At 39.5% G+C, this 118,509-nt stretch overlaps 4 protein-coding genes, 1 long non-coding RNA gene and 1 pseudogene across 9 annotated transcripts; 5 read left to right on the top strand and 1 right to left on the bottom strand.

Annotated features, from left to right (window-relative positions):
• The first annotated feature begins 7,983 nt into the window (after positions 1-7,983).
• Positions 7,984-22,302, top strand: LOC111835805 (guanylate-binding protein 1-like). 2 transcript variants are annotated; one of them, XM_023796479.2, is made up of 17 exons: positions 7,984-8,194; positions 8,310-8,510; positions 10,948-11,072; positions 11,364-11,476; positions 11,970-12,142; positions 12,282-12,500; positions 12,711-12,925; positions 13,235-13,430; positions 13,526-13,653; positions 14,450-14,559; positions 15,305-15,498; positions 18,502-18,744; positions 19,263-19,543; positions 19,874-19,993; positions 20,300-20,402; positions 20,867-21,060; positions 21,211-22,302. In XM_023796479.2, exons 2-17 carry the CDS (start codon positions 8,333-8,335, stop codon positions 21,343-21,345), a joined length of 2,727 nt encoding a protein of 908 aa, XP_023652247.2. In that variant the 5' UTR covers positions 7,984-8,194; positions 8,310-8,332; the 3' UTR covers positions 21,346-22,302. The 2 variants fall into 2 exon arrangements, with proteins under 2 accessions (XP_023652247.2, XP_023652246.2); XM_023796478.2 differs by having other exon boundaries at positions 19,790-19,993.
• Positions 22,303-43,364: 21,062 nt separating this feature from the next.
• Positions 43,365-64,344, top strand: LOC111835803 (guanylate-binding protein 1-like; annotated as a pseudogene).
• A 2,062-nt stretch (positions 64,345-66,406) lies between these two features.
• On the top strand, positions 66,407-79,352 carry LOC140583164 (guanylate-binding protein 6-like). The gene is made up of 11 exons (XM_072707811.1): positions 66,407-66,514; positions 66,874-67,069; positions 67,165-67,289; positions 68,435-68,544; positions 69,177-69,370; positions 75,151-75,393; positions 75,891-76,171; positions 76,406-76,606; positions 77,354-77,456; positions 77,880-78,073; positions 78,224-79,352. Exons 2-11 carry the CDS (start codon positions 66,895-66,897, stop codon positions 78,356-78,358), a joined length of 1,761 nt encoding a protein of 586 aa, XP_072563912.1. The 5' UTR covers positions 66,407-66,514; positions 66,874-66,894; the 3' UTR covers positions 78,359-79,352.
• An 8-nt stretch (positions 79,353-79,360) lies between these two features.
• Positions 79,361-96,300, bottom strand: LOC111835567 (uncharacterized). Of its 3 annotated transcripts, none has more exons than XR_011985914.1 (3): positions 95,949-96,300; positions 95,419-95,582; positions 79,361-79,771 (listed from the first exon to the last, which is right to left on the bottom strand). It is a non-coding gene; the product is annotated as an uncharacterized lncRNA (long non-coding RNA). The 3 variants fall into 3 exon arrangements; XR_002836258.2 differs by lacking the exon at positions 79,361-79,771 and adding an exon at positions 94,754-94,899; XR_011985915.1 differs by lacking the exon at positions 79,361-79,771 and adding an exon at positions 94,831-94,889.
• On the top strand, positions 81,566-94,492 carry LOC111835565 (guanylate-binding protein 1-like). Its single transcript, XM_072707810.1, has 11 exons — positions 81,566-81,673; positions 82,033-82,228; positions 82,324-82,448; positions 83,594-83,703; positions 84,336-84,529; positions 90,312-90,554; positions 91,052-91,332; positions 91,567-91,767; positions 92,515-92,617; positions 93,041-93,234; positions 93,385-94,492. Exons 2-11 carry the CDS (start codon positions 82,054-82,056, stop codon positions 93,517-93,519), a joined length of 1,761 nt encoding a protein of 586 aa, XP_072563911.1. The 5' UTR covers positions 81,566-81,673; positions 82,033-82,053; the 3' UTR covers positions 93,520-94,492.
• Positions 96,301-96,523: 223 nt separating the features above from the next.
• LOC111835566 (uncharacterized) lies at positions 96,524-117,906 on the top strand. 2 transcript variants are annotated; one of them, XM_072707818.1, is made up of 6 exons: positions 96,524-96,804; positions 98,501-98,577; positions 113,273-113,419; positions 113,665-113,851; positions 114,644-115,062; positions 115,418-117,906. In XM_072707818.1, the coding sequence occupies exons 3-6, from the start codon at positions 113,297-113,299 to the stop codon at positions 116,015-116,017; spliced, it is 1,329 nt and encodes a 442-aa protein (XP_072563919.1). In that variant the 5' UTR covers positions 96,524-96,804; positions 98,501-98,577; positions 113,273-113,296; the 3' UTR covers positions 116,018-117,906. The 2 variants fall into 2 exon arrangements, with proteins under 2 accessions (XP_072563919.1, XP_023651774.2); XM_023796006.2 differs by lacking the exon at positions 98,501-98,577 and having other exon boundaries at positions 96,526-96,804.
• The last annotated feature ends 603 nt before the right edge of the window (positions 117,907-118,509 follow it).

Here is a 118,509-nt window from a genome sequence, read left to right as displayed (position 1 = left end):
TCAGGGCCCGAAAAGGTGAGGCCCCTGTTTATCTAACTGAACTAATGAAATTTAGAAAATATACTAACAGCATGGAATTCAGACTTTCTTGCAATCTGACAGTGGATCCTTCAGCTAATGGGCTCTTTGTCCCCACAAAAATCATACAAATACATGCAAATACTAGTACTAGGAAGGGCACAGGCAACAGGAGGACTAACGTTAATGACCAAACTGGGGAAGACAGGACTGGTAGGCATGACCAACAGGGGGCTGCCACAATGCAGTTGTGAATGGTTATACAATAGGATTGGGCATAACAAGTAAGCCACTACTGTGGACAACTAGGAAGGATCTGGGGGACCAGCAGCAACTCCTGCTGGTCATACTGGGAGGGATGGACAGGACAGGTTAAGATAGAGCCCCCCTCCAAAGCATGCACTTGGGGGATGGGAGACACCACACAAGACCAAACAAGGACATGGACAAGACACATGGCATGACTAGGGGCATGGAACAGACAAAAGCAAAGCCAGGGACCAAAGGAACAGCAAGGAATAACCAACACAAAACCGAAACAGCCTCCAGGACAGGGTGAAAAGGTAGAAGGACAAAGGAGACAGGGACAGTAACATAGGGGGGGGGGGGGGACACAGGCCTGAGCAAAACAGAGACAGGACAGGGTTTTGGGACAGGGACCAAGGTGTGACCGGAGGGAGTGGGGAACGTCCAGGGAGTCTCCTAGACCCTGGGGAGCTGGGTGGTGAACATGGCACATGGACCGCCCTGGGCTTGATCACCAGCGAGGCAGGGCACGGCAGGAACGTATGATGTAAGGTCCTCAGTCAGACCACAGGGCCGAAGGGTGCCAAGGGGACAACAGAGCCGGAGCAAGAGAGCGGTCTGTTGCTCGTCGTCCTGTGTTGACTGGTAAATTGATTATGTCTTACACCTGTTCCTTGTATTCCCCAGTTCACTGTGTATTTAAGTGCCTGCCCTGCTTCATTCTCTAGTGATTTGTTGACTATGTTCCTTGCTGTGTGCTATTCTGATTTGCTGTGTGCTATTTTGATTTGCTGTGTGCTATTCTGATGTTTGCTTCCCTGTCTTGTTGAAGAAAAGCTGAACATCACAGGAAGAAGGAATTTGTACGGTGGAGATTTCACGACAGCTCCATCTGATAATTCAAATGTCTGCATGCTGAGTTTGAATACATGTGTAAATAAATTGATTTTTCTCATTCACCACATTGAAATGTGTTTGACGCGCATGTTTATATCATGTTGATGAAAATATCATTTATCATTCCTTGCAACTACCTGACTGAGTCAAGGTGAAGGGTTGTTTTGAAAAGGTACATAGTGTAGGATACATTTCTGTTTTTCTTACCCCATAACCAGAGTGACTTTAACCATGGTTTCTTAATCTATCCTGAGGATTCTTGTTGGTAGTGAACATGATGCAAGAAAGCTTATTCTTCAGACTTGCATACCAGTATTGATATACATAAAGAATGATACCTTCAGTACCAAGATTCTGACTTTGGGAATGAAATTGTGAACCTTTTGTCCTTTGCTGATATTGAAAACAAAAGTACTCTCAAGGTGCTTTTTCTCTTATTCAGCTTACTTCCAATGACAAACTAGTGTTTTCAGTTAGTACCAGCTCTGACAGCAGCTTCTGAAGCACCTCAAGAAACGCTGATGAATCCACCGACGGCAGTGATACTGCTATATTGTGCATATCCCCATAGTCAAGATGCTCCTTGTAGCCTAATATTCTTGTGGTGCCACATTTTTTTATGCTGCAGAATTGCAGCTTGAGAGGGCAGAAGCAGAGTTTAATGCCAGTGGGACCTTCCATAATCCAACTCCAAAGCTTAGGTCGGATATTTTCGAGGCCATGGCTGAAGAATTAATCAAGTACACTGCATATTCCAGTAATGAACAACTTGACAAGTTAAGCTGAAGCAATTATAAAAGCCCATTCTGGTTTGAGTGAGGTGGGAAGCTGAACTGGACATGAGAGATGGAAGCACTACCTTATGGTGAACATACTCAACTTCCATACCAGAATCCACAATTTAGGACACCCAGAGGTTATGAAACACCCACAATGAAACAGAAACGTGCAGGTCAAGAAAAAGACACTGCTAATATGAAAAAGCCCCATAAACCAGACGTTAATTTTCTTCCTTGCTTTCCCAGCAGAGACACTGTGCAAAGCTCAGAACCACAGTGGATTGCATTTCCGACAGAAGTGGAGAAAAGGGCAAAGGCAGCTGCCATCAGATACTGGATGCACCTTGTAAAACAGACGCCAAGAGATAGTGAAAGACATGACAGTGTTTGAAGAATTCCAGAATAGATAGCCAGCACTTTTTAAGCAGGTGAAGTGTTATATTTGGACACTATAAATTATTTTCCATTTTGCTGAGTACTATCTTATAAATGTTACTTATCGATCCAGTTCCTCATCTGTTATCTTTGAAATAAATCTCCCAGACAGCCATGGGGTATATGTGGTAAAAAAAAGCCTTGAATATTACTGACACGTAAGTCATAGGTCTGCCTGCTGCACCTCTTCCTCCTCCTGGATTCCCCTGGTAACTTTGCCAGGATTAGTGACATAATCACAGTAAAATGTGTATTATCCTATTGACAATGATGACTTTGACATTTGTTCCTCTCACCCTCTGATCCTCTATTGTTAAAGTAGTTTGCATATATTGAAGAGGAACAAATGGACCTGAAGACTCCCCACATTGTCAAAATAACTGATTTTTATCATATTGTGGAGGGCATTTGGTTCCCACAATGTAATGTAATCCACACACACACACACAGAGGCTGAGACTCACAAAAACATTCTGGCATGCACACCCTGACACAGAGAAATGCTCACATGCACACCCTGACACAGAGAAATGCTCACATGCACATTCATTAGGAGCTTTAGATAGGAAATAAAAAATGTTTGTTGTTAACTGCTGTTAAAGTATTTTGTGTTGAAGCGAAAAAATATTTTAGATGTTCCAGTTTGTGTTTTTCCAATAGTTTTCACACATACGCACAAACACACAAAATACCCGAAATATTAATTTAGGTTAAAACATGGCATTATGTTGCATTGTAATCCCTTGAGTGTCTCTAGAAACAAATTCTGTTTGCTATCAACAACCGTTTATATGTTTAAGTTGGTATTTTTGGAAAAAAAAATATAGTGTATGTTTAATACCTTTGTATTAACTCTGAATTTTTATTAACTGCTGTAGTGTACAGTACTTGAGTTAAACGTGCTAAATCAAATGGAAAATTAATTTCTTGCAATATAATTAAATGCAATGTGTAAATGTACATTATAAGCAGTATTAAGGAGTATTTGTATTAATTGCATAGTTTAAAAAAATAAATGTATTAAAAACACATGACATATGTACGATATTAAATGGTATATGTTTTAATTTTAGGTGTATGAGGACAGATCAAATACATTTAAAAGAGTCATTTTTAAATCATTAAGATTTATGTGAATTAACTGTAGTTCTTGAAGAATTTTAATTGTACAAACCTTAATATGAAATTTGTTTGATGTTTATTTCAATTTGATGGATTCGCAGATTTGGTAATTGTGGTTTCAGTTGTTGTTGGTTTTCTCATTACAGGTTATACTGTATACCGAAACAGTACATAACACAAACATTTTTCATTTAAAAATGTGAAATAGTAGTAGGAATGTTTTTTCATTGTTCCTTCATCATTTGATAGGTATGAAAAGTATGATTTTCATTCATAATCCATTGACAGCTATTTTTTCATTGCCATATCTTTTGAGAATTAGTCAGAAATGTCAGACTTCCTTTCATCTAATTGAGTGAAGTAAAGTACTGTATTATAATGTACAATGTACTTTATTTTTCTTTTTTTTTCTTTCAATTATATTCATTATGTCTTAAAGTAATTATGACGATGCTATTTTTTCTTTTTTTTATCAGACATCTAATTTTTTTAGGTTTTATTCACCTGACATGTTTGGTGAACATCAGCTGATAACCTACAGTATGACCTACCGATAACATCCGGTAACACTGAGGAAGACGACAGCGAACGTCGAAACATGTCAGGTGAATAAAACCTAAAAAAATTAGATGTCTGATAAAAAAAAGAAAAAATAGCATCGTCAATGTACTTTATTATTAATGCATATAGTGTTGGTAATGTCTTATTGTGCCTAATTTACCAAATGACCATATGTATGTACACAGAAATTATGTGTCCTTTGTACTCTTTTGCCAGTATGGACATGAAACAGGTCTTAAACTGCATTCACAATGGTCTTAAAAATTCTTCAATTTAACTTGATGAAAACTACAGAAACCCTGGCAGGTCAGTGTTCTATTTTTGAAAAACAATCAATTATTAACATACTGGATGTATGTGTTGTGCTGAAAGACGATTCTTGTAGGATGGCTTAGTGTTTCCTTGCTCAGCCCTTATCTAGAAAGCAGCATTGCTCCTTGATCTTTGTTCACTGGTGCAAATATGTATAGGATCAGCTACACTGTTGTGATTGCCCAGTTGGTAGATTTCTCAACTTGTTAAACAAATACTCTGGAGCCAGCACAACCAGATGGCAATACACTGTAAGGACATGTTGTGGTGTTATGGGGCCCGTGAGGGACCACTACTGGCAGCCCACTGTGGGCCCCATTACTGGGGCCAAATGCAGGGCACATGCCAGCCCCACACTGCAGGGCCCAGTGGGCTGCCCACACTAAGTAGAGTGGTCCTGCAGCATGTCCACACTTTGGGGTGTATGTGGGCTGTCCCACTAGGGCCATATCTGTGGGGCCCACATGCTCTCCACATTTCAGGCCTGCTCGATGCCCAAAGTGGGCTTCCCACAGTGACCCTTGTTATGAGCCCCAGTCCAGGGTTGGGGCCTTAACAGAGTGAAAGGGAACATGGAGTAAGGGAAGGACAGGGTGCGATGGACAAGGGAACACACGTGGACAAAAGGGTATTTTTTAAAATATATTTTTCTGTTTTTATTTACACGCCACAGACACAGAACAAATAAACCCAGCGCTGAAGGACTCACGAGTGATTACAGCCAACACAATAAACAAAACCCAGCTACCGAACGCAACCCAAATCTAACTTATCTAAGTGCAAAGAAATCAAAGAGCAAAACGACAAATACTACGCCTTACTTCCTAACCAAACAACAACAAAACTTGCAAATAAAATTGCCAACCACTCCCTACGCACCTAACATACACACAGAACGTACACGCTGCAAAACGTCAAAGCCTGACAGGCGCATGAAGACGTAAACCAAGAACCAGGCGAGAGATCGAAACCAGAAAGCAAATAAACCAAGCCAAAGGTACGGGCAGGGGCAAAGCGATGAATCAAGGCCTGTGGGCGGAGCTGAGCTTGCAGTGGCGTGTAACACCCTACAGAGCTCCAGAGCAGGCCATGGTCACTCTGTGGGCAGACTGGGCATACTGTGGGCACAGATAAGGCATGCTGGGGGAAAACTATGAGGACACAGTGCTCCAGTGTCCCCATGGGTGTGCTCTGTGGGTCTTTAACAAATAGCAAAATCATATACCTGCAGTATACCACAACATTACTACTGATGCATACGCAGAATAATTGCACTTGCTGAAAGTAGCAGTAATAAATTAAGAGCCATATGTTTAGAAATACTTTTGTTCACAGCCAGGTTAAAAGAAAAAAAACTAAGAAAACATATCGAAAATTTTATACAAAACTGACCATGTGGAATAAATACTGAATACTGAACTGTTTATTAAACACAACAATAAACACACACAACCACATTATAAGATAATTAATACATAATAAATCAAAATCCCCTCAAGGGCACCAGTGGATCCCTGTCATTTATAGTATGATCCTTCTGTTCCTTCCCCAATCCCAGCCTCTAGTATACGAATACCAGTCAAAAATTTAGACACACCAAGCCACCTACAAAGGAGAGTGAAAGTGTCGCGTCACATGACCTGGCCACTTACTGTAAATCTCGTGGAAATTATTTTAGAGGAATTTAAGCAGAGTGTGAAGGAAAAGCAGCCAATGAGTGCTCAGCATATGTGGGACCTCCTTCAGGACAGCTGGAAAGCATCTCAGGAGGCCACCTCATGAAAGTGGTGCAGAGGAGACAGTAGGGTCAGCCTTTCCTTGGAGAAACTGGGAGTAAGAGCCTTGCTGAAGGGCCCAGTGGTGGCATCACTCTGTGTTACTCTGTGTTCCTGGTCTTAGACGAATGTCTTATGAGGAGAGGTTAGCTGAGCTGAATCTGTTTAGCCTTGAGTAAAGGAGACTAAGGGGGGACATGATCCAGGTCTATGAGATTCTAACGGGTCTGGATGCTGTTCAGCCAAATGGCTACTTTAATATTAGTTAAAAAACTGGAACTCATGGCCATAGGTGAAAATTAGTGGGAGAACATTTTATACTGGATTTGAGGAAGCACTTCTTTACACAGCGAGTAGTTAGAGTATGGAATAGTCTTCCTGCTAGTGTAGCGGAAGCTAAAACCCTGGGTTCCTTTAAATAAGAGCTAGATAAGATTTTAACAACTCTGAGCTATTAGTTAATTTCTCCCCAAACGAGCTTTATGGGCCGAATGGCCTCCTCTTATTTGTAAATTTCTTATGTTTTTATGTTCTGTGTGTAATATTGTGCATGTGATCACCTGCCCACACTGGCCCACAGTAAACTCACACCTTCCCACGATGGGCCCGTATGGGCATGTCTGCTGTAGGTGCATTCCTTAGCTGGTAAATACAGGATGCACAATGTGTTACATTTATTTGTTAGTTCAGCATAATTTAGATAAAAATAATTAAATAATCTCAGCTTCGGCAAGTATTGTAAGGACATTCAAAAAAGGAACCATCAGATGCTATCAGTTGTTCGGAAACTTAAAGGACCCCATGTTGACCGGCATCTTATCCTACTGTTGTACCAGAGTATTTTCCAAATATAGTATTAGTATTATCCAGAGTATTATCCAACCTATTCTTGTTTTACTGTTCCACTTGTTTCTTTAACATACTCTGTCACAAACCGTACCAAACTTACACGCATTACCAACACTGCTACCAAGATAATAGGTCTTCTCACACGCATAATCTCAGAGCTGAACTGTAGGGCCATCAAACACAGTAATCACAGTAGCAAGGACAATATACACCCACTGAACTGCCACTTCACAATACAGGACCATGAGGTGCAGAAGGGCTCACATTGGCAAAGGCCTGGTACAGTACCTGCAGCCATAGCAGCCCTACACAGGAGGAGTCGCCCGAAGGAACTAGCTAAAGCTACTAGGAGTCCTGTTTCTTTATCAAGGTTTTCACTTACCTACCGTCAAATGCGGCCTGTATGGCATATTCTGTTTTTCCTGTGTGATAATGGTATTTGTGCTATTGTCTCTCTTGCATAATGACAGGTGTAAAATGCAATGTTCATTTATTTGGCATATAAAGTGATGTGGAAAAGGATTTCCCCAAAGGGGGCAATTACGTCTAAGTGTATTTAAACAGTAATTAGACCAAACACGATCTCACAAAACAAATGACACAAAACTAATTTAACACACTTCATACACACAGGCCTGAGGTACACTACCTGACTTCTCTTCAGGGTGCAAACAAGCATTATAAATCTAATATTACGTTATTAAACAGAATTAAACAATATCAAACAATTAATAATTTCGTCGTGTCCCATTCCAAGACACGATGAAAGAATTATTATACTGTTCTTCACCACAGCGTCCTGTTCGCGTTTATTTACAATTACATTTATTTTATTTAGCAGACGATTTTGTACAAAGCGACATTCTAGTGAGGTAAATAGCACACGAGTTATTTTTAACTTCAGATAAGATCGTTACATAGTGATGCATAATAATAATCTTAACAGCAAATAGAAAAGCATACGGCGTATGAAGGGCGGCGTCTTGGGGGACTTCCTCCAAGCTTGGTTTTTGTTTCGCTGAAACCGAAAGCGAAATATCTCCGGCGAAGACGCTTTTAGGTGACATTTTTATGCTTCGCGATGTACTGCTTTTACTTTCAGTACATTTAAAAGAAAACTCCGAAGAGAAGACACTAAACAATTATTCTGTTTTCATTAAACAGAATAAACAAATTTTAGAAAAAAGAGGAAATAAACAGGTAGGTACTGGTAAAATTACATTTATAGATCAAAAGGTTACGTAAACGCTTCAGTGAAATCGCATGTATACATTCAGTAATTAAAAGTTAAATGAACAACGACGGTGTTTTGCAGAGGATCGCGGATACTGGTTTGCTATGGCATCGAAGGGCTGTATGCTGCTTGCCGATTCGTCGTCTAATGGAGAAATCCGCCTGAACGCCGAGGCTGTTGAAGTGTTAGCTAGCCTTCCTCAGCCTCTGAAAGTTGTTAGTATATTTGGACCGCGCCATTCTGGAAAATCCTATCTTCTTAACTTGATAGCAGGGAGCAACGGTAAGGGGGAACTGCCAGCTTTATTCACTTGTACATTTAAATACAAATGTATATAACTGTATTACAGTATTTCTGTACATATGAGGGAATGTTCCAAGACGTAATATAAACTCTTGTTTAAAAATTGGTATCAGATGATGACCCTCAGATTTAATTGGTGAAATGAATGTTCATGGCCAGTATCTTTGTATACATGAAATGACTAAATGAATAATAGAACCAAGAGTTTATTCTTGTCTTGTGAGTGTACATGTTTTTCAGTAACCATATGCTTTTTTTCCTATCCTCCAATAGAACCACTTTCAAAACATACCTCTTGTTACTCAAACAGAAACATTAACTTAACAAATACAGCTTATCCAAAATGGTGGTGTTAGCCTGGAACCATTCAAGACACAAATCAACAATGCCAGTCCATCAAGGGCCATATGCTCATATACTGTGGGAAATTTTGAGACTGTATAGTACCCTGTGTGCCTGAAATAGGCTCTAACCCCCTCGCAACCTTCACCAGGATAAGCAGTTAGCCTATTATAATCATCAAATACAGTAATAAAAGAGAAATATAATTAAATGATTACCAGTATAGATTATGTTACCCCAACCGGATTAGGGAGACTGGGGCCTCACATCCTATGGTGCCCAGCTGGGCATAGGCCAAAGGGGTAACATGGGTTCACAATTCTGTGGACCCACCTCCTATGGGGCCCGGCCGGGCATAGGCCAAAGGGGTAACATGGGTTCACAATTCTGTGGACCCACCTCCTATGGGGCCCGGCCGGGCATAGGCCAAAAGGGTAACATGGGTTCACAATTCTGTGGACCCACCACCTATGGGGCCCGGCCGGGCATAGGCCAAAGGGGTAACATGGGTTCACAATTCTGTGGACCCACCACCTGCAGGGGGAGCCATGGAGGTCTGGTGCAGTGTAGATCGGGTGGCAGTCGAAAGCAGGGGCTTCGACGGACCAATCGTCAGCTACCAAAACTAGCGCTTGCCGCATAGAACGTAGCCTCTCTAGTAGGAAAGGAGTCTGAGCTGGTGTGGGAGGTAGAGAAATACCAACTAGATATAGTCAGACTCACCTCAATGCAAGGCTCGGGCTGTGGAATCAGACTCCTGGAGAGGGGTTGGGCTCTATTCCACTCTGTAGTTGCCCATAGTGAGAGGCACCGGGTTCGGTGCCAGTACATTGGAGAAGGTCGCCTTCCTTCGGTCATAGAACACTGAGCAGTTCTACACCCTCATGACGATACTGGAGGGTTCATGGAAGTTTGCCCAACCAGTCTACATTTGTTTTGTGGACTTGGCAAAGGCATATGATCAGACTCAGACTCGTTAAATCTTGGTAAATCAGACTCGTTCCTGGTGGGTGCTGGACACCACCAGAGCTGCCCTTTTTCACTGATTCTGTTCAGAATCTCTAGGCATAGCCAAGGGGCGTATGGGGTCTGGTTCAGGGGCCTCAGGATCGAGTCTTTGCTTTTTGCAGATGACGTTGTCCTGTTGACGTCGCCAGCTGGTGACCTGCAGCTGAGTGTGAGGCGGTCGGGATAAGGATCAGCACCTCCAAGTCTGAGGCCGTGGCTCTTGACTGGAAAAAGGTTACTTGCCCTCTCCTGGTGAGGGGTAGGTTACTGCCTCAAGTAGAGGAGTTTAAGTAACTAGGGGTATCTAGGGAGCGAGAGATCAACAGATGGATCGGTGCAGCATCAGCAATATTGTGGATGCTGTACCATTCTGTCGTGGTAAAGAAGGAGCTGAGCTGAAACCTATGGTGTAACCTATGGCCATGAGCTCTGGGTAGTGACTGGAAAAATGAGATTCTGGATACAAGCGGCAGAAATGAGTTTCCTCCGCAGGGTGGCTGGGCTGAGGCTTAGAGAGAGGGTGAGGAGCTCAGACATTCAGGAGGGGTTTAAAGTAGAATCTTTGCTCCTCTGCATCACAAGGAGGCAGTTGAGGTGGTTCAGGCATCTATCTAAGATGCCTCCTGGACGGTTCCCTGGGGAGGTGTTTCAGGCATGTCCAACTGGGACGAGGCCCCAGGGCAGACCCAAGACATGCTGGAAAGATTATATCTCTCAGCTGGCCTGGGAACGCCTTGGTATTCCCCTGAAGGAGCTGGAGGAGGTGGCTGGTGAGAGGGAGGTCTGGACATCCCTGCATAGACTTCTGCCCCCGCAACCCGACCTCAGATAAGCAGCAGGAGAATGATGGATGGATACACACACACACACACACACACATACTGTATAGGGTTGTTATTATTGCTGAGAAAGCAATTTATTTGGAAACTTATCATGATGTGCAAAACTTTAATCTTGCTTTCATGTTGGTATTTCTTGTGAAATGCATGGTACCAGTGAAGCATGTTTTATAATTGTTGCCTGCCTATAGTCGTAATAATCATTACCTGTGTTCTTTTCCCTAAAGAATTTATTGTGTCCAGTGACAGCTGCAAAACGACTCCATGTATTTACATGTGGAGTCTGCCAGACCCATTGGACTCAAAGCAGAACCTAGTTCTGTTGGACTGTGAGGGATTTGAAGAGGACTTGGTAAGTGCAGGGCTCCTGGTGAAACCCATCACATATCAAGTTATTTTCTCAATCATGGTGTGAATTGTTTTGTAGTGTTAATACGGATGGCCTATTTGAATTTTTTTTCTGAGCTGATAGCAAATTTTATGTATAAAATTAGTAGTAATTTATATTACTACTAATATTTATATTATTATTTATATATGCCATCTCTTTATTTATTTATTTTTTCTTCAGGTGTGCTGCTCAGACTAGTGCATGATTACATTAATCTGAATGCACATGCATTGTTTCTGCATCATCTGGCAGGTGCTGGAGGAGCGAGCCTACAGCCCCATCTTCACCCTGTCTGTGCTGCTCAGCTCTGTCTGCCTCTATAACACACTGGGCCCTGTGAAACGGGAAACCTTGGACCAGCTTTTGTATCCTTCTCCTAATAACCAGTTTTTCAGCACTTACAAAAGCAGGCGATAGCTGGAATAATGAATAATCACAGATTTGTAACCGGAAAATTGGAGATTAATATTCACTATTAAGTAATTTCCTTTAAAACGATGCTTAATTGTTTCAGCAAAGTGTGAATTAATAAAGAAAAAAAAATGTTTCATAATAACAATCTATGCTATTTTGAAGTACACCCCAGTAAATAAGCAAAGGTGACCTACCTATCTTTGCCTTGGATCCAAAAATGTTGTGGGAAGATATTTTTATGATTCATTTCCTTTTAACTGCTAGTATTCTCATGTAACATATGGACTTTTTTCATAGTTTTATTCTTGTATTTCCTTTTTCTAAAATGATAAATATTAGATTGGATTGTATAATAGCTTATAAAGAAAAATAGCTTGGACTAATTTGTTGTTAATACACTTGGTTTTAACAGTAAATCACTTTTCCTTAAAACTAATACTTAAGTCACATAACTATGTTGAGAAATCTAGTCATTTTGCCTTCTGAAGACCATGCAAATGAGAGATTCCTTCCGGAATTTGTGTGGTGTGTGCGAGACGAGAGCCTAGTTATGAATTTTGGCAGCATCGAACTTGATCCTGAAGACTTTTTAGATTCTGTCTTAAATGACATTAAAGGTAATAACACATTATGTTTAGAAAGAAGAGGTTACTGTGGAAAATGGCAAGATGTCATTGAAACACTATTTGTTCCTGTCACAATTAATGCACTTATGAGTTCATTTTTAGTCTTAATTCCTTCTGGTCCATCTTTCAGATGGCAATTCCCCAGCTGGACACCTTCTGGAAATATTCACAAGACCCAAAATGAAACTCCTTGATTTCTGCACACCTCATGCATATAATAAAGATTATGAGAGCCTGTCACTTAGTGAGCTCAGCCCTAATTTCACAATGCAGATAGATGCTTTGAGGAAATTTCTATACAGAAGCAAACCAAAGGCTCTGGCTGATGATCACTATGCAAGTGGGAGAGGTCAGTGAAGTGCTTGCTAGGCATTGTAATCTCCTTAATGGATGAATGAATGTTAGGAATGTTAGCTGTACATTTTACGTCAACAGAATTGTCTGAATTAATGTATAGCATTGTGAATATGCAACTGGCCTCTTTAGATTTTAGTCATAAACCTGAATAGATTGTGGCTTTTGATCTGAGGTTTGCAAATTTCTTTTTGTCTTTCCCTAGAACTTGTAATTCTACTTGAAACGTTTGTGGAGAATGTATCCACGGGATCCATTATGGATTTGAATCAAGTGACTGGCTTCTCAGTTTTGGAGGTTTCAGGCAAAGACTTTTCAGGGGACTTGCCACGAAACACCCCCGTGGTCTGGAGCAATCCCTCAGGAAGCTTGCCGTCAGGTGTGGGGCTCCCGGCGTCTGGAAGAGAAGAAAAGGCATCTGTAAGCTTAACAAACTGATGTTTTCATATAATTACTTTTCTTGTTTTACTAAAATACCACTTGTATGCTTGTTCATGTATGTTTTACGGTATTATAAAAGAAAATATCTTTTGAGTTATTTGGATGGATCGGTATTAATACTGACACAAAAGTTTTATTGGCAATAATTGGCAATAATTTGCCCATCACCAAACATTTGACAATTGAAATGTATTCATAGACTTATTTAAACACACATCCAGCCTGTAATGCTTACTTAAAGAAGCAGTTATTTTAATAACTTGATCTAACCTCACTGTGGCTATCTAGGTCTTCTCTGGCACAGGGAAAATGTTGGAACCTATTTGTCTAATTGAGAACACGACAAATAATGAGCTCAAAGTCAATCAGGAAGCAGTAGCCATTTTAAGCTCCTTCCATCAGCCTGTAGTTGTGGTGTCTATTGTGGGCATGTACCGCACTGGCAAGTCCTACCTGATGAATCGATTGGCTGGGAAGCATAAAGGTATATGCTGCATCTCCCTGTAATTTTTAACAGTTTTTTCTGATACATTTGGATCTCCCTGCTTAGGACACACTTCTCTATTCCTGATATTTCAGGATTTGCTCTGGGCTCCACTATCCAGTCTAAGACAAAGGGTATCTGGATGTGGTGTGTTTCCGTTCCTGGTAGAGAAGAACAAACACTGGTCTTGCTGGACAGTGAAGGACTGGGGGATGTGGAGAAGGTACTGTACAGTAATGCTTTAAGGAATTGCAAAGGAATCATTTAACAATTGATATATAAAATACACAATCTAAAGTTAATCTACAGTTAATTTGCAATCTTCAGTTAATAAGCAAATTGAAGGATTTTATCTATCTTCAAAATCTACACATGCTACAAAATTAATGAAATGTATACCTTGCCCATGCAGACACTAATTAATAATTAAAATGATCATTTCAAACTCCTAGGAGGACACAGTGGTTAGAACTCTGCTCTCTTGCCACCACTTTGCATGTTTTTCCCTTGTTTCTGTGGTTCTCCTGCAGTTACTCTGGTTTTCTCCCCAAATTTGGTGCCTCTAAATTGTTCATAGTATGTGGGTCCTCACATAGGCTCGAGGTTTGCCTTGAGAGCATGTCACTACAGCAAGCTTAATACCCGCATTTATGGAGATTTGTTTTATTAAAGTCCCTTAGGCTCGTTACTCAGAAAAATAAGTTATCGTGTCCTCATATTTATCTGTGACAATATTTGCATTTATTGTTTGATTTTCAAGAGAATTTTGTTATACTTTTATTGTGTCATAATTAGTGATAAGAAAGAATTTCACATAAATTAACTTAAATTAAATACGGGTATGTATTTATGTAAATACAGTTGATGTGTTTATCACCATTATAAAGGAAAATAATTAATTGGATGGATTGATATTATTGATGCAAAAGTATTACTTGCAAAATCTGCAAATGCCCATCACCCAACATTTGACAATTGCTCGAGCTAAGGTTTAAAAAGGATTCTCTTTATTGTAATAGGGGGACGAGAAGAATGACCACTGGATTTTTTCCCTGGCTGTGTTACTAAGCAGTACTTTGATCTACAACAGCATTGGTACCATCAACAATGTTGCTGTGATGAATCTACAGTATCCTACCAACCTGAACATTTCCAGTTTCTATTCTAGGAATATTGCATGCAAAGCTGAAAAGTAATTACGATGTCTAATATAGAAGCTGCTGTTTCAGATTCTGGTATGCCCTAGAAGTATTTTTCCCACTGACTAAATGAGAAATAAATAATCATAATGACAAAAAACAAATCCACAGTCTAAAGCAGAGAATTTGTTTTAACTGTCCTGGTCAGAAATACACAAACGACTCTAAAGTTAGTGTTTTGATCAGGACTTGGCTGCCATCTGTTGGTTATACAACATCCATTCACTACTATCTTCAAAAACACTGAAGGGCTGGTAGATAGTGGGTTGGTGGATAGATTAACCATAATGAATCTTTTTTTACTCACTGTCAATTACATAACTGTTGCTTTATTAAAGATATAAAGGTTCTATAAGTGCTAAAAAAATATCCTTATGAAAATAGTTTTATGGTCAATGGTGTCCCATTTTCACGTCAAGGTACAAAGTGGACATGGGCAGTGGATAATTTGGTCTTCTGATGTTCACTTACTTGGAGTTTCACTATACTGACTTTGTTACTCAATTACAAGAGTATCATTCTGTAGTTTGATGCTTCTGCTTTCTTTGTCATTTTCTTGCTCAACTACAATTGTTACGTAAATCAGGTTTCTCCTCTCAAAGTGTTGACCTTGCCATTTCTCACCACTGAAAATAGATTTTCTAGATTTTCTTCCTTAACTGCAGCATCTAACAGATATGTGACTGAGCTGACAAAACACATCAAGGTAAAGTCCAACAATGAGGATGAAGCCGATGCTTCTGCTGAGTATGTCCGCTTCTTCCCCTCCTTTATCTGGGCAGTAAGAGATTTTACCCTGGAGCTTGAGGCTAATGGGAAACCCATAACAGCTGATGAATATTTGGAGAACTCCCTGAAGCTGAAGCCGGGTAAATGCATAACACTGCCATTCACTGTTTACTCCATGAAGTCTATAGTACAAATGAACGGAGCAATGATTTTTTTTTTTTTTTAATTGTTACTCAGTTTTAGATAATATTCTTATTAAGAATGTTTTGGACTTGAAGGTTAGACACAAGAAGTAAATATCACAATATGAATATCACAATCTCCGATACAGTATTAATGATGATAAAAACCTTTTGCAGAAGCTTTTCTTCTGCTTTTCAGGTTTAGCAAATTTAAAAATCATTTCTTTATAATCTTAGCAATTGAGATCTCAGCTAAAATCAAAACCACAGATATGCAGTGAAATAGTCTAGCAACAAACTTTTTTTTTGCGTGGAGTCTCTATTTATAGGTATCAATGTTTAATTGTCATTATACAACTATTAGTTCCGACCAAGAAATCTGATTGGACAAGAGGTCTTCTCTGAGCACTTTTATCAGAGTATAACTGCACTCAGACATTTTGCATCAGATCTATCACTCCGTTTTACGGGTGTATCTAAAAAGCGTTACTTACTGTAAACTTAACCCTCTGGAGTTGGCGATCCCCCTGCGGGATCAAACATATCTTGCCAAACCGCCTAAAACTCTGAGTTTTTGTCATAGAAACATTAAAACTCCCAAAAACCTTGAATGGTCTCCTTTTCAAATATATATATAGGAAGAAACTAAATATATTTTTAGAGCTTTGTAAGGAGAATGAAAAGAACAAGTCACTTGAGTGTCTGAGTCACGAAGCTGTCCTGAACGCACACCCGTTTGCAAATAGTACTATTCATATAACAATACGGTTGCATGTGTTACTGAGTCAAGAAAACTCCTACAAACAAGAGCACATGTCTGGGTTTTGTTTACACTGATTGTGTAGCTGCAACCATTTATTTTGTCATGTGAGAGAGTTTTCACTGAGGAAATACGATAAAAATACATCTTTTCAATTCATGGATGACTGCAAATTGGGGTAAGCAGTGACTTTGTAAATTAGAAATGTCACTTGTCTTCTAATTTTGATTGCTACTGTAAAAATGTGTCTTTATAAACATATGCAAACTGTTCGTTATGAGAATTTTTTTGGAAAACTACAAAGCAGTCTTTTTAATTTATGTTTCTCAAAATACATGTCTTAAAATAGTATGCATTGTATTTACTGAAAATTATTTTACGTATAATATTAAATTTTTCACTAAAAACACTTGTATAATTCACATAAATCATGCAACTTATATCCTTATCTGAAGGTGTGGTACCTTCTGATTGGAAGCATGCCAACATAACGCCCATTTTCAAAAAAGGGGATAGAAGTAATTTGTCAAACTATAGGCCAATCAGTCTAACTTGTATAACTGGTAAAGTTATGGAGGCTATAATCAAAGAGAAAATGGTAGATTACCTGGACTCAAATAACATTTTGAGGGATAGCCAGCATGGATTTAGGAGAGGTAGACCCTGTTTAACAAATCTGTTGGAGTTTTTTGAGGAAGCTACTCAGGAAGTTGATGATAAGAAGGCCTATGATGTCATCTACTTAGATTTCCGAAAGGCTTTTGATGTTGTCCCCCACAAGAGGCTCTCACTTAAACTCAAAGCGACAGGTATTTTAGGAACTGTCGCGACCTGGATTGATAACTGGTTAACGGATAGGAAGCAGCGAGTAGTTATAAGAGGCTCAATGTCACAGTAGGCCTGCGTTCATAGTGGGGTACCGCAGGGTTCAATTTTAGGACCACTATTGTTCCTAATTTACATAAATGATATAGACACCAATATATACAGTAAACTGGTGAAATTTGCGGATGACACCAAGGTGGGTGGTGTAGCAGATACTGAACTAGCGGCTCAGCAGCTACAGTGGGATCTTAATTTAATTAGTGACTGGGCTGACACCTGGCAGATGAAATTTAACATAGACAAATGTAAGGTACTCCATGTAGGGAGCAGAAATATAAAGTACAGGTATTTTATGGGACCTACTGAAATAAAGGTAGCTGATTATGAGAAAGACCTTGGTGTGTATGTTGATGCTTCCATGTCTCATTCTCGCCAGTGCGGGGAAGCAATAAAAAAGGCCAATAGGATGTTGGGGTATATCTCCAGGTGTGTGGAGTTAAGTCAAGGGAGGTAATGCTAAGATTATACAATTCCTTGGTGAGACCTCACCTAGAATATTGTGTGCAGGTTTGGTTACCATATCTTAAAAAGGACATTGCAGCCTTAGAAAAGGTGCAGCGTAGGGCCACAAGAATGATTCCTGGTCTTAGAGGAATGTCATACGAGGAAAGGTTAGTTGAGCTAAATCTGTTCAGCCTCAGGCAAAGGAGACTGAGGGGGGACATGATACAGGTCTATAAGATTGTAACAGGTTTGGATGCTGTTCAACCGAATAGTTACTTCAGCATTAGTTCAAATACAAGAACTCGTGGCCATAGGTGGAAATTAGCGGGAGAATAGCGGGGGAAGGAAGCACTTCTTTAAACAGCGTGTAGTCATGGAATAGTCTTCGTGATAACGTAGTGCAAGCTGAATCCTTGGGTTCCTTTAAATCAGAGCTAGATAAGATTTTAACAACTCTAAGCTATTAGTTAAGTTCTCCCCAAGCAAGCTCGATGGGCCGAATGGCCTCCTCTCGTTTGTATAGTTCTTATGTTCTTATGTTCTCGCTTCGTTCAAAATTGGAAAATGTGAAGTTGTGGCACAAAATTTAAAAAATAAAAGCAGGGCCACACAATGTTTCCCAAAAGCATAGTTGCTCATTTCGTTAGCGGCTTACATATTTTGAACCATGTAACTGAAGGTTTCTGCTATCTAAGTTGCTAAAGGGAGCTTTTGGTAAATGTGCCCCTCAATGGGTTGTATTATACTGGGGAATGAGTAGTAACGGGTGGAAGAAAAAACCCAAATCTAAGTTTCTTTTGTATACCTTCGGTTCGTAAAACACATTTTGATCATGCCAAATATAAGTTTCTCATTTATTTTTTCCTATCAAGGCCACAATAAAAATGTTGCCACCAGCAACAGTGCACGAGAATGTATTCGGAAGTACTTTCCCCGTCGAAAGTGCTTCGTCTTTGATACGCCTGTCCACAGGGACAAGCTGAAGATTATTGATCAGCTGAGTGATTCTGACCTGGAAGAAAAGTTTGTTAAGCAAGCTACAGAGTTCTGCAGTTATGTTCTTGGAAATTCCCAGGTGAAAACCATCAAAGGAGGAATTAAAGTCACTGGGAGATGTAAGTTCAAAGTGCTCACAAAAATAACTGTTGAATTATTTATGCAAAGTTAGGCTAACTGATGTGTGTAGTTCAGTTAGTGTATAATTGTTCATGTGCATGTGTGTGTATGTGCTCTGTGATGGTCTAGCGTCCTGCCTGGGATAGGTTCCAGGTCACTAGAACATTCATAAGCAGCATGTAAATATACCTTAACATCCTAACATACCTTAACCTTATTATACATCAGTAACAAACATTATAATAAGAAGCATTATAATTGTATAACCATACTTGCATGCTGCTTATGAATATTCTATGAATGCATTATGAAAGGTCAACTGAATGTTCTGCGAATGCATTATAGAAACATTATGAAAGTGCAGTTAATGTAAAATGTAACTGTATGGATCATGTATGAACTACAGTCTGTTACACCACTACACGCAACCCTGCCCAGGATAAGTGGCCTGTTTTACGCCTCTCACAAAATGTAATCTCTTTTGGTTCTCTCCTTTTCATGGTGCGGTGTGTCTCAGTGCTGGCTAAGCTGGTGATGATGTATGTGGATACCATTAAAAGTGGGAAGGTTCCTTGTCTAGAGAATGCAGTGGTAGCTCTAGCTCAGACAGAAAACTCAAAAGCAGTAGAGGAGGCCCACAGCCTCTACAAGCAGCTGCTGAGCGAGTGGACAGTGTTACACACTGAGACACAGGAGGAGCTTTCGAATGTCCATGAAATCTGCCTGAAGGAGGCGCTACAGCTCTTCCTTGATCGCTCATTCAAAGATGATGATCGGCGGTTCCAAACACAGCTCATGGTTTGTAGGCACCTTGAATATACTTCATTCACTTGTTTCACTTAAGCCTAGGATAAATAAAGCTGATGTTTAAGGAATGGAAGCATTGAATTTATTTTTTATTGTTCTTATTACCATTATAAACTATTAGAAACACTTTACTGAGCCTCCAAACATGTGAATATCAAAAGGTTTTCTGTATGTGGCTTTGAATACTTGAAACTATGAAAAGTTCTTTTTGTGGATTTTTGTTTCTTGTGTCAACAGGATCTTGTAAGAAATGAGTATGATAAGAAGTGTCAGGAGAACGAGGAGCTCTCCCTGAATTACTGTACTGCTCTGCTCATGCAGCTGGAGGACACTTTGAAGCCAGATAATGATTACATGACACCAGGCGGTTATCAAGACTTCCAGCAAGACCTAGAAGTTTTAATTGTCCAGTACAGAGATACAAAAGGCAGAGGCATCAAGGTGCAATAATCCTCCTATCACACCACCTGTTTTTGGGACAAAAATGTGTATTATGTCACTTGTTTACTGGAAAGCATTTTCATTATAGTTGGAATTTATACTGATATTAGGATTAGGGGTAAGGTAAGCGTTACTATAAAGATATTTATAAAAATATAAATTTTTGTTAAGGTTTTACAAGGGTTGAATTATTAATATATGTGACCCACTAGAATGTTAAAATGCACATTTTTTATGATTAAGCTTCACTTGTGCAAGTAGATCCTGTGTGAACATCATCAGTCCATAACAAGGTTAGTTTTTCAGGCAGAACAGGCTTTGGAAGAATACCTGGCTAAAAAAAATAAACTGGGCAAAGTGATACTGGCGGCAGACAGAAGTCTCTCTGAACAGCAAAAGCGTATTGAAGGTGAGAGAGGCATCAAACAGCTCTGGATGTTACCATAATATTATATGTGGGCTGTGAAGTTGGTGATAATTTATAGTAAATTTTGTTTGCCGGCTGTCATAACACATAGAGAGTATATAAAAGGATTAACGCCCAGTCTGTTACAGTCTGATATGCTATCATTTACTTCATTCAGGATACTGACTGTTGATGTATTTTGATGTACTTCAAGTGTAGTATTTATGTTCTGTTTATTATTTAATGCAGAGTACACCATATGATAGACATGGTATGAAATGTATATGTGATATATTTTAATAATTTAGCTATTCAGAGGAAGCATGGGCTATATGAACTGTTCTAAGAAATAATGATTAATTCTAACTTTCAATATGGAAACTGAATGATGCTGAATAATTCTTAAAGCATCTGTAGGTGCATGTAAAAGTAGACTGCGGTGCCATGACAATCGTTCTCCATTCTAGAGCAACAAGCCTATGCTAAGATGCAGGAGGTGAACGCAAAGGCTGCAGAAGTAGAGAAGGTGGCTATGGAGAGGAGAATTGAGGATATGAAGAGAGCACAAGAAGAAAATAAGAGGCAGCTGATGGAAAAAATTGAGAGGGAACGCAAAGATATGCAGTCTGAACATGAGCGAGTTCTTCAGCAAAAGCTGAGGGTACCTTCCAGTTATAATTCTGATTTTGTATCCTATTACCCCATTAAGAAATACTCAGGATGTGAGACCACTGAAGAAAGGTTGCATTTATGTTGTTGATCTTTAATGTTAGACCATGACCAACCATGTCACCCCTTTGTTGCATTTCAGGAGCAGAATGCCATGCTGCAGCAGGGCTTTGACGCAAATGCGAGACAAATGCAGGGAGAGATTGACCAGCTGCGACGTGAGATGAGCCAAGCGCAAAACAGAAGCAGAGGCGGGGGGGGGTGTACTATCTCCTAATGAAAGCTTGTATGAAATAAATAAATGAAATAAAAGGTCAAGGTATGAAGCTTTCAATGTAAACAGGCTAGAATAGAATAGAAAAGAATGGAATGGAATAGAATAGAATTTCCATCTTCACTGAACCTTAAACTTTCAGTTTCAGTGGAAGTATATCAGCATAGTGTAATACCTGTAATTCATTATATTATGTAAGTATGTGGGCAGTGAATTTTTTTTTATTATTATTTTGTCTCTGAATTTGAAATGAAACAATGAATATGTGCTTGAAATGCAGACTGTCAGCTTTAATTTACAGTCATGCACAGCTATATTGGGGGACATGCTGGTATTATAACCGTTTGTTTAATGAGATGGGCTGCATGGTGGCCACTGGTTAAACCAGGATGTACTGTACAGTGAAGCACATAGATTTCTGATTTAAAACAGAAGATGCCAAATGGGAAGCCCAGTGGAGGATTACCGGCATCTCATGACTTGGTATTTGCAGATAGACAGAACCTGATGAAAGATAAAGAGTGGAACTGACCTCTGAATTTGCATTTGCATGCTGAGCTCCAATATATGGGAGAAGATGAAAGATATGTGAAGTAAAAACTGCATATTCTGCCATCAAACCACCCATTTGATCATAATATTGAATATTGAAAATTTGTTTGTGTTCTTAAACATATATCAATATACATATATGGATTGACATAACTGGTATGCAAATATGTATTTGTGGTATAAAGCAGAGGTAGGCAGCCCTGATCCTGCAGTGCCGGTATCCAGCATGTTTTCTGTCCTACCTGATGAGTTGCTATCTGCCTGAGATCAGATGTGGTTCCTCAGAACCAGGTAGGATGGAAAACCTGCTGGTACCAGCACTCCAGGATCAGGGTTGCCCACCCCTAGTATCAAGGTTAAAATGCACAGTTATTTGTTGACTCAATAAACAAACTGTTTTTAAAATAACTTTCTTTACTGTAGCTCACTTACTGCAATTGCCATATGAATTCTCCACTGACTAACCATGGCCCCACTGCACATGTGCAGTCTGTAATAAGCACTGCAGTAATAAAACAAGTGAACACACATTTGAACAAATTAATGTGAACATAAATATTCTACAATATATATGTCTACATATTCATATTTAAACATAAAGATGACAAAAATCTCCTGGGATTTTTTTTTTTTTTTGGGATTCCACTCTTCCGGGGGTTAAGCATGTTTCTTCCATCATTAAGCATGTTTAGGAAGAGCAGAGCAGATGCCTATTTGATTAAACAATTTGCAAGCTCTCTTGGTAGATGACTGTGTCACACACTGGCTATTTTCACTGTTCCTTGATATTGCTCATCTCCAGCCGCAGTCTCATTCCATCCATGTCACCTGTGATAAGCTCAGAATACAGTGTAGAAAGGAATATTGCATTATCAATTCCATCAGTCAATGCAAGAGATTCTCCAGCAAGGCTACTGCAAACAACTCTGCTAACTGCTAGCCCATGAGCATGATGGGGTGCCCATCTTCTGTGCTTCCATCGGTAAGTTACCCAGTAATGCATCACTGAATAGAACAAGCTTCAGTTTATCCGGTTTTCCCAAAAACTGGAACTTCAGCTACACATAGTTTTCAATTATGTCATAATTTTAGCTAAGCTGAAGTTCAGTAACAGATCGAACATAACATCAGCTGGACTCTGTCTTGCTATCCAGGGAGGTTGACCAACCTTAGATCTAGGCTGGTCTACTTCAGATTCAGCAAGGACAGAATAACACTGTCAAGCTTGAGTCTTAGCGTATTTTTCTTGCTGTAGAAAAACAGCTTGTCAGTGGAGATTTCCATGCCAATGTAACACAAATGATTGGTCTCCTCTCGGCTAACCTGAAAAACATTTTTAATATGAGAAATCACAGGGGCAGTGAAGTCGGCTGTGCCTGCCCAAATGAAATCCTCCACATGATCCAGAGTACTCCGCTAAGTTCGCCTTCCTGGTCCAACCAGGAAAATACAGCTGGATCTTCCTTGAGATGACCTGCTCCCTGTTTTATATGCAGTGTCTCACTCTTTTGAACTAATGCAATGAAGCTTGGCCCACTGTATAGGTGACAGTGTGCCATTTGATTAGGGCAGTGTTTCTCAACTGGTTGGTTTAATTGTGTTAACACCAAAGTACTTACTGCTATACATCATTTGAAATTTAGATTCTTCTGAGTAAAATGAGCACAAGCACTACTTTCTACTATCTTCTGATAATCGCCAAGCAGAGTATAGCAGTATAGTCGATAGCCTAGCATCACCAAATACCTTTTTTGGGTTTGTCTGTTCCGCAGGAAAATTTTTGTAAACATGCCTCATCTGCCAAGCATTAGTAAACAGTGATCCCCCCTTATCCATGGTTTCAGTTCTCAGCGGTCAGTCGTGGTACGAATATATTAACTAGAAAACTCCAGAAATAAATAATTCATAAGTTTTAAATTCTGTGCTGTTCTGAGTAGTGTGATGAAATCTATATCCATATGCCGCTGGATACACTTCCCACCTATTGGCCACTTAGTAGTCGTTATTAAATCGACTGGTGCAATATCGCGGTACCTATGCTCAAGTAACGCTTTTTTAAATAATTGTTTTGTTAAGTTATTGTTGATGATGTCTTATTGTGTGTAATGTAAAAATTAAACTTTATCATAAGTATGTATGAAGGTATATGTGGCGTTTGCTACTATCTGCGGTCTCGGCTATCCACAGTAGGTTTTGGAACGTATCCCCCACAATTACTAGGGCACCACTGTACTCACTCCTGAAGTTGCTTTGCATTAAGAACAGCGAGATGGTGGACAGAAAAAAGTTTCATTAACATCTCATAATTTATTAGGTTTGCTGTTTTATGTCACTGTGGTGTATTGCACATTGTGTAAAATGTCACTCTGCTTTGTCATAGGCAGAAACCGCTTCAAGGAGAGTTACAGCGTCTGTGCCACACACTGAACCCATTGAGCCATGCGGCAGTCCAGATAGCAGGGTCTAGCACGAAAACAAAGGAGGGAACAGGCAGGGTCAGACAGGTACAGACCCTGACACACGCCAGATGCATGAGGGTTGGCAACCCTAAACATTGCTGGACTTGAACATGATGAACTCGGCCATCCAGCTAGATGGGCTAGACTGCTACCAAGCTGACAGTGGCCTCTTTGTCCAGTAATAGCTGTGGAGGCAGTTTGTGTGTTTGCATCAACAAAGCCTGGTGTACAAACTCTGTTGAAGTAATTCACCAGTATTCACTGCAGTTAGAGTTTCTAATCATAAAATGTTGCCCATTCTACCTGCTGGAAGAATTCACCGCAGTGGTAGTTGTATATTTCCCACCTAGCTCCAATGCAACCAGCCACTAGGCAAGCTGTACGAAGCTATCAGCAAGCTACAAACGGCGCACCTGAATGGATTTTTCGTTGTTGCTGGCGACTTCAATAACACTAATCTTAAGTTCTAAATTCTATCAGCATGTGAACTTTGCCATAAGAGGGGAGAACTGTCTGGGCAAAGTCTACACAAATGTGCATGAATTTGTCATGTTCAAGTCCAGTCATGTTCAGGGTTGCCAACACATGCATCTGGCATGTGTCAGGGTCTGTACCAGTACCTAACTAGCGTCAGGTCTATCTGTTTATTTGAAACAATTATTAAATAGTTGAGTATACAATTGTCATTTATTTGACCGCCATCTGTATGTTACAGCCTATTTAGGGGCATTTCAATTGTGTACATGTGCTAACATTATTAAGAATTAGGGCTGTCAAAATTAACGGGTTAACGCGGATTAATCCATCATCGTGATTAATCTGATTAAAAAAATTTAACGCAATTAACCCATCTGCAGCGCAGAATGACTCAAAATCCCTGAAATATGTCTCTGTCAACCCATTTCGGGCAATTTTGGTGCGTTCCATTTGCCCTGGGAACTCGTATTCCGAGTCGGATTCCGAGTTTTGAAGCCGGAAGCGACAACATGCGCACTCCCATATCTCGGAGCAGCACAGAGGATCCCAAGTTCAGAATCTGAGATGGCTGCGCCTTTTATCAACAGAAGGGAAAGTTGTAGTTTTATACTTAAGCACTACTTCTCATTTGTGGCTCATTAAATCGGTCGCACACACTATACCGTCCAACTTATCTGTGGACGTGTTGCTATGGAGTTTTATACATAAAGCACGGCGCGTAATGTGTTATCAACTGATATTGCTAACAAGCGGGCTAGAATTGGATTTCATGATTAGTCGGATTATTTGTCGGATTTACAGTAGTTCGGGCTAATTGTAAGTGAACGCAGATAAAGACCATTTAAAGTGAGGTACCTTAAATACAAGTTGTTCGGCTAAGCAAAAAATCTTACTTTTTGATATGGGTCCATGGTATTGCACTTCTGTGGCAGATGGAATCAGAGCATGTGAGCGGAGCGGTCGCAATTTAGTCAGAGCGCGGAGCGGTTTTTTTAATTAAAGCTGGAGCGGTTGCTCTGTCTCGCTCCAATTTCGCTCCGATACCGCTCACACTACGATTCTGAGGCGTGCCCAAATCTACCCAGAATTCATCTGTACAATTATCAAGACTATTACAGAAATTGGCCGAGATGGAATTCGCAAAGTATTTCACAAAGGAAACTGATAGATCATACAAGTGTAATATTCTTATCAAACGTATAGATGACAATAATGTAGAGCAAGAATAACAATTAAGGTGGTGAAACTGTTTCAGTGAGTAAAGATTCACTTTGGAATCATTTTTCTCAGAAACACGAGAGTGTTTTATGCGAACAGACGGAATTAAGCCAGAGCAAAACGTGAGCAAGTTTTATATGGTTGTAGTATATCAAGTCTATGAATTAAAGTATAAAAGCCTATATTGGTAAATATTGGTAATCAAATAAATTCGTTTTGTCATTCAAAGTGGGTCTAATAGGATTTTTTAAATTTCACGTAACACTGTTAGTGAAATTTTATTTTATAGAGACGCAGCAGCAGCATCAACAGAAAAAATTGAGTAATTTAAAACGTAGATGCTTAGCCTGTATATTCTTTAGACTATTAAGACCATTGATTCCTTTATTTTTAAGCCTATTTTTGTGTGGAATGCCATTGCAACGTATCCGTTGTTGCCTATATATGTTGCTTAAAAATAAATATTTTCTGACTAGCAATGTTGCCGTTGCTCATATTTCTTTATGATATATGGCTTCGGTTTAAGGTGACATTTGTTAGGCATGCGAATTATTTGTCCCTCTTTTTAATTGGAGCGAGCGTGGAGCGATTTCACTGGAGCGGGAGGAAATTTTAGTGGAGCGAGGAGCGGTGTTGAGCGGAGCGGCGTAGTGCGAATTAGAGCGGAGGAGCGGGCGGAGCCAACAGTCTAGTGAGCGAAGAGCGGAAATTCTCACCGCTCCACTCCGCTCACATGCTTTGGATGGAATGCATCCGACTCGTGTTCAAGATGTTCAATAAACATGTTAAGTGCATATATATTCCCTTTTTTCTTGAGTCTGTTTGCTCATGCAAAATGAATTGTGATTAATATAGATTAAAAATTAATGATATTTAATCGTGATTAATCTAAATTAATCCAAAGGAACCCTGTGATTAATCTGATTTAAAAATTTTATCGTGTGACAGCACTATTAAGAATATAATTTCATATCGCAATCAGGAAGCGATTCCACGGATACATTTCCCCTTGTGGCAGAGCATGCAATGACTTGACTGGAAGTGTGTGCTGCAGCCAATCACATGCTGTGAGGAGGAGTCAGTCACAGGTACAAACTGAAAGTAAGGAAGGGAGGACAGAGCAACTGAGTTTCAGGTTCAGCTGTTTGAATTCCGTCTTGAAAGGTAAGAGGAAAAAATTTTTTTGTGATATTGTTTTTATCCCCAAAACGGCAATGTGCCTCGTAACTATAAAAATACATACAAAATGACTAACAGGTTGAAATCCTTGACTAGACAGGCATATTATAGTAGGTATGTCACAAAAAATTTGCAAAAAATAGCACCAGAAGAAAGGGCTTGATAAGACCTTTCCAATGATACCAAGAACTTCTTTCTGTGATGAATGGCAAGAAAGTTATAGGATATTTTGTAACGCCAATTAAGGCTTATTAACGTCCACTTAGTAACAGATAAAACAATGGAGAACCATACTTGACTTTGTGACCTGTTTATGGTGTTCAGAAAAATGAGCATAACTCTGTTATTGTTTATCAGATTTTAATAAACTAGGTATCATTAGAAAGCTTATTCCTTGCCTAACAGTCTCAGATACACTGAAAATAAAACAAATAATTATTTAATTTATTTGTCTGTCAATTAATACTCACCGGAGAATGTATGTAGTGAATAATACAAAGAATGTCTTTTCAAAGAGTCCACAGCATCAAATTAAAAAGTACTTTGTGTTATCATTATAATCCATTCAATAATAATACATTTGAAAAGCATTGTCCATAGTAAAGTATCAAAAGGTACAGGTAAATATGCAGTATGTGCCCGTAAAGAACTGTCTGATCTCCGGGAGTTGAAGAAAAGAAGTCTTTGAGATGCTGCCTTGCTATGCCAGCCCGTGCTGGTTGTGGAGGATTACGTTTTCTCTTCATGTTAAAGGTAACTGAAAAGACAATATGCAACTATTTCTAGCCTTCCCAACCCATTCAAAATTATCAATCATCTGTGTTACAAAAGCAAGCGATGGGTATCTACTCCATTTTATTACAAGAATATATATTCATAAACACATATAACCTCATTTAAAAGCCTTCACATCATTTTAAAGCTGTAAATTCCATGCTGAAAATCACTATTTTCGGCTCTTGCTGCACTGTTCACCACAAAACATGACCGGCTCTCGCGGCGGATCCAAAAAAGTGAACTGCTGATCGATACATTTTGCTCAAAATACGCCTAAATACAATAAACTAACTAAGAAATATAATTATCATAGTTTGAAGAATAATTCTGCTTACCTTTATTGTCCCAACGAAGGTTTTAACGAGTGAAATTTTCGGTAAGATCGGGAGGAAATTTCGAAGTTATCAGAAAGTCAGATTACCGTGTTTTGAATGGAAATCCCCAGATGAAGGTGTGTTTTACGTTATCAGAACGCGTTACCCTAATAGACACAAAAATAACACAACAAAAAGGCAAAAACTATTGGGATACCCTGGTGCTCTGGGGAATGGCGACCAAATTGAAAACGAGGCTGCCTGCCAAAGCCCCTGTGGCGCAGAGCTTGTGATAGTGACATACCTAATTATAGGTATGTTACAAACTGAAAGTAAGGAAGGGAGGACAGAGCAACTGAGTTTCAGGTTCAGCTGTTTGAATTCCGTCTTGAAAGGTAAGAGGAAAAAGAATTTTTGTGATATTGTTTTTATCCCCAAAACGGCAATGTGCCTCGTAACTATAAAAATACATACAAAATGACTAACAGGTTGAAATCCTTGACTAGACAGGCATATTATAGGTATGTTACAATCTCCCGATTCCCGCTGCGTCGCTCTTCCGCGGAGGTGTGTTTATGTCATCACGAGTTTGGTGGATGCGGGGAATAGCATAGCCGCGGAAAAAGTTGAACGGTGGGTTTATCTTTAAAGTTCCAGGAGCACACGCTTATAGATGTCATAGTTCACATTTTTCGTCACAACCACGTTTTCGAATTTTTGTTTTTGACCGGTCGGAAGTGTTTCGTTTTCCCCTTGCAAAATTACCGATAAATTACTTCTCAATGGCATCGCTTCAAAATCACTAGAGGTAAATAGATTTTTAATAAAATCCTATAGATTTAATATATCATTTATTCAACCATGTCTGTGTGAAATTTCGTGACAATTCTTAGTTGCGAAGTCAATGGTTTTGCTTGCGGACGAAAGCATTCCCAACTGAGCGGTCACGGTAATGAGGTGCCCCAGAGGTCACGTGACTGCTATACTGCAACCTGATTCGTCAAGCGCGTTTGTTTACATTGTAGATGACCAAGGGGGTATTCCAGAAAGCTTGGTTAACTTACCATTTGGTAAATCTTAACCTCTGGGTTGATATACCCCAAACCCGCATACCATGAGTATGTCGGTTCCAAAACACCTGAGAAGAGTAAGTTCAATCAACCTCCTATTGGTTACCCAGAGTTAATGCCCGTACACCGTGCATACATAAAGACGTTTTCAATTGATCGCCGATGGAACTTATGGAATGGAAAATCAAAGTGAAAAAAAGAGAGCGGCATACTTCACAGGGGCGGAGTTGGAAGTTTTAATGCACGCATATGTGGAATTCAAGCCAATAATAATGAAAAAAGCAATACGGCTGCATCGGCTAAAGAAAGAGAGTTGGCTTGGCAAAAAATAACGGACAGAGTAAATGCGTGTGTATTAAATTGCAAATTTGACATCGCCTCCCCTTTTATTATAATGCAAAGTAATTAAACACGTACCCCTTCCGCATCCTTTTGACTGTTAAATCACTATGAAAGCATTTACTTTTCCTGCCATTCATTTCTTTAGGTTAAAATAACAATGTGTATCGACTAGGAATATATGGTTTCTTATTTAATAAAGTGTAATCCTTCTGGAGTCAGAAGAACTTTGAGCCAAGTCAAAATGAAACACAAAAACATTCTGCAAAAAGGTCATATTTGATTACACGATCACTGAACTATTTATTAAACACGATTTAGTATATTCTTTCTGTCATGTATAGCTAATAGAAAAAAGGCTGAAGCCCGTCTAACTAGCGGGGGCCCACCACCACCTCCCCTCACCCCATCTGAGGGCAACCAGTGGTAACCAGCATTGTACTGTCCTGTAATGATTACCTATAGTTAGTGGAAAAAAGTAATGAGTTTGATGATTTTAACAAGGCAAAAAATTAAGGATACAAAATCAAGTTACCTGCACATTGATACTATGAATAGATTTCCTACTAACATAGTCTCCCTCATTTATTGAAGAGGCTTTAATAGGAATGTAGGTGTCATCAATGCACCCAATTATGAATGAATGAATGAATGAATGCCTTTTATTGTCACTATACATGTATTACATGTATTCCAAATTACATTTGGAAACCCTGAAATAGAAAGTCATATATGGAAGTATCAAGTGTGTGTGTGTGTGTGCAGGATGAATACATGTATAGATATAAATAGTATGACTACATATTAAATATGCATCATAGATTTTACTACAAAGGACAAACCTACCAATCTGTGGAATTCCTCTTTAATAACACGTAGAGCTTTATGGACAGGGAACTGTACAAACGTGTGTAAGAAGCGTTAAGTACCAGACATACTGTGCGAACTATGGAAGCATATGTGTAGCAAAATTCAATTTGCAATGCAATATGCAAAATGGCAGTACAATATGCAAAATGACAATGCAATATTCAAAATGGCAACGCAATATTCAAAAAGGGCAATGTAATTCTGTATTTAAATTTACATTTTCCATCACCTCCACGCGTGCAAAATTTGGTGCAGAATGAAATTGAAAATTAAATTATATTATTTACATTTGCCATTTCCAACAGTAGTCTTAAGTTGTAAAGTGCATACTATTTTAATGTTTTATAAGTAGCAAAATGAAAATGAAAATGTATAACCCAAATTGATTTGATATGTGTAACGTGTCCAAGCAGAAACAGTAGCAAAATTATCATTTAAATGTTATTTGTCCTAAATGCATTTAGACTAACAGTTAGGACACTTACGATTGCATTTTCATCATGACGCCGTGGGATATTTGTAGCAAAATTCAATGCGGCTTTGAAAATGCATTCCGAGCTGACCACGCCCACCCTACGGCAGTCATTGCGTCAAGGCCGGGATTGGCGGAAAGCGTGTTACGTTTAGATCGTTTGAAACATGGCGGCTGGAGATCTGATAAGATCGTTGAATTCATTGGCAGATGAAGTGGAGCGTGAACAGAGAAATAATGTTTTTGAAGCATCATAGAAACACATAGGCTGCCTTGAATAATCTGATAAAAATTGAACTAGGGAATTCAGATCACTTGAGTAAATAAGAAACTTCACAGAGGCATGTTTCCCTGCTTGAAAAAAACAAAAAAAACAAAACAAAACAATAGAAGCCCAATAGAAATCATCACAGAAATTCTAATGGTTTCCATTATAATACCATTATGAACCATTAACTTTTTCAAGTAAAACCATTACAAAATTCCTTTTTGTAGTATGTTTTCGGCATTTTTCCAATAGGATTTAACACCAATAAAATCCATCACATACCAGTATACACCATTAAAACCAATGCAATTCCCATTATAACCATTAAATCCATTACTTATTTTCTATTGTGTTTTGGGCAGGGATCTATTGTTTTCTTTCTTTGTTTTTTTTTTTTTCCAAGCAGGGATACATGCCTCTGTGAAGTTTCTTATTTACTCAAGTGATCTGAATTCCCTAGTTCAATTTGTATCAGATTATTCAAGGCAGCCTATGTGTTTCTATGTGGTTCTAAAAAAAAAAAACTATGCCCAATTGGCACTAAGGGGCCTAAAGTGTGCCAAGAAAACATCCCCCACACCATTACACCACCACCAGCAGCCTGCACAGTGGTAACAAGGCATGATGGATCCATGTTCTCATTCTGTTTACGCCAAATTCTGACTCTACCATTTGAATGTCTCAACAGAAATCGAGACTCATCAGACCAGGCAACATTTTTCCAGTCTTCAACTGTCCAATTTTGGTGAGCTCGTGTAAATTGTAGCCTCTTTTTCCTATTTGTAGTGGAGATGAGTGGTACCCGGTGGGGTCTTCTGCTGTTGTAGCCCATCCGCCTCAAGGTTGTGCGTGTTGTGGCTTCACAAATGCTTTGCTGCATACCTCGGTTGTAACAAGTGATTATTTCAGTCAAAGTTGCTCTTCTATCAGCTTGAATCAGTCGGCCCATTCTCCTCTGACCTCTAGCATCAACAAGGCATTTTCGCCCACAGGACTGCCGCATACTGGATGTTTTTCCCTTTGCACACCATTCTTTGTAAACCCTAGAAATGGTTGTGCGTGAAAATCCCAGTAACTGAGCAGATTGTGAAATACTCAGACCGGCCCGTCTGGCATCAACAACCATGCCACGCTCAAAATTGCTTAAATCACCTTTCTTTCCCATTCTGACATTCAGTTTGGAGTTCAGGAGATTGTCTTGACCAGGACCACACCCCTAAATGCATTCAAGCAACTGCCATGTGATTGGTTGATTAGATAATTGCATTAATGAGAAATTGAACAGGTGTTCCTAATAATCCTTTAGGTGAGTGTATATAAAACAATATGTTTCAATACAACTAATAAAGAGTTCAAACCCCCCCCTGTCAGCTCCGGCTTTGTGGCGCATTGACATAAAAATGATTAATAAAGAGTATACCTCAAGTAACAAGAGGAGCTTAAATCCGAAGCGCCACTTGTTAAAATAAAACTGTTGGTACAATAAGGCACCCAGACTAACATTCTGCTTGCTAAACTGCCGGACACGACAAGGGGGACAAAAAAAAAAAAAGAGTTCAAAAAGGAAGTTGTTGTTATGATGTGAGGATATTCACCAGGCACGGCTGCACCTTGGATGTTTGTCATACTCAGGACTTTATCTTTACCAAGAACTTCACCAACTTGTTTACCAGAAACATAAAAAAAAAATGTAGTGAAATACTTCAAATTCTATTGATACTCCTACTGATAGTGTAGGGAAAATTAGCTCAGGTAAATTTTAATATCTCCACTGATGTATAGGGAAATTAATTACATTTTAATGAATTATTATTTAATGATGATTATTAATTAATTGTTATGCCGAATGGTTGGTTCCTCCAAACTCAATTGCGGAATCCCCATGAGTCGGTTAATGTGAGACTTAAATGGGATTCACTAATTACCAGTATCGCTTAGTAGCCTGGGTTAGAATGCTCGTCCAGCGAGCTGCATCACCAGGTAATGTAAGCAATTGGTAGAGAAGCTCCTCTCACGGCCGTTAAGAGAGAGTCTCGCGATATTTCAGGTGAGTTTGAGGTTTCAGAGCTTAGTAGCCAGTTCGCACAGAGGCAGGGACTATTCTGAGCACTCAATGAATGGAGGTTGAAGTGGTGTAAAAGACACTATAAGTTATGTTACGATCCCCAGTCTAGGGTTGGGGATCGCCAGAAAGGTAAGGGAAAGGGAGAGGGGGGAGACGAGACAACCAGGGAATGGGAAAAGGGAACACGGGAAACAAGAGGGATCTTTTTTTGTATTTTTTTTTTTATTTTTCACAAAGACTTTCACAAACACCAGGTGTAACCGACTTCGGGAGTGACAAGGCCAAAACAACAAACAAAACACCGCTAACGAAAATGTCCCGGAACTAATCTAAGTGCAACACAAGGAAAACAAAATACAACACCAGATTCTGACTCCCTAACCAAACATACAATAAACCACGTCTCGCAAAACAAAAAGGCAGTCACTCCTTACACATACCTGGTACAAACACACACAGCAAGCATACAAAACACAGGCAAAGGTACCAAAGGGAGAAGGCAAAGAGAGTAGTCCAAAAACAAGCGGAAGATAAAAAAAACCAGGAAACCAAAACAAACCAAAGCGACAGTACCAGAAAGGGGCGAAGCGAAAGTCGGAGTCCAGAACAAAACAGTCATACACGGATAGTCAAAATCAATAAGCAAACCAATCACACAAATCCAAAAGAAACGAGCAGAGCTCCCGAGGAATCTTGCTCTCCGGCTTTTCACTCCGGGAACAGGAAGTGAACAGGCGGTGCGACGTCTCGTGGGCGGCATCCTGGTCGAGGGGGCGGAGCGAGAGCCGAGCCGAGTGGTCCTGGCCGTGGGCAGAGCCGAACAACAGCGGCGCGTAACAGTTAAATAACACTATAACTAACATAACATAACATAAGACTCTCCATTCATTTCAATGGGGAAAAATCTAATCTGAACATGATGACCTTAACCCCTACCCAGCCCTAAGCATAAGTAACCTAAAAAAAAAAACAAACAAAATACGAGACGATATATGTTTCAATACAGCTAATAAAGAGTTCAAAAAGGAAGTTGTTGACTTGTTTACCAGGAATATAAAAAAAATGTAATGAAATACTCGGGGGGGAGGACGCTGGCGTGTTTTGTCGCCGCTTCCCCTCTATCCTCTATGCTCTTTGCTCTTATGCTTTACGCTCTCCCCGAGATAGTTTGACTACTTCCTAGTTGTTTTATGGTTTGTAATCTACAAACTACAAGCCATAATTTATTGAACTGAACTGGCTCTGTCGAGCTCCATGTAGCCCCCGATCTACACCGCAGTCGATTCCCGTACCTCTCGCCGGCGGACCCCTTCAGCGGCTGGCGGCATGACGCTCACGTACACTGCCGCACAGCTACTTAGCCTCGATACATACACTCGTCCGATGTGTATATCCATCATCGGGGAACTTGGACTTCTATGCCGACCTCGTTACATCCATAGAAGTTCCCGGAGAAAATTCATCTATCATCATCACTCCAACCACTGTGCTCCATATCCACGGCTCCACGCTTCGCTTCAAAAATCCCGGCTCTCTGGTCAGTAACCGGCGCACATTGGAGACGTCATCAGAACACTGTCGCGCTTGATACATGTAACACGGCGGAGTGTGGGTTTCGCGGAGCGGACTGGACTATACTGTGCCCCCTACAGAGACATGTTGTTCCTCCATTGGTCAAAATTGAACTCTTCAATACACAGTCCATGTCAAAAAAGGCATCCTTTTTACAGGATCATATCCTTGAAAATAGATTAGATCTCCTGTGCCTCACTGAAACATGGCATGAGCCAGAAGTGTTTTCTACCTTAAATGAATCCTGCCCCCCTGGCTACTCTTACCTTGAGAAGGCACGCAGCACTGGTCGTGGTGGTGACCTTGCTGCAATACATCGTCAGGACTTGGAGCTATCTTCCATTCCACTACCTGTACTCTCAACATTTGAATGCCTTGCATTCAAATGCAAGCCTCCTTTATCATTAACATTTCTTCTTGTTTATCGCCCTCCTAAACCCAACTCAGCTTTCCTCCTGGAGTTTCAGGACCTTCTCAGCACACTCTACACAACCTCTGCCAACATTATGATACTCGGTGATTTTAACATTCATGTTGACACCCCCTCCTGCCATTCTGCTGCTGAGTTCCTCCATCTACTCGACTATTTAAATCTGCAGCAACATGCTGATGCCCCCACTCACTCTAAGGGACACACACTTGACCTGGTAATATCAAGCTATGTTCCCATTACAAATTTACAGGTACGTGATCTACTGTAGGGCTGTCAGACCACAAAGCCATCTTCATGGAGCTGCCTTTATCCTACCCATCTCACTGTAAATCGGAGTGGCAAATCGACTTTAGATCTATTAAAAACATTGACCCTGACGCCCTAGCGCTAGACCTGCAACACATATTCTCTGACCCTACCACTTTTTCCTCAGTTACTGAAACAGTGGATTTTTACAATCATTCTCTGTCCAGCCTCCTAGACCACCATGCCCCCATCAGAACCCGCACGGTCACCTTCTCACGCTCAGCCCCCTGGTACACCAGTGAGCTGTGGAAGATGAAATCTGCTGGACGTATCCTTGAACGGCGCTTCAAGGCTTCTGGACTCACCGTACATACAGTATGCAGGCCTATAGGGAACATCAAAAGGCCTATGCCAAATCGCTCAAAGATGCACGATCCCAATTTTATTCCAGTATCATCAACAACAACCATAGGAACTCGAAACAGCTTTTTTCCACCATTAATCGCCTTCTCCAGCCACAAACGACCTCTCCCTTGGATGCCACTGTGGAAAAGTGCAATAACTTCATGAACTTCTTCAGATATAAAATAATAACCATCCGCTCTCTTCTCTCCAGTCCTCCTAGCCCATCAGCCACTTTCACCACTCTATCAGACTCACTGCCGGGACCTTCCAGACCTCTCAGCCACTTTTCCACCGTTACTCTGCAAGAGGTTGAGGCAATCATCACTAAGATGAAACCATCCACTTGCGTGTTGGACCCCCTCCCCACACTTCTGGTAAAATCCAATCTTGCAATCATCAGCCCCCTCATTACCCAAGTGATAAACCTTTCCCTTCAAGCTGGTCATGTTCCACCTGCACTCAAAAATGCTGTCATTAAGCCACTTCTTAAAAAACACACACTAGATCCTGATAAATTTTTTAACTATAGACCCATATCTAACCATCGGTCTCTCCAACTTCGTCTACGACTGGTTCCCTTCCTTTTCTCTCTGGAAGAACTGAGCACGTTGCCCTGGGAAAAGCCAAATCAGATGCCCACATTGTCACCTGTGGGGTTCCCCAGGGCTCGGTACTAGGACCAACTCTTTTCACCCTTTATCTGCTCCCTCTTGGTCGTGTTATCAGTACACATGGACTATCTTTCCACTGCTATGCTGACGATACACAGCTGTACTTAAAAATGGATTTTAACCACCACAACCGCTCTGCACTGTCGCATTCTGCCACTATCACCACCTGCCTGGAGGACATAAAGGCGTGGATGAAGCTCAACTTTTTGCAGCTAAACAGCTCCAAAACTGAGGCCATCCTAGTCGGCACTCCACAACAGGTTTCCACTTCCACCATCACGAGTATCTCCTTTTCAGATCAGGACATTCCATTATCATCAGTTGTCACCAACCTCGGTGTAAAAATGGACCCCCATCTCACCTACGATACTCACATCCAACAGCTATGCAAAACCTCTTTTTACCACCTCAGGAACATCGCCAAACTTCGTCCATTACTCACCCTGGCAGATGCAGAAAAGTTGGTGCACACCTTTGTCTCCTCCAGGCTGGACTATTGCAATGCGCTCCTCATCGGGATCCCTAGCAAGAGCATTCAAAAACTTCAATACGTGCAGAACAGCGCTGCTAGGATCCTGATGAGGGTGCGAAAATTCAACCACATTACTCCCATTCTAAAAACACTCCATTGGCTCCCTGTTTCACTCCGCATTGAGTATAAGGTCTCCCTCCTCACCCACCAATGTCTCCACGGAACTTCCCCTACATACCTAAAGGATCTCCTCATTCCTCAGACATCCGTACGTTCCCTCCGCTCCTCCTCAACCTACCTTCTTAAAACTCAAAGGACAAAACTCCGCACAATGGGGGATCGGGCCTTTTGCTCTGCTGCCCCTCGTCTTTGGAATGCCCTCCCAGAGCATCTTAGGGCACCACAGAATGTAGCCACTTTTAAATGTGGCCTAAAGACCCACCTTTTTAAACAAGCATTTTATTGCTGATTTTATGTGTTTTATGTGCTGATTTTACTTTTGTAGCACTTTGAAATTTGTTTTAATGAAAAGTGCATTATAAATAAATTTATTATTATTATTATTATAATAACTTCAAATTGTATTGATACTCCTACTGATAGTGATGTAAGATTAGGTTCGTGGAGGTCTGAGCTTGTGGTGATATTACTGCGTTTTGTTGCTACCTTGAATCTGTTATCTGTACCTGTTATCTATAATCGTGGTTGTTCCTTATCCTCCTGAGTCCCGGGCTATTGTTTGGTCTGCATGTTTTATTTCCTTTAGCTATTTGGGATTAGTAGGCCCTCATAATCATAAAAACCAAACATTTATTTTTTTTGAACCATTAGTAGTTTTAAACAAAAATGATGTCCTTATATGAGGACGTAGGGTCTCAGGAGGCTAGTTCTACTCCTGGTGTTTGCCCTGTTCCCAGTTGCATTCCTTTTCCTGTTTCGGAACGTATCCCCCACAATTACTAGGGCATTACTGTACTCACTCCTGAAGTTGGTTTGCATTAAGATGAGCAAGATAGTGTACAGAAAAAAAGAGTTCAAAAAGGAAGTTGTTGTTATGATGTGAGGTTATTCACCAGGCACGGCTGCACCTTGGATATTTGTCATACTCAGGACTTGATCTTTATCAGGAACTTCACCAACTTGTTTACCAGAAACATAAAAAAATGTAGTGAAATACTTCAAATTGTATTGATACTCCTACTCATAGCGATATAAGATTAAGGAAAAATTGCTGTTAAAACTTTGTTTTCTGCCTTGGACACTTTTCTCAGCTGTCCTGTTATACTGCTAATAAGTGCTATAAGTGTCCAATTCATTGGTGTCGATCACATGGTATCAGGGTCAGTGCACATCCGACCCTGTCTGACATGTTCCATTTTGACCAACAGGTGTCGCTGGTCATCCTATTTCCCCTTTCTTCTTGTAGCCTTCAGCCCTAATATATGCATTTTCTGGGCTGCTGTGTAGCTCAATGGGTTAGTGTGCAGTTCACAGGCTAACACCTTCCAGTCATGTGGTCAAGGCTGATCAGAGGCTAGTCTCATCTGTTTTGTTTGTGTATTGGTAATTTATTTCACCTGTTGCTTGTTGTCCTGCACCTTGATTGATTGGTTAATTTCTGTGATGGTCCACACCTGCCATTTGTTACTCCTTGTTATCTATATGTATTTAAGTGCTTGTCCTCATTCTGTTCCTTGCTGAGTCGTTGCGTTTTTTAGGTCCATAGAGGTCTGAGCTTTTGATGATATTACTGCGTGAAGTTGCTACCCTGAATCTGTTATCTGTAGACGTGGTTGTCCCCTAGTTCTACTCCTGGTGTTTGCCCTGTTCCCAGTTGCATTCCATTTATTTCAAGTATTACCTTTTCCTGTTTTGGAACATATCCCCCACAATTACTAGGGCACCACTGTACTCACTCCTGAAGTTGGTTTGCATTAAGAACAGCGAGATGGTGGACAGAAAAAGGTTTTATTAACATCTCATTATTTATTAGGTTTGCTGTTTTATGTCCCTCTGGTGTATTGCACATTGTGTAAAATGTCACTCTGCTTTGTCAAAGGCAGAAACCGCTTCAAGGAGTGGCAATAAGAGAGCTAAAAAAAGACAATGAACCAATCCCAGAGGAAAGATAATATTTGTAAATAGTTCGAAAGTGTGTCATTTGACAATAGTGTTGCTTTTTTTTAATTTGTTTCTGCTTATTTTTGGGTGTTTCGGTGCATTAGCCTGTTATGGCACAAATTCAGTTCAAATCAGGCACAATGTTGCCAAAAAAGGGACACCAATGGTGCAAAATGCCATAACTTATTTCTGTATGCCCCTGTGTTTGCAGAATTTTTCAGTTCTGTTTCCTGTGTTGGATAACAAACAAAATTCAATATAAGGACCAGTCTTAAAGTTTGATAATTACTGTTTCAAAAATATTGCAACTGAAAAAGATCTTTGAATGCTTGCTTTTTGGAAGGGTTTCCATCCTTACAAAAATGTTGTCATGTTGCAATAAGTACGAATAGTGTAAGCACCGTTCATTTACATGTACACATATGGCCGTAAGCAAAACAAAAGAACGCGTTACAACATGCAGTCAGTTACCGGGTAACGTTATATGACATAAAAATATATTTCCTAATATTGTGCAATCAGTGCTATCCGCAAGCAAACTTTAGCGATTTTTTTTCAAACGTTTCTTTACAGAACATCACCGTAAACACAAGATTGATGGTAATATACATGTAGTGAAAAAATGGCATAAAAATCCTTATTAATGGCAAAAATTACTTAACATTTATGGGTCTGCTTGCTCGAGTGGGCAGCCATGTTGTAAATTTCTCTTAGCCCTTCGTTTGAAGTGAGGTCCCGAAAAATCTTCGTTTCGAGGGCTATCTAGCCCTTCCCCTTACCCCTCCAATCAAAAGAGAATTGAGACACCCCTACCCCTACACATGAACGCGCCAAACGGAGGGGTAGGGGTAAGTGTAGGGGTAAGGGGTAGAATTGGGATTGGGCCGTAATCTCTCCAGCGTGTCCTGGGTCTGCCCTGGGGTTTCCTTCCAGTTGGGTATGTCTGAAACACCTCCTCAGAGAGGAATCCAGGAGGCAACCTAGATAGATTCATGAACCACTTCAATTGATTCCTTTGTATGCGGAGGAGCAGCAGCCCTCCTTTGAGCTTCTCCCAAATGTCTGAGCTCCTCACCCTAAGGGCTAAGGGATGATTTATACTCGACGCTCACAATGCGTTTGCATATGCATCATGGCCGCCACACGTTTTCTGAGTTGATTCCACGTGCCGTTTTTTCACCTATGCAAGAAATTAACACAATGCATGCGTGAATTACAGTACCACCAAAAATTCTGGTGGCAGTATGGCCACCTTCTGTCACGGCACTGTGTGTGGTTGATAAAATTCGCCATGAGTGTGGAGTTTACGTTTTGCTAGAACATTAATATAGTTATAGGAAACAAAACTTAGCAAACTGTGCAATTTTAATGACTGCTCCTTTCCTGGATCATCTAGTATATGTTTAACATTAGTTTAAAGTTTACCACCGCTACTTTTGCATGAGCTCTGGTTTTCTTGCACTGCCCCCAGCTGGACATGACCATTAATCCTCCAGATAGACGTAAACTATGCGTGCAGGTACAGTCAGTACACTGTTTGCGTTGCGTACGCATCACAGCTAATAAAGAGTTCAAAAAGGAAGTTGTTGTTATGATGTGAGGGCATTCTCCAGGCACGGCTGCGCCTTGGATGTTTGTCATACTCAGGACTTCATCTTTATCAGGAACTTCACCAACTTGTTTACCAGAAACATTCAAAAAAATGTAATGAAATACTTCAAATTGTATTGATACTCACTGCTTGTTTTCATTTGAGGTGGTGTGTCACATTTAAAAATACCGTGGTGGTTCAGGAAAGGCTCATCATACACATAGATTTCACTGCAAAATTTAGAATGTTATGTTCCTTGCTAAACATGTCAATGACAATGCATAGCTTTCTTGTATATGTGCCGTTCCCTGCATTTATGGACAAAGTGCTTTTTACGGTTGTCATAGCTTTACACTTTACACTTGTAAAATACTTGAAATTGCATTACAATGTCATTATAAAACATGATACATTGAGAAATATTGGCATTACACAATTTAATATACCACACACATTTAACAGAACTTGTATTGTTTTTATATATATAATTAGGGGTGTAAAAGTACACAAATATCACAGTTCGGTACGTTTTTGGTACAGCAGTTGTCAAAGAAACAATATAAATTGCTCCTTTTTTCTTTATTAAACAGTGGTTTGCTTAAAAAAGTATGACTGTCTTTCCTAAATTAAAAGTCTCCGTCAATACTGCTGCAACCTGCTAATAAAAAAAACTTACTTAAAAGCAATTAAAAATAAATATTCTCTCAAGTAAGAAAAAATTAAATAAATATCCATTACGGTACACATTTAAAAAATTAACTGTACCTGATCTGTACTGTATTCACATTAGCAGTTTCATCAGCTTCATATTAGAACTGTAACAAATATTTTCTCAAAAAATACAAAGCATATATCCATTATGGTGCTGCATTAAAATGTGCTGTACTTGTATTCACATTAACAACTTCCGGCTTCACGTACACACACATGCGTAGTGGCGCTGCTTCATCCACCCCTTTCCGAATGTTACTCGGGCGAAACACACAAAGGCTCCGCATTTGCTGCATTCGCATATTTGGTATGAATACATGTACTGTTATATTCCTTTGTTTATTCCTTTATATAATATTTAGTGCTGTCAAACGATTAAAATTTTTAATCAGATTAATCACAGGGTTGCTGTGGATTAATTTTGATTAATCACGATTAAATATCCTTCATATTTAATCTATATTAATCGCATTTCATTTTGCATGAGCAAACAGACTCAAGAAAAAAGAATATATATGCACTTAACATGTTTATTGGACATCTTGAACACCAGTCGGATTCATTCCATCTGCCACAGAAGTGCAATACCATGGACTCATATCAAAAAGCAAGATTTTTTGCTTAGCCGGACAACTTGTCGGATTTAAGGTACCTCAGTTTAAATGGTCTTTATCTTCATTCACTTACAATTAGCCTGAACTACCGTAAATCCGAGAAATAATCCGACTAATCATGAAATCCAATTCTAGCCCGGTTAATCGCCATTGTTTGCAATATCAGTTGATAACACATTACGCGCGGTGCTTTACGTATAAAACTCCGTAGCAACACGTCCACAGATAAGTTGGACGGTATAGTGTGTGCAACCGATTTAATGAGCCACAAATGAGAAGTAGTGCTTAAACAGTATAAAACTACAACTTTCCCTTCTGTTGATAAAGGGCACAGCCATCTTGGATTCTGAACTCGGGATCCTCTGTACTACAAACCGGAGCACGTATGTTGTCACTTTCAGCTTCAAAACTCAGAATCCGACTCGGAATACGAGTTCCGAGGCAAATGGAATGCACCAAAACTGCCCGAAATGGGTTGACAGAGACATTTCAGGGATTTCGAGTCATTCTGCGCTGCAGATGGGCTAATTGCGTAAAAAAAATTTAATCAGATTAATGATAATGGATTAATCCGCGTTAACCCGTTAATTTTGACAGCCCAAATTATATTATATTATATAAAATATGATATAAGGGTTGTCACAATAGTACAATTTCAATCTCAGTACTGATACCCTGGAAAATACTTGATACCATTTTTTCCATTTGATACCATTAGAACAATACAAACATCAATGACAATACTACGTAATGCAGGGAAAAAAAACAAAAAGTTGTCTACGGAGTAAACAGGGATCTGGTCCATGCAAATGTGTCCAGGTACAGCCCTGTTTATTTTCTTTGCTTCTGGTGACTTGGTAAGATAGACGGCCACTGTTTCCGTCGACTGGTCGATTTTACTCAGGTTTAATCTGGAACTTCAAGACAAGCATAAGACTTTTCCAAAACAAATAATTGTGTTATCCTGTTAAATGTACACTGTCTATTAACGTTTCAGATGGACAAGACTGATAATGTTTGCTGCCTAGCTCCCACTTTAACGTTATAATTTAATTATTAGCCATAGCCACTACCTTAATGATAACTTGACAGACGGTCAATGTGAATGAGGAATTTTCTGTACAGAAGCAGACAAAAGGCTCTTCCTGATGATCACTATGCAAGTGGGAGAGGTCAGTAAAATGCTTGCTAGGCATTGTAATCTCTTTAATGGATGAATGAATCTTAGCTGTACACTTTACCTCAACAGAATTGTCTGAATAAATGTATAGCATTGTGACTATGCAACTGACCTCTTTAGATTTTAGTCATAAATCTGAATGGATTATGGCTTTTGATCTGAGGTTTGCAAATATCTATTTGTCTTTCCCCAGAACTTGTAATTCTGCTTGAAAAGTTTGTGGAAAAGGTATCCACAGGATCCAATATGGATTTTAATCAGGAGACTGTCTACAGGAAGAGCTATAAGGTAAAAGCCTTTCCGGAGGACTTGCCACAATATGCCCCCGTGGTCAGCAGAAATCCCTCAGGAAACTTGCTCTCAGGTCTGGGGCCCTCAATGCTTGTAAGAGAAAAAAAGCTATACACGGGATCCAATATGGATTTTAATCAGGAGACTGTCTACAGGAAGAGCTATAAGGTAAAAGCCTTTCCGGAGGACTTGCCACAATATGCCCCCGTGGTCAGCAGAAATCCCTCAGGAAACTTGCTCTCAGGTCTGGGGCTCTCAACACTTGGAAGAGAAAAGGCATCTGTAAGTTTAACAAACTGATGTTTTCATATAATTACTTTGCATGTTTTACTAAAATACATACGCAAGCATTCGAGTGACATATTTTTACACTGTTATAAAAGAAAATAACTAAGTTATTTGGATGGATTGGTATTAATATTGACACAAAAGTGTTATTTGAAAATTTGCAATAATTTGCTCATCACCAAACATTTGACAATTGAAACTTATTCATAGACTTATTTAAACACACATCCAGCCTGTAATGCTTACTTAAAGAAACAGTCATTTTAATCACTTGATCTAACCTCACTCTACTGGTCTGTGGCTATAGGTCTTCTCTGGCACAGGGAAAATGTTGGAACCTATTTGTCTAATTGAGAACACTACAAATAATGAGCTCAAAGTCAATCAGGAAGCAGTAGCCATTTTAAGCTCCTTCCATCAGCCTGTAGTTGTGGTGTCTATTGTGGGCATGTACCGCACTGGCAAGTCCTACCTGATGAATCGATTGGCTGGGAAGCATAAAGGTATATGCTGCATTTCCCTGTAAGTTTTATCAATTTTTCCTGATACATTTGGATCTCCCTGCTTAGGACACACTTTTCTGTTCCTGATATTTCAGGATTTGCTCTGGGCTCCACTATCCAGTCTAAGACAAAGGGTATCTGGATGTGGTGTGTTCCTGTTCCTGGTAGAGAAGAACAAACACTGGTCTTGCTGGACACTGAAGGACTGGGAGATGTGGAGAAGGTACTGTTGCTTTAGAAAATGCAAAGGAATCATTTAACAATTGATATATAAAATACAAGGAAGCTACAGTTAATGAGCAAATTCCAGGATCTTCAAAATTTGTACATACGCTACAAAATTAAGGAAATGTATATCTTGCCCATGTAGACATTAATTAATAATTAAAATGATAATTTCAAACTCCTAGGAGGACACAATGGTTAGAACTCTGCTCCCTCGCCACCAGTTTTTCCCTTGTTCCTGTGGTTCTCCTGTAGTTATTTTGGTTTTCTCCCCAAATTTGGCACCTCTAAAGTGTTCATAGTGTGTGGGTCCTAAGACAGGCTCCAGGTTTGCATTGAGAACATGTCTCTACTATATAAGCTTAATGGCTGCATTTATAATGATTTGTTTTATCAAAGATTTTCAAGAGAATTTTGTTATACTTTTAGTGTCATAATTAGCAATAAGAAAGTATTTTACATAAAGTAACAACTTATATACAAGTATGTATTTATGTAAACACGAGTGATGTGTTTAACACCATTATAAAAGAAAATATGTTATTTGGTTAGATTGATATTATTATTGACACAGAAGTATTACTTGGAAAATTTGCAAATGCCCATCACCCAACATTTGACAGTTGCTCGAGCTAAGGTTTAAAAAGAATTGTCTTTATTTTAACAGGGGGACGAGAAGAATGACCACTGGATCTTTTCCCTGGCTGTGTTACTAAGCAGTACTTTCATCACAGCAACATTGTTGATGGTACCAATGCTGTTGTAGATCAATCTACAGTATCCTACCAACCTGAACATTTCCAGTTTCTGTTCTAGGAATATTGCAAAGCTGAAAAGTAATTACAATATCTGATATAGAAGCAGGGAAATACTTTTAACTGTCCTGGTCAGAAATACACAAATGACTCTAAAGTTAGTGTTTTGATCAGGACTTGGCTGCCATCTGTTGGTTATACAACATTCACCACAATCTTCAAAAACACTGAAGGGCTGGTAGATAATGGATTGGTGGATCGATTAATCATAATGAATCTTTTCTTACTCTCTGCCAATGATATAATTGTTGCTAGTTAAAGATATCAAGGTTCTGTAAGTGCTAAAAATATGCTTATGAAAATAGTTTCATGGTCAATGGTGTTACATTTCCACGTCAAGGTACAAAGTAGATACAGCCAGTAGGTAATTTGGTCTTCTGATGATCACTTACTTGGAGTTTCACTACACTGACTTTGTATTTGAGAAACATTCTGTAGTTTGATGCTTCTGCTGCTGCATTCTTTGTCATTTCCTTGCTCAACAATATAGAATTGTTACCGAAATCAACTAGGTTTCTCCTCTCAAAGTGTTGACCTTGCCATTTCTCACCACTGAAATAGATTTTCTAAATTTTCTTCCTCAACTGCAGCATCTAACAGATATGTGACTGAGCTGACAAAACACATCAAGGTAAAGTCCAACGATGAGGATGAAGCCGATGCTTCTGCTGAGTATGTCCGCTTCTTCCCCTCCTTTATCTGGGCAGTAAGAGATTTTACCCTGGACCTTGAGGCTAATGGGAAACCCATAACAGCTGATGAATATTTGGAGAACTCCCTGAAGCTGAAGCCTGGTAAATGCATAACACTGCCATTCACTGTTTACTCCATGAAGGCTATAGTACAAATGAACGGAGCAATGATTTTTTTATGAGTCTATTCATTTCAATGAAAAGGCCCATACTACTCTTCACCTAGTAAGTGATACTTTCCGAAATTGCGCTTACCCATTGAAATGAACGGAGCTGATTTCACTGCTGAGTAGTAGGCCTTGCCTAGACGGACGGACTGACATACTGTATCATTTGTCTCGGTGCACCTTACGGATCGCGTGCAATTCCATCGCAAATAGAAAAAAAACCTTTAGTTATTTATTATGGGCCTATTCATTTTAATGAAAAGGTCTATATTACTCTTCACGTAGTGAATGATACTTTCCAAATTTACGTTTACCCATTGAAATGAACGGAGCTCACTTCAGTGCCAAGTCTTAGGGCTTGCCTAGATCTATGGATTGACATATCGATTGTTTCAGTACACCTTACAGATCGCGTACAAATCTCACCTCAAAGTCGAAAAAAACTTTATTATGGGCCTATTCATTTTAATGAAAAGGCCCATATCACTCTTCCCCTAGTAAACGATACTTTCTGAATTTGCGCTTAGCCATTGAAATGAGCGGAGCTCACTTCACTGCCGAGTCGTAGGGCTTGCCTGGACAGACGGATTGACATATTGCTTGCCCGTGTCACACCCCGATCGTGCCGATCCTCCTGTGCCACACCCCCCCCCCCCCCCCCATTAACCTCATGTGGATTCCCATTGTTTAACAGCTGTTTCTGATTGTCGTCATTAGTCCAGTGTATTTAGTCCGCATTTTCGTTCATTTGCCCAGTCCGGTCATTGACATTACGTGTGGCTTGGAGCGTGTTACCCCAGCAACAAAGCCCTTTTTGCTCGTATTCACGGCTTCTGTCGCCTGCTTCCGTGTTGGACCGTGACAGCCTCGGTACACCTTACGGATCACGTACAATTTTATCGCAAAATCAAAAAAAAAATTAATTATTCTTCCGTAAATTTTGGCAATTAATGCGGGTCGTACCGTAAGGTGCACCCAGGCAATCGATACATCAAAAGTTAGTCCTCGATGGTGTGAGGTGTGCTATTACTTTTCTTGTCATTTCACGTTACCATGACAACGCTATTCACATTCAAACACACTAAAAATCCCATAGGAATGCATTGAATGCTAACCTTCACTATTGTTAGCCTATACCTAGCTACTGGAACTTCTTATGGCATTGCCATTAAAAACCAGGTGAAGAGTAATATCGGCCTTTAAAATCAATAGGTCCATAAGTAGAAGCAAAGCTCCTGCCCAATCCACAAACACAACGACCCACAGACGTGAAACTACCTACCATATCCTAGCAACCACATCACAACACCCTAGCAACCACATAGTAATGCCTAGCAACACCCTAGCAACAACCTAGAAACCAGCTAGTAACACCCTAGCAATGCCTACCGACAGCTTAGCAACCACATAGGAACACCCTATCAACCACTCTAGCAACACCTAGCAACCACCTAGCAACTAGCTAGCAACACCCTAGCAACCACCTAGCAACACCTTAGCAACCACATAGTACTGCCTAGGAACACCATAGCAACTAGGGCAGGGCAATATGGCCAAAGATATATATTTGAAAATTTGCGATAACGATATAACTGATGATATGATTGATGCGAGACAAAATACTTTACAACTCCACAACTTTATTAGTGCAAAAAAACCCCATCAATTTATTTTCACTTAAACAAGCAGCTGTTTTTATGTGCATTAAAGCTATATAAAAATTTAACAGTGCAAATGCAAATTCCTTGCTGACAGTTTAACCAAAAGGCATTTCCAGTGGAAATGGGCTGACATATCCTGAGCATAACCATGTATAATATCCACAAAACTTAAAAAGAGTTGCTTTGCAATATAAAACTGCAGTGTGCCAAATAAATAAGTCAAATAATAAAATTGCACAAACTTGAGTAAAAACAAAAACAAAAAACATGGATAAATTATGCTACTGCTCATGGAAGTTTTCTACATTTCAAGTTTTAAGATTCTTTGTCAGAAACACTAACATGTTCACAGATGTGGGCTTAAGGGAGGACCTTTGACAAGTTACAACGTTATTACTGAGTTTTAGATAACATTCTTGACAAAAATGTTTTGGAATTTGAAGATTAGAAACCAGAAGTAAATATCATAATATGAATTCGCTTTTTAATAAGATCCCAGTCAGCACAAGTACGTCGGCGCTACGTCGCTGATGCGTTTTTTGAAAGGTCGGTATGTAGTGGCATTTCAGTCGTTTGTACATTGGCACTACGTTGCGGCATTGAAACAGCTCCGTCCAGGCGATGTAATCGCGATGTTTTCCGTCTCAACAGCGATGAAAACGCTACATCTAAGTGAAACTTTGCAATGATTCCCCTACCCTCTTATTATCCTACGCGATCAGTTCCCGACCCTCTTACTATCCTACGCGATGATTCCCCGACCCTCTTATCCTACGATTGCCAATAATTATTTCAACGTTTGCTTTAGTGTTGAACACGTATTGATACTAATATATCTTATTTATAATATATAAAAAAAAAAAACAAAGGTGTTCGTTAAGAGTTTATTTAAAAAAAAAAAAGATATAAAATGCACACATTTCAAAAAATAAAAATACTAAAAGAAAAGAACTATCGGACACGCCTGGTCAGCCTGTCACGAGCCACTCTGATGGTCGATTCAGCTTCAGCCTCATTTGGACTAGACACCAGTGGGTTTTATAATGCAGACTCAAAAAACAGAACAGACACAATTCACTTACATTAGACCTTATTAAATGGTAAATGTCAATCATGAACAGGTGAGTTTATTGTTATTCCTTTACATTGATTGTTCACTTATCTGCAATCTGAAAAAAAAGCAACTTTGGGCATTAAAACCAATGAAAACTATGGGAAAGAACTATGTAACGTGCATGGGGAGGTTAAATCCATATTGTGTTTAAACCTTTAGGATAAAAACTTTATCCTGAAAGGTCAAATTTTACCTTTGCTTAAACATTGGTTTACTTACGGATAATGACATCTATGACGTTTGTATTCCTCATCGGTGTTTTGTCTCCTCTGCCACACCAGTTTAAATGAACTGCCAACTGGTGAGCAAACACCTTTTCATAAGAACAAAAGAAATTTACAAACGAGAGGGGGCCATTCGGCCCATCAAGCTCGTTTGGGGAGAACTTAACAAATAGCTCAGAGTTGTTAAAATCTTATCTAGCTCTGATTTAAAAGGAACCCAGGGTTTTAGCTTCCGCTACACTAGCAGGAAGACTATTCTAACTAGACGCTGTGTAAAGAAGTGCTTCCTCAAATTTGTTTTAAAATGTTCTCCAGCTAATTTCCACTTATGGCCACAAGTTCTAGTATTTAAACTAATATTGAAATAGCCATTTGGCTGAACAGCATCCAGACCCGTTAGAATCTTATAGACCTGGATCATGTCCCCCCTTAGTCTCCTTTGCTCAAGGGTGGTGTTTTCATATACACAGATTCAGCTCAGCTAACCTCTCCTCATAAGACATTCCTCTAAGACCAGGAATCATTCTCGTAGCCCTCCGTTGCACCTTTTCTAAGGCAGCAATGTCCTTAAGGTATGATGACCAAACCTGCACACAATATTCTAGGTGGGGTCTTACCAAGGAATTATATAAATGTAACATCACCTCCCAACACCTAGAGATATAACCCAACATTCTATTGGCCTTTTTATTTGCTTCCCCACACTGGCGAGAGTGGGACATGGTAGCATCAACATACACACCGAGATCTTTCTCGTAATTAGCTACCTTTATTTCAGTGGAAGCCATAAAATATCTGTACTTTATATTTCTGCTCCCTGCATGGATTACCTTACATTTATCTGTGTTAAATTTCATCTGCCAAGTACCAGCCCATGCAGTCGCTAATTAAATCCAGATCCCATCGTAGCCTCTCTGCTGCTAGATCAGTATCTGCTACACCACCCACCTTGGTGTCGTCTGCAAATTTAAGCAGTTTACTGTATGTATTTGTGTCAATATCATTAATGTAAATTAGGAACAATAGTGGTCCTAAAATTGAACCCTGCGGTACCCCACTATGAACGCAGGCCCACTGTGACATTGTGCCTCTAATAACTACTCGCCTCCTGTCAGTTAGCCAGTTTTCGATCCAAGCTGCCACAGTTCCTAAAATCCCTGTAGCTTTGAGCTTTAGCAAGAGCCGTTTGTGGGGGACAACATCAAAGGCCTTCTGGAAATCTAAGTAAATCACATCGTAGGCCTTATTGTGATCAATTTCACTTGTAGCTTCCTCAAAGAACTCAAGTACATTCATTAAACAGGATCTACCTCTCCTAAATCCATGTTGGCTATACCTCAGAATGTTATTTGCATCTAGGTAATCTACCATTTTCACTTGGATTATAGCTTCCATTATTTTTCCAGTAATGCTAATTAAACTGATTGGCCTATAGTTTGCTGGATTACTTCTATCCCCTTTTTTGAATATGGGTGTCATATTAGCATGCTTCCAATCTGAAGGTACCACACCCACAGATAACGATTTCTGGAATATTAAAGTTAAAGGTTGGCTAATAATATCCCTCATCTCTTTTAAAACTATAGGTAAGATGCCATCAGGGCCCTGCGATTTATTTATTTTGAGTTTAGCTAGGCTTAGTACCACATCAGCCTCACTTATACATATTGGTCATAGACGACCCTGTATTCGTACTAATTGGTGATAAGTTACTTGTGTTCTCTACTGTGAACACCCATGAAAAATAATCATTAAACTCATTTACTATATCAATTTCATTCTCAATTATAAGGCCCTTACTATCCTGCAAACTAGTGATTTCAGCTTTTAGAGCTCTCTTGGAGTTAAAGTATTTGAAGAAACTTTTATTGTTATCCTTAGCCTCCAATGCAATTTTTCTTTCTACATCCCTCTTGGACAGTCTAATGTTATTTTTTAACTCTACCTGTAGACTTAGATACTCCTGCTTAATTTTGAAATTATCAGTTCATTTCCAATTGTGGAACAGAGCCCTTTTCCTCTTGACTTTATTCTTAATTTCCTTAGTAAACCACCTTGGTTGTCGTTTCCTAGATTTAGTTTTGCTGGAAACAGGTATAAAGTCCTCTTGCACTTGCAACAATGTGCTTTTAAAAAATTCCCATGCCTCTTAAACTGTTTTGCTATTTAACTCCATCCAGTTTACAGTTTCTAGTTTCCATCTCATACCATTAAAGTTAGCCTTCCTAACACTGTATACTCTTCTCACACTAAAATTAACCTCGAATTTAACCATGTTATGATCACTACCGTCCAATGGTTCTAAAACCTCTAATTTTCCAATCCTATCTTGGTTATTAGAGAAAACAAGATCAAGAAGGGCTTCTCCCCTGGTAGGGGTATTAAACTGAGTAAAAAACACAATCCTGTAGTAATTCCACCATCTCAAGTTCATTTACAGAAGAGCCAGAGACTCCCACTGTATCCCAGGTACATTAAAATCACCCATAACCACCACATAATTTTTATTACTCATAATCCTGATATCATACAACATTCTGCTTTCCTCTGCAGCTACATTAGGTGCTCTATAACAAACCCCAACAATTAGGCCATTTGAGTCTTTAGCATCCAGTTTTATCCATACAGCTTCTGTACTTTTATTTTTATCAGTGAGCTCCCTTGCCTGCAAGTTCTCTTTTACGTATACTGCAACACCACCTCCCTTCTTGCCTATCCGGTGTGTCGTTGAGGAGACAGACACGACCACGTAACTCTAACAGTTTATTATTAACAGCAGGTCAGAAACGCCATTAACCATTACCGTACTCGGCGGACTAATACCCCCCCAGCCCCCTCGATCCTAACGCATCCTTATTTGGAATAAAGGTGTATGACAAAATAGATCCTCACAACACATCACCCTACCTTAGAGTTAACAAAACATCCTGACAAATAAAGTAGCTGTTGGGGCATATCAGAACTCCTAGGTTCCTTTCAATATGAACACAAAGTTTGTTTTCCTTCTTACCTTTGTTCCTACACAGATTCCTCACAACATAGCTCACTAAGTTTAATTACACTAGCTATTTTAACTAACAGAAGAAATATTCTACACAAAGTCTTTATATCTCTCTGGAGGTCTGACAACTCTGCCACAGCGTGTCTTAGCCGGGGTTGACAAAACCTCTGCTGCAGGTGGCCGTTCTGTGAATTCCTGTTCAGGAGGAACGTCTAAGACTGGCTGTGCAACCGGTTGGGGAGTCTGTGGTTCCAGCGTAGGTGTTTCTACTGCCGTATCCATTATAGGCCTTAGATGACGTCGATTTCGACGGAGCACCCCCTTTTCAGTTAGTATGAGGTAAGACCTCGGTGTGTCACACATCCTGAGGACTCGACCAGACTTCTTCCATCCTTGTTCACCATCAAGCTTCATTGCAACTGTTGTTCCAGGACTAAGTTCAGGTAATTGTTTGACGCCAAATTTCTTATTATAATTTCGCCTGTAACCACGTTTAGCTTTCTTGTCAGCCCTTCGCACCTGCTGGAAGTCAGGCCACGATGGCTGCAGGTTAGACTCCAGCATCGGGATTGCTGTTCTTACCTGTCTGCCCAGCATCAACTGGGCTGGACTAGCACCAGTGGCTTGGAGAGGGGTGGCTCGGTAACTCAACAGGGCAGCAAATGGGTCTGACTGCCTCAAGATTTTCTTTACAGTCTGTACAGCCCTCTCCGCTTCTCCATTAGATTGAGGATGGTGGGGACTGGTCGTGACATGATTAAAGTCATAGTCTTTTGCAAATTCCTGGAAGGCTCTTCCCGAGAATTGTGGTCCATTATCTGTAATGAGAACATTTGGACTGCCCCACCTTGCAAACATATTCTTTAGTTTCAAGCGCGTTCTCTCCGGACAGGTCTGGAAGATGAGCTATTTCTATATACCGTGAAAAATAGTCTACAGCTACCAGATAGTGCTGTTTGTTGAATTCACAAATATCGGCTCCTACTCTCTCCCATGGGCGTGTAGGTAATGGAGTAGTAATCAAAGGTTCTCTCCTTTGTGTTACCCTTGATTCTTGACAGTCTTTGCAGCCTTGGACTAGCTGCTGAATTTCTTTCCCTAATCCTGGCCACCAAACGCTCATTTGGGCCCTGGCTCGGCATTTTCCAATGCCCTGGTGGCCACCATGAATCCTCTGAAGTACGTCAGTACGCATGCTGTGTGGAATTACAATTCTGTCGCCATACAAAACTAACCCTTGGGAATAAGACAAGTGCTGTCGTTCTTTATAGTATGGTGTCACTGTATGTGGAATGGTGGAAGCATACTTAGGCCAGCCATCTTTCACATAGCGTATTACCTGTCCCAGGACTCTGTCGTTCCCTGTCTCAGCCTTCACCATGTCCAGTTTTGTGGATGAAATAGGCCACGCATTGCATACAGCTTCTTCATGGGCCTCTACCTCTCTTATCAGCTCACAGACTTCTGCAGTGACCACCGCTTGAGGATGTCTTGAGAGTGTGTCGGCCACCACCAGCTGCTTACCTGGCACATATACCGCCACAGGGTTGTAGCGCATCATTCGCAGGAGCAGTCTTTGACACCTCAGTGGAACTGAATCAAGATCTTTGGCATTAATTAGTGGAACCAAAGGCTTGTGGTCAGTTTGAAGAGTAAAGTTCTCTAGACCATAAAGGAATCTTGAGAATTTCTCACAGGCCCACAAAGCAGCGAGACACTCTTTTTCAATTTGGGCATAATGTTTTTCAGCATCAGTTAAGACTCTTGAACAATAAGCAACTGGCTTCAGCACTCCGTCGTGGTCCTGTAGGAGGACTGCACCTAAGCCATAACTACTAGCGTCCGCATTCACTATAGTGGGTCTAGTAACATCATAGAAGGCAAGCACAGGCGCCTCTGTGAATAAACGCTTCACTGAGTTGAAGGCTTTGAACTGTGCAGGGCCCCAGGTCCACGCTGTCTCTTTCTTCAACAGCTCACTAAGTGGCTGTGTTACCTCTGATAAGTGTGGAACATACCTGCCGAGGTAGTGAACCATGCCCAGCATCCTTCTCAGGTCTGAGATGTTATTAGGTGGCTCTAGAAGTGATATGGCCTTAATCTTGGCCTTATCTGGACGTATGCCCTCCTTGTCAATAAGGTGGCCTAGGTAGCGGAGTTGGTTTTGTCTCAGTAGACATTTCTCTGTATTCAACACCAAGCCTGCTTCATGAATCGTCCTCAATGTGTTTTGAAGTAGTTTCTCATGTTCTTCATTAGAGTTTTCATAGACAAGGATATCATCCATGAAAATGGCTACTCCTGATTGATGCTTCAACAGCTCAGAAATTTCCCTCTGAAATATTTCAGGGGCACTAGTAATGCCAAACGGAAGTCTTCGAAAAAAATCTTCCAAACGGAGTTAGGAAGGTTGTCAATATAGCACTGTCTTCATCCAATGGCAACTGCCAAAATCCACTAGCTGCATCCAGAAGTGAAAAAACTTTGGCATGTGCTAATCTGGGAAGGATGTCGTCTATTGAGGGAAGCATGTATCTTTCCCTCTTAACGGCCTTGTTAAGCTGTTTTAGATCTACGCAGATGCGTATCTGTCCATTCTTCTTGGGCACAGCAACCATTGGAGCGCACCACTCCGTGGGCTCTTTTATTTCTTCAATGATGCCGCACCGAACCATTCGCTCCAGTTCCTTTTTGACTTTTTGGAGCATGGGCACAGACACACGTCTGGCTGTGGCTATACTGTACGGGACAGCGTTGCCCTTTAAGTGGATCTTTATCGGTTTTATCTTTAACAGTCCGACCTCTTCAGGAGCGGCTGACTTCAGGTCTTCCAATCTCTTTATCAAACCCATTTCAACTGATGCCTCACGACCAAGAAGGTTGTTCACAGTAGGTCCGGTAACTACAAACACTTTGAACTTGAACTGTTTATTCTTTATAGCAGTTGTGGCTATGAACTGTCCTTTACAATGTAGTTTTCCACCAGGACTTTCCAGGTTTACTTTGGCAAACTTTAACTAAGGCTGGTGCTTTAGGCTTGAAAGGGTCTTTTCTGATATTACACTGATATCTGCACCGGTATCAATCTTAAACTCCACCTCCGTTCCATGTATAGGGAGTGAAACTGTCCATTCCTTATTACTTTCAACACTTTTCCTCAGTTCTCCTAAGAAATGTGTTGCGACGGCGCCATCTAGTGATGTGCATACGTCATTAACTTCTCGTGTGCGACAAACTGCTGCGAAGTGGCCCCTCTTTTTACATTTCCGACATTCTGCATTCTTCGCAGGACAATCCTCTTTCCCGTGGCTTCTTCCGCATCTTTTACATCGGAACCTACTAAAATTTCCATTCTGTTTAGAACTTGAGTTTTGCAAGTTTCCGCCTCGTTTGGGTCTACCATTCTCACCACCATGATGCTGTCGGCTTCTGGCTACTTCATTGAGCTGCATGCTGCATGCTGTCTGCTCGTTTACATGCTCTTTCACTTGCTCGGATTGCCTAATGAGATCGACTGCTTTGCAGAGTGTTAAATCTGCCATCAGCTGGAGCTTTTCGGACAACTTCCGATCTAAAATTCCGATAACTAATCTGTCACGAATATTCTCTTCTTTCGCCGTTCTAAATTCACATGTGTCGGCTAGTTCGTGAAGGCTACGGATATACTCTTCCGCAGACTCCCAGTGCTTCTGGGCACGTTGATGAAATCGTGCTCGCTCGTGGATCACATTTACTTTCGGCACAAAATAGCTGTCTAACTTCTCTAGCACAGTCTCGTAAGTCTCATCTTCATCCGATCCAAAAGTGAATGTTTTATATATTTGTTCAGCCTCTTTTCCGAGTGCATAAAGGAGCGTACTCGGCGGACTAATACCCCCCCAGCCCCCTCGATCCTAACGCATCCTTATTTGGAATAAAGGTGTATGACAAAATAGATCCTCACAACACATCCGGTCTCTACGGAACAACGTATAACCATCCATATTTATATTCTTTCCCATCATTGTCACTCATCCATGTTTCAGTTATTCCTATAATGTAATTGTCTGAAGAAATTAAAGCCTCCAAGTCATTAATTTTGTTTCTAATACTCCTAGCATTCAAATACAGACCACTAATGGTAGGCCTTTTACAGTGTCTACTTTTATTTGGGCTTTCCGTCTCACCCCACATAAATTCGTAACTAACCGCCCTGCACGCCCAGTCCCTAGTTTAAACATTCCTCAACTACTCTACACATACGCCTCCCCAATACACCGTTTCCCCTATGGTTCAGATGCAACCCGTCCGGCTTGAACAGGTCCCACCTGTTCCAGAAGGTCTTCCAGTGCCCCATAAACCTGAACCCCACACATCACACAAAAGGTCGAGCATGGTAATGTTAGCATAGCCATAAATGTTAAAATGGTTAAAGTGCGATAAAAAGTTTGTAGCAATAATCAATCAAATCTGAAACTAAGAAATGATTTTCAACCTACCTTTCCAACCAAGCGTACGCGATGGAATAGACTTTTTTCTTGTCTTTTAAAGCTGATTTAACAAGGAACTTTTAAAACCACGTTTCTCAACCACTGATGGGCCACAAAGGCTACAGATTGGGCCGCAAATTTAAAATCGAGACTGGCCATTGGTCCGTATAGGGCCGTCAGCACCACGTTTAAATCTAACCATGATGCATTGTGTCAGGAGCAGAATCAGTGTTGCCAATTTAGCGACTTTTCAGACCCCCATGACGATTTTTTTCAAAAAAGCGCCTAGCGACAAATCTAGCGACTTTTGGACAAACCTTAGCAACTTTCCAAATGTCGCCAGTACTGTCCTGTAAGCGCGAGGTCTTGCTTTCTCGGTATAGTTACTCATCACCCTGTGTCTGCTCTGATCAGTCAGCGCTAGCTCCGGCTGAAAGGAGCAGCATATTCCCGTGACCGCACGGCAGCTGACAGATGTGAATGAGCTGCGCATGTGCAAACGGTGTTGCCACGGACCACTTACCTGCTTCTCCTTTGCTTGAAATAAAACAATTTGACCGTTTCTTCTTATTTTTCCTTATTTATTTTTTTTTTCTGATGCACTTATATTACTCACGGTTACAGAGCTTAAGTTCATTCCAGTTCTGAACTCGTCAGATCGTTTACTGAGCTACATCTGATTGACTACGTGATTCTACTTACTCATACACAAAGATAAACTTCATTAAACTTATATACATATATACGTATAATGTAAATGTCTGAGAAAATATGTAACGTAATTGATAAGTTTTATATTGAACACGTGAGGAAGGATTAGGGAAAACACGCAGAATGCAAATACGACGTAATTACGTCATCAATATGCAAATATACGCATGACGTCATCTAGCGACATTTGGCGACTTTTCGAACAGACTTTAGCTACTTTCCATTGAAAATAGTTGGCAACACTGAACAGAATGTATTGCTTTAAGCCAGCACTGTAAGCCCAAGGCGTAATGGATTAACACTTTCAAACGAGGCTCTAAAACCATCAAAACTAAAGCGGCATATCGAAACAAAGCACCCAAAACTTATCGGAAAACCATTGGAGCACTTTCAGTGAAAACATGATGGACTATAACTGCAGAAGCAGACCATTCTGTAAGGGATAAAACTTTCCCCAATTATGCAGGTTTGTCACTTGGCTAAACTGGGCACCAGATATAAGAAACAGCTCACAACAGAAATATGGAGATAAGCATTTATTATTAGAATTCCACAGTTCAGTGTCCCTGCCCCAAGTAGTAAGCAGAGCGCCAGGCAACACCGCAACCCCCACACAATTAATGCTCTAACACAGCAATCTCTAAAACACTTAGAATATTTCACAATCAACTAAAACACATCGTTAGAATTCACACGTGTATAATAAAAGGGCCTGGACAGCTCACATCCGTAACCAGGGTCAGGAATACAAATTAGCATGTGGTTCCTCCTAAACAAACAAATACACAAACAAAAGAAAGAAATCAATTCACATCAAACAATGTTATTTAAATTAACTAGTCGGGGGAAGACATCGCAATCCCCCGAAAAGACACAAACAAAAACCCACAACATAAACTAATAACCCCACTTCTAGCAGGAACCACAAAACTTTCCCGTGGCGCCTAGAGTACACGCCGCTGCCACCGAACGCCGACTTGAGCCGTTAACTTCGTAACCCGGTACCCCCCGCCAGTACTCGCCTTATATCACAACAATGCGGTAATATCCCCGAGCTGGATCCAAGCACCACCAAGCATAGGGAGGCCTCCCTGCTCTTCTGTCGCTGGTATTTTATCCATACTTCCGCCTCACAGGTGTTTCCTATGAACCCTTACCTGTTACCATGAAAATCCCCGCCTACAATTCTCTCCCTAACACACAGTTAAGAACAGTTGCATGTATAGCCATCTGACATTGCAATGTCTTCACCCACAGTGGGACATCTCTCAATAGATCCCCACACAGATGCACTCATATTTAAAATTATGGAATCAGATTTGTGCCAATATTATCAAGCAAAACCTTTTTGACATCAAGCAAAAATAAGGTTTCGAGAAGAAGAAAAAATAACTGAAGCAAAAGAAATGTTATCTCAAAAGTAAAATTTATACAGTAACTTGCAAACACGATTGGTCTTTTGATAATGTTTTCCTTTGTTTGCGCTGCCTGACTTTGCGGTTACGCTGCCAGCTTTCTCGCTTGCGCTCCCTGACTTTTTGCTTACAATTCTGACACAAACTTCTCGCGTGGGCGGCTTTTTTCAGGGACGCGTCCCCATTGGCTAATAAGTTTTTGACTGACAGGTCAATGCCACGGACATTTAACAGCGGGACTGGATCGACATTCACTACCCACTAACTAATTTTTACTGGATCCGACAACAAGATTAACAAAGTGTAAATGGTGATGTTGCTTGTGCTGCACTATACATTTTATTGTGCTAAATTAGAAGTGAAGTTAAGCTTTGCTATGTAATTTAGCGTTTACCTATTTAACGGTTGCATGCGTTACTGGGTCAAGAAAACTCCTACAAACAAGAGCACGTACATGTCTGGGTTTTGTTTACACTGATTGTGTAGCTGCAACCTTTTATTTTGTGATGTGAGAGAGTTTTCACTGAGGAAATACGATAAAAAATACATTTCGATCTTCAGTTCATGAATAACTGCAAATTGGGGTAAGCAGTGACTTTGTAAATTACAAATGTCACTTGTTTTCTAATTTTGATTGCTACTGTAAAAACGTGTCTTTATAAACATATGCAAACTGTCGGTAAGACTGTTGGTCTTTTAACATTTTTCACTAACTTTCTGAAAATTTTTTTGGAAGACTGTATACAAAGCAGTCGTTTTAATTATTATGTTTCACAAAATACATGTCGTAAAATACCTTAAAATAGTATAGATTGTATTTACTGAAAAGAAGATATTTAATGTAAAATATTAACTTTTTCACTAAAACACGTATAATTCACATAAATGATGCAACTTACGTGTTGGAAAATGTGAAGTTGCAACACAAAATAAACGAAAATAAAAGCAGAGCCACGGTATGTTTCCCAAAAGCATACTGTAGTTGCTCATTATGTTAGCGGCTTACATATTTGCTAAAGGGAGCTTTTGGAAAATGTGCCCCTCAATGGGTTGTATTATACTGGGGAATGAGTAAAGAAAAAACCCAAATCTAAGTTTCTTTTGTATACCTTTGGTTCGTAAAACACATTTCAGTCATTTCAAATATAAGTTTGTCATTTATTTTTTCCTATCAAGGCCACAATAAAAATGTTGCCACCAGCAACAGTGCACGAGAATGTATTCGGAAGTACTTTCCCCGTCGAAAGTGCTTCGTCTTCGATACGCCTGTCCACAGGGACAAGTTGAAGATTATTGATCAGCTGAGTGATTCTGACCTGGAAGAAAGGTTTGTTAAGCAAGCTACAGAGTTCTGCAGTTATGTTCTTGGAAATTCCCAGGTGAAAACCATCAAAGGAGGAATTAAAGTCACTGGGAGATGTAAGTTCAAAGTGCTCACAAAAATAACTGTTGAAGTATTTATGCAAAGTTAGGCTAATTGGTGTGTTTAGTTGAGTTAATAGTATATAATTGTTAATGTGGTCTGTGATGGTCTAGCATGCTGCCTGTGCTGGCTGGGATAGGTTTCAGGTCCCTGGAACATTCATAAGCAGCATGTAAATATTCCTTAACATCCTAACATACCTTAACAACTTTATTATACGTCAATAACAAACATTATAATTGCATAATCATACTTACATGCTGCTTATGAATATTCTATGAATGCATTATGAAGGTGCACTGAATGTTCTGCGAATGCATTATAGAAACATTATGAAAGTGCAGTTAATGTAAAACGTAACTGTATGGATCATGTATGAACTACAGTCTGTTACACCACTACACACAACCCTGCCCAGGATAAGTGGCCTGTTTTACGCCTCTCACAAAATGTCATCTCTGGTTCTCTCCTTTTCATGGTGCGGTGTGTCTCAGTGCTGGCTAAGCTGGTGATGATGTATGTGGATACCATTAAAAGTGGGAGGGTTCCTTGCCTGGAGAATGCGGTGGTAGCTCTAGCTCAGACGGAAAACTCAAAAGCAGTAGAGGAGGCCCACAGCCTCTACAAGCAGCTGCTGAGCGAGTGGACAGTGTTACACACTGAGACACAGGAGGAGCTTTCGAATGTCCATGAAATCTGCCTGAAGGAGGCACTAAAGCTCTTCCTTGATCGCTCATTCAAAGATGATGATCGGCACTTCCAAACACAGCTCATGGTTTGTAGGCACCTTGAACATACTTCATTCACTTGATTCACTTAAGCCTAGGATAAATAAAGCTGATGTTTAAGGAATGGAAGCATTGAATTTGTTATTTTTACTATTATTGCTATTAGAAACACTTTACTGAGTCTCCAAACATGTGAATATCAAAGTTTTTCTGTATGTGGCTTTGAATACTTGAAAGCATCAGAAGATCTTTTTGTGGATTTTTGTTTCTTGTGTCAACAGGATCTTGTAAGAAATGAGTATGATAAGAAGTGTCAGGAGAACGAGGAGCTCTCCCTGAATTACTGTACTGCTCTGCTTAGCCAACTGGGGGCTACTTTGAAGCCAGATTATTATCTGACGCCAGGCGGTTATCAATACTTCCGGAAAGACCTGGAAGCTTTAATTTTCCGGTACAGAAATACAAAAGGCAGAGGCATCAAGGTACAATAATTATGCAATTTCTCCCCAATAAAGTAAACCTATCAACCGTAAATCTCCAACAAAGTACAGTTAAGAAATCTATTAAGGTACATGCATTACCGGCTATCTTAATACAGGGAGGGGTGACTGAGACTGGGGATCTGTGCAGCAGTCAGAAGGTGGCTGGTTCAAATCCTGAGAATGCCAGCACTGATTCTATTCCATTGGGCCCTTGAGCAAAGCCCTTAACCTGCAATTGCTTTGCCCAGGGTACAATGTTAACCAACATCCAGCCCTGCAAGCAGGTCCTCCAACTTACAGGACAAATTTGGGGGTTGGTGGCAGGATTGGCACTCTAGCCACCAGAAAAACTTCTCTTCCATTCCATTTGAACTAGTGTGGTGCTGCATGGCCGATTGTCATATGGTGGGTGCAGCAATGTGTTGTATCAGTGCACGCTCCTAACTTCCTCTTATTACACCTGTTTTTTTGGGACAAAAATGTGTGTTAATTATGTCACTTGTTTACTGGAAAGCATTTGCATTATAGTTGGAATTTATACTAATATTAGGATTAGGGGTATGAAGATATTTAGAAAAATATACATTTCTGTTAATGTTGGTGTAAGGGTGCATTATTAATAAATGTAACCCAACTAAAATGTTTAGCATTTAGAAAATGCGCATTTTTTAATGATAGCTTCACTTGTGCAAGTAGATCCTGTGTGAACATCATCAGTCCATAACAAGGTTGGTTTTTCAGGCCGAACAGGCTTTGGAAGAATACCTGGCTAAAACCAATGAACTGGGCAGAACGTTACTGCTGGCAGACAGAAGTATCTCTGAACAACAAAAGCGTATAGAAGGTGAGAGAGGCATCAAACAGCTCTGGATGTTACCATAATATTATATGTGGGCTGTGAAGTTGGTGATAATTTATAGTAAATTTTGTTTGCCGGCTGTCATAACACATAGAGATGATATAAAAGGATTAATGCCCAGTCTGTTACAGTCTGATATGCTATCATTTACTTCATTCAGGATACTGACTGTTTATGTATTTTGATGTACTTCAAGTATAGTTTTTATATTATGTTTGTCTTTTAATGCACCATATGATAGACATGGTATGAAATGTATATGTGATATATTTTTAATATTTTAGTTATTCAGAGGAAACATGGGCTATATGAACTGTTTTAAAAAATGATGATGCTGAATAATGCTTAAAGCATCTGTAGGTGCATGTAAAACTAGACTGCGGTGCCATGACAATTGTTCTCCATTCTAGAACAACAAGCCTATGCTAAGATGCAGGAGGTGAAAGCAAAGGCTGCAGAATTAAAGATGGTGGCTATGGAGAGGAGAATTGAGGATGTGACGAGAGCACAAGAAGAAAATAAGAGGCAGCTGAAGAAAAAAATTGAGAGAGAACGCAGAGATATGCAGTATGAACATGAGCGAGTTCTTCAGCAAAAGCTGAGGGTACCTTCCAGTTATAATTCTGACTTTGTATCCTATTACCCCATTAAGAAATACTCAGGATGTGAGACCAGTGAAGAAAGGTTGCATTTATGTTGTTGATCTTTAATGTTAGACCATGACCAACCATGTCACCCCTTTGTTGCATTTCAGGAGCAGAATGCCATGCTGCAGCAGGGCTTTAACGCAAATTCGAGACAAATGCAGAGAGAGATTGACCAGCTGCGATGTGAGATGAGCCAAGTGCAAAACAGAAGCAGAGGCAGGGGGGGGTGTACTATCTCCTAATGAAAGCTTGTATGAAATAAATAAATGAAACTAAAGGCCAAGGTATGAAGCTTTCAATGTAAACAGGCTAGAATAGAATAGAAAAGAATGGAATGGAATAGAATATAATTTCCATCTTCACTGAACCTTAAACTTTCAATTTCAGTGGAAGTATATCAGCATAGTGTAATACCTGTAATTCATTATATTATGTAAGTATGTGGGCAGTGAATTTTTTTTTTTATTATTATTTTGTCTCTGAATTTGAAATGAAACAATGAATACTGTATGTGCTTGAAATGCAGACTGTCAGCTTTAATTTACAGTCATGCACAGCTATATTGGGGGACATGCTGGTATTATAACCGTTTGTTTAATGAGATGGGCTGCATGGTGGCCACTGGTTAAACCAGGATGTACTGTACAGTGAAGCACATAGATTTCTGATTTACAACAGAAGATGCCAAATGGGAAGCCCAGTGGAGGATTACCAGCATCTCATGACTTGGTATTTGCAGATAGACAGAACCTGATGAAAGATAAAGAGTGGAACTGACCTCTGAATTTGCATTTGCATGCTGAGCTCCAATATATGGGAGAAGATGAAAGATATGTGAAGTAAAAACTGCATATTCTGCCATCAAACCACCCATTTGATCATAATACTTATTGAATATTGAAAATTTGTTTGTGTTCTTAAACATATATCAATATACATATATGGATTGACATAACTGGTATGCAAATATGTATTTGTGGTATAAAGCAGAGGTAGGCAGCCCTGATCCTGCAGTGCTGGTATCCAGCATGTTTTCTGTCCTACCTGATGAGTTGCTATCGGCCTGAGATCAGATGTGGTTCCTCAGAACCAGGTAGGATGGAAAACCTGCTGGGAACCAGCACTCCAGGATCAGGCTTGCCCACCCCTAGTATCAAGGTTAAAATGCACAGTTATTTGTTGACTCAATAAACAGACTGTTTTCAAAATAACTTTCTTTACTGTAGCTCACTTACTGCAATTGCCATATGAATTCTCCACTGACTAACCATGGCCCCACTGCACATGTGCAGTCTGTAATAAGCACTGCAGTAATAAAACAAGTGAACACACATTTGAACAAATTGAACATGTTTAGGAAGAGCAGAGCAGATGCCTATTTGATTAAACAATTTGCAAGCTCTCTTGGTAGATGACTGTGTCACACACTGGCTATTTTCACTGTTCCTTGATATTGCTCATCTCCAGCCGCAGTTTCATTCCATCCATGTCACCTGTGATAAGCTCAGAATACAGTGTAGAAAGGAATATTGCATTATCAATTCCATCAGTCAATGCAAGAGATTCTCCAGCAAGGCTACTGCAAACAACTCTGCTAACTGCTAGCCCATGAGCATGATGGGGTGCCCATCTTCTGTGCTTCCATCGGTAAGTTACCCAGTGATGCATTACTGAATAGAACAAGCTTCAGTTTATCCGGTTTTCCCAAAAACTGGAACTTCAGCTACACATAGTCAGTTTTTAATTATGTCATAATTTTAGCTAAGATGAATCTCAGTAACAGATTGAACATAACATTAAGTCGACATTGTTTTGCTAACCAGACAAGTTGACCAACCTTAGATCTAAACTGGTCTACTTCAGATTTGGTAAGGACAGAATCACACTGTCAAGCTTGAGTTATATCAATGTGAATGGAAGATAAACTAGAAAAATATGCTAAGACTAAGTACTTCCACTCTCTGTCAATATACCAAACAATCTGTCCTTCCATACGACTTACATCTTGTTAGCGTCGTTGCTTGAGCATCTGAAGAATTCTGTACCTCACTTGTTCCGTCTGATGTCCATATCATAGGTTTTCGTTTTCACTGTCTGATGTGGAAAGAATGTGCACTGATGTCCAGTCACTCTCAGTAGTCCCCTCAAGTGCAGGTGGACTGTCACCTATGAATAGAGGTGTTTGTGGGAAATTGATTTATTTTGAACTATTTTTTCTTTACAAATATTGCAATTTGTATTGCTGAAAATGATATTTTCCAGTGTTGTGCACCCTAATTATGAAACGCTAACTACTACAAGATATCTAACAACATACAATGCAACATTCAACATGGGGTAGTAAAGTGATATGTGGCAAAGTACCATGTGGAGCAGTTGTTAGACAGAGGCCTCTGTCCAATAAGAGTTGTGGAGGTAGTTTGTGTGTTTACATAAACAAAGCCTGGTGTACAAACTCTGTTGAAGTAATTCACCATTATTCACTGCAGTTAGAGTTTCTAATCGTAAAATGTTGTCTATTCTACCTGCTGGGACAATTCACTGTAGTGGTAGTTGTATATTTCCCACCTAGCTCCAATGCAACCAGCCACTAGGCAAGCTGTACGAAGCTATCAGCAAGCTACAAGCGGCGCACCTGAATGGATTTTTCGTTGTTGCTGGCGACTTTAATCATGCTAATATGGAGTTGGTTCTACCTAAATTATATCAGCATGTGAACTTTGCCATAAGAGGGGAGAACTGTCTGGACAAAGTCTACACAAATGTGCATGAATTTGTGATGTTCAAGTCCAGCCATGTTCAGGATTGTCAACGCTCACACATCTGGCGTGTGTCAGGCATGTCTGTACCAATACCTAAACAGCGTCAGGTCTATCTGTTTATTTTAAACAATTATTAAATAGTATGGTATACAATTGTCATTTATTTGACCTCCATCTGTAAGTTGCACCCTATTTAGCAGCATTTCAATTGTGTACACGTGTTAACTTTATTAAGAATATAATTTCATATCGCGATCAGGAAGCATTTCCCCTTGTGGCAGACCGTGCGCGTGACGCAAGAGGCAGAACGTGTAAGTAGCTGAGACTGCACTTACTGCAGTCAGACCCTCTTAGCTAAACTAGCTTTCTGGAATTCCCCCTGGTTTGGGTAAAAAATTACGCTTGCTGAGTAAGACATGTTAGAGGAAAGAGGAAAGCTTTGTATATCAATGTAATAACTTTATGAAGTACAGTGCCGTCTACCAATGACTTGACTGGAAGTGTGTGCTGCAGCCAATCACACGCTGTGAGGAGGAGTCAGTCATAGGTACAAACTGAAAGTAAGGAAGGGATGAAAGAGTAAGAGACTCAGATTCAGTTGTTTAACCTTCGTCTTGAGGTAAGCGGAGAAAGAATTTTTGTCTTATTGTTTTTATGCCCAACAATGCAAATGAATGGATTTTCCTACCTTAAACTGATGTTTTCATATAATTACTTGGTATGTTTTGGCATTCGAGTGCCATATTTTTACACTGTTATAAAGTTATTTTCTTTTAAGTTATTTGGATGGATTGGTATTAATATTGACACAAAAGTGTTATTTGAAAATTTGCAATAATTTGCTCATCACCAAACATTTGACAATTGAAACTTATTCATAGACTTATTTAAACACACATCCAGCCTGTAATGCTTACTTAAAGAAACAGTCATTTTAATCACTTGATCTAACCTCACTCTACTGGTCTGTGGCTATAGGTCTTCTCTGGCACAGGGAAAATGTTGGAACCTATATGTCTAATTGAGAACACGACAAATAATGAGCTCAAAGTCAATCAGGAAGCAGTAGCCATTTTAAGCTCCTTCCATCAGCCTGTAGTTGTGGTGTCTATTGTGGGCATGTACCGCACTGGCAAGTCCTACCTGATGAATCGACTGGCTGGGAAGAATAAAGGTATGTGCTGCATTTCCCTGTAAGTCGTAACAGTTTTTTCTGATACATTTGGATCTCCCTGCTTAGGACACACTTCTCTGTTTCTGATATTTCAGGATTTGCTCTGGGCTCCACTATCCAGTCTAAGACAAAGGGTATCTGGATGTGGTGTGTTTCCGTTCCTGGTAGAGAACAAACACTGGTCTTGCTGGACACTGAAGGACTGGGAGATGTGGAGAAGGTACTGTTGCTTTAGAAAATGCAAAGGAATTATTTAACAATTTGATATATAAAATACAAGGAAGCTACAGTTAATAGATAAAATCCTGGAATTTGCTCATCTTCAAAATCTGTAAATAAGCTACAAAATGAAGGAAATGTATATCTTGTAGGGCTGGGTAAAAAATATCGATTCTCCGATTTTAATCGATCTTCAGTTTAACGCAACGATATCGATTCTGGAAATCCCCGAATCGATTCTTAATGCGCGTGCTTCACGTAAGAGGATATGAATATTCACCTCTCGTCCTGAAGGTGTCACCATCTTTCGAATTGCTCCACTAAAAACATATTTATGACTTCTTGTTACAGTGTTCATTTAAAATAAAAGTTGTTTAAAATAAACAACTGTGTGCACCCTATTATTAATGTAGATGTATATTTCAGTAATAAACTTAAGTAGGAGAGTTTCAGTTACCAGCATTTATATCAAAATATGGATCCCATGTCTGCAAAACTAACATTTTAAATGAAATATTGATAGCTAATCGATATCGAATCGAAATTGAATCGAAACCATAAAAATAAGAATCGAATCGCCGAATTGGTCACAATACCCAGCCCTAATATCTTGCCCATGTAGACATTAATTAATAATTAAAATGATCATTTCAAACTCCTAGGAGGACACAATGGTTAGAACTCTGCTCCCTCACCACCAGTTTTTCCCTTGTTTCTGTGGTTCTCCTGCAGTTATTTTGGTTTTCTCCCCAAATTTGGTGCCTCTAAAGTGTTCATAGTGTGTGGGTCCTAAGATAGGCTACAAGTTTGCCTTGAGAGCATGTCTGTACTATATAAGCTTAATGGCTGCATTTATAATGATTTGCTTTATCAAAGATTTTCAAGAGAATTTTGTTATACTTTTACAGTGTCATAATTAGCAATAAGAAAGTATTTTACATAAAGTAACAACTTAAATACAAGTATGTATTTATGTAAACACGAGTGATGTGTTTAACACCATTATAAAAGAAAATAAGTTATTTGGTTGGATTGATTTTATTATTGACACAGAAGTATTACTTGGAAAATTTGCAAATGCCCATCACCCAACATTTGACAATTGCTCGAGCTAAGGTTTAAAAAGGATTGTCTTTATTTTAACAGGGGGATGAGAAGAATGACCACTGGATCTTTTCCCTGGCTGTGTTACTAAGCAGTACTTTGATCTACAACAGCAGTGGTACCATCAACAATGTTGCTGTGATGAATCTACAGTATCCTACCAACCTGAATATTTCCAGTTTCTATTCTAGGAATATTGCAAAGCTGAAAAGTAATTACAATATCTGATATAGAAGCAGGGAAATACTTTTAACTGTCCTGGTCAGAAATACACAAATGACTCTAAAGTTAGTGTTTTGATCAGGACTTGGCTACCATCTGTTGGTTATACAACATTCACCACAATCTTCAAAAACACTGAAGGGCTGGTAGATAATGGATTGGTGGATCGATTAATCATAATGAATCTTTTCTTACTCTCTGCCAATGATATAATTGTTGCTAGTTAAAGATACAAAGGTTCTGTAAGTGCTAAAAATATGCTTATGAAAATAGTTTCATGGTCAATGGTGTTACATTTCCACGTCAAGGTATAAAGTAGATACAGCCAGTAGGTAATTTGGTCTTCTGATGATTCACTACACTGACTTTGATACTCTTGTATTTGAGAAACATTCTGTAGTTTGATGCTTCTGCTGCTGCGTTCTTTGTCATTTCCTTGCTCAACTTTATAGAATTGTTACCGAAATCAACTAGGTTTCTCCTCTCAAAGTGTTGACCTTGCCATTTCTCACCACTGAAATAGATTTTCTAAATTTTCTTCCTCAACTGCAGCATCTAACAGATATGTGACTGAGCTGACAAAACACATCAAGGTAAAGTCCAACGATGAGGATGAAGCTGATGCTTCTGCTGAGTATGTCCGCTTCTTCCCCTCCTTTATCTGGGCAGTAAGAGATTTTACCCTGGACCTTGAGGCTAATGGGAAACCCATAACAGCTGATGAATATTTGGAGAACTCCCTGAAGCTGAAGCCTGGTAAATGCATAACACTGCCATTCACTGTTTACTCCATGAAGGCTATAGTACAAATGAACGGAGCAATGATTTTTTTTTATGAGCCTATTCATTTCAATGAAAAGGCCCATACTACTCTTCACCTAGTAAGTGATACTTTCCGAAATTGCGCTTACCCATTGAAATGAACGGAGCTGATTTCACTGCTGAGTAGTAGGCCTTGCCTAGACGGACGGACTGACATACTGTATCGTTTGTCTCGGTGCACCTTACGGATCGCGTGCAATTCCATCGCAAATAAAAAAAAACCCCTTTATTTAGTTATTTATTATGGGCCTATTCATTTTAATGAAAAGGCCTACTGTATATTACTCTTCACCTAGTGAATGATACTTTCCAAATTTACGTTTACCCATTGAAATGAACGGAGCTCACTTCGATGCCAAGTCTTAGGGCTTGCCTAGACCTATGGATTGACATATCGATTGTTTCAGTACACCCTACAGATCGCGTACAAATCTCATCTCAAAGTCGAAAAAAACTTTATTTATTATTATGGGCCTATTCATTTTAATGAAAAGGTCCATATCACTCTTCCCCTAGTAAACGATACTTTCTGAATTTGCGCTTAGCCATTGAAATGAGCGGAGCTCACTTCACTGCCGAGTCGTAGGGCTTGCCTGGACGGACGGATTGACATATTGCTTGCCCATGTCACACCCCGATCGTGCCGATCCTCCTGTGCCATGCCCCCCCCCCCCCCCTCGTTAAACACTGGGAATCCACATGAGGTTAACAGCTGTTTCTGATTGTCGTCATTAGTCCAGTGTATTTAGTCCGCGTTTTCGTTCATTTTCCCAGTCCGGTCATTGACATTACGTGTGGCTTGGAGCGTGTTACCCCAGCAACAAAGCCCTTTTTGCTCGTATTCACGGCTTCTGTCACCAGCTTCCGTGTTGGATCGTGACAGCCTCGGTACACCTTACGGATCGCGTACAATTTTATCGCAAAATCAAAAAAAAAAAAATTATTCTTTAAAATCAATAGGCCCATAAGTAGAAGCAAAGCTCCTGCCCAATCCACAAACACAACGACCCACAGACGTGAAACTACCTACCATATCCTAGCAACCACATCACAACACCCTAGCAACCACATAGTAATGCCTAGCAACACCTAGCAACCACCTAGAAACCAGCTAGTAACACCTTAGCAATGCCTACCGACAGCTTAGCAACCACATAGGAACACCCTATCAACCACCCTAGCAACACCTAGCAACTAGCTAGCAACACCCTAGCAACCACATAGTACTGCCTAGCAACACCATAGCAACTAGGGCAGGGCAATATGGCCAAAAATATTTATCGGCCTTTTTTTCTATTGGCCTTTTTTTTTTATTGCTTCCCCACACTGGCGAGAGTGGGACATGGAAGCATCAACATACACACCGAGATCTTTCTCGTAATCAGCTACCTTTATTTCAGTGGAACCCATAAAATATGTGTACTTTATATTTCTGCTCCCTGCATGGATTACCTTACATTTATCTGTGTTAAATTTCATCTGCCAAGTATCAGCCCAGTCGCTAATTAAATCCAGATCCCGTTGTAGCCTCTCTGCTGCTAGATCAGTATCTGCTACACCACCCACCTTGGTGTCATCTGCAAATTTAAGCAGTTTACTCTATGTATTGGTATCAATATCATTAATGTAAATTAGGAACAATAGTGGTCCTAAAATTGAACCCTGCGGTACCCCACAATGAACGCAGGCCCACTGTGACATTGTGCCTCTTATAACTACTCGCTTCCTGTCAGTTAACCAGTTTTCGATCCAAGCTGCCACAGTTCCTAAAATCCTTGCAGCTTTGAGCTTTAGCAAGAGCCGTTTGTGGGGGACAACATCAAAGGCCTTCTGGAAATCTAAGTAGATCACATCGTAGGCCTTATTGTGATCAATTTCACTTGTAGCTTCCTCAAAGAACTCAAGTACATTCGTTAAACAGGATCTACCTCTCCTAAATCCATATTGGCTATCCCTCAGAATGTTATTTGCATCCAGGTAATCTACCATTTTCACTTGGATTATAGCTTCCATTATTTTTCCAGTAATGCTAGTTAAACTGATTGGCCTATAGTTTGCTGGATTACTTCTATCCCCTTTTTTGAATATGGGTGTCATATTAGCATGCTTCCAATCTGAAGGTACCACACCCACAGATAACGATTTCTGGAATATTAAAGTTAAAGGTTGGCTAATAATATCCCTCATCTCTTTTAAAACTATAGGTAAGATGCCATCAGGGCCCTGCGATTTATTTATTTTGAGTTTAGCTAGGCTTAGTACCACATCAGCCTCAGTTATACATATTGGTCATAGACGACCCTGTATTCGTACTAATTGGTGGTAAGTTACTTGTGTTCTATACTGTGAACACCCGTGAAAAATAATCATTAAACTCATTTACTATATCAATTTCATTTTCAATTATAAGGCCCTTACTATCCTGCAAACTAGTGATTTCAGCTTTTAGAGCTCTTTTGGAGTTAAAGTATTGGATGAAACTTTTATTGTTATCCTTAGCCTCCAATGCAATTTTTCTTTCTACATCCCTCTTGGACAGTCTAATGTTATTTTTTAACTCTACCTGTAGACTTAGATACTCCTGCTTAATTTTGAAATCATTAGTTCATTTCCAATTGTGGAACAGAGCCCTTACTTTATTCTTAATTTCCTTAGTAAACCACCTTGGTTGTCGTTTCCTAGATTTAGTTTTGCTGGAAACAGGTATAAAGTCCTCTTGCACTTGCAACAATGTGCTTTTAAAAAATTCCCATGCCTCTTAAACTGTTTTGCTATTTAACTCCATCCAGTTTACAGTTTCTAGTTTCCGTCTCATACCATTAAAGTTAGCCTTCCTAACACTGTATACTCTTCTCACACTAAAATTAACCTCGAATTTAACCATGTTATGATCACTACCGTCCAATGGTTCTAAAACCTCTAATTTTCCAATCCTATCCTGTTTATTAGAGAAAACAAGATCAAGAAGGGCTTCTCCCCTGGTAGGGGTATTAAACTGAGTAAAAAAACAATCCTGTACTAATTACACCATCTCAAGTTCATTTACAGAAGAGCCAGAGACTGTGTCCCACTATGTCCCAGGTAAATTAAAATCACCCATAACCACCACATCATTTTTATTACTCATAATCCTGATATCATCATATAACATAATGCTTTCCTCTGCAGTTACATTAGGAGCTCTATAACAAACCCCGACAATTAGGCCATTTGAGTCTTTAGCATCCAGTTTTATCCATACAGCTTCTGTACTTTTATTTTTATCAGTGAGCTCCCTTGCCTGCAAGTTCTCTTTTACGTATACTGCAACACCACCTTCCTTCTTTCCTATCCGGTCTCTACAGAACAACGTATAACCATCCATATTATATTCTTCCCCATCATTGTCACTCATCCATGTTTCAGTTATTCCTATAATGTCATGTGTCCGATGAAATTAAAGCCTTTAAATCATTAATTTTGTTTAATACTCATAGCATTTAAATACAGACCACAAATGGTAGGCCTTTTACAGTGCCCACGTTTAATATTTATTTGGGCTTTCCTTCTCTCCCCACATAAATTCATAACTAACCTCCCTGCCCGCCCAGTCCCTAGTTTAAACATTCCTCAACTACTCTACACATACACCTCCCAAATACACTGGTTCCCCTATGGTTCAGATGCAACCCGTCCGGCTTGAACAGGTCCCACCTATTCCAGAAGGTCTTCCAGTGCCCCATAAACCTGAACCCCACACATCACACAAAAGGTCGAGCATGGTAACGTTAGCATAGCCATAGATGTTAAAATGGTTAAAGTGCGAAAAAAAGTTCGTAACAATAAATAATCAATCAAATCTGAAACTGATATTGCTATTAAATGATGTACAACCTACCTTTCCAACCAAGCGTACGCGATGGAATAGACTTTTCTTTTTTTCTTGTCTTTTAAAGCTGATTTAACAGGTTACTTCTTTTAAAACCACGTTTCTCAACCACTGATGGGCCACAAAGGCTACAGATTGGGCCGCGATTTTAAAATCGAGACTGGCCATTGGCCCGTATAGGGCCGCCAGCGCCACGTTTAAATCTAACCATGATGCATTGTGTCGGGAGCAGAATGCATTGCTTTAAGCCAGCACTGTAAGCCCAAAGCGTAGTGTGTTTATTGTGGATTAACACTTTCAAACGAGGCTCTAAAACCATCAAAACTAAAGCGGCATATCGAAACAAAGCACCCAAAACTTATCGAAAAACCATTGGAGTACTTTCAGCGAAAACATGATGGACTATAACTGCAGAAGCAGACCATTCTGTAAGGGATATAACTTTCCCCAATTATGCAGGTTTGTCACTTGGCTAAACTGGGCACCAGATATAAGAAACAGCTCACAACAGAAATATGGAGATAATATGGAATCAGATTTGTGCCAATATTATAACATTTTTGACATCAAGCAAAAACAAGGTTTCGAGAAGAAAAAAAACTAACTGAAGCAAAAGAAATGTTATCTCAAAAGTAAAATTTATAACTTGCAAACACGATTGGTCTTTTGATAATGTTTTCCTTTGTTTTCGCTGCCTGACTTTGCGGTTACGCTGCCAGCTTTTTCGCTTGCGCTGCTTGACTTTGCGGTTACGCTGCCAGCTTTCTCGCTTGCGCTCCCTGACTTTTTGCTTACAATTCTGACACAAACTTCTCGCGTGGGCGGCTGTTTTCAGGGACGCGTCCCCATTGGCTAATAAGTTTTTGACTGACTGGTCAATGCCACGGACATTTTTAATTAACAGCGGGACTGGATCGACATTCACTACCCACTAACTAATTTTTACTGGATCCGACAACAAGATTAACAAAGTGTAAATGGTTATGTTGTTTGTGCTGCACTATACATTTTATTGTGCTAAATTAGAAGTGAAGTTAAGCTTTGCTATGTAATTTAGCGTTTACCTATTTAACGGTTGCATGCGTTACTGGGTCAAGAAAACTCCTACAAACAAGAGCACGTACATGTCTGGGTTTTGTTTACACTGATTGTGTAGCTACATCCTTTTATTTTGTGATGTGAGAGAGTTTTCACTGAGGAAATACGATAACAATACATTTCGATCTTCAGTTCATGAATAACTGCAAATTGGGGTAAGCATGCAGTGACTTTGTAAATTACAAATGTCACTTGTTTTCTAATTTTGATTGCTACTTTAAAAAGGTGTCTTTATAAACATATGCAAACTGTCGGTAAGACTGTTGGTCTTTTAACATTTTTCACTACCTTTATGAAATTTTTTTTGGAAGACTGTATACAAAGCAGTCGTTTTAATTATTATGTTTCACAAAATACATGTCGTATAATAGTATAGATTGTATTTACTGAAAAGAAGATATTTAATGTAAAATATTAACTTTTTCACTAAAAGACGTATAATTCACATAAATGGTGCAACTTACGTGTTGGAAAATGTGAAGTTGCAACACAAAATAAACGAAAATAAAAGCAGAGCCACGGTATGTTTCCCAAAAGCATAGTTGCTCATTATGTTAGCGGCTTACATATTTGCTAAAGGGAGCTTTTGGAAAATGTGCCCCTCAATGGGTTGTATTATACTGTGGAATGAGTAGTAACGGCAGGAAGAAAAAAACCCAAATCTAAGTTTCTTTTGTATACTTTTGGTTCATAAAACACATTTCAGTCATTTCAAATATAAGTTTGTCATTTATTTTTTCCTATCAAGGCCACAATAAAAATGTTGCTACCAGCACCAGTGCACGAGAATGTATTCGGAAGTACTTTCCCCGTCGAAAGTGCTTCGTCTTCGATACGCCTGTCCACAGGGACAAGCTGAAGATTATTGATCAGCTGAGTGATTCTGACCTGGAAGAAAGGTTTGTTAAGCAAGCTACAGAGTTCTGCAGTTATGTTCTTGGAAATTCCCAGGTGAAAACCATCAAAGGAGGAATTAAAGTCACTGGGAGATGTAAGTTCAAAGTGCTCACAAAAATAACTGTTGAATTATTTATGCAAAGTTAGGCTAACTGGTGTGTGTAGTTGAGTTAATAGTATATCATTGTAAATGTGCTCTGTGATGGTCTAGCATCCTGCCTGTGCTGGCTGGGATAGGTTTCAGGTCCCTGGAACATTCATAAGCAGCATGTAAATATACCTTAACATCCTAACATACCTTAACAACTTTATTATATGTCAATAACAAACATTATAATTGCATAATCATACTTACATGCTGCTTGTGAATATTCTATGAATGCATTATGAAGGTGCACTGAATGTTCTGCGAATGCATTATAAAAACATTATGAAAGTGCAGTTAATGTAAAACGTAACTGTATGGATCATGTATGAACTACAGTCTGTTGCACCACTACACACAACCCTGCCCAGGATAAGTGGCTTGTTTGCACCTCTCACAAAATGTCATCTCTGGTTCTCTCCTTTTCATGGTGTGGTGTGTCTCAGTGCTGGCTAAGCTGGTGATGATGTATGTGGATACCATTAAAAGTGGGAAGGTTCCTTGTCTAGAGAATGCGGTGGTAGCTCTAGCCCAGACGGAAAACTCAAAAGCAGTAGAGGAGGCCCACAGCCTCTACAAGCAGCTGCTGAGCAAGAGGATAGTGTTACACACTGAGACACAGGAGGAGCTTTCGAATGTCCATGAAATCTGCCTGAAGGAGGCGCTAGAGCTCTTCTTTGATCGCTCATTCAAAGATGATGATCGGCGCTTTCAAACACAGCTCATGGTTTGTAGGCACCTTGAATATACTTCATTCACTTGATTCACTTAAGCCTAGGATAAATAAAGCTGATGTTTAAGGAATGGAAGCATTGAATTTGTTATTTTTACTACTATTGCTATTAGAAACACTTTACTGAGTCTCCAAACATGTGAATATCAAAGTTTTTCTGTATGTGGCTTTGAATAATTGAAAGCATCAGAAGTTCTTTTTGTGGATTTTTGTTTCTTGTGTCAACAGGATCTTGTAAGAAATGAGTATGATAAGAAGTGTCAGGAGAACGAGGAGCTCTCCCTGAATTACTGTACTACTCTGCTTAGCCAACTGGGGGCTACTTTGAAGCCAGATTATTATCTGAAACAAAGCGGTTATCAATACTTCCGGAAAGACCTGGAAGCTTTAATTTTCCGGTACAGAAATACAAAAGGCAGAGGCATCAAGGTACAATAATTATGCAATTTCTCCCCAATAAAGTAAACCTATCAGCCGTAAATCTCCAACAAAGTACAGTTAAGAAATCTATTAAGATAAATGCATTACCGGCTATCTTATTACGGGGAGGGGTGACTGAGGCTGGGGATCTGTGCAGCAGTCAGAAGGTGGCTGGTTTAAATCCTGAGAATGCCAGCACTGATTCTATTCCATTGGGCCCTTGAGCAAGGCCCTTAACCTGCAATTGCTTTGCCCAGGGTACAATGTTAACCAACATCCAGTCCTGCAAGCAGGTCCTCCAACTTACAGGAAAAATTTGGGGGTTGGTGGCAGGATTGGCACTCTAGCCACCAGAAAAACTTCTTTTCCATTCCATTTGAACTAGTGTGGTGCTGCATGGCCGATTGTCATGTGGTGGGTGCAGCAATGTGTTGTATCAGTGCACGCTCCTAACTTCCTCTTATTACACCTGTTTTTTTTTTGGACAAAAATGTGTGTTAATTATGTCACTTGTTTACTGGAAAGCATTTGCATTATAGTTGGAATTTATACTAATATTAGTATAAATTAGGGGTATGAAGATATTTAGAAAAATATACATTTCTGTTAATGTTGGTGTAAGGGTGCATTATTAATGAATGTAACCCAACTAGAATGTTTAGCATTTAGAAAATGCACATTTTTAAATGATAGCTTCACTTGTGCAAGTAGATCCTGTGTGAACATCATCAGTCCATAACAAGGTTGGTTTTTCAGGCAGAACAGGCTTTGGAAGAATACCTGGCTAAAACCAATGAACTGGGCAGAACGTTACTGCTGGCAGACAGAAGTCTCTCTGAACAACAAAAGCGTATAGAAGGTGAGAGAGGCATCAAACAGCTCTGGATGTTACCATAATATTATATGTGGGCTGTGAAGTTGGTGATAATTTATAGTAAATTTTGTTTGCCGGCTGTCATAACACATAGAGATGATATAAAAGGATTAATGCCCAGTCTGTCACAGTCTGATATTCTATCATTTACTTCATTCAGGATACTAACTGTTTATGTATTTTGATGTATTTCAAGTATAGTTTTTATATTATGTTTGTCTTTTAACGCACCATATGATAGACATGGTATGAAATGTATATGTGATATATTTTTTATATTTTAGCTATTCAGAGGAAACGGGCTATATGAACTGTTATAAAAAATTATGATGCTGAATAATGCTTAAAGCATCTGTAGGTGCATGTAAAACTAGACCGCGGTGCCATGACAATCGTTCTCCATTCTAGAGCAACAAGCCTATGCTAAGATGCAGGAGGTGAAAGCAAAGGCTGCAGAATTAATGATGGTGACTATGGAGAGGAGAATTGAGGATGTGACGAGAGCACAAGAAGAAAATAAGAGGCAGCTGATGGAAAAATTTGAGAGGGAACGCAGAGATATGCAGTCTGAACATGAGCAAGTTCTTCAGCAAATGCTGAGGGTACCTTCCAGTTATAATTCTGACTTTGTATCCTATTACCCCATTAAGAAATACTCAGGATGTGAGACCAGTGAAGAAAGGTTGCATTTATGTTGTTGATCTTTAATGTTAGACCATGACCAACCATGTCACCCCTTTGTTGCATTTCAGGAGCAGAATGCCATGCTGCAGCAGGGCTTTGACGCAAATGCGACACAAATGCAGAGAGAGATTGGCCAGCTGCGACGTGAGATGAGCCAAGCGCAAAACAGAAGCGGAGGCGATTGGTGGTGTACTATCTCCTAATGAAAGCTTGTATGAAATAAATAAATAAAACTAAAGGCCAAGGTATGAAGCTTTCAATGTGAATTTTTCAAATAATGAGTCTGGAGGACTGACTATGGAATAGACCAGGCTAGAATAGAATGGAATGGAATGGAATAGAATAGAATTTCCATCTTCACTGAACTTTTAAACTTTCAATTTCAGTGGAAGTATATCAGCATAGTGTAATACCTGTAATTCATTATATTATGTAAGTATGTGGGCAGTGATTTTTTATTTTAATTTTTTTTATTTTGTCTCTGAATTTGAAATTAAACAATGAATATGTGCTTGAAATGCAGACTGTCAGCTTTAATTTACAGTCATGCACAGCTATATTGGGGTACATGCTGGTATTATAACCGTTTGTTTAATGAGATGGGCTGCATGGTGGCCACTGGTTAAACCAGGATGTACAGTGAAGCACATAGATTTCTGATTTACAACAGAAGATGCCAAATGGGAAGCCCAGTGGAGGATTACCGGCATCTCATGACTTGGTATTTGCAGATAGACAGAACCTGATGAAAGATAAAGAGTGGAACTGACCTCTGAATTTGCATTTGCATGCTGAGCTCCAATATATGGGAGAAGATGAAAGATATGTGAAGTAAAAACTGCATATTCTGCCATCAAACCACCCATTTGATCATAATACTTATTGAATATTGAAAATTTGTTTGTGTTCTTAAACATATATCAATATACATATATGGATTGACATATGCAAATATGTATTTGTGGTATAAAGCAGAGGTAGGCAGCCCTGATCCTGCAGTGCCGGTATCCAGCATGTTTTCTGTCCTACCTGATGAGTTACTATCTGCCTGAGATCAGATGTGGTTCCTCAGAAACCAGGTAGGATGGAAAACCTGCTGGGTACCAGCACTCCAGGATCAGGCTTGCCCACCCCTAGTATCAAGGTTAAAATGCACAGTTATTTGTTGACTCAATAAACAAACTGTTTTCAAAATAACTCTCTTTACTGTAGCTCACTTACTGCAATTGCCATATGAATTCTCCACTGACTAACCATCGCCCCACTGCACATGCACAGTCTGTAATAAGCACTGCAGTAATAAAACATTTGAACAAATTAATGTGAACATAAATATTCTACAATATATATGTCTACATATTCATATTTAAACATAAACATGACAAAAATCTCCTGGGATTTTTTATTATTTTTTGGGATGCCACTCTTCCAGGGGTTAAGCATGTTTCTTCCATCATTAAGCATGTTTAGGAAGAGCACAGCAGATGCCTATTTGATTAAACAATTTGCAAGCTCTCTTGGTAGATGACTGTGTCACACACTGGCTATTTTCACTGTTCCTTGATATTGCTCATCTCCAGCCGCAGTTTCATTCCATCCATGTCACCTGTGATAAGCTCAGAATACAGTGTAGAAAGGAATATTGCATTATCAATTCCATCAGTCAATGCAAGAGATTCTCCAGCAAGGCTGCTGCAAACAACTCTGCTAAGGCAGAGGGGGGAACTTTCCATCTTAGCCCATGAGCATGATGGGGTGCCCATCTTCTGTGCTTCCATCGGTAAGTTACCCAGTGATGCATTACTGAATAGAACAAGCTTCAGTTTATCCGGTTTTCCCAAAAACTGGAACTTCAGCTACACATAGTCAGTTTTTAATTATGTCATAATTTTAGCTAAGATGAATCTCAGTAACAGATTGAACATAACATTAAGTCGACATTGTTTTGCTAACCAGACAAGTTGACCAACCTTAGATCTAAACTGGTCTACTTCAGATTTGGTAAGGACAGAATCACACTGTCAAGCTTGAGTTATATCAATGTGAATGGAAGATAAACTAGAAAAATATGCTAAGACTAAGTACTTCCATTCTCTGTCAATATACCAAACAATCTGTCCTTCCATACGACTTACATCTTGTTCACGTCGTTGCTTGAGCATCTGAAGAATTCTGTACCTCACTTGTTCCGTCTGATGTCCATATCATAGGTTTTCGTTTTCACTGTCTGATGTGGAAAGAATGTGCACTGATGTCCAGTCACTCTCAGTAGTCCCCTCAAGTGCAGGTGGACTGTCACCTATGAATAGAAGTGTTTGTGGGAAATTGATTTATTTTGAACTATTTTTTCTTTACAAATATTGCAATTTGTATTGCTGAAAATGATATTTTCCAGTGTTGTGCACCCTAATTATGAAATGCTAACTACTACAAGATATCTAACAACATACAATGCAACATTCAACATGGGGTAGTAAAGTGATATGTGGCAAAGTACCATGTGGAGCAGTTGTTAGACAGAGGCCTCTGTCCAATAAGAGTTGTGGAGGTAGTTTGTGTGTTTACATAAACAAAGCCTGCATGGTGTACAAACTCTGTTGAAGTAATTCACCATTATTCACTGCAGTTAGAGTTTCTAATCGTAAAATGTTGTCTATTCTACCTGCTGGGACAATTCACTGTAGTGGTAGTTGTATATTTCCCACCTAGCTCCAATGCAACCAGCCACTAGGCAAGCTGTACGAAGCTATCAGCAAGCTACAAGCGGCGCACCTGAATGGATTTTTCGTTGTTGCTGGCGACTTTAATCATGCTAATATGAAGTTGGTTCTACCTAAATTATATCAGCATGTGAACTTTGCCATAAGAGGGGAGAACTGTCTGGACAAAGTCTACACAAATGTGCATGAATTTGTGATGTTCAAGTCCAGCCATGTTCAGGATTGTCAACGCTCACGCATCTGGCGTGTGTCAGGCATGTCTGTACCAATACCTAAACAGCGTCAGGTCTATCTGTTTATTTTAAACAATTATTAAATAGTATGGTATACAATTGTCATTTATTTGACCTCCATCTGTAAGTTGCACCCTATTTAGCAGCATTTCAATTGTGTACACGTGTTAACTTTATTAAGAATATAATTTCATATCGCGATCAGGAAGCATTTCCCCTTGTGGCAGACCGTGCGCGTGACGTAAGAGGCAGAACGTGTAAGTAGCTGAGACTGCACTTACTGCAGTCAGACCCTCTTGGCTAAACTAGCTTTCTGGAATTCCCCCTGGTTTGGGTAAAAAATGACCCTTGCTGAGTAAGACATGTTAGAGGAAAGAGGAAAGCTTTGTATATCAATGTAATAACTTTATGAAGTACAGCGCCGTCTACCAATGACTTGACTGGAAGTGTGTGCTGCAGCCAATCACACGCTGTGAGGAGGAGTCAGTCATAGGTACAAACTGAAAGTAAGGAAGGGATGAAAGAGTAAGAGACTCAGATTCAGTTGTTTAACCTTCGTCTTGAGGTAAGCGGAGAAAGAATTTTTGTCTTATTGTTTTTATGCCCAACAACGCAAATGAATGGATTTTCCTACCTTAAACTGATGTTTTCATATAATTACTTGGTATGTTTTGGCATTCGAGTGCCATATTTTTACACTGTTATAAAGTTATTTTCTTTTAAGTTATTTGGATGGATTGGTATTAATATTGACACAAAAGTGTTATTTGAAAATTTGCAATAATTTGCTCATCACCAAACATTTGACAATTGAAACTTATTCATAGACTTATTTAAACACACATCCAGCCTGTAATGCTTACTTAAAGAAACAGTCATTTTAATCACTTGATCTAACCTCACTCTACTGGTCTGTGGCTATAGGTCTTCTCTGGCACAGGGAAAATGTTGGAACCTATATGTCTAATTGAGAACACGACAAATAATGAGCTCAAAGTCAATCAGGAAGCAGTAGCCATTTTAAGCTCCTTCCATCAGCCTGTAGTTGTGGTGTCTATTGTGGGCATGTACCGCACTGGCAAGTCCTACCTGATGAATCGACTGGCTGGGAAGAATAAAGGTATGTGCTGCATTTCCCTGTAAGTCGTAACAGTTTTTTCTGATACATTTGGATCTCCCTGCTTAGGACACACTTCTCTGTTTCTGATATTTCAGGATTTGCTCTGGGCTCCACTATCCAGTCTAAGACAAAGGGTATCTGGATGTGGTGTGTTTCCGTTCCTGGTAGAGAACAAACACTGGTCTTGCTGGACACTGAAGGACTGGGAGATGTGGAGAAGGTACTGTTGCTTTAGAAAATGCAAAGGAATTATTTAACAATTTGATATATAAAATACAAGGAAGCTACAGTTAATAGATAAAATCCTGGAATTTGCTCATCTTCAAAATCTGTAAATAAGCTACAAAATGAAGGAAATGTATATCTTGTAGGGCTGGGTAAAAAATATCGATTCTCCGATTTTAATCGATCTTCAGTTTAACGCAACGATATCGATTCTGGAAATCCCCGAATCGATTCTTAATGCGCGTGCTTCACGTAAGAAGATATGAATATTCACCTCTCGTCCTGAAGGTGTCACCATCTTTCGAATTGCTCCACTAAAAACATATTTATGACTTCTTGTTACAGTGTTCATTTAAAATAAAAGTTGTTTAAAATAAACAACTGTGTGCACCCTATTATTAATGTAGATGTATATTTCAGTAATAAACTTAAGTAGGAGAGTTTCAGTTACCAGCATTTATATCAAAATATGGATCCCATGTCTGCAAAACTAACATTTTAAATGAAATATTGATAGCTAATCGATATCGAATCGAAATTGAATCGAAACCATAAAAATAAGAATCGAATCGCCGAATTGGTCACAATACCCAGCCCTAATATCTTGCCCATGTAGACATTAATTAATAATTAAAATGATCATTTCAAACTCCTAGGAGGACACAATGGTTAGAACTCTGCTCCCTCACCACCAGTTTTTCCCTTGTTTCTGTGGTTCTCCTGCAGTTATTTTGGTTTTCTCCCCAAATTTGGTGCCTCTAAAGTGTTCATAGTGTGTGGGTCCTAAGATAGGCTACAAGTTTGCCTTGAGAGCATGTCTGTACTATATAAGCTTAATGGCTGCATTTATAATGATTTGCTTTATCAAAGATTTTCAAGAGAATTTTGTTATACTTTTACAGTGTCATAATTAGCAATAAGAAAGTATTTTACATAAAGTAACAACTTAAATACAAGTATGTATTTATGTAAACACGAGTGATGTGTTTAACACCATTATAAAAGAAAATAAGTTATTTGGTTGGATTGATTTTATTATTGACACAGAAGTATTACTTGGAAAATTTGCAAATGCCCATCACCCAACATTTGACAATTGCTCGAGCTAAGGTTTAAAAAGGATTGTCTTTATTTTAACAGGGGGATGAGAAGAATGACCACTGGATCTTTTCCCTGGCTGTGTTACTAAGCAGTACTTTGATCTACAACAGCAGTGGTACCATCAACAATGTTGCTGTGATGAATCTACAGTATCCTACCAACCTGAATATTTCCAGTTTCTATTCTAGGAATATTGCAAAGCTGAAAAGTAATTACAATATCTGATATAGAAGCAGGGAAATACTTTTAACTGTCCTGGTCAGAAATACACAAATGACTCTAAAGTTAGTGTTTTGATCAGGACTTGGCTACCATCTGTTGGTTATACAACATTCACCACAATCTTCAAAAACACTGAAGGGCTGGTAGATAATGGATTGGTGGATCGATTAATCATAATGAATCTTTTCTTACTCTCTGCCAATGATATAATTGTTGCTAGTTAAAGATACAAAGGTTCTGTAAGTGCTAAAAATATGCTTATGAAAATAGTTTCATGGTCAATGGTGTTACATTTCCACGTCAAGGTATAAAGTAGATACAGCCAGTAGGTAATTTGGTCTTCTGATGATTCACTACACTGACTTTGATACTCTTGTATTTGAGAAACATTCTGTAGTTTGATGCTTCTGCTGCTGCGTTCTTTGTCATTTCCTTGCTCAACTTTATAGAATTGTTACCGAAATCAACTAGGTTTCTCCTCTCAAAGTGTTGACCTTGCCATTTCTCACCACTGAAATAGATTTTCTAAATTTTCTTCCTCAACTGCAGCATCTAACAGATATGTGACTGAGCTGACAAAACACATCAAGGTAAAGTCCAACGATGAGGATGAAGCTGATGCTTCTGCTGAGTATGTCCGCTTCTTCCCCTCCTTTATCTGGGCAGTAAGAGATTTTACCCTGGACCTTGAGGCTAATGGGAAACCCATAACAGCTGATGAATATTTGGAGAACTCCCTGAAGCTGAAGCCTGGTAAATGCATAACACTGCCATTCACTGTTTACTCCATGAAGGCTATAGTACAAATGAACGGAGCAATGATTTTTTTTTATGAGCCTATTCATTTCAATGAAAAGGCCCATACTACTCTTCACCTAGTAAGTGATACTTTCCGAAATTGCGCTTACCCATTGAAATGAACGGAGCTGATTTCACTGCTGAGTAGTAGGCCTTGCCTAGACGGACGGACTGACATACTGTATCGTTTGTCTCGGTGCACCTTACGGATCGCGTGCAATTCCATCGCAAATAAAAAAAAACCCCTTTATTTAGTTATTTATTATGGGCCTATTCATTTTAATGAAAAGGCCTACTGTATATTACTCTTCACCTAGTGAATGATACTTTCCAAATTTACGTTTACCCATTGAAATGAACGGAGCTCACTTCGATGCCAAGTCTTAGGGCTTGCCTAGACCTATGGATTGACATATCGATTGTTTCAGTACACCCTACAGATCGCGTACAAATCTCATCTCAAAGTCGAAAAAAACTTTATTTATTATTATGGGCCTATTCATTTTAATGAAAAGGTCCATATCACTCTTCCCCTAGTAAACGATACTTTCTGAATTTGCGCTTAGCCATTGAAATGAGCGGAGCTCACTTCACTGCCGAGTCGTAGGGCTTGCCTGGACGGACGGATTGACATATTGCTTGCCCATGTCACACCCCGATCGTGCCGATCCTCCTGTGCCATGCCCCCCCCCCCCCCCTCGTTAAACACTGGGAATCCACATGAGGTTAACAGCTGTTTCTGATTGTCGTCATTAGTCCAGTGTATTTAGTCCGCGTTTTCGTTCATTTTCCCAGTCCGGTCATTGACATTACGTGTGGCTTGGAGCGCGTTACCCCAGCAACAAAGCCCTTTTTGCTCGTATTCACGGCTTCTGTCACCAGCTTCCGTGTTGGATCGTGACAGCCTCGGTACACCTTACGGATCGCGTACAATTTTATCGCAAAATCAAAAAAAAATAATAATTATTCTTTAAAATCAATAGGCCCATAAGTAGAAGCAAAGCTCCTGCCCAATCCACAAACACAACGACCCACAGACGTGAAACTACCTACCATATCCTAGCAACCACATCACAACACCCTAGCAACCACATAGTAATGCCTAGCAACACCTAGCAACCACCTAGAAACCAGCTAGTAACACCTTAGCAATGCCTACCGACAGCTTAGCAACCACATAGGAACACCCTATCAACCACCCTAGCAACACCTAGCAACTAGCTAGCAACACCCTAGCAACCACATAGTACTGCCTAGCAACACCATAGCAACTAGGGCAGGGCAATATGGCCAAAAATATTTATCGGCCTTTTTTTCTATTGGCCTTTTTTTTTTATTGCTTCCCCACACTGGCGAGAGTGGGACATGGAAGCATCAACATACACACCGAGATCTTTCTCGTAATCAGCTACCTTTATTTCAGTGGAACCCATAAAATATGTGTACTTTATATTTCTGCTCCCTGCATGGATTACCTTACATTTATCTGTGTTAAATTTCATCTGCCAAGTATCAGCCCAGTCGCTAATTAAATCCAGATCCCGTTGTAGCCTCTCTGCTGCTAGATCAGTATCTGCTACACCACCCACCTTGGTGTCATCTGCAAATTTAAGCAGTTTACTCTATGTATTGGTATCAATATCATTAATGTAAATTAGGAACAATAGTGGTCCTAAAATTGAACCCTGCGGTACCCCACAATGAACGCAGGCCCACTGTGACATTGTGCCTCTTATAACTACTCGCTTCCTGTCAGTTAACCAGTTTTCGATCCAAGCTGCCACAGTTCCTAAAATCCTTGCAGCTTTGAGCTTTAGCAAGAGCCGTTTGTGGGGGACAACATCAAAGGCCTTCTGGAAATCTAAGTAGATCACATCGTAGGCCTTATTGTGATCAATTTCACTTGTAGCTTCCTCAAAGAACTCAAGTACATTCGTTAAACAGGATCTACCTCTCCTAAATCCATATTGGCTATCCCTCAGAATGTTATTTGCATCCAGGTAATCTACCATTTTCACTTGGATTATAGCTTCCATTATTTTTCCAGTAATGCTAGTTAAACTGATTGGCCTATAGTTTGCTGGATTACTTCTATCCCCTTTTTTGAATATGGGTGTTATATTAGCATGCTTCCAATCTGAAGGTACCACACCCACAGATAACGATTTCTGGAATATTAAAGTTAAAGGTTGGCTAATAATATCCCTCATCTCTTTTAAAACTATAGGTAAGATGCCATCAGGGCCCTGCGATTTATTTATTTTGAGTTTAGCTAGGCTTAGTACCACATCAGCCTCAGTTATACATATTGGTCATAGACGACCCTGTATTCGTACTAATTGGTGGTAAGTTACTTGTGTTCTCTACTGTGAACACCCGTGAAAAATAATCATTAAACTCATTTACTATATCAATTTCATTTTCAATTATAAGGCCCTTACTATCCTGCAAACTAGTGATTTCAGCTTTTAGAGCTCTTTTGGAGTTAAAGTATTGGATGAAACTTTTATTGTTATCCTTAGCCTCCAATGCAATTTTTCTTTCTACATCCCTCTTGGACAGTCTAATGTTATTTTTTAACTCTACCTGTAGACTTAGATACTCCTGCTTAATTTTGAAATCATTAGTTCATTTCCAATTGTGGAACAGAGCCCTTACTTTATTCTTAATTTCCTTAGTAAACCACCTTGGTTGTCGTTTCCTAGATTTAGTTTTGCTGGAAACAGGTATAAAGTCCTCTTGCACTTGCAACAATGTGCTTTTAAAAAATTCCCATGCCTCTTAAACTGTTTTGCTATTTAACTCCATCCAGTTTACAGTTTCTAGTTTCCGTCTCATACCATTAAAGTTAGCCTTCCTAACACTGTATACTCTTCTCACACTAAAATTAACCTCGAATTTAACCATGTTATGATCACTACCGTCCAATGGTTCTAAAACCTCTAATTTTCCAATCCTATCCTGTTTATTAGAGAAAACAAGATCAAGAAGGGCTTCTCCCCTGGTAGGGGTATTAAACTGAGTAAAAAAACAATCCTGTACTAATTACACCATCTCAAGTTCATTTACAGAAGAGCCAGAGACTGTGTCCCACTATGTCCCAGGTAAATTAAAATCACCCATAACCACCACATCATTTTTATTACTCATAATCCTGATATCATCATATAACATAATGCTTTCCTCTGCAGTTACATTAGGAGCTCTATAACAAACCCCGACAATTAGGCCATTTGAGTCTTTAGCATCCAGTTTTATCCATACAGCTTCTGTACTTTTATTTTTATCAGTGAGCTCCCTTGCCTGCAAGTTCTCTTTTACGTATACTGCAACACCACCTTCCTTCTTTCCTATCCGGTCTCTACAGAACAACGTATAACCATCCATATTATATTCTTCCCCATCATTGTCACTCATCCATGTTTCAGTTATTCCTATAATGTCATGTGTCCGATGAAATTAAAGCCTTTAAATCATTAATTTTGTTTAATACTCATAGCATTTAAATACAGACCACAAATGGTAGGCCTTTTACAGTGCCCACGTTTAATATTTATTTGGGCTTTCCTTCTCTCCCCACATAAATTCATAACTAACCTCCCTGCCCGCCCAGTCCCTAGTTTAAACATTCCTCAACTACTCTACACATACACCTCCCAAATACACTGGTTCCCCTATGGTTCAGATGCAACCCGTCCGGCTTGAACAGGTCCCACCTATTCCAGAAGGTCTTCCAGTGCCCCATAAACCTGAACCCCACACATCACACAAAAGGTCGAGCATGGTAACGTTAGCATAGCCATAGATGTTAAAATGGTTAAAGTGCGAAAAAAAGTTCGTAACAATAAATAATCAATCAAATCTGAAACTGATATTGCTATTAAATGATGTACAACCTACCTTTCCAACCAAGCGTACGCGATGGAATAGACTTTTCTTTTTTTCTTGTCTTTTAAAGCTGATTTAACAGGTTACTTCTTTTAAAACCACGTTTCTCAACCACTGATGGGCCACAAAGGCTACAGATTGGGCCGCGATTTTAAAATCGAGACTGGCCATTGGCCCGTATAGGGCCGCCAGCGCCACGTTTAAATCTAACCATGATGCATTGTGTCGGGAGCAGAATGCATTGCTTTAAGCCAGCACTGTAAGCCCAAAGCGTAGTGTGTTTATTGTGGATTAACACTTTCAAACGAGGCTCTAAAACCATCAAAACTAAAGCGGCATATCGAAACAAAGCACCCAAAACTTATCGAAAAACCATTGGAGTACTTTCAGCGAAAACATGATGGACTATAACTGCAGAAGCAGACCATTCTGTAAGGGATATAACTTTCCCCAATTATGCAGGTTTGTCACTTGGCTAAACTGGGCACCAGATATAAGAAACAGCTCACAACAGAAATATGGAGATAATATGGAATCAGATTTGTGCCAATATTATAACATTTTTGACATCAAGCAAAAACAAGGTTTCGAGAAGAAAAAAAACTAACTGAAGCAAAAGAAATGTTATCTCAAAAGTAAAATTTATAACTTGCAAACACGATTGGTCTTTTGATAATGTTTTCCTTTGTTTTCGCTGCCTGACTTTGCGGTTACGCTGCCAGCTTTTTCGCTTGCGCTGCTTGACTTTGCGGTTACGCTGCCAGCTTTCTCGCTTGCGCTCCCTGACTTTTTGCTTACAATTCTGACACAAACTTCTCGCGTGGGCGGCTGTTTTCAGGGACGCGTCCCCATTGGCTAATAAGTTTTTGACTGACTGGTCAATGCCACGGACATTTTTAATTAACAGCGGGACTGGATCGACATTCACTACCCACTAACTAATTTTTACTGGATCCGACAACAAGATTAACAAAGTGTAAATGGTTATGTTGTTTGTGCTGCACTATACATTTTATTGTGCTAAATTAGAAGTGAAGTTAAGCTTTGCTATGTAATTTAGCGTTTACCTATTTAACGGTTGCATGCGTTACTGGGTCAAGAAAACTCCTACAAACAAGAGCACGTACATGTCTGGGTTTTGTTTACACTGATTGTGTAGCTACATCCTTTTATTTTGTGATGTGAGAGAGTTTTCACTGAGGAAATACGATAACAATACATTTCGATCTTCAGTTCATGAATAACTGCAAATTGGGGTAAGCATGCAGTGACTTTGTAAATTACAAATGTCACTTGTTTTCTAATTTTGATTGCTACTTTAAAAAGGTGTCTTTATAAACATATGCAAACTGTCGGTAAGACTGTTGGTCTTTTAACATTTTTCACTACCTTTATGAAATTTTTTTTGGAAGACTGTATACAAAGCAGTCGTTTTAATTATTATGTTTCACAAAATACATGTCGTATAATAGTATAGATTGTATTTACTGAAAAGAAGATATTTAATGTAAAATATTAACTTTTTCACTAAAAGACGTATAATTCACATAAATGGTGCAACTTACGTGTTGGAAAATGTGAAGTTGCAACACAAAATAAACGAAAATAAAAGCAGAGCCACGGTATGTTTCCCAAAAGCATAGTTGCTCATTATGTTAGCGGCTTACATATTTGCTAAAGGGAGCTTTTGGAAAATGTGCCCCTCAATGGGTTGTATTATACTGTGGAATGAGTAGTAACGGCAGGAAGAAAAAAACCCAAATCTAAGTTTCTTTTGTATACTTTTGGTTCATAAAACACATTTCAGTCATTTCAAATATAAGTTTGTCATTTATTTTTTCCTATCAAGGCCACAATAAAAATGTTGCTACCAGCACCAGTGCACGAGAATGTATTCGGAAGTACTTTCCCCGTCGAAAGTGCTTCGTCTTCGATACGCCTGTCCACAGGGACAAGCTGAAGATTATTGATCAGCTGAGTGATTCTGACCTGGAAGAAAGGTTTGTTAAGCAAGCTACAGAGTTCTGCAGTTATGTTCTTGGAAATTCCCAGGTGAAAACCATCAAAGGAGGAATTAAAGTCACTGGGAGATGTAAGTTCAAAGTGCTCACAAAAATAACTGTTGAATTATTTATGCAAAGTTAGGCTAACTGGTGTGTGTAGTTGAGTTAATAGTATATCATTGTAAATGTGCTCTGTGATGGTCTAGCATCCTGCCTGTGCTGGCTGGGATAGGTTTCAGGTCCCTGGAACATTCATAAGCAGCATGTAAATATACCTTAACATCCTAACATACCTTAACAACTTTATTATATGTCAATAACAAACATTATAATTGCATAATCATACTTACATGCTGCTTGTGAATATTCTATGAATGCATTATGAAGGTGCACTGAATGTTCTGCGAATGCATTATAAAAACATTATGAAAGTGCAGTTAATGTAAAACGTAACTGTATGGATCATGTATGAACTACAGTCTGTTGCACCACTACACACAACCCTGCCCAGGATAAGTGGCTTGTTTGCACCTCTCACAAAATGTCATCTCTGGTTCTCTCCTTTTCATGGTGTGGTGTGTCTCAGTGCTGGCTAAGCTGGTGATGATGTATGTGGATACCATTAAAAGTGGGAAGGTTCCTTGTCTAGAGAATGCGGTGGTAGCTCTAGCCCAGACGGAAAACTCAAAAGCAGTAGAGGAGGCCCACAGCCTCTACAAGCAGCTGCTGAGCAAGAGGATAGTGTTACACACTGAGACACAGGAGGAGCTTTCGAATGTCCATGAAATCTGCCTGAAGGAGGCGCTAGAGCTCTTCTTTGATCGCTCATTCAAAGATGATGATCGGCGCTTTCAAACACAGCTCATGGTTTGTAGGCACCTTGAATATACTTCATTCACTTGATTCACTTAAGCCTAGGATAAATAAAGCTGATGTTTAAGGAATGGAAGCATTGAATTTGTTATTTTTACTACTATTGCTATTAGAAACACTTTACTGAGTCTCCAAACATGTGAATATCAAAGTTTTTCTGTATGTGGCTTTGAATAATTGAAAGCATCAGAAGTTCTTTTTGTGGATTTTTGTTTCTTGTGTCAACAGGATCTTGTAAGAAATGAGTATGATAAGAAGTGTCAGGAGAACGAGGAGCTCTCCCTGAATTACTGTACTACTCTGCTTAGCCAACTGGGGGCTACTTTGAAGCCAGATTATTATCTGAAACAAAGCGGTTATCAATACTTCCGGAAAGACCTGGAAGCTTTAATTTTCCGGTACAGAAATACAAAAGGCAGAGGCATCAAGGTACAATAATTATGCAATTTCTCCCCAATAAAGTAAACCTATCAGCCGTAAATCTCCAACAAAGTACAGTTAAGAAATCTATTAAGATAAATGCATTACCGGCTATCTTATTACGGGGAGGGGTGACTGAGGCTGGGGATCTGTGCAGCAGTCAGAAGGTGGCTGGTTTAAATCCTGAGAATGCCAGCACTGATTCTATTCCATTGGGCCCTTGAGCAAGGCCCTTAACCTGCAATTGCTTTGCCCAGGGTACAATGTTAACCAACATCCAGTCCTGCAAGCAGGTCCTCCAACTTACAGGAAAAATTTGGGGGTTGGTGGCAGGATTGGCACTCTAGCCACCAGAAAAAATTCTTTTCCATTCCATTTGAACTAGTGTGGTGCTGCATGGCCGATTGTCATGTGGTGGGTGCAGCAATGTGTTGTATCAGTGCACGCTCCTAACTTCCTCTTATTACACCTGTTTTTTTTTTGGACAAAAATGTGTGTTAATTATGTCACTTGTTTACTGGAAAGCATTTGCATTATAGTTGGAATTTATACTAATATTAGTATAAATTAGGGGTATGAAGATATTTAGAAAAATATACATTTCTGTTAATGTTGGTGTAAGGGTGCATTATTAATGAATGTAACCCAACTAGAATGTTTAGCATTTAGAAAATGCACATTTTTAAATGATAGCTTCACTTGTGCAAGTAGATCCTGTGTGAACATCATCAGTCCATAACAAGGTTGGTTTTTCAGGCAGAACAGGCTTTGGAAGAATACCTGGCTAAAACCAATGAACTGGGCAGAACGTTACTGCTGGCAGACAGAAGTCTCTCTGAACAACAAAAGCGTATAGAAGGTGAGAGAGGCATCAAACAGCTCTGGATGTTACCATAATATTATATGTGGGCTGTGAAGTTGGTGATAATTTATAGTAAATTTTGTTTGCCGGCTGTCATAACACATAGAGATGATATAAAAGGATTAATGCCCAGTCTGTCACAGTCTGATATTCTATCATTTACTTCATTCAGGATACTAACTGTTTATGTATTTTGATGTATTTCAAGTATAGTTTTTATATTATGTTTGTCTTTTAACGCACCATATGATAGACATGGTATGAAATGTATATGTGATATATTTTTTATATTTTAGCTATTCAGAGGAAACGGGCTATATGAACTGTTATAAAAAATTATGATGCTGAATAATGCTTAAAGCATCTGTAGGTGCATGTAAAACTAGACCGCGGTGCCATGACAATCGTTCTCCATTCTAGAGCAACAAGCCTATGCTAAGATGCAGGAGGTGAAAGCAAAGGCTGCAGAATTAATGATGGTGACTATGGAGAGGAGAATTGAGGATGTGACGAGAGCACAAGAAGAAAATAAGAGGCAGCTGATGGAAAAAAATGAGAGGGAACGCAGACATATGCAGTCTGAACATGAGCGAGTTCTTCAGCAAATGCTGAGGGTACCTTCCAGTTATAATTCTGACTTTGTATCCTATTACCCCATTAAGAAAAACTCAGGATGTGAGACCAGTGAAGAAAGGTTGCATTTATGTTGTTGATCTTTAATGTTAGACCATGACCAACCATGTCACCCCTTTGTTGCATTTCAGGAGCAGAATGCCATGCTGCAGCAGGACTTTGACGCAAGTGTGAGACAAATGCAGAGAGAGATTGGCCAGCTGCGACGTGAGATGAGCCAAGCGCAAAACAGAAGCGGAGGCGATTGGGGGTGTACTATCTCCTAATGAAAGCTTGTATGAAATAAATAAATAAAACTAAAGGCCAAGGTATGAAGCTTTCAATGTGAATTTTTCAAATAATGAGTCTGGAGGACTGACTATGGAATAGACCAGGCTAGAATAGAATGGAATGGAATGGAATAGAATAGAATTTCCATCTTCACTGAACTTTTAAACTTTCAATTTCAGTGGAAGTATATCAGCATAGTGTAATACCTGTAATTCATTATATTATGTAAGTATGTGGGCAGTGATTTTTTATTTTAATTTTTTTTATTTTGTCTCTGAATTTGAAATTAAACAATGAATATGTGCTTGAAATGCAGACTGTCAGCTTTAATTTACAGTCATGCACAGCTATATTGGGGGACATGCTGGTATTATAACCGTTTGTTTAATGAGATGGGCTGCATGGTGGCCACTGGTTAAACCAGGATGTACAGTGAAGCACATAGATTTCTGATTTACAACAGAAGATGCCAAATGGGAAGCCCAGTGGAGGATTACCGGCATCTCATGACTTGGTATATAAAGAGTGGAACTGACCTCTGAATTTGCATTTGCATGCTGAGCTCCAATATATGGGAGAAGATGAAAGATATGTGAAGTAAAAACTGCATATTCTGCCATCAAACCACCCATTTGATCATAATACTTATTGAATATTGAAAATGTGTTTGTGTTCTTAAACATATATCAATATACATATATGGATTGACATAACTGGTATGCAAATATGTATTTGTGGTATAAAGCAGAGGTAGGCAGCCCTGATCCTGCAGTGCCGGTATCCAGCATGTTTTCTGTCCTACCTGATGAGTTACTATCTGCCTGAGATCAGAAGTGGTTCCTCAGAACCAGGTAGGATGGAAAACCTGCTGGGTACCAGCACTCCAGGATCAGGGTTGCCCACCCCTAGTATCAAGGTTAAAATGCACAGTTATTTGTTGACTCAATAAACAAACTGTTTTTAAAATAACTTTCTTTACTGTAGCTCACTTACTGCAATTGCCATATGAATTCTCCACTGACTAACCATCGCCACACTGCACATGCGCAGTCTGTAATAAGCACTGCAGTAATAAAACAAGTGAACACACATTTGAACAAATTAATGTGAACATAAATATTCTACAATATATATGTCTACATATTCATATTTAAACATAAAGATGACAAAAATCTCCTGGGATTTTTTTTTTTTTGGGATTCCACTCTTCCAGGGGTTAAGCATGTTTAGGAAGAGCAGAGCAGATGCCTATTTGATTAAACAATTTGCAAGCTCTCTTGGTAGATGACTGTGTCACACACTGGCTATTTTCACTGTTCCTTGATATTGCTCATCTCCAGCCGCAGTCTCATTCCATCCATGTCACCTGTGATAAGCTCAGAATACAGTGTAGAAAGGAATATTGCATTATCAATTCCATCAGTCAATGCAAGAGATTCTCCAGCAAGGCTACTGCAAACAACTCTGCTAACGCAGAGGGGGGAACTTTCCATCTTAGCCCATGAGCATGATGGGGTGCCCATCTTCTGTGCTTCCATTGGTAAGTTACCCAGTAATGCATCACTGAATAGAACAAGCTTCAGTTTATCTGGTTTTCCCAAAAACTGGAACTTCAGCTACACATAGTCAGCTAAAATTATGACATAATTAAAAACTAAGATGAAGCTCAGTAACAGATTGAACATAACATTAAGTTGACACTGTTTTGCTAACCAGACAAGTTGACCAACCTTAGATCTAAACTGGTCTACTTCAGATTTGGCAAGGACAAAATCACACTGTCAAGCTTGAGTTATATCAATGTGAATGGAACATAGTCTTAGCATATTTTTCTAGTTTAAGTACTTCCATTCTCTGTCAATATACCAAACAATCTGTCCTTCCATACGACTTACATCTTGTTCGCGTCGTTGCTTGAGCATCTGAAGAATTCTGTACCTCACTTGTTCCGTCAGTGATGTCCATATCATAGGTTCTCGTTTTCACTGTCTGATGTGGAAAGAATGTGCACTGATGTCCAGTCACTCTCTAGTCCCCTCAAGTGCAGGTGGACTGTCACCTATGAATAGAAGTGTTTGTGGGAAATTGATTTATTTTGAACTATTTTTTCTTTACAAATATTGCAATATGTATTGCTGAAAATGATATTTTCCAGTGTTGTGCACCCTAATTATGAAATGCTAACTACTCCGACATATCTAACAACATACAATGCAACATTCAACATGGGGTAGTAAAGTGATATGTGGCAGAGCAAAGTACCATGTGGAGCAGTTGTTAGACAGAGGCCTCTTTCTCCAATAAGAGTTGTGGAGGCAGTTTGTGTGTTTACATAAACAAAGCCTGGTGTACAAACTCTGTTGAAGTAATTCACCATTATTCACTGCAGTTAGAGTTTCTAATCGTAAAATGTTGTCCATTCTACCTGCTGGAAGAATTCACCGCAGTGGTAGTTGTATATTTCCCACCTAGCTCCAATGCAACCAGCCACTAGGCAAGCTGTACGAAGCTATCAGCAAGCTACAAGCGGCGCACCTGAATGGATTTTAGGTTGTTGCTGGCGACTTTAATCATGCTAATATGAAGTTGGTTCTACCTAAATTATATCAGCATGTGAACTTTGCCATAAGAGGGGAGAACTGTCTGGACAAAGTCTACACAAATGTGCATGAATTTGTGATGTTCAAGTCCAGCCATGTTCAGGATTGTCAACGCTCACGCATCTGGCGTGTGTCAGGCATGTCTGTACCAATACCTAAACAGCGTCAGGTCTATCTGTTTATTTTAAACAATTATTAAATAGTATGGTATACAATTGTCATTTATTTGACCTCCATCTGTAAGTTGCACCCTATTTAGCAGCATTTCAATTGTGTACACGTGTTAACTTTATTAAGAATATAATTTCATATCGCGATCAGAAAGCATTTCCCCTTGTGACAGACCATGCGCGTGACGTCAGAGGCAGAATGTGTAAGTAGCTGAGACTGCACTAACTGCAGTCAGACCCTCTTGGCTAAACTAGCTTTCTGGAATTCCCCCTGGTTTGGGTAAAAAATGACGCTTGCTGAGTAAGACATGTTAGAGTTGGAAGGTGCAAGAGGAAAGCTTTGTATATCAACGTAATAACTTTATGAAGTACAGCGCCGTCTACCAATGACTTGACTGGAAGTGTGTGCTGCAGCCAATCACACGCTGTGAGGAGGAGTCAGTCACAGGTACAAACTGAAAGTAAGGAAGGGAGGAAAGAGTAAGAGACTCTGTTTAACCTTCGTCTTGAGGTAAGAGGAGAAAGAATTTTTGTCGTATTGTTTTTATCCCCAAAAGGGTAACGTGTGTCGTAACTGTAAAGATATATATATATATATATATATATATATATATATATATAAAATGGCTAACGGGATGAAATCCTTGACCAGACGGCCATTTTGGCCGAGATTACTGCAGGAAACTTGAATAGGCTTTTCGTTCTAATTTTCTTCTATGTTAATAGTTGGTAACACGGGCAACTAGCTCACTGGCCGAGACTAGTTGGATATACTATACAGTACGTGTCATTTAAAACAAAATAATTGTAGTTCTCGTCTATTCCGTGGAATAGATACGAACTGTTGTAGCCTTTGACTTTCCATCATTCAAACATGAAACATTGTCTCAAACATTATCTTTACTGTACCGGTTGAAAATAAGGCATTTTCTGCCATATCATGTTATGATACTGTCCTAGATTAGGCCTAGATTAAATAATAATAATAATAATAATAATAATAATTAATAATAATTTATTATGGTTGCAGTTAGGGGCGTTGCTAGAGATTTTGCGCCCCATGAAGGCATATCATATTGGGCCCCCCAGTCCAGACCAATCCAATTATTTTCCAAATTTTCTAGGCCCCATGTCACTCAGAGGCCCTTGCAATCGTCCTAACTTGCCCCCGCCTTGTGGTACCCCTGGTTGCAGTAACCAGTTTAATCAGTTTAATGTCTTTGTCGTGAAATGTGACTGTATCTTTATCAGATGTGATTGGTGTTTTTACACACACACAGGTTTGTAATCATATCTTTGTGGGGACTCTCCACTCATTTCTATGGGGAAATGTCTAATCCCAACATAACAACCTTAACCCCTACCCAGCCATAGGCATAAGTAACCAAACAAAATACAAAACTTTTGGAATTTTTAGATTTGTGGTTGCATTCACACATCTTTGTGGGGACCTGAAAAATGGTCTCCACAATGTCAAAATAACATGTCTTTCCTACATTGTGGGGAACATTTGGTCACCAAAATGTAATATAATCATAAGAGAGAATATGTTTCAATACAGCTAATAAAGAGTTCAAAAAGGAAGTTGCTGTTTTGACCTGAGGGCTTTCACCAGGCATGGCTGCACCTTAGGTATTTGTCATACTCAGAATGTTTATCAGCACCAACTTGTTCACCAACTTATTTACCAAAAAGATGTAATAAATTACTTCAAATTGTATTACATCAATATCAGTAGGAGTATTAAGATTAAGGAAAAATAGCTGTTAAAACTTTTTCTGCCTTGGACACTTTTCTCAGCTGTCCTGTTATGTTGTTAGTATGTGCTGTAAGGCATCTAAGCATTTTGAGGTATCAAGAACTGACGATGACATTTTTTTTTTCATTTACACTGTATAGTGTACATATGACGGCCCTTGGTTGTACGTTACACTATAACTTTAGGTTGTGCTTAGAAGCAACTATGACTATTAGATTTTAATTCCTGTCATTGTATTTTTCTGTCTAATTTAAAAGTGTTTTAATGTTCTTTAGTATACCAGGTCATAATGTAGTGATATGTCTAATGTGTCCCTCTGAAACCAAGGAGAGATTTAAATTGTGCCTGTAGTACCTTGAAATAGAGCTGTTAACTGAATTCCTGATTTTTTTGATGTTTGACAAATGCTTGTGTGAGGAAATGAGCCAGCCCTCTTCTGCCCTTTCAGGAATGTCCTTGTTTCTGCACTGCTAACCTCCAGAATGTAGGCTTGCATTCATTTATTTCCTGCTGGCATCTATCCAAGTTTGTATGATTTATAATGATTTAAAAATACTATTTTTTCATCAGCTTCACCTTCCCCCTATATGATATGACCAGCTAAAACGTGCATGGGTCTAATTCATTGGTGTTGATTGCCTGGGAACACATTTTCATTATTGAACAGAAGTATAGCTATGATTTCCATCGATCACATTACAGGGTCTACAGTTTTTAACCTGTCGGCATGCTTTGAAATGAACTGTACAAGTTGAGTGTATGTGTATAGGTTATCTCATTTGTATGAGTCTTTGGCTCAGTTCCTTAAGCAGATGTACTGAAGTCTAAGACTTTTTTCCTGGTAAGTTAGTTAAGTAAATTTTATTTATAAAGCACACTTCAAGAACAGTTATGTTCACCAAAGTGCTGCACAATTCAAACCATAAAAACCTAGATAGATAAGGTATAAAACTAGTCCTAAATGAGAGATAAAACACCCCAAAGGGAAAACATTTACACTCCAGAGGAACTATGTAAATTGCCATTATCAGTTGTACTCACTCAAAGGCCTGAGTGAAAGTTTTAAGCCTTTTTTTATAGACAGAGATACATGAAGAAAACCTGTTATTAGTGGCAAGGAGTTCCATAGTCTGGGTGCAATAGCTGTAAAAACCCTCTCACCCTTTTTATTTCAGTTGGGTTTGTGGGACAACCAAAAAGAATTTACTGGAGGACCTGAGGGGTCTGAAAGTAGACTGGAAGTGGAGGCAATGTATGAAGGGGGCTGTCCAGTTAGTGCTTCAAAGCAATCAAATTTTGCTCAACAGTTATTCCTGGTGATGATTTACTTTAAAAGTTAGTGTCAAAATTATTTATGTGCGCAAGTGTCAATTTGCACTCGCAGGTTGGTATTTGCAAGAGGACTTAGATTTGTAATACAGGTTTTGTACTTGAAAACCATTCTTTCTTTGTAAAAAATATTTTATGAAGATGTTTGGTTCCGCATTTATAAAAAATATTGGTGTATTTGCAAAATGTTTTTCACGTTCATTCACAAATCTTCATATACAAGTACAGATCATGATGTGTATTTATGGGCTGATATTTGTGCCACTAGAAATTGGATATGAATTTTGTATATTTAAATCTGCAGTTGTTGCATTACAAAACTGAATCTGAATTTATTAGTTTAAATCTGAATTCCAGTAACTTGAAACTGCATTTATCATACCTGGAAAATTTTCAGTTCGCAAATTCAATTTCAACTTATTGAGACGCACATTCGGGTCCTTGAGTTCTGCAGGTCAGGGCAAAGTGGAGGCGTGTGCCGGGGTGTCGCAAGCACATTACCTTATGATGTACACTCACCTAAAGGATTATTAGGAACACCATATTAATACGGTGTTTGACCGCCTTTCGCCTTCAGAACTGCCTTAATTCTACGTGGCATTGATTCAACAAGGTGCTGAAAGCATTCTTTAGAAATGTTGGCCCATATTGATAGGATAGCATCTTGCAGTTGATGGAGATTTGTGGGATGCACATCCAGGGCACGAAGCTCCCGTTCCACCACATCCCAAAGATGCTCTATTGGGTTGAGATCTGGTGACTGTGGGGGCCATTTTAGTACAGTGAACTCATTGTCATGTTCAAGAAACCAATTTGAAATGATTCGAGCTTTGTGACATGGTGCATTATCCTGCTGGAAGTAGCCATCAGAGGATGGTTACATGGTGGTCATAAAGGGATGGACATGGTCAGAAACAATGCTCAGGTAGGCCGTGGCATTTAAACGATGCCCAATTGGCACTAAGGGGCCTAAAGTGCGCCAAGAAAACATCCCCCACACCATTACACCACCACCACCAGCCTGCACAGTGGTAACAAGGCATGATGGATCCATGTTCTCATTCTGTTTACGCCAAATTCTGACTCTACCATTTGAATGTCTCAACAGAAATCGAGACTCATCAGACCAGGCAACATTTTTCCAGTCTTCAACTGTCCAATTTTGGTGAGCTCGTGCAAATTGGAGCCTCTTTTTCCTATTTGTAGTGGAGATGAGTGGTACCCGGTGGGGTCTTCTGCTGTTGTAGCCCATCCGCCTCAAGGTTGTGCGTGTTGTGGCTTCACAAATGCTTTGCTGCATACCTCGGTTGTAACGAGTAGTTATTTCAGTCAAAGTTGCTCTTCTATCAGCTTGAATCAGTCGGCCCATTCTCCTCTGACCTCTAGCATCAACAAGGCATTTTCGCCCACAGGACTGCCGCATACTGGATGTTTTTCCCTTTGCACGCCATTCTTTGTAAACCCTAGAAATGGTTGTGCGTGAAAATCCCAGTAACTGAGCAGATTGTGAAATACTCAGACCAGCCCGTCTGGCACCAACAACCATGCCACGCTCAACATTACCTAAATCACCTTTCTTTCCCATTCTGACATTCAGTTTGGAGTTCAGGAGATTGTCTTGACCAGGACCACACCCCTAAATGCATTGAAGCAACTGCCATGTGATTAGTTGATTAGATAATTGCATTAATGAGAAATTGAACAGGTGTTCCTAATAATCCTTTAGGTGAGTGTATATGAGAATAAGCTTTATATACACAAGCGATAGCATAAACATTAACCATACGTCTCATTAGTATAGTAGTATACAGTGGTACCTCGGTTGTCGAACTTAATCCGTTCCGGACTCCGGATCGAATCCTAAAAAGTTCAAGTTCTGATTGAATTTTTCCCATAAGAAATAATGGCAAAAACCATTTAATTGGTTCCCGGCCCCTCAAAATTACACCTAAATGTTTTTTATTTTTTTATTTTTTTTTTAAGCATTTAAACAGAAAATGAACAGGATAAAACAAGAAGAGCATTTTTTTTCTTAATGGCTTCCAAAACGATAAAGATCTTATCCCAACATTACCCCTGTCCTGCCCCAATCGTCCGCTCCTTCCATGTGCCACGTCCCCTCGTTAACCTTGTGTGGGATCCCCATGTGATCAGCTGTTTCTGATTGTTGTCATTAGTCCTCTGTATTAAGTCCGCGTTTCAGATTGTTTCCCCAGTCCGGTCATTGGGTGTGTTTGACTTACTTACAGCGCTGGCTTAAAGCAACGCATTCTGATCCTGACGCAATGCATTACGGTTAGATGCATTGCAACCTCTCACCCGGCTGCACACACTGGAACCGCCTCCTGGACACACCTTTGCCCTTATTGGCTGAAGAGTTTAGTTACACGCATGACGTTTGTATCCCAGGCAGTTCCGATGCGTAATCTGTTATTTCTCCCGAATATCACGTAAAGCAGTGAGAACTGGTTTTCAGTTAATTTACCTGGTAAAATAAAGTTTAAATAAATGATATAAATAATACACGTAAGTTAGTGGTTTGTTTATTGTTAGTTACTGTAATGTGCTGCTTTATTTGGTTAATCATCCAGTCTGTGAAGAAGGCATTCAAGTAAGAATTGCATTGTAGTATGACTCATTTCCTGGCGCGTACAATTTATATTAGGTCAGCGTTCACGGTTCGACTTTCGAGTTCTAGGTCAAACTGGTTTGTTCGACTTTCAAGAAATTCGAGTTCTAGCGAGTTCGAGAAACGAGGTACCACTGTATGTGGTTAAATGAACTATTTCTAGCACTGCTAGTTTATGTTAATATGGTAGACTAACGCAAAACTAGCTAGGGATATGAATTTTACTTCTAGTTTAGTTTGTTATGGCTCACCTGTTCAACTTATCAGGCTTTCTAGCAGTGTTTATGCTAAATCTCTTTTAAAATATTCATCTCGCCGATATGAGGCGGAAATCAGTATTTATTTTATGTGAGTACGAAATATTATTTAGCACTTCATAATGCATAGAGAATGTAATCATTAGGACTCTATAAGAAGCTGATGTCAACTGTGCAGAGAGTGACTTTGTAACCTTCAGAGAATGCAGACCAATTACAGCTGTGTACAATGTGATGAGAAACAAGTATGAATTAGCTTAGCATCTTGTGTTGGCTTACAAGTATCTGTGTCTTAGCTATTTTGATAGCCTTTGATGTATGAATATGTACTTTATTAGTGGTGCAGCTTATCATTCTGTTGATGGACAAATATAACCTTTGTCAGCTGATGTCACACTCGCAGTGTATTGTGGGTCGAACCGCCATTTTGGTTCTATACAACTCAAATGCCAGCATTTGCGTGAAGCATTATCTTTGGTAAGATGGGACACTCGTGCTGTGTGAAAGGCTGTCATACTAAGTCACATGGTAGAAATGGCAGAAACGTGGACCACAACATGAGATTTTTTCAGTTTCCCACTTGGAAAATAGGATATGGACAGCAGGTAGAGGAGGTAATGAAGAGGCGTCGGGTGGCCTGGGTCCCAGCGGTGAGATGGAAGGAGATCACTGTCAACACGATATCTCCCTTAATACGTGTTTGCTCTCTGCATTTTCATAAAGGCAACTAAGATGTTTTTTGTTTAAGTAGTATTACTGAATGCACTTTTTTTGTCTTCTAAAGTTGGTATTTTCACATTGGTGCTTCAATCACACATTCACTTATGCTAGCAAGCTAGCTGCACTACAGAGGGTAGCAGAAATGGGTTAATCTGTTCCTGTTTAACTAGCGTTACAGGATGAATGCTTTTAAAAGACAGAAGTAAACCGCAAAACTGTAATGACACGTTTATCAGTGCATGTATGTGTATATTCATGTGCATGGATTATAAGCCACAATTCTGGATAAGGTTGTCACTGTGTGCTGTGCCCTGACAAACCAATGCCCAGCTATAGTTTAAGTTTAGAAACATAGAAGTACGGTTTCTAACGTTTCACAATCTGGAACGATCTGTATAAACTCATTGTATACCGAGCCTGTATTCTGCTTGCCACTTAACTTTATTGGTCATATTTAAAATAAAATATATGTCCAATTACATTTTTGTGGTGTTCTTGGCTTTTCCTTTCTTAAATAGCTAAATTACTAGTGTGTTTTGGTAATGAAAATTGCCTATTACTGATTACATTGCATTTTTGTGGAGAAAAACACTGAATATGAAATATTAAGTTTAACCAAATGTATTTACATCCGGGATACACTCAAAATGGCGAATAGGGGCGTGTCAGACAGTGCAGACACGTGACTGACAAAGACCAATGCAAGATTTGCTACTGAAGGAAGGGATTCGTAAAAGTTCACGGCTGGGTATTTAAAAAAAACAACTAGACCATTATGTTCAGCGGAGGAACCAAACAGTAGAGATGATTGACAAACTTATCACCTAGGGGTGTGGGGATCAAGGGAGAAAACAACGATGGGGAATGGTTGAAGAAATGATGATGCTTAAGTGATGAGATATTGTTACACGATAAGAAAATGTATAAAAATTGGTGTAAAACAGTATTGGACACACTCCTGCAGGGTGTCTAGCCTTGGCTGTAACCTCACTGTGGCAATAAAGGCTGAATCTGAAGATCCACACAAGCGGCTCCTGACTCCTGATTGGCGGGGAAGAGAAAAACACAACACGAGTGCATCGATACACATACCCCTGTATCGATCTAACTGTAAAGTTATAATAGCGGATTTGAGGTGCTATGCTTCTGGTCTGCTGCATGTGTACAGCGCTCTCTGTGTACTCTGCTAATAACCGGAAGCATCAGTTGAACTGGCGTTTAATATGGTGATCTGTATCATCAGTGCTGGAAGTGGAGAAATAAGTGTCGCTACTGTATTGACTGTGAGAACGGCGGCGGGGGCGTTGGGAACAACAGAAGCGCCTCAACAACACTGACGGTACTGCACACGGTGCCCAGCCACTCTCGCGTGACGCTTGACTGAGTAGCAGAGTACTGGCAACTTGTGAGAAGTGGTGGTACGATAAAGATTAAAATATGGAAGTGCCGGTACTGCTTAATTTTTATTATGTATACGATGACTGCATTTGCGCTTGCGACATACTGGCACACGCCTCCTCTTTGCCCCGACCTGCAGAACTGTCGTAAACGTGGAAATGAGTTGCGCTGTGAATCTGTGGTCGATTACTTTTCCTCAAGGACCCGGACGTGTGTCCCAATAAGTTGAAATTGAATTTGCGAACTGAAAATGCAGTTTCAAGTTATTGGAATTCAGATTTAAACTAAGAAATTCAGATTCAGTTTTGTAATGCGACAACTGCAGATTCAACTATACAAAATTCATATTCAGTTTCTAGTGGCACAAATATCACCCCATACGTATTTCTGCTCAGTATTTTGCGAATGAAAATTGTGTTCGGTGCGAGCAAATTTCATTTTAGGAAATTGGAAAGTACTGTACACACACAAGTATATATGGCACTATTCCGACTCCATAGATGGCTGCCTTAGCATCGTTGATGGTGCAACTGTCTACTTCACTTTGACAATGAGGGGTATGTTTCTCTGCTCATTTATTGTAGTAATGTACAGAACTTCAAATTGAAAAACTTTGTCTCTGTCCAAATATTTATGGTCGTGACTGTAATTGAAGGATTTTTTTGAATATTTAGAACAACTGAAATCAAAGCACAAATCACTTGAAATTAAAATGTCTTGTGAAAAAGTGCCCTCCACAAATATTGACACCCGTTGCAAAGATTTGTAAAAAAATGGTTAGGAAAAATCCACCTTTTGGTGAAGCAGCTTCATGTCACACTGAAGAAATGAGAAAAATCCAACCTTTCATTGAAAAATTTATTCCAAGAAAAACAAGTACATTAAGTGCTTTGGTACAATGTAAAATTGAACTGAATTTAATATTAATGTACTGTATTGTAAAGTACAGTGTTGCCTGAGGTTCACGAACGCTATGGCCTACGAACAATTTGGTTCGCGACCAAAAATTTAGTGGAAAAAAAAATGCATTGGTTCGCGTATAAAATTTGTTTGACAAACAGATTCCTCGACTAGATTCCTTTTTTATACTTGTGTAGCACCGGCAGGGCGCATGTCCTAGCATGCCCCGCGTGCAATTGTAAATAGAATTGCCACAACAGGCACCCAACGAGCACCAAACCCAAATACACAGATGCTAAATACACACGAGGATCGGACCAGGTACACAAAGACACGGGCAAACACACACCTTTTTTTTTTTTTTTTTTACCTTGCATTCACATTTGTGCCACACATTTGTATAAATATACAAATGTCAATAAGGTGGTAATCTGAGACATAACAGAAGAAAAAAATCAGTTATAATAATCATCTGCTTATAGTGATAAGTTTCACCCAGACCGACATGATCACTCCAAGCAGTTAGGACTGTATTCCGTATCAAGTTAGTATTAAGTTAATTCAACTGAATGTTTAAACAGATACATATCTATTAATGTTACATTTTTAAAGACGGTTCATTTTCACAAGCTGAATAGTCATGACAATAATATTCAATAATATTCAGTAGAGAATACATCGCACTGAGGAAAGTCTGGCCCAGATTTAATATGCGTATTGAACACTAAATAAAACGTATACAAGCTTTGCTTGATCAGTATGATCTCTCGTTTACACCGGCTCAGTGGCTATAAAAGCTCCTACGTTTTGCTGATACAAATTTAATTTTGTCCTTAGGAACAAAAGTAGCTAGCCTGCTTTATTGCTAATGAAGTCTTTCATATTTCACAAACCACAAGATGCCACTACCAGAGCATATCTGTTGAAAGTAGCTATAATGCCACTAGCAAGTTCATTTACAAATTCTAGGGCACAGTACTGCTGTTTACTCATTTTCCTTCCTATACTGACATTCAGTGAGGAATATCAGAATATTTTACTACATACTTTAGCTTAAGGCAGTTTCTACCGATCACCAATGTAGCTTTTTTCCTTGGATAACTACCAAAGATGATGATAGGCTATATTTAACAGTAAGGCTGGAGATGAAGGTTCTTAAAATGACAGAAAATAAATAAAATTACATTTTATTAAGTATTTTAAATATTTAAATACATAAAACACCATATGACAAACTATTTTACAAATTACATTATTTGTTGCCGTCCAGCAAAAATACAGAATACCAAAAAGTAAAAAAACATATACTGCCCATCTCTGCCTATAAGGAAATGCTCAGAACATGTAATGTGCCACTTCCTGACAGTACTGTAATTCAGGTTACTTCAATTGATGGCTTTTTTTAGTCAAGCTTTCCATTGCCTTTCTGTTAGTTCTTTGGTTTCTTTGTCTTGATTCTTATGAACCAAAGGTATACAAAAGAAACTTGTATTTGGTTTTCTTGCTGCTGTTACTACTCATTCCCCGGTAAAATGACTACCATCTTGTTTTCATGCATGTGCACTTTGGACAATGATGTCAGCTTAATCGGACTGTTTTATAACTACATTAAATGTATTAGACTGCTAAAAGACAAGTGACTTGAACATTTTGAAAAAGACAGTTAATACAAATAAACGACACCTAACAAGCAATAGTGCAATTTAAACCAGTACAAGTACAATTCAATGCCAGATGGTTTGAGATTTGCGTGTTTACACCCCGAAGGTATGCGCCATGTGACGAGGAGTGGTACTTTCATGGTGCTATACAGGCATCGGTGTGATTTTATTCAAACTGGGTTTGGAAAGCATACACATGTTCTGGCACCTTAATTCTGATTTACAAATTAAGCACTGGGCAGATCTATTTTCCTCCTCTGACATAACAACCATGTAACTGTTAGTTTAGACTGGATTAAATCAGTCGGTTTTTTACCCTAAACGTAAGATATTTCACCTTCAACTTTAACCTGACACTAAGGAACACTCTTTACACTTGGAAGATTGGATCACAAAGAATTCCTCAAAATTTCTCATCCATTATTAATTTGATCAGTCAGTGAAAATGGTGGATTACCTGGCTGCAAATAACATTCTGAGGGATAGCCAACATGGATTTAGGAGAGGTAGATCCTATTTAACGAATCTACTTGAGTTCTTTGAGGAAGCTACAAGTGAAATTGATCACAAAAAGGCCTACGATGTGATCTACTTAGATTTCCAGAAGGCCTTTGATGTTGTCCCCCACAAACGGCTCTTGCTAAAGCTCAAAGCTACAGGGATTTTAGGAACTGTGGCAGCTTGGATCGAAAACTGGTTAACTGACAGGAAGCAGCGAGTAGTTATTAGAGGCACAATGTCACAGTGGACCTGCGTTCATAGTGGGGTACCGCAGGGTTCAATTTTAGGACCACTATTGTTCCTAATTTACATTAATGATATTGACACCAATGCATAGAGTAAACTGGTTAAATTTGCAGACGACACCAAGGTGGGTGGTGTAGCAGACACTGATCTAGCAGCAGAGAGGCTACAACGGGATCTGGATTTAATTAGCGACTGGGCTGATACTTGGCAGAAGAAATTTAACACAGATAAATGTAAGGTAATCCATGCAGGGAGCAGAAATATAAGTACAGATATTTTATGGGTTCCACTGAAATAAAGGTAGCTGATTACGAGAAAGATCTCGGTGTGTATGTTGATGCTTCCATGTCCCACTCTCGCCAGTGTGGGGAAGCAATAAAAAAGGCCAATAGAATGTTGGGTTATATCTCTAGGTGTGTGGAGTTTAAGTCAAGGTAGGTGATGTTACATTTATATAATTACTTGGTAAGACCCCACCTAGAATATTGTGTGCAGGTTTGGTCACCATACCTTAAGAAGGACATTGCTGCCTTAGAAAAGGTGCAACGGAGGGCTACGAGAATGATTCCTGGTCTTAGAGGAATGTCTTATGAGGAGAGGTTAGCTGAGCTGAATCTGTTTAGCCTTGAGCAAAGGAGACTAAGGGGGGACATGATCCAGGTCTATAAGATTCTAATGGGTCTGGATGCTGTTCAGCCAAATGGCTATTTCAATATTAGTTTAAATACTAGAACTCATGGCAAATTAGCTGGAGAACATTTTAAAACAAATTTGAGGAAGCACTTCTTTACACAGCGTGTAGTTAGAATAGTCTTCCTGCTAGTGTGGCGGAAGCTAAAACCCTGGGTCCTTTAAATCAGAGCTAGATAAGATTTTAACAACTCTGAGCTATTAGTTTAGTTCTCCCCAAACAAGCTTGATGGGCCGAATGGCCCCCTCTCGTTTGTGAATTTCTTATGTTCTTATGATCTTGGAAGTTTTAGCTCAGACTTAGCATAGCATTAACCTAGCTAGCGTACCTTTGGTTAAATTCTAAACAAAAGCAAAACGGATACTTTTCGGATAACCCGCAGGACATGATGAGGTATAATGTGAAAGATGGGTTTATAATGAGAAAAAAACACAGCTCCATCTAAACCCCCAAAATGGGGTTGTGAAATATAATGCAGATGCATGCTGCAAATTGGGCAGCGTCATGAAATATAATGTTTCATGGGTATGATTGAAGATGCAGCCATGCGAGCAGCAGATCAGACAGGAGCTGCAGATCAGGGGCCTGTGTCATGAATTTCTGGCCATTGGAATCGCCCTAACTTTCCCGTGGTTTATGGTGCCTCTGGTCACAAAATTGGTGAAACAAACATTAACGTTACACATCGTGCATGATGAAGAATGATATGCACTGTACAAATGACATTTGTAATGCAGGGCTTGTCCTTTAAGGTGCGCAATTGCGCGTGCACGCCATCACGCGCCTAAAATGGTGAAGAGCTGCGCAAAGAAATGCGCGCCTATCAATAAAAAAGAATTAAATTGTACGCGCCTCATAATTTGTCACGTGACCACTCGACGCTCCACGGAATTATTCATGACAACAATGGCGTCGAAAAAAACCATGGATAGCAAGGGTCATCCGTGTCAGAACGCAACGTTTTTGGGGAGGGGAGGGATGGTTTTTGTTAAATAATTAATTCATAACGAATTAATTAATTGTAGCCTACCGTTTCCACTACCTGACCCGCATGGTCTTTGTTTTACCCATAACCAAACCATAAATAAATAAAGATAAATTACACACAAATTACCACCTGTCAATCACTTTTTCCGCGGGACTCTGGCATGAATAGCCACAGTGATCTGTGTCGTTACAATGGCGTCGACAAACTTGGTTGGTAAAAAAGGTGCAAATTCACCTTTCTGGCAATACTTTGGCTTTAGACCAGGGGTGCCCAAAGTGGGGCCCGCGGGCCAAGGTCGGCCCGCCGTACTATTTAGATTGGCCCGCCAATGATTATCTAAAATTTTAAATTATACTGTACTAAAATTTGTTACAAAAATTCTTAAAGCAAGAATCCCAGTGTAGCTATCAGTGCGTTTACTTTTTAGTGTACGTTGGCTAATATACAGTCGAACCCGGTTATGTCGCCGGCCTAAGGGGTTGCCAAAAAGCGTCGAGATAACCGATGATCGAGATAACCGAAAACCAATATGGCGCCAATATACTGTATTAAGATATGCTTGAAATGTATTTATGTGCGTTAATAAATTAGAATGTACATGCACGGGTTTTTGGCGTTGCGGTGATTTGTTTGATGACGCGATCGGCATGCTTTAAAAATGCATATACATGTCGGCTAACAACAAAAGGCATATGTGCACCAACTAAAAGCGGAGATTTACCAGTATACAATAAAAACCACCGTCGATTCTCGATACAAACCTTTAATTATATTATCCAACATTGCAAACACAAAGATCGCTCACAAAATCACAAAACAACCTGCGGGGTGTAGTCCGTTGTTACAAAAAGCAAATCTGCAGTGTCAAAATTACATTCACAAGTCATTTTGCTCTGACAGCTCTGAAATGTATCGTACACGCAGTTAATATGGTTTCTTTACAAAGTCTAAAATGCTTTGTTGCTTTTTGCCTTTAACAGTCTGCTTGAAAACAAATGCTTCGATATTATTTATGCTGTCTAAAACAGTCCATCCCCTACAAAAGAACCATACTCATGATACTGTCGAAGTTTTTGTAGCATTTCTATCACCTCACCGGCAGAGGGAATTGGTTCCAAATCTTCGTCCGCATCTTCTTCATCTTCATTGTCATTGCCGCATGCAGATATGCTTGGCTTTGGTTTTGATGGGGATTTACCTAGATCGCGTTTCACCTGCATTGTTCAGCGAATTACCATGCGAATGCGATTTGAATACGCGCTGTTTAGCACTTGTGATACATTTTAAAAAGCCGGCGATTAGTCACGGGGATCGAGATAACCGATGTTAAGTGGCGATTTTGGCCCTCTTTCGTGCTCGAGATATTAGGGTTCGGCGACGTAAAAGAATCGACATAACCGATGAGAAATGCTATTGCAATAAGGGAATTTGGTGGTTCCACTTCAAAAACGTCGACTTAATAGGGTTGGCGAGTTAGCCGAGGTTGAGATAAGTGGGTTCGACTGTATATTATACAGTCCTCACTCATGGTGCTTTGATTACATTTGAAATATCTAAGACTAAAATTGAAATACAAGCAACTATAAGGGTAATGTAAAGTATATCTGTGCACATATGTACATTTCCACACTTCATAAATAGTCATATTTTAACAATTTACAAAAAGTCCCATGAGTCTTTGCTGCCGCCAGACGGGATCAAACCAGTTTGTGGCGGGTCCCCACCGGGCTGCTAGCTTAAGCAACTATCAACATGGAGCGGCATCGTCAGTGGCACACAGACAAAAGACATTTTAAAAAATGCTGGGAGGAAGAATATTTTTTCACTGACATAAATGCTAAAGCGGTCTACCTTATTTGTAACCAGTCTGTTGCTGTACTAAAGGAGTATAATATTCGTCGTCATTATGAGACGAAGCACGCAGGACATCCTCACCCTCTCAGTGAGTCAGCTGCAGCCTAATATTAATAGGCTGGTAAACGCCAAAGAACAGCTTCATGTTTCTCACTAGTGGTGCAATTATATTGTTGCTACTGTTGTTGTGTTGCTGTTGGGCATGCACTCTTTGACATTTTGCACTACATGTGATTACAAAAGTTTAGACGTGCTCTAAATGCCTATATATGACTTATTTGTCATATTTTGTTTAATGTTATTTACACAGAAAGGAAGGTTAGATAACTGTTTGATAAATAAAACTACTTTACTTTACTATTAGTGTTTGTATTTTGTGTAAAATATTACATTTGGCCCGCGGTCCTCCGATAGATTTTCATTTTGGCCCACTAAGGGAAAATGTTTGGGCACCCCTGCTTTAGACCGAATGAAACAGGACAGCCACGAGATACGTCTGAAGTGGTGTGTAGGATTTGCGGTCAAGTTATCCGCGCAAAAGATGCGCAGACGTTCTGTTCGTTATGGTAAAACCATGAAAAAGGCATATTTGCTGTAGTGTATTTAATCTAATTTAATTAAAATTATTTAATTTTTTTTTTCTGCTGTTTCTGTATGCCTCATTTATTAATGTAAACGAACTAGTTCGTGTAATTCGTTTGGAGTTCACTGTAATTAGTATTGTGATCGCTAACAACTTCCTTGTTATTATTTCCTCATAATAATAATAAAATAAGTAAAGATGCGGAAATTGAAAGCATGCATTTAATTTGGCTATATAGTGTGATTAAGTCTGTGTTTTTCGTGAGCTGGTTGCTGCTGCAGCGGGGGTGGGGCGGAGGATCGCGATGTCGGCTCAGCATCGTGATGTCTATCGGCCATCGGCGATGGACGATGGCATCGTCTATCGACCCAACCTTATTGTCCAACTCTTAATATTGAGCTATCCCCACTCCTAGTCCTAGTCCAACAGCAATATCCTTGGCTACTGTCATTACTCACCCTGTGGTCTAGTTGCAGATTCTATCCTGGAAGGCAACCTACTCAAAACTACTCAAGCACTTAAGAGATGGCATCTTCATAACTAGTTAGTATTAGCTGTATACATGTTAAGGATTGGCTGCTGCTGGGTTCGACTGCTGATGTGTTCTTCATCCAAGAATGAAGTTTTCAAAGAAGACACTGGCTAACAAATGCAATTTCAGTGGAGAAACAGAATTTGGCTCATACAAATTATTGGATGCCATATCTAAGTTTTTGGCCCATATAATATTAATATTATGGTGCTCTTCCCCTCTGAGCCTTCTGCAGCAAGTGTTATGCAAATTGAGGACAATCTCCAAAGTATTGATGCAAAAAAGACTGAATTCTGAATTGCAAATTTTATTCACCAATAAAAAGTGATTCACTTTAAATGGGTTTCTACAAAATATGTTAAAGCATTAAAACTACAGTAGGACAAAATTCTCAACTAACACTAGGACTACAAAAAACAGAAATATGTACAAATACAAGTACATTTTGACCCATTGCACCAAAGTCCAACCACATTTTAGGCGCACAAAAAAGGTAAAATTGTGCACCTAGCACTTTTAGGGTGCACAAAAAAAATTGTGCACCTAGCACTTTTTAGGTGCACATATTTGTGTGCGCCTGCATTTTTCAATGGACAAGCCCTGGTAATGTAAGTGTTTTTGACTAGTGCAAATAAATTGTAACTGTGTTGCTGTCCCGGAAACATATTACTCTTACTTAAACACAGAAAGTCATGATTTTTCAGTGCTGCTAATACTTCTGAATACCTTTAATGATATTTTAAGTCACTTAATACTATAATTGTTAACTTTGTTATCTCTTCTGCAAATTTATTTAGTACTGTATTGTGTTTGCTTTTGTATTTGCACAGTCTTGGAGCAGGATAGCTTTTCATTTCACTGCCCATTGTACCTGTATAACTGTGCGTGAGACAAATAAAACTTTTGAATCTTGACTCCTTGTCACCTACAGCTTTTAATTATTTGGCTTAAGAAAATGCCTTTTGCAAGTGACGAATTATACAGACGTTATATACGGCACAACTTGCCAAGGTATGTGGACAAATTGAAACCAATGGAAATCATGGTTCATCTCCCCTGCCTTACTCAGTCTGATGTGGTGAGTCTCAGTTCATACTTTTACTCTACTTTAATAAATTTATTGTGCTGATTTGTATTCCCTTACATACATTTTTGAAATGGATATTAGCTTTGGAAAGAACTCTGTAGTAGACTCAGTTTAGTAGACTCAGACTACAGTTTCACTGAGATTTGTACTGCCCCTTGTTGAATTATAACACTCATTACTTTTTACTTTGCTATATTTATTCTGAGTTTATAACATTAAGCATGCTTATTTTGAAGGAAGAAATAACGGCTAAGACCGACAGCAAAGGCAGATACGAAGGTGTGGTGCTGCTGTTGGACTGTTTGAAGCGGAGAGAAAACTGGCCTGATGATTTAATCAAGGCCCTGAGATCCTGTGAACAATGGGAACTTGCTTCAGAGCTTGAGAACGCATATGAATCACTCAGGGTCCGGCCCACTAGGAGTAAGTTTTTGTTTCAGTTATTCACTGGTCCTTAAATAGCCCTTAGTGTGTGATTCTGTTGGTGTCGCTGCCATGGACTGGCATCTCCCCAGGTTGTCCTCTGCCTCCTGCCCTGATCGTTTTGGCTCAGGCTCCAGGCTCACTGCAAGATTAACGATTATGGAGGGATGGCTGGGTGGACAGTGTACTTAAGTAATACTCATAATATGACCTGCAATCATGGGTGGCACGGTGACACAGTGGTTAACACTGTTGCCTCATACCTCTGGGACATGAGTTTCCGTCTCCACAATGGCTTCATGTGCAGTTTGCATGTTCTCCCCATGTCATCATGGGGTTTCCTCTTGGTCAGGGGTGTCAAACTGCAGTCCTGGAGGGATTGAACCCTGTGTAGCTTAGTTCTTTCCCTGTTCCACCACAAACGATTCAGCTCAAGAGATGTGTGGTAATTTGTACAAGTAGTTGATCAGTTGAATCAGGCATGTTAAATGAGGGGAAACCGAAAAATGTGCAGGACTTTGAGTTTGACACCTGTGCTCTAGGCACTCTGGTGTCCTCCTCAGAGTTAAAAAATATGCTGAGGTTAATTGGAGTCACCAAACTGTCCATAGGTGTGCGTGTGTGCGCGCGTGCCCTGTGATGGGTTGTTGCCCCATCCTGGGTTGTTCCCTGCCTTGCACCCATAGCCTCCAGACCCCTCGTAACCCTGAATAGGATAAACTGTTATGGAAAATGAATGGATGGATGAACTGGCAATCAGTGTCACTCTTCCAAAATCTTCCTAACCTACAGGTAGTGGGACTCCTGCTTCTGTTCCTATGACTGCTCCAGTGGATGCCAGCCGTCACACTGTCTCAAACCTTCCAGAACATGCCACTACTGAAGCTGTCCCAGCTGTTCCAGCTCCAGCAGAGACGGGCCACTCAGCTCCACTGCCCAGTCCCTTTCAGGCGGCTTCCAGTGATAAGGGCATCACCCCTAATCACACAGATACTCTTAGTGGTCCGGGTGAGACTGACTCACAGGTGTCTGCGTTACCCCATGACGCCCACCCTCGAGTCACAGAAGAGCTTAAGAATGCCTCTGTAGTATCTGCACCTACTCCTCAGGAGAGCCTAATTGGCAGGCCAGTACAGGATACCAACCCACCAGATGCCAGTCCAAACCCATTTCCAAAGCTAGTACAGACCTCCAGTTCAAGCAATGATCAGGTAATGTCTCAGCTTTTTAAGATTTATGCTTTTTTGGCCTCAAGCTGCAAAGTTGCTGCATGTAACACGTAATTTACAATGAAAAGACTTACTTTCATAGACTTAATGAAGTGGAAAACAAATTTTATGAAATTGAGATAGTAAAGTAAGTAATTAATAAAAAAAAAAAAAATGTAAAGGTCAGACCAAACTGGAAGCCTTATTTATTTAATTTTAACCATGTATTTCTAATATTCATGAAAAAACATTTAACTTTTATTTCTTCTTCAAATACCTAAGTTTGCCTAATCTGCTAATCATGTGGAGCATTACTGCCGTGTTCTTTATGTAATGTGGTTTGCTGTATCTCTGGAAGGTAATTGATAACCATCCCCATGCGGAGCCTAGTCAAGCACGTCAGGCTCAGCGTACTGCCAGGCCAACTGCATCTTCTGCTGATCTTAACCAAGCCGAAAATCTTGCAACTTCCACCTCCAACCATGATGCCATGTCTGAAGAAATGTACTTTAGCAAGCCTGGAACACTTCGTGCCCATTCTGCTGAACAACCCCATTATTTTGACAACCAAAGAGCTGCTGAATCAGTGGATGATGAGCCATACTCTGGTAATTCTGAACGCTTGGAGATGAGCGAATCTGTGCAACACCCAGAGCCGGAAGAGAACTCTTATGAGAGCCTGCTCAATAGTCAGGATGTGCGTGTAATTCAAGGATATGTGACTGAAGAGATCCCTGTACTCAATCATGCAGGTCAACCCACAAGCCCGGCAAAGGAAAAACTGACCACTCGTCATGACATCCACCCCACTTCTGGAAGAGCTGACATTGCAACCCATGATTGTACACAAGAAGGGGGACCCAGCTTCCCCTACAACCTGTTAGAGAACTACCATATCCCTCTTTTTGTTCTGGCTGGAGCATGCATTCTGGTCTTGGTAGGGAGACTGAGGAAATAGTTATGTTAAAAGGGGATGGTGAATGTACAATATCTCATACAATATCAAAATCTATCTATATGCTTGTCTTTTGAAAAAAGATATTTTAGTTGAATGTCTATACATTTCCTCACATGAGTTTAAATATATTTTTTCATATTTTGCCTAACATTCTCTTTTGTTTTGTATATTCTTTATTCATGTAAAACTTTCATATAAGAAGACTCTTAATCATGAGCACATGTGTGTCCCTTTCAGTGAACCATTCTTAATACTGCAGTCCAATATATTTTAGTATATTACTTGCCAGTTTGATTTAGCATATTTATCATTCTGAAAATAAACCTTAAGATTTTCTTTATTTTTGTTTCTTTTAATGCCACATAATGCCAAGTATCTGAAAGCACTTGTTCCTTAAAACTTGAAGATAATAGTTGAGTTATTCTGATTGAATTTTTAAGTATTGGTCTTGTTTTGGTCTTGGGTTTAGATGAGTCGTGATCTTGTCTTGATCTTGAAGCAGATGGTCTTGAACACGTCACTGGTTTTGCGCAGCAGCTGTTTGATCAATGTTAAGTGCAGCCATGGATAAATAGCTATCATTGGCCTGTTTTCTTTAAGAAAAAAAAGAACTGAAGAGGACTGAAAAGGAGGAGGACTGGATTTAAATAAGACACTTTGTACTTCAGTTCAAAACTCAGATAAGTGCCTTGTGTAGAATTGGTTTCCTTTTTAAGTCTTGCGTGGTGCAGCCTCTGTGCAAAGGAGTTCTGAATTGTGACATACTGTATTGTTTATTTAATTGATTTTTGGGTTACGCAACATATATTTTCACTCCCGGAAAGTAGACAAAGTGATAAGCACTTTTTCACTTTCATAACTTTTACACATATTATAAGAATTGCACTTATTGTCCTATAATGCCTGGTACTGTCAGTTTTGTTAATTATTTTTGTCTTACATAAGAGGTTCACTTAAAAATTGTGTTTTGTTTGGTGTTAGGTTTTATTTGGTTTGGTGTTAATGAGATAAATAAAAACATATTGTAGGTACCCATTGGGCGGCAAGGCATATTGGACTGGTGCCTGCCCTGTAAAAAATGTAAATAGTTCCCTGTATTTTTTTATGTATTGTGGTGTTACTGTACTGTTTTTGTCATATTTGGTGTTAGTGTTAATTGTTGCAAAACATACTGATGGCATGTTGAAGCTTGTTTAAAGTTTGCTGCACAACATTTGGACAAGCCAATGAAATACTGGGAGAATATAGTCTGGTCAGATGAGACTAAAATTGAACTCTTTGGATGTCATAGCACACACCATGTTTGGAGGAGAAATGGCACTGCACCCCAAAATCACCATATCAACAGTGAAGTTTGGGGGTGGGAACATCAAGGTGTGAAGCTGTTTTTCAGTATATGGTGCTGGGAGACTTTGTATAATTGAAGGAAGGATGAATGGAGAAATGTACCTTGATAAGAATCCGCCAGAGTGCTGAAGATGAAACGTGGGTGGACATTTCAGCAAGACAATGATCCCAAACACACAGCCAAGGAAACACTCAATTGGTTTCAGAGAAAGAAAAAACTGCTAGAATGGCCCAATCAATCACCCAACCTGAATTCAATTGAAAATTTATGGAAAGAATTGAAGATCATAGTTCATAGAAGAGGCCCCACGGAACTGTCAAGATTTGAAGATAGTTTGTGTGGAAGAATGGGCCAAAATCATAGCTGAGCAATGCATGCCATGTTTCTCTATACAAGATTCAAGATTCTTTATTTGTCACATGTAGTTATAGCTGGTACAACATACAGTGAAATGTGTTTTCCTGGCTGAACTCCGACTGTGCTAGACGTAGGTGTCTTGGAGCTGTCATTAGCAATAAAGGCTTTTCTACTAGGTATTAAATTAATTTCAGTAAGTGTGTTCAATACTTATCCTCTTTGTCATTTCGCTTTATTACGCATGACGTAATTTATGGAATTGTTTTGATTTCTTTGTATGGCGTGGATTACTTGGGTTGTTACCGACATCTGGAGCCTGTACTACGAAGCGGGGTTACTGGCTTATCGGGGTAACTTGTCAGATTTAAAGTAGCCTGGGCAAAATGTAAATGAACGAATATGAAGTCCATTTAAACTGTAGTAGCCTACCTTAAATCCGACAAGTTACCCGATAAACCAGCAAACCTACTTCATAGTACAGGCCACTGGTTAAATTTCATATCAATAGCCCCTTCAGAAATACATTTACTGAGAAAAATGTACTTATTATAAATGTATAATACTTATTTTCCCTGCTTTTTTTTTTCAAAATAGACCTATAGCCTATTAAAAGGGATAACCGCAATTAATAAACAGTCTGTGATCATAATTCATAATACATTTACATTTATTCATTCATTGGATTTGGTTTCGTATTTGGCAGAATCTTGAACTTTGGATTCAGTATCTGACAGAACCCAAAAATTTAGGATTCGTTACATCCGTAGTTGAAATTTTACTTGTTTAC

This window comes from Paramormyrops kingsleyae, chromosome 25 (genome assembly GCF_048594095.1).
Source record: "Paramormyrops kingsleyae isolate MSU_618 chromosome 25, PKINGS_0.4, whole genome shotgun sequence".
Lineage (NCBI taxonomy): Eukaryota > Metazoa > Chordata > Actinopteri > Osteoglossiformes > Mormyridae > Paramormyrops > Paramormyrops kingsleyae.
The sequence above is the reverse complement of the archived record's forward strand: the minus strand, read 5'-3'. Positions and strand labels throughout refer to the sequence as shown.

Excerpts from the sequence above, each read along its gene's own strand:
- LOC140583164 (XM_072707811.1), top strand. The coding sequence starts at position 66,895 with ATGTTGGAACCTATATGTCTAATTGAGAACACGACAAATAATGAGCTC. Across the intron at positions 67,070-67,164 it reads ACTGGCTGGGAAGAATAAAG|GATTTGCTCTGGGCTCCACT; the intron begins GTATGTGCTGCA and ends CTGATATTTCAG. Across the intron at positions 78,074-78,223 it reads TTCTTCAGCAAATGCTGAGG|GAGCAGAATGCCATGCTGCA; the intron begins GTACCTTCCAGT and ends GTTGCATTTCAG.
- LOC111835805 (XM_023796478.2), top strand. The coding sequence starts at position 8,333 with ATGGCATCGAAGGGCTGTATGCTGCTTGCCGATTCGTCGTCTAATGGA. Across the intron at positions 13,431-13,525 it reads ATTGGCTGGGAAGCATAAAG|GATTTGCTCTGGGCTCCACT; the intron begins GTATATGCTGCA and ends CTGATATTTCAG. Across the intron at positions 18,745-19,262 it reads AATTAAAGTCACTGGGAGAT|TGCTGGCTAAGCTGGTGATG; the intron begins GTAAGTTCAAAG and ends GGTGTGTCTCAG.
- LOC111835566 (XM_072707818.1), top strand. The coding sequence starts at position 113,297 with ATGCCTTTTGCAAGTGACGAATTATACAGACGTTATATACGGCACAAC. Across the intron at positions 113,420-113,664 it reads GCCTTACTCAGTCTGATGTG|GAAGAAATAACGGCTAAGAC; the intron begins GTGAGTCTCAGT and ends CTTATTTTGAAG. Across the intron at positions 113,852-114,643 it reads CAGGGTCCGGCCCACTAGGA|GTAGTGGGACTCCTGCTTCT; the intron begins GTAAGTTTTTGT and ends CCTAACCTACAG.
- LOC111835565 (XM_072707810.1), top strand. The coding sequence starts at position 82,054 with ATGTTGGAACCTATATGTCTAATTGAGAACACGACAAATAATGAGCTC. Across the intron at positions 82,449-83,593 it reads GACTGGGAGATGTGGAGAAG|GGGGATGAGAAGAATGACCA; the intron begins GTACTGTTGCTT and ends TTATTTTAACAG. Across the intron at positions 91,333-91,566 it reads GCTTTCAAACACAGCTCATG|GATCTTGTAAGAAATGAGTA; the intron begins GTTTGTAGGCAC and ends TTGTGTCAACAG.